Here is a 125359-nt window from a genome sequence, read left to right as displayed (position 1 = left end):
CTTCCCCACTCCAACCCCCTTAGATATCCATTGCTAACTCACAGCTTTTTCTGTACGCTTATATCAAATGCAGGTTCACGCACATATTCTCACTAGCTTTTACAAGCGTGGTGTCAATCATATGTTTTCCTGCAATTTGCTTTTCTCGTTTTGTAATATTCTTGGAAACAGGCTATCTTGTCCTGGGTGGTCTGGGTAGATCTGGGGAAGGATTAAGGGGAAGGCATAGGTCCCCAGATGGGGGTGGGAAAAGCTGAGTCCAGGACCCTCATTGGGGTCTCAGCCTCTCTTTTTACTGCCCTTCCCTCCCTCAGTATCTGCCGGGCCCCCTCAAAATCTCTGGTGTGTCTCTCAGAACCCCGCAATGCAGGAGGGGGAACCCAAGAGACAAACACAGGGCTTATTTTCAAGGGCAGAGGTTGGGTGACAGGCAGAAAGAGCAAACCTCGGTTCTGTTGGGAGTAGAGGAGGTGGACTGGCTCCAACACCTTGCCCTGCAAAACCTCAGTCCCACCCCCAGATTCCAACCCCAGGGGACCTCCATCTCCTACACAACCCACTGCTTGCCTATCCCTCCCTCACAGGTCTGAGAGATCCCACTGGCCCCACATCCCTGCCCTGCCCTGAGGTCCGCAGCCATGCTTTTCCCTGCCCTAGGGTGTCCAGAAGCCCTGAGGAACTTTGAGGGGTCCTGGGTAGGAAACAGGAAGCCCCTGCTGGCAAAAAGGATACAGAAGAGGGGACAAGGGGAGAGTAAGTGAAGGGGAAAAGATGAAAAAGGACAGAGGTGGAGGGTTAAAGGTGAAGGGGGACATGTATGAGGAGTGACTGAGAGGCGACAGGTGGGCAAGGAAGGTGAGAGGAGCCTGGACTAGGTAAGAATGTGATGAGAGAATTGGTGAAGGGGGCAGGGTGCTGGGATAGTGAGTGGAAGAGCTGAGGGGAAGTTAGGGGAGGGAGAGAGGTGAGGGGAGACAGGTTAGAGAGGCTGGGGAGGCGGTGAGCTGGGTGAAAGGACCAGGTGAGGCTGCCAGGTGAGGCAGGAGAGCTGGCATGCCCATTGCACTCTCCTCCCTCTCTCTGAATTGCTCATTGCCTGTGCCCACCCCCTGAGCCACCCAAGTGTGTCTCCTCACACATCTCTCTTCAACCTGACCCTGTGGGTCTCCTCACTAATCACCTGTCCCCCTGTCCTGCTCAGTCTTGCCCCCACATATACCCATCCTGTAAACTCCCCCAACTCCTCACTTGCTAAACAGGTCCCAGCTTTCAGGTGCGGCAGGAGCCATGGCCCACTGAGTCCCTAAGAATTCTCTCTTCTCTTCTCTCATCAGATATTAATGAGCCCCTACTGTGTGCCCAGGATGATCAAGTTTACTGCCTTAGTCCCTGGGGGAGAGGGTCTGAGGATAGCAGTGGGGTGAGAGGGGTTCTCAGCCCACAGCATGAGGGATGGAGGGGAGAGGGTGGGCCTCAGTAGTAAGAGCTACCACTGCTTCCTCCCAACGAGGGAGAGTGTGAGTCCACAGAGGACCTGGGAGGGGCGTGTTGGCAGTGGGAGCACCGGAGTTGAGGCTTTAGCAGGCAAGTGGGAACTCATAAACTACAGTGCCTACAGTTGAATGCTTACCCTATACTAGGCACTACTCTAAATATGTCACTTGTGTTATTCCCCCTAAATCCTCAGAACAGTCTTAGGAAGTCAGACATATTTATTTATATTTCCCATTTTCCAGGTAAGGAAACTGAGCCACAGAAAAGTAAAGTAAACTGCCCTAGGCCACACAGCTCACAGGTGGTGGAGTCACATTCAAACTCAGGTCTGCCTGGCCCCAGAGCTTGCCTTCTTAAGCTTCATGGGGGAGACTTGCAAAGGTGGTGGCCTCTGCTCTCTTGGATGCTTGGCGACTAGAACCTCATGACACAGCAGTCTTTCCCAGGTGTGCAGGCCCCTGAGGGTGCCACCTGGACCAGGACTGGACCTGTGGTTCTGCCTGTTGGATGGACAGACCGAAGGGATAAAGATATGGCAGGGAGAGGGGAGTCACGGCTGGGCCATGGATTGGGGCAGATGGATGGATGGATGGATGGACATTGATCAGGGGAGGGAGGTCTGCCTCATCTAGCTTTGCCTCTAACTCCCGGCTGTGGAAAGGGTTGGCACTTCTCTATGGTTGTATTTCTCCTCAAGTCTGTGTCCCGCTTTGGGTAAGTCTGGGTTCAGCTTTTGATTTCTTGGGTCTCAGTCTCTGGTGCTTTGCCGCTGTCTGTTTCCTATCTGACCTCTGTCTGGGTGTCTGCTTCTCCATTTCAGTCTGTTTCCATGCTTTCATTGATATCTCCATGGCTCCTAGGGTCCCAGGGGGGCAGGTTTTAGCCTTGCTCAGTGTTTTTCAGCCTCAGCTGCATGTTAGAAACACCTTGGGAGTTGATAATAATCATAACAAAATAGCAAATATTTATTTGGTGTATCTTCTATACTAGACACTGTTAGACTTCTGTTAACTCATTTAATCCTGACTGTGACCTTATGAGGTAGATATTAGTATTACCCTCATTTACAAATGAGGAAGCTGAGACCTCAAGAAGACACTTCCCAAGCTCATAGTTAATAATAAGCAGAACTGGGATTGAACTCAGTGCTCCTTAAACTTTAACATATGTCTGAATCACCTGGGGCTATTGTTAAAATGCAGATTTCTGATTCAGTAGGTTGCGTCTGAGATCCTGCATTACTAACACCTCCCAAGGTGATGCCAATGGTCCATGGACCACACTTTGAGAAGCAATATTTTAACCATTACATGTTACCACTCTCAGTACAGAGCAGTGGTTCTCAAAGTGTGGTCCTTGGAGCAACAGCAGCAGCTCCATCTGGGAACCTGTTAGAAATGCAAATTCTCTGAGCTACACTGAATCAGAAATTCTGGCCGTGGGGTCCAGCAATCTATAGTTTAGCAAGACTTCCTGCTGATTCTGCTGCACATTAAAGTTTGAGAACCACTGACAGACTGCAAGAATCAAAACCAATCAAATCTCTAGGATTGCAGCCCCAATGTTGGTGCCTCTAGACTTCCCTAGGTGATTGTAAAGCAAGCCAAGGCCGTGACCCACCAGGTTGGCTGGAGGGAGAATCCTAGTTTGTGTGAATAAAGCAAATACACCAGCTGAATTTGGAATTTGCTGGCAGGGTTTGGGCAGGCCTGGGGAAGCCCAGGTGGGTGGTGGCCAGGAGATGATAAATGGGAGATGGAATTTGGGAGTTCCAGAAAGGAGGCTAGAACAGGGAGCCTGGGATCCTTCTAAGACATCCTTGGGCTGGCAAATCCTTAGAACACATGGAATGGTGGCAAGGGAGGAAGTTGCTGTGAGTCACCTCTATTTTCTCTGTGAGGAACATAAAATTAGGGGGTAGATGTTTTGGGAGAAATTGAGGCATGGTGGAGGGCTTTCTTGGCATCTCAGGGGACACATGTAGGGATTTTGGGGTGCCAGAACAAAGAGGATGGGTTTAGATGAGTTGTCTCAACACATCCCATAATAAATAATGATAACAGCAGTGTATGAAATGTGCTAAGTGCTCTATTCCCATGATTGTATAGACTCCCCATAACCCTATGCAGTAAGTATTGCCCTCCTTTTCCTGTTGATGAAATTGAGGCTTCATTGTAACCCTCAAGTCATCCTTGATCTGTCTTTCTCTCTCTCACTTTCTCTGTCTGTTTCTTTTTCTTTCACACATAGTCCATGCTATTTTCAATTCATCAACAAATCCTGCTGGCTGTACTTTCTTTTTTTAAAAAAATTAATTAATTAGTTAATTAAGTTGAAGTGTAGTCGATTTACAATGTTGTGTTAATTTCTGGTGTACAGCAGGGTGATTCGCTTATACATGCACATACACTCCTTTTCATATTCTTTCTCATTAGAGATTACTGCAAGATATTGAATATAGTTCCCTGTGCTATACAGTAGGGCCTTGTTGTTTATCTGTTTTATATATAGTAGTTAGTATCTACTAATCTAAAACTCCCAATTTATCCCTCCCCATTCCCTTTCCATAAGTTTGTTTTCTATGTCTGTGAGTCTGTTCTGTTTTGTAAATAAATTCATTTGTGTCATATTTTAGATTCCACATATAAGTGATACCATATGATATTTGTCTTTCTCTTTCTGACTGACTTCACTTAGTATGATATCTCCATCCATGTTGCTGCAAATGGCATTATTTCATTCTTTTTTATGGCTGAGTAGCATTCCATTGTGTGTGTATATATATGTGTGTGTATATATATCTATCTCACATCTTTTTTATCCATTCATCTGCTGATGGGCATTTAGGTTGCTTCCATGTTTTGGCTATTACATCTCTTTTTTAAACAACAAAATCCAACATTTATTGAGCACTTATTATCTTCCAGCTACTATAATCTGCTTCATTTAATTCTCATAATCACTACAAGAAGTAGGTGTTATTATTATTCCAACTTTATAGAAGAGGAAACTGAAGATCAGCAAAGTGAAGCAACCTACTCAAGGAAGGTCAAGTGATTTGTAAGTGGCACCGAGCTTTATATTCAAGACTGTGTTATGTATTTCATACTCTATTTCCCTCTGACCTTATTTTACATATTTTTTTGGTAACAGCTTTCTTGAGATATATAATTCACATACCGTATAATTCACCCATTTAAAGTGTACAATTCCATGGATTTTTAATATATTCACCACAGTCTATTTTAGAACATTTTCATTGCCCCCCAAAGAAATCCTGTAGTGCTCCAGCAGTCACTCCCCATTTCCTCTCAATCCCCGCTCCCCACACAGCCCTAGGCAACCACTAATCTACTTTCTGTCTCTATGGATTTGCCTAGTCTAGACATTTCATACAAATAGAATCTTATAATATTTTGTCTTTTGTGTCTGGCTTCTTTCACTTAGTATAATGTTTTCAAGGTTTATCTATATATCGTAGATTGTATCAGTACTTCATTTCTTTTTATGGCTGATGACATTCCATTGTATGGGTAGATTTTGTTTATCCATTCATTGATTGGTGGACTTTGGGGTTGTTTTCACTCATTGGCTGTTACGAATAATGCTGCTCTGAACATCGATGTACAACTTTTTGTGTGGATACATGTTTTCATTTCTATTGGCTATTGTGGCTGACTTTTTTTTTTTTTTTTTGGTGGTAATCAGGTTTATTTATTTATTTATATTTAAGGGAGGTACTGGGGATTAAACACAGGACTTCGTGCATGCTAAGTATGCACTCTACCACTTGAGCTATACCCTCCCTGCTATGCTGGCTTTTGAACCAAAGCTTTTGTGGCTTCTGTGGCTTCCGAAGCATCTGATTGGTGGTGTCCAGGTCACATGTATACAGAAATACATTCCAGGAGAAAGGGAATCTGGGAGTGTGTTTTTTGCCTTTTACCTGAGGAAGCCTGAGTCTCATAATGTGGAGTTACCAAAATGTGAGAGGGTATTTTTATAAATTTTAAAAGTCTTGCTTCTTGGTTCTGCATTTACTGGTTTTGCCTGCTCTTTGATAACAGAGCTAGGCTTCCTACGCATTTCTCTTTGGCCTGTCAGGAAGGTGTCAGCCAGGCCAGTAGAGGGCGCCAGAGGTTGCTTGTAAGAGAAAGGGGCTTTCTCTCCTGGTTCTGGGGTGGGTTTTTTTTTTTTTTTTCTCTTTCTTTTTGCCCCTGCTTGGTCTTGTGTGGTTTCTGCTGGCCGTATTACTGCAGGGTACAGCTTTCTCCACCTTCTCTGTGCTTTCTCTCTTGACTTCAGTGGCAGTAGGGTATCTGGGAGCCTCAGGCAGCCTGGGCTGTACCCTGACTGGTCACTGCTTTTACATCCTCTCCTCAGCCCTGTGAAAATTAATAAAGGGAAACCTCACTAAAATGGAATCAGGAGGTACATACTTTGAATCTTCCGCAGGAAGTGCTACTACTTTACTGACGCCAGCAGGGGGAAGGAATTTTTCCTCCTTGTCTGGCAATGGCTCAGCCAATGAGAGGCTATCACAACTCAGCCAATGAGATGTTACTGTACTTGGAACTCCCAGTTTCCTCCAATGGACTTTTGTTTATAACGGCCCCTCCCCACTTCCCTTCTCCTCTATAAAAGAGTAACCTCTCCTTTGCTTTATGAGACTTGCATGTGATTCACCAGAGTTGCACATCCTGAATTGCAATTCTTTGCTGCTTCTGAATAAATCTACTTTACTAGTAAAATAACTGGCTGTTTTATTGTTTTAGGTTAACAGCCCCAAGCACATGCATGCTGGGAAATGGTGTGGCATACTGTTGGGGACATGAGTCTGGCTGTCTAGTGAGCTGATGATCCAATTCTCAGCCCATATCTGTCCTGCAGCTGCCTTGGCCAAGCCACACACAGAAGTACACTAGACCCCTGTAGTGGATGTCTTCCTAGCTCCCAGTTCCATCAGCATCTGGCAGCCCCCTGACTCCCTCTGTGTGCCCACCCACCAGCCTTTGCTTGTCTGTATCCAGAGCATTGTTTCTACTGACCTGATGACTGTTGATGAACTCTGGCCCTGATGACCCAGAAGACTAGCATTTTTATAACAGGTATTTGTGGATGAATGGATAATACACAATGAAGTGAAATAGCTTACTAAGGTTACACAACTAGGAAATGCTGATGCCAAGATCCTAGCTATCCTAGCTGCAAGGGAGGCTGGTAAATATCTTTTAGTCTGGTACATTGCCATCTGCAATTAAATCGGGGTTCTGTTACTAAAGAAGTGGAGAATGGATGTAGCCTAGTCCAGTAGCAGTCTTTGCCACACACCTATAGCCAGATGGTGAGCGTGCTGCTGTGGAGAATAACAGAAATGTCAGGTTGAGAAGCATTTTCCACAAGACTGTCAAAGTTTTATGAGAGCAAGGATTTTTATGTGTTTTCTTCACCACTGTTTACCCAGTGCCTAGAACAATGCCTGGCACACAGTAGGCACTCAATAAGAATTGAAAATGTGCCTCTAGCTAACACTCCAAGGAGCAGGAAAAAAAAGTTATGATTGTTTGGAATGTGGTAGAAGTTTAAAAAAAACAACTTGTTGATTTGTCCCCAGTTTTTTATTTGGAAAACTTTCACTCCTACAGAAAAGTTATAAAAGTAGTACAATGAACACTCATATACCCTTCACCTCAATTCAAGAGTGTTAATATTCTACCTTCCTTTCTTCCACTTGAAAGTAAGTTGCAGACATCACAATACTTCCCAGCTAAATACTTTCTATGAAGCTCCTAGAAACAAGGACATTTCCTATATAAATCACAACATTCCACAATTTTAACATTATAGTAACAGGATCAAAGCTATATTATCTAATATACACTCCACATTCAAATTTATCCAGTTATCTTAATAAAAGCTTTGTTCTTTTTATTTTTCTTCAAATTCATGGTCAATGTCATGTCTCTATCTGTCCTTTGATCTGGAGCAGCTCCATAGCCTTTTTGTTTTGTTTTATTTTTTCATGACATTGACATTTTTGAAGACTTGAAGCTAGTTGTTCTGTAGACTGTTTTGGCTTGGGTTTGTCTGATTCTTTATTCATGATTTAAATTCAGGTTAAACCTCTTGGCCAAGAATAATTCAGAGATGATGTTGTGTCCTCAGTGACTCACATCCTGAAGAACATGATGTCAGTTTATCTCTCCTTCGGTGATTGGGGTAAGGTGGAGTCTGCCAGATTTCTCCTTTGTAAAGGTTTCTTTCCTTCCTTCTAATTAATAAGTCATCTGTGGGATGATACTGGAGATTATGTGACTATCCTGTGCTCTAACAACTTTCATTCAAGGCTTTTAACATACATGGATGATCCTCATCTGTATCAATTATTCTATTGGTGGTTGAAAACTGCCTTGAAGATTTTGAAATACCATTTTTTGTTCTAACATAAACAGTGCAGATTTTTCATCAAGATAGAAAAACTTTTCAGGACTCAAGTATTCTTTGACAACAATGTAGAAACAAGTTTTTCTTCCTTTCTTCTTGATGTATTTTTGTAGCTAGATTCCCCCACAGCCTGAATCTCTTTGTCTGTCTGTCTCTGTTCCCCTCCTTACTGGTTTTTCCCTTTCCTTGTTCAAAATTCCTTGGAAAAACTGGCCAGGAGTCCCTATGTTCTAGTGTTTGTAGAGAAATTGTTAAGCTCCAGTGGGTGATGAAGCTTCAGGACCACAAACAGATGATGATGACGATGATGATGGTGGTGGTAAAACTAACATTTATTGAGCACAGATGATGTACTGAGAATTATTCTGTGGCTTATATGTATTAAATAACTTTAGATTTTCAACAACCTTATGAATTAGGTGTCATTTTTATCCTTATTTCAGAGGAAAGTGAGGTACAGAGAGGTTAGATGATTTGATCAAAGGCACGTATCTAGTAAGTGGCAGATCTGGGACTTGAACCCAGTAATCTCACCTGAGACTATCTATCTGACTCACTTCAACTTTCACAAAGAGACTTTGTAAAGAGAAAGACTTTGAAGCAGCTAGCAGATATCTTGCAAAGAGACTGATATTTATATCAGTCAGGGTTCCTTTCTAGAAGAAATAAACCACTCTAGCTATTCTAAACAGGAAGGAGTTTAATAGTATGGATTAGACACTTACTGTGATGGCTAATTTTATGTGTCAGCTTGGCTGGGGCATGGTATCCAGATATTTGGTCAAACATTATTCTGGATGTTTCTGTGAGGGTGTTTTTGGGTGAAGTTAGCATTTAAATCAGTGGACTTTGAGTAAAACAGATTGCCCTTAGGTGTCATTTTCATGTGGATGGGCATGTGGATGGGCCTCATCCAATCAGTTGAAGGCCTGAATAGAACAAAAGGAGTGACCTTCTCTGAGCAACAGGAAGTTCTGCCAGCAGACAGCCTTTGGACTTGAACTGCAACATCCTCTCTTTCCAGGATAAACAGCTTTTCAGTGCACCCTGCAGATTTGGGACTTCCATAATCATGTGAGTCAACTCCTTCAAATAAATCTGTCTCTCTCTTTCTGACTCTATCTATATATCTGTATCTATATCTATATCTATCTCCTATTGGTTCTGTTTCTCAGGAGAACCCTGACCAATATACTTACAAAATCACCTAAAGGATCAGAGGAGAAAGCTGTAGGCTTGCCCTCCAGAAATGACTCTCAAACAATGCTGCAGAAGTTGCCCACAAGAACTTGCTATTTCTGCCACAAACAGCAGATGTGAATTCAACAGGTTATTGTGGGACTGTTGAATTCAGGAGCAAATTGGGAGGACTGATTACTCATCTAGTCTCAGCCCTAAGCTCCTTTGTCTCTGCCCTGTGATTATAGGGTGGAAAGCCTACAAACTACATTTTCCTAGGCTACTTTGCCACCTTCTGATAAGTTCTGCCAATGAGAGAAGAGAGGAGCAGGAACTTTCTTTCTGCCTCTAGCATCCTCTCAGTAGCTGTGTGTCATAGCTGGGATTCCCAGAGAGAAGGGTAGGGAGGGCTTTTGAGATCAACATCTGTGGGAGAGAGGGGACTGAAGCAGAATTGGGCAGAGAGGAAGTTGAACTGTGATACATTCCCGATCAAGTCCTCTCTCAACCTTGTGGGAGCTCTGGATCACCCTTCAGAATTGTCTTGAGTTGGGATGAAGGATCTGGGTTTTTATACTCCCATGTTCATCAGTCATTGATGCAGGCTGCCATGGAGTGAGGTGTGAATTTAGGCAAAGCAGTTTTCTTCAGCTTTGACTGCAAATAACTGAAAACCCTATCTCACCTGGGCTTAAGCCTTAAAGAAAAATGTATGTTGCCACAAGTAAGGAGTCTAAACGTAGGTGGCTCTGGAGGGAAGATAGTGCATTTTAGATCAAGGAAGTATGGAGGGCTTAGATTCCTTCCACCTGTCTGATCTTCTAGTCTTAGAGAATTGGCTTATCCCCAGATCCTCATGATCCCACGATGGCTGCTGAAGTTCCAGGCTTCACATGCAGACATGGCAACATCCAGGGTAAGAAAGGGATGGAATGACCTCCTAGTGTTGAGGCGGGAAGCCCCATAAAAAGACCGGCTGGACCCCTAGGCAAGGCCGCTGCTCTCCTCCCAGCACCGTCCAGTTCCTTGGCCCAGAGCCTCTAGCTCACTTTTTGCCTCTAAAGCAGCTAACTTACACCTAAAATTTTATTGGTTCCCTGATCTTATTTCTGATTGGTTATTTCCTTCACTCCTGATTGGTTATTACTCTCACTTCTGATTGGTCCACTTCCCTAACTTCTGATTGGTCCATTTGTAGTACTTTATTTGCATGGAGCTCACTCCTGATTGGTTATTTCTCTCACTCCTGATTGGTCCATTCCCCTCACTCCTGATTGGGCTATTTCTACAAAGCTTGTTCCTGATTGGTCAACTTCTGTTATACTTTATTTGCATATGATGTTGCAAAGTGTAAGAATGGCAGCCTATAAAAGGCCTGTGTAAACCTACAGATGGGGTCCAGAGCTTGAAGTGTTAAGTTTTCTGGGCCCGCTAGTGTAATAAACCTGAGTTCTCCAACTCTCCCAGTGCTGCTTGCTGTCACAACTGAGCTGTAACACCCAGCTGTAACACATTTTTCTGCAACAGTATCTCCTATTAACAATCAGGAAACCTATCTTGAATATTGTACATTGGTGTTCTGCATTCACTTCAGCTCTCCTCTTGTGTGCTGTCCTACTTGCAGGGGCTGAAAGGCTTGAAACTACATTTCTGACTCCTGTGCAGCTGGGAACTGCGTTACATCTGGGTTCCTCTAATCAGATGCACTCAGGCAAGATTTGAATGACGGTCGTGGGGTGGAGTCCTGCTTCTGCTGGCCCCATCACTGTGGAGGGGTCCACTTTCTGTGGTAGTTTTCTGATCATAGCAGTTTCCTGATGGCAGTTGTCCCATAATTGTGACTGACCTCTGTTTGTGCTGCCTTCCTGATCATGGTGGTGGAAGCCAATTCTAATTAAGCAGTCAGGATCCTGATCCTAGAAATGTAGTGGGCCCTTGAAAAGCCCTGGTACATGGTTTGGCTCTTGAAGTTATACCTGATGGTCAACACAGAAACTGTTTGTTCAACCTTCCTGACCCTTCTATAAGCCACTTAACACACTCTTACTGCCAGCATTGACTAGAGTAGGTCCATATATCTGTAATGAACTGTGTAAGTTTGCCGTGGCTACTGTAACAAATTACCACCAATTTTGATGCATAAAGCCACAGAAATTTATTCTCTCATGTTTATGAGGCCAGAAGGCCAAAATCAATATCCCTGGGCCAAAATCAATGTATCAGCAAGGCCATGCTACCTTCAGAGGCTCTAGGGGAGAAACTATTCCTGGCCTTTTCCAGCTTCTGGTGGCTGCTGGCACTCCTTGGCTTGTGGCTGTACAGCTCTAACCTCTGCTTCCTTGGTCACATCATTACCAAGTCCAAGCTCACTGCACAACAAGCCAGTACATTTAGAGACAAGTTGTTGGGGCAAGAAACAGTGACCTTATTTGAAAAGCCAGCAGACTGAGAATATGGTGGCCTAGAACCACGTTACCCAAGTCAGAATTCAGGCTCCTCTTATAGTAAAAAAGAACGTGGGTGTGGTTCGTTGTTGCAAACTTTTTGGTGTCTGAATCCTTTGTTCTTACAGCTGTCCACTAGGTCAGGTCACCATGTTCCCGTAAACCTCCAACAAGACAAATGTTATTCTCTGTTCTGCAACTTTTCATCTTTCTATGAGTGGGAAAGTGTTATATCCTTAAAGGTCAGAGCCTTAAGAATAGGCTATCCTGTATATTTCAGGCTCTAGGCAACATTTTTCTACAAAAGGTGCAGAACCAGCATGACTAAGCCCAGGAAACAGAGCACAGGGTTAGAGCTAAAGGAACAGATCTAATATGGAGTCAGATTTGTTCTTCCCTGTTACAACATTACCACCTCCCCTTCTGCATGTGTAATCTCCCTCTGTGCCTCTCATAATGACTGCTTGTCACAGCATTCAGGTCTCACCCTGATAATCCAGGGTGAACTCACTCATCTCAAAATACTTAATTTAATCACATTGACAAAGAGGGTTTTTTTTTCCCTCCCCCAAATAAGGTTGCATTTACAGTTTCCAAGGATTGGCACAGGAGTGTCCTTGGGAAAGCCATTGTTCAGCCTATCACACGTAACACGATAAAACCTTTCTGAGAGCATCTACCTCCCTCCAGGCCAAATTCCCCTCCTCATGGGCCCAAATTGGATCACTGTGACACATGTCCTCTCTTTTCCCTCTAGGTTCACTCTCCACTCTGCTCTGGGTCCAGGATTACATCAGTGGGGACTCCCCGACCTTCTGTCTTCCAGCTGGGGTCGGCAAGGGGAGGTGTCGGCAGAAGATTGGAGGTGGGAGAAGAGAGCAGGTGGGTGTTTACTCTGTTGTCTACTTCCCTGCTGGGCTGTGGGCTGGCAGCAGTGTTATTCCAGAATCTCTGTCGGGGGACTAGTAACCACTCCCTCCCATGTCACTTCTGGTGGCTTAGGAATGGTGACGGCTTCTGGCTATTGGCTGGGCCTGGGGGCTTCCCTCTGTCGGTTTCCTTTAACCATGCCCCTCATCTGTACTTTGTTGCTTAAATAAATCCCTTACCCCATTGGATCATTTGGTATCCTGCTGGGATCCTGGCGGATGCAGTCACATAGTCATGTCTGCACAAACCAATCCCATGATTGGTTTAGGTCAATAAAGATTCACCCCGAAAGGATGTGGGGGAGGGGCTGTGCCAAAAAGAACCTCATGAGAAATTTTTGTTGAGCTGACAACTGTGTCTCTTTTATCCATTTTAGAGATAGGGCCTTTGGATAAAGCTTCCTCTCTTATTTGACAGCTCACATGTTAGAAAAAATTTTTAATGATGATAAATTGATTTAATAATGAGTCCTTATGTTGTGCCAGGGTCTGTGCTTGAGTACTTGACAAGATTTAACACATTTAATTCCCACAACCACCCGACGAGGAAGGATATTAGAACTATTGTACTGACTGGAAATGAAAAGTTTAGCTGACTCGCCAGGTCATACAGTAACGAAGTGAGCAGAAGTTGGGATTCTAAGATCTCTCTGACCTCAGGGTTTGCATTTTTAGCCACTAAATTCATACCATCTCCTTTATTGTATTGAGATACTTCTGTCCGTCAGGTGAGATACTAATTGCTTAATGTATATGGTTTCTAATCTACAGAAGACCCTCTTTACATGAATACGTACCACCATCACCTCACACACAAACTCCCTCACCCATTCTTAGGCACTCCAGTTAGCTCTCCTCTTCCGAGGCCTGAACTTTTAGAAACATACATGGAGCAGTTGCTTCTTTGCTTAAAACTTTGCAGTGATTCCCTATGTATCGTCCAGGAATATCCCAGTACTTAAAGAGCTCACAGACCCAAAGGCCCTGGTCTCTGTCTACCTGTCTAACCTCACTCCCAGCCCTTCTGCGGAGCTCTGGACTCCAGCACATCGACCTCCTTTCTATTCCTCAAACTTTGATGACCAGCTTCCCAGTCTGAAACTCCCTGAGGACCAGAGCCTGTGGCTCTGTGTCCCCAATAATGGCAACTAACAGGCAACCAGGAAATACTGTCCATGTAGAATGAACAGACCACTGAATGGTTGCATGGATGAATAAATGAACGTTTCAAAGAGAGGCATCCCTAAGTTATTTTCAGATGAAGAACTCTAGAGGCCAGGAAAGGCAAGTGTATTACTAAAAGTGACTTGGCAGGTCAATGTTCCATCTGAGTATCAAATTCAGGTCCGAGTCCACAGTTGGGTTACCCTTCACTCACACTAGTAAGTGTAACACCACTTAATAAATAAAAATGAGTTGACACCAGGAGAAGAGAATTATACCGCAGGTACCAGGGCTTGCAAACACAAGGCCATATCGATAGCAGAATCCAAAGTATCATAACTGGGACTTGACACCTGTGATCCCCAAATCCCTCAGGGACTGAGATCTAAGAGTGACAGAGTCACAGAATCCCAAAAAGGTACTGAGGGTTCAAATCAGAGGGCCAGCCATGGAATGCTCAGAGGAACACAAGCAATGACATGAGTAAGACTGACCCAGGGTGTGTGTGGGTCAGAGGCCAAAGCAACCCAAGAATCAAGTCTACTGACCACGCAGGAAGATATTCCAGCCACTGCTGCTCAAGGCACCTTATCCTGTACTATACTAAATATTCTCATTATTAAGGCATTTTTAGTTACTATTACTTTACTTGTAACAGAATGCAACCTAGTGACACCATCACACCATCACACATATACTGTGCTTGGCTGAATAATAATCCCACAAAAATACCCAGACCATCCCTAGAAGCTATAAATATTTCATGTTACATGCCAAAGGGACTGTACTGATGTAATTAAGGTTTATTAACTTTAAAATATGGAGATTATCCCGGGGAACCCGAGAGGGCCCAATCTAAACACATGAGTTCTTAAAAGCAGAAAATATTCTCAGGCTGGAGGCAGAGGAGAATGTGGCAGAAGGAGAAGTGGGAGGGATTGCCAAGCATGAGGAGGACCTGATCCACCATCGCGGGCTCTGAGGTAGAGTGTCCATGTGCCAGGACCAGAAAGAGACCACCAAGAGTTAAGGATGGGCCTTCACAGCCAGCAAGGAAATGGGACATCAGTCTGACACCACAAGGAACAGAATTCTGCCAACAACTTAGATGGGTTTTCAAGCAGATGGTTCCCAGAGCCTCCCAAACAACCAGCCAACTGCACTATGACTCAGCCTTGTGAGACCCACAGCAGGGGAACCAGGCGAGCTCACCCGATCACTGCCCTGTGGAAATGTGAGAGAAGGAATTCAACTTGTGTTGAGATGCTCAGTTTGGGACAATTTGTTAGGGCAGCAAAAGTAGACCAATCCTCACACACGCAGTCGCAGACCACAAAGAGCATCTTTTCCTCATTGTTTATTTGCAAAATTTTTACAAAAGGTAGAAAAATAAACATTTTATTGGGTCTGAGTTTGAGAATTCATACACATAAATACAAAAATAGTGACTTGCAGGCAATAAATTAAGAAAATGGTTCTGATGCATCAATACACAAATAACATGTAAGATGCTGGAACAGGTTGCAGGTAGATCTCAGGCTCAGACACACAGGTGTCCGCTGGCGACACATTTCAGGTCCCGGGTGAGGAGGCGGAAGAGGTTGAACATGACAGAGGCCTCGAGGCAGTCCTGGGACTCCTGTGGGAGGGGAAATGGCTCAGTGGTCCCCGTGCCTGGGCGCCCAGCTGCTCCCAGACATCAGTTTCCCCACCGCGGTCACTCACCTTCTTCGGGGCCTCCTGGAGCCGGTGCAGCCAGTGGTGGAGGCGGTCCCGGGGCCTGGGGCCTGCTGTGGGCTGAGCTGGGACCTGTGGGCAGAGGAGGGGGGTGTGAGGGGGTGAGGAAGGGCCTGGGACAGAGAGGGACATTCAGGAGGTCAGAGCCCAGACACGCTGCGGGTGGCCCGAGCACTCACACAAGCCTGGAGCTGGGAGTGGATGTGGCCCAGGGTGTGCAGGGGCTGGTCCAGGGTGCTGCCCAGGGATGAGTTAGCCATGGTCCCCAGGACGGCCAGGGTCAGGGCCACCTCAGCCTTCAAGGCCACGGGACGCTCCCACACCTGAGGCGGGGAGACAGGGGCAGGGGAGAGCTGCATGTGAGAGAGGACAAGGGAGGAGGGGCAGGTGGGGAGGACACAGGCAGGGACAGTTGAAGGGGAAGGTCAGGGTCAGGGGAGAGGCACAGCCGATGTGGTCAGCGGAGGGGAAGGGGTCGGGGACAGGTGGGCAGGGCGGAGAGAGGAGGAGGCGGGAGGAGGAGGAGGGGAGGGGCCGCCTGCAGAGCCAGGTGATCTGGGCCAGGTGAGGGCAGGTGGGCCTGACTCTCCGGACTCACCTGCAGCTGCCTCAGGTCCCGGGTCCTGGGGAAGATGCGCGAGCTGCAGTTCCAGTCCTTCTGCAAGAGTGACTCTTCCTAGGGAGCAAGAGCAAGGTCAGCCCACAGCACGACCGAGGGGAGACCCCGGTGAGACTGGAGGGAGGCCGACCTCAGGAGGAGGGGAGGTGAAGGTCCAAAGGACGGCAGAGGCACGACCACCACAGGAGGACAGGGCTCAGCCCTCTGCGGGGAGGGCGAGGGGCCGGTGAAGGGAGAGCAGGTCCCCCTTGAGCAGAGGAAGCCCGGGCACCCACAGCGCGGGGGTGGAGGGGAGCCCACAGCAGGCGGGGCTGGGGGACACTCACAAAGGCGTCCTTGGCTCTCTTGAAGGCCTGCAGCTCTTGTGGGGACAGAGACTTGAACTGGGCCAGGTGGCAGCCCCTTGTGCCCGGGAGGGCCCTGAGGGGTGAGGGGACAGGAACTGCTCCTGTCCTGGTCAGCGCTGCGGTCATCAGCAACAGCCCCAGCAGGCAGCCCGAGGTCATGCCTGTGTTGTGGAAGGAGAGGAACGTGAGGGGACGTAGGTCACTGGGGACTGAGGGGAGGGCGTTTTGTGGGGCTCAGGTCCCGGGCAATGATGTCGGAGCTCACCCAGCTTCATTCCTGGTCTCTGGTCTCTGGTCTCTGTCAGCAGGTGGGGGATCAAGTGTCCACTCCGAGGCTGTCGCCTGAGATCTCTCAGTCTTGTTTGACGTCTCTGACCCCAGTCTTCTCTTCTGGACCTCAGCCCGCTGCTCTGTCCGAGTGTCTGAACTTCCAGCTCCGTCTGAGGTCTAATTCCTGCCTGAGCTCCATGGTGCCGCTTTTAGCCTGTGCAGCTGGGCAATCCCAGCTGATGTAGGAAAAGTGAAAACACAGCTAGAGGGTGACACCGGCCACCAGGGAGGCCCAGGCAGGAAAGCCCAGAGCAGGGCGGGGCCTGGGAGCCAGGTGAGCAGCTGAGTGAAAGAGAAACTGACATCCATTAGGGCTCACCTCCAAGAAAGTGCGTTCTGAAGACAAAATCCAGGCTGGGGCAGCTGCAGCCCCACATGGGGGTGCCTTGTGCAGTGGCCAGGCTAGATCTAGGACTGGAGTGGGGAGGGGACAGAGGGATTCCTTTCTGCAGGATGCCCCAGTGCAGGGAGTGGAGGGAAAGAGCACGCCTAGAAGGAGTTGCCGGGAAGAACCTGGACCTTCCAAGTGGGAGGCTGTTTAGGTGATGGGAGAAGATCTGGGGGTGCTGCTGGGGGTGGGGAGAGAGAGTCAGAAGGCAAAACACACCCATTAAGAGAGAAGACCAGCTCCTCCCCACCTTTTGCAACCTGGTACAGACAAAGATGGAATGGGGGAGGAGGGGAGCCCGCACTAACATCTCTAATTGTCCAGGCATAGAAGGACCCAGGAACAGGAGGCTCTGCTCTGGAATTGCGGGCCGACCAAGCCTTCAAGGGAACCAGCTTGGTTTGTGACAAACACCTTCATTCGTTCACCAAATATTTATTCAGCCACCACTTTGGGTCAGACCCTGTTCAAGGTGCCAGGGCAAGAGCACTGAAAAAAGAAAAAGACATACCACAATCCTTCATGGAGCTTTTTACTAGAGAGGAGGAACACACAGTGGAGGTCGGGGAGTTAGGCTTGTGGTGTGTATTGTGTCAGAGAACGTCAGATAACAGAAAATGAAAAAATGAAACAGGGATGAGAGCAGAGTGCGGGAGGAAGTTTGCATTAAATGAGGTGTCTGAGAAATGACATTTAGGGAAAGACCTAAAGGAAGTGAGGGAGGGAGCTCTGTGAAGATCCGAGGGGGAGCATTCTGCGAAAAGGGAACAGTCAGTGCAAAAGGAAAACAGACACCACCGCCACCCCCACTTTTGGTGTATGTCTCACCCTGTCACAGAGGCTTGGCCACAACGTGGTTAAATACCCACAATAGCACCAAGGACTTACTGTGCTTTGCCTACATGTCAAATACAGATGGAAGTTTAGAGACTCAGAGAGGTTAAGAGACTTGTTCAAGGTCACACAGCAAATAACTAGTGAGGGCAGGATTTTAACTGAGTTTTGCCTGGCATCAGGCAATAACCACTGCACCCTCCAGCCTGACTGTAGCGAGACCTCCTGGACCTGGAAGTGATGGATTTCTTGGACAGAAGTTGCTGAGTCCTTTTTGACTGTTACTCCCACCCTCTCTTTCCCTCATTTTAATTCCAGGGAGAGGGTAGACTGAAATCCATGTTGGGGAATATCTTTGAGGTCTGATACGCAAAAATGTTTTAAAATCAATAGCAGGGATGTGCAAGTCACTCCTGGTGTTCTGGTCAGTTTCTGTCACTTGGAGGAGGCCTTACCTCAGGGGAGGAGACAATGAAACAAGAATGAATTTTGAAAATTAACTTATTATCTCAAAATCCCTAGACATCATAATGTCTTTCTTAGAAAGAAAGCTCAGGGAGTGGTTAGGAACATGTGATCGAGAGCTGAAGACTTGGGGGCTCCTCACTAGCTGTGTGATCTTGGGAAACAGGCTTTGCAGTTGGCCACAAAGATTACCCATCCTGCCCAGATCTCGATGAATGTAAAAAGTACAATTGTTTGCACTTTTATGTGTGTGATTATTTCATGGAGACCATTTATTAAGATCATTCTGTGACTTCAGCTGGAAGCTTCACGAGCACTATTTCAATGTGTATTACTCATGGCAAGGGACGTGTAATAATATCATGGCATAGAAGACTAAACGGAGGCTGGGTACACAATTAAGTGTCAGGGGCAGAACTGAAACTCAGGTCACCTGATTTCCCTCTCAGCATTTTGTGCTGTACAGTCACCCTCAAAATGATCACAGAGAAACAACCAATGCAAATGCAATAATATTTAATAACTGGCGATAAATTAACCCAAGAAGACAAAAGAGCAAATATACATAGGAACTTCATAAATACAAAACACACAAAAGTAACGGAATTCAAAAAACTACTTAACAGAAGGACTCTTGCCCAGTCCCTCATGGAATGAGGTCTCCCCAGCAGAGAGATCCAACAGTCCCATATTCATGGAATGTCAAAGCGGGCACTGAAGGTTCAAAGCAGGCGTTGGAACCTGTCAAGGGACAGGGAGGTTTCTGTAACCACAGAAGTAGAAACTGGTCCATGGTACGTGGTGGTCAACGACCAAGGTCGACACGGAATCCAGTCTTTTCCTGCCAGCCCGGGGCCCTGGAAGATCTTAGGGCGACACTTCCCACGGAAATAGAGCGGCTTCCAGGGGGAACTGGTTCTGGCCCTGGGAAAAGGGCGCCTCTGGCACCAGCGCAGGCGGGTGGAGGCTGAGAGACCCGCCGGGTCCAATGGGGCAGCGGAGGAGGGCGGCGCCCGCAGCCAGGCGACCTCGCAGCTTCGGGTCCCAGGCGGGGCCGCGGCGGGATCACAGACAAGGTCCCGAGTTTGCCACCAGCCGCAGGTCCCACGCGAGCAGGCGCAGGAAGTTGAAGATGACTCTGGCTTCATGACACCGAGGCGACTCCTGGAACCCGGGAAGGAGGCAGAGCCGGGCTGAGTCAGGGCCCCCCCCTGCACTCCGTCACCGCTCCAAGGCGCGCGCCCGGCCCGTCTCAGCCTCACACCGTCCTCCCTGCGGTCTAACCGCTTGACCGCCCGCTCCACTCACAGCTCTGCGAGTTTTGTGACGCCTCCTGGGCGGCCGCGGGGACTTCCTCCAGGAGCCTGGCCGGACCAGCTGGAGCTGGAGGGGAACCGCACGTAACTTGAAGACGGCGAAGAACGGAGCCTCCCTCCCAGGTGGCTCCGCCCCTCACCCTCCCAGCCGCAGACCCAAGCCCGGATTAGGGGACACCGAGCGAGCTGGGAGGGGTGCGGGGCCAGGGCGGGACCGGCACTCACGCAGGCCGCCACGTCCCGCCCCGCGGCCGTCAGCAGCTCCAGGGTCGGGCCGACGCCGGGGAACAGCTCCGGGCTCGGCAGGCTGCTCAGCACGGCCTGGGCGTCGGCGAGGCCGCGGGCCACCAGGCGGAGTCGGGCGCAGGACTGCGGGGACCGAGCGGCAGTTAGATGGGGCCGCGCTCGGGGCCCAAGTCCCCAAGCCCCTGCCGGCCGCGGGCCTCACCGACGGCGGCGGAGGGTTCCTCCTCGGGTGGAACGAGCAGTTGCGCGGCCTCCAGCTCAGCGTCTCTTCCTCCTGCGGGACAAGGGCCGGGATGATGCTGGGGATCCTCGCGGATTCCTGCACGTGGATCGGAACTGGCCCTCAAGGTTGTGCTCATCGTGTCCTGACCAGAGAGCTCTCTGAAGGCGCGAGGCAGGCCTGAAATGCACCTGCGCTCCAGGTGCGGATCCTGCGCCGGGACGTGGAGCCGAGTCCACCTGAAGGGGGCGCCCCTCTGTGACAGCCACTAAGGCCCGGTATGAGCTGACCACCAGGGCGGCTGGAAAGATGTGATCTGAATTCTGGACCCCGAGATCCAGGATGCGCCTGCTGGACGCTAGGACAAGAGGGCCCCTCGGGACAAAGGTTGTCGTCTCGGGACCCGGGGGCCCAGGGTCCGGGGGACAGAGGCGTGTGGGCATCACTCACATAGCGGTTCCTCAGGGCCTTGGCTGCCTCCAGTGCCCGGGGATCCAGGGAGCGGTATTGGGAGAGGAGGCAGCGCCCGGGAGCCTCCACACCGGGGTCCACCGCCACGCCCGCTGTCACCAAGACCCACAGCCCCATGGCCACCGCGGCTGCGCCACTCGGCCCCATCTCTGCTCCTGCAAGAGGCGACAGACGTCAGGGAGCCCAAGGAGAAAGCCCCCAAGTCCAAGCCCCTGCCTCTGGTCAGACTCGCAGAGGGATTGACGCTCAGAGGGCGGGCACTGAGCCCTCTCAGGGGGAGAGACAGGATGGGCCCGGACACCTACTCCTACCTTCAGCCTCTCTCCCCTCACTCCTCACCTACCATGTGTCTTCGGTGCCACTTGCTGCAGCAGGGCCTGCCTTCCAGTGTCCCCTGGGTGGTGTCCCGGGTGGTGTCCAGATTGTTGTCCACCTGGGACAGTGGTACCTGCACCCTCCATGGTGGCTCTTAAGTGAGGGGCTGAGAATGATGAGCAGCCGGGCTTCCCCATGCAGGTTGTTTCCCAACGTCATCCATTGCTGGCTGCTGGCCGGGTGGGATCCTGGCCAGTGTGTGATGACTTTACCTGCTTGTGCGACAGTGTCAACAATGACTTTGCTCGGACCCTCTCTCCTGGGTCAATTACTACTGTTCATTTTGAGGATTCTGTTTATCTTTTCTGTGTGTTTTTCTTTCTTTCACACTCTAAGAGTGAACTGAAAACAGACTATTTCCTCCTGTTGGAAGCTGCAAACATGGCAGAGGTCCCCATACAAGTGCCTGCCCTGCAGGAGTTCATACTAGGGTTTCTTGTGCTCTCTCTTCAATCACTCTTTTCTTGTCATTATATCCTGTCTTTCTCTCCCTGTCTTTTTATATCTTGTTCTTTGCATGAATATTGCTCTCCTCTGTTTTCTCAGGTTTTTTCCTCATCAAGACCTTAGACAAGCTCTCTCTGGCCTCCTTAGTCTGTTATTAAGTGATATTTATGCCTTTACCAATTATAAAACTATTGTTAGTTTGCTGTTGAAAGTTGGAATTGCAGACATGTTTTTCTCAACCATTGTCAATAATAATTATAGCTAATACATACTGAGCACTTCTTGTGTGCTTGGCACTGCTTTAAGCTCTTCTCACATATTTACTGCTTTATTCTTCCCAGCAACACTGTGAGGTAGGTCCTCTCACTGGCTGACATTTTATAGATGAGGAAACTGAGGCACAGAGAGGCTGTGAGTCTGCCCAAGATCACACAGCTTGTAGATATGATCCCAGGCTGTCTGGGTTAGTGTTGCCATTTCTCATCTATATAGACAGATCTATCCATGTGCAGAATAGCTTAGGTATGTTCAGGGCACGTTCAGCCAAGCTTCCTATATGAGACCACCTTTAATTAATTATAATTAAGTTCATTAATAAATATTGATAATTGCAGGAAAGTAATGGCTGTTTTTCAGGTATATGTCTTCCTCAGCATTAATATGAGAAACTTATTTTGTTTTTCAGTGTATATTTTCCTATTCCAAGGCATAGAAGTTTTAAGAAACATCAAAGTTGTTGAAACATAAGCACTCTGAAAAAGCACGTGAGAAATTCTGCTGAAACATTAGAAGAGTTTCCTCCAAAGTGTCCATGCAGCAAACTTTCCAAGCTTCTGTTACCTCTCCCCTCACCCATCCCAGCATCCCCCACTTTGACTGCAGATCCAAATGGTTTTAGGAAGGTGACTTGACCACCCCCCCGCATTCCTGGGATTGGGGTATGTGACCTGGCTGCAGCCATTTACTTTAGTTCATCTCTCTGGCCACGGTGATTGGGTTTGGGGTTGGGGATTTGACTTAAGCCAATCTAATCAGAATGAATCTCAATCCTGGACTTCCTGGGAGAAAGACGCTATCTTCTTCCTACTGGAGAAGGATGAAGTGTGAAGCCAGGGGAATCACTAGCACTCATCTTGGAATTATAAGGGTAAGCAGTCTTCCCACCAGTGGAAGGGAGACCTGAAAGATAAAAAACAAGATAAAACAAAATTGGGAGTTTCACTATGTCTTACAGGATCAAACTTTACCTGCAGCCTCACCTTAATTTTGGACTTCTAAGTTTTATAAGTCCATAAGTTCTCCATTGTTCAAGCCAGCTTGAGTTGGACTTTTGGTTTGTTTGTTTTTTATTTTTGCTACCAAAAGTGTCCTGATACACATGATGGGGCTGAAGTGAAACCACGTGTCTTCAAAGACTGAAGAACTGGAAGTAAAATTGATAACGGCAGGAAGAGTGGAATGCAGTGGGATTGGACACAGGAAAGTACCAGATGCAAGTTCTCAATAATCAGTGATTCAACTCTGGGCACTGCAATGCAGGTTATTTGCTTGAGTTAGGTGCAATCACAAATTACATTTAATACAGGCTGCTGTGGTTTGAATGTCCCCTCAAAAATTGTTATGTTGAAATCCTAACCAACAAAGGTGATGGTATTAGGAGGTGGAGGTCTTTAGGAGGTGATTAAGGCATGAGATGGAGCCCTCAAAAATGGGATTAGTCCTCCTAAAAAGAGACCTCACAGAGCTCCCTCGCCCCCTTCCACCATGTGAGGACCAAATGAGAATTTTGTCACCTGGAAGAGAGCTCTTACCTGACCATGCTGGTGCCTTGATCGTGGCTCCAGAACTGTAAGAAATAAATTTCTGTTGTTTTTAAGCTCCCCAGTCTGTGGTATTTTGTTATAAGCAGCCCAACTGGACAAAGACAAATATCATCCTCGCAGAAAAGTTTCTTGAGATCCACTGTTTGAGATGTTTACTCTATTAAAAGAAAACTGCTTCAAGAATTTAGGAGACAATAGCAACAACAAAAAAAGCTCTGGGGAACTTATTTGTGAGCAAAACTTAAAAAACAATCTAGAAACTGGATCCCTCATAAGTGACCTGCAGGAATGTAAAAATTGTACAGCCCCTCCAAAAAACAGTTTGGCAGCTTCTTGTAAAACTAAACATGCAACTGCACATCAACCCAGCAATTGAACTCCTGGGTATTTATTCCAGAGAAATGAAAACTGATGTCCACACAGTCATCTGAACACAAATGTTCATTGCAGCATTATTAGTAATAGCCGAAAAGTAGAAACAGCCCAGAGGTCCTTCAAAGGGTGAACGATTAAGCAAAGTCTGGTATGAAACAGGAATGAACAATTGATACATGCAACAATTTAGATGAACATCTAGGGGCTATCTGAATAAGACGGGTGGATTGTATCCTTCAATTTCCTGGTTGTAATATTGTAATTTTGTAAGATGCGACCACTGGGGGAAGCTGGGTAGAGTGTACAGGATCTCTTTGTATTATTTCTTATAACAGCATGCATGATCATCTCCTCGGTTCCCATGTGCTTCCCAGAGATACCTTACAATGATCTCAGTAAAAATTTCAATTAAACAAACTCCGGAAAAAACGATATGTACAGGAAGCAGGGGACCTATTCAAATGTTTAACCTGGGAAAAAGTGGGTAGGATTAATGAAATCAACAAAGGGCGGTGATGCACCTGGAGGCTGGCAACACGGAGAGCTGTTACCATCCTAGGTGAGATGTGTGGCTGGAGACAGAGGAACCCAGCCACTGTCAGATCTTATCCCTGCCAGGAGGGAACCAGAAGGGAGAATAAATACTCCAACTTTGCTTTCCTTCCTCCCTCAATCTGCTTCCAGCACCTCCTATTGCCTGAAGAGGTTTTTCATAATTCTTTCTCAAAGTTTTATAGCTTTATAATTTATGTTTAAGTCCATGTCACATATTGAGTTAATTTTTATTTTAATGTGAGGTTTAGGTCAAGGTTCATTTTTTTAGCCTATGGGTGTCCAATTACTCCAGCACTATTTGTTGAATAGGCGATTTTTCTCCACTGAATTGCTTTTGCATGTGTGAGTACTTATAAACACAAGGAGTGTCACACCATGTGTATTGTTCAGCAATTTACTTTTTTCACTCTGTAATATGCCTTGAAAGTTTTTCCATGTCAGTGCATATAGATCTACTTCATTCTGTTTAACTGCTGCAAATCTAGCTTAACCTGGGGTTCGTGGACCACCCCATGATAGGATTCAGGAGAGGGTGAACTTACATGAGAAAAAGCTGCATTTCCATCTTCACTAACCTTAACTGAAATTTAGCATTTCTTTCCATGATGAATGTAAGTAACAAACCACAATAGTATTAGCAGAATCTGTGACTTTGTCACTAAAAGGAGTCATAAATATTTCATAACATGTTAGCGATGTGGCACACATCTTGAAATATCATTTACTCTCATTACTACCACAAAAGTATAGTAGTTATTAAACTCATTGCAATATCTTGTTACTTAATACATTAATAAAAAGGCATATGTATTACTTATCACAAAATTGCTTTTATGTTTTGGTAACTGTGTTTCAATATAGTCAGTTTCCTTCATAGTCCTGTGTATTTAATATTATGCATTTAAAAACATATTTCTGAATCATAAGTGATTATAGCAATGTTGCCAGATAAAGGTTAATATACAAAGGTCCATTTCTTTCTTGTATAATAGCAATAAACAATTTGAGTTTGAAATTAAAAAAAAGGACCATTTACATCAGCACCACCCAAAAATGAAATGCTTAAGTACAAATCTAACAAATACTGAACACGATCTATATGAGGAAGACTGATGAAAGAAATAAAAGAACATCTAAAAATGAAAATACTCTATGAACTTGGATAGGAAGACTCAATATTGTCAAGATGTCAGTTCTTCCCAACTTAATCTATAGATTCCTTGCAATCCAATTAAAATCCCAGCAAGTTAATTTGTAAATATTGACAAAGTAAAAGTTTATACAGCGATCCAAAAAGCCCAGAATAGCTTTCACAATATTAAAGGAGAAGAGCAAAGTTGGAGGACTGACACTCTCTGACTTTCAAGACTTACTATAAAGCTACACTAATCAAAACAGTGTGATATTAATGAAAGGATAGACAAATCAATGGAACAGAATAGAAAGCTCAGGAATAGACCCATGCAAATAAAGTCAACTGGTCTTTAAGAAAGGAACAAAGGCAATTCAATGATGAGAAGATAGTCTTTCCAACAAATGGTATTGAAAGAACTTTCACGTAGGGGAAAAAAAAAAAAACCTAGATACAGACCTTACACATTTCACAAAAATTAACTTAAAACGTATCATAGACCTAAACGTGAAGTGCAGAACTATAAAACTCCTAGAATGTAAAATAGGAGAAAATGTAAGGGACCAAGGTGATGACTTATTAAAATCATGAAAGCATCATCCATAAAAGAAGAAAATCAATGAGATGGAAAAATATAAAACTTCAGCCCTATGAAAGATACTGTTAAAAGAATGAAAAATTACTTCCTTTCTCACCCCTAGCCTTGAGAACCATGACTTTAACAAAACACTGAAAAGAACATTCATGTTCACCAATAGGGGATGGTTATTCAATAATCCTGTTAGAATGGAAGCCTTACTAGTGGTATAGGTGGGATGTCTCCCTTTTGCCCCTCCCACTTCTCCACCCACCTCTGGGCCCCAGGAAGCTGGCCTTTGGCTTCTGTTGGGTGCAGCCAATGGGGAGCCTAGGAGTAGGGCCAGAGAGAAGAGAAGGAGAGTGTTAGAGTATTTACTCCCCAGGCTTCCTTCATTCAGGGCAACCACTACCTCTCTGTGTCCTCCACCTGTGTACCTGACCCCTCCCTTCCAGGTCAAGTAACCACTCCCTTCCCTCCCTTTTGTTCAGGCCTACAGATGATAGACCCTCATGCATGTGGGTCCCAAGGCCTTGCACTACTCCTCATCTGTTTCCTTCACTATCCAATCCGTTTGTAAATACTCCTGGTATTAAACCCACCTCAAGTTACCCTAAACTGACTGGGCCATCTGTTTCCTGCAGGGACCTTCACTGATACAATATAACTAAAGATGTGGGGGAATGCAAACAAGAGATAATGGTAAAGAGAAAGAAAAATACCATATGAGATCGCTCATATGTGGAATCTAAAAAACAAAAACAAAAACAAAAACAAAAAAAACAAAGCATAAATACAAAACAGAAATAGACTCACAGACATAGAATACAAACTTGTGGTTGCCAAGGGGGCGGAGGGTGGGAAAGGATAGATGGGATTTCAAAATTGTAGAATAGATAAACAAGATTATACTGTATAGCACAGGGAAATATACACAAGATCTTATGGTAGCTCACAGAGAAAAAAATGTGACAATGAATATATATATGTTCATGTATAACTGAAAAATTGTGCTCTACACTGGACTTTGACACAACATTGTAAAATGATTATAAATCAATAAAAAATGTTAAAAAAGAAAAAGAAAAAAAAAGAGATAATGGTAAGACACGAAAAGCAAGCTGCTAAACTTTATACAGCCTGGTTTCAATTTGAGAGAAATTGTTCATCGAAAGAGAGAGAGAGAGAGAGAAAAAAAAAAAAAAGAGGAATAGTAACTGATGACTAAAAAGATTACGTCCAGGAAGTGGGATTCAAGACTTTAACTCTCCAAGTTGTATGTTTTTGTATTGACTGTATCTTTATAATGAATGTGTTACTTTGATAATCAGAAAACATATGCACAAATAAATATGTTTAACATTTCTACACATGGGAAAAATTGTTCCAGAGCTGGGGTGAGGGGAGAGAGGTGGGTGGTGAAGTTATGGGTGGGTTTTTTCCTCCCTTATATTATGTCTATATTTTTCAAGCTTTAACCAATGATCCTGCATTGCTAATTTTATCAAGATAAGTGGTAGATTTCATTTTTCATTCAAAACAAAGAGACTGCTTGAGACAGAGACAGACAGAAAGACCCTGGCCTGAATGCTTGCTAGAAAAAGAAAGATGGAATTAGACATGGACAGAGACAAAACCAGGAACTGAGCAACAGAGAGAAAAGGGAGGCATAAAGAGAGGGATGAAAGAGAAATGGAATGAAACACAGACAGACAGTGAAGAGAGAGAAGGAGGCATTGAATTAGATATATAGGGGGAGTTAATGGGTTAGACCAAGCTTTGAGGCTGGACTGAGTATATATTCAAATCCTGCCTCTGCCAGTTACTTTGTATCTTGGAAAAGTTCCTTCCCTTTACTGTGGCTCAGTTTTCCCACCCATGAATTGGAGGTAGAAAAATTCTGGCAGTGTTATTTTTTGAGCATTAAATGAGACATGTGCATATCAATTACTTAGAACAAGGCCTAGTAACAGTAACACTGTATAAGGGCTGGTTATTATTATACAACAGAGATAAGGAAACCGAGGGTGACGAAAAGAAAGCAAGAGGATACAGAAAGGGACAGAAACAATAACTGGTGGCAGAAGAGTTTGGGTAGAGTCATTGCTGGCACTGTCCCACGAGCGGGTAAAGTCCTCACACCATGCCTGCAACTCTCCAGGCCGATCAATGGCCAGCAATGACGTTGGGAAACAACCTGCATGGGGAAGCCCGGCTGCTCATCATTCTCAGCCCCTCACTTAAGAGCCACCATGGAGGGTGCAGGTACCACTGTCCCAGGTGGACAACAATCTGGACACCACCCGGGACACCACCCAGGGGACACTGGAAGGCAGGCCCTGCTGCAGCAAGTGGCACCGAAGACACATGGTAGGTGAGGAGTGAGGGGAGAGAGGCTGAAGGTAGGAGTAGGTGTCCGGGCCCATCCTGTCTCTCCCCCTGAGAGGGCTCAGTGCCCGCCCTCTGAGCGTCAATCCCTCTGCGAGTCTGACCAGAGGCAGGGGCTTGGACTTGGGGGCTTTCTCCTTGGGCTCCCTGACGTCTGTCGCCTCTTGCAGGAGCAGAGATGGGGCCGAGTGGCGCAGCCGCGGTGGCCATGGGGCTGTGGGTCTTGGTGACAGCGGGCGTGGCGGTGGACCCCGGTGTGGAGGCTCCCGGGCGCTGCCTCCTCTCCCAATACCGCTCCCTGGATCCCCGGGCACTGGAGGCAGCCAAGGCCCTGAGGAACCGCTATGTGAGTGATGCCCACACGCCTCTGTCCCCCGGACCCTGGGCCCCCGGGTCCCGAGACGACAACCTTTGTCCCGAGGGGCCCTCTTGTCCTAGCGTCCAGCAGGCGCATCCTGGATCTCGGGGTCCAGAATTCAGATCACATCTTTCCAGCCGCCCTGGTGGTCAGCTCATACCGGGCCTTAGTGGCTGTCACAGAGGGGCGCCCCCTTCAGGTGGACTCGGCTCCACGTCCCGGCGCAGGATCCGCACCTGGAGCGCAGGTGCATTTCAGGCCTGCCTCGCGCCTTCAGAGAGCTCTCTGGTCAGGACACGATGAGCACAACCTTGAGGGCCAGTTCCGATCCACGTGCAGGAATCCGCGAGGATCCCCAGCATCATCCCGGCCCTTGTCCCGCAGGAGGAAGAGACGCTGAGCTGGAGGCCGCGCAACTGCTCGTTCCACCCGAGGAGGAACCCTCCGCCGCCGTCGGTGAGGCCCGCGGCCGGCAGGGGCTTGGGGACTTGGGCCCCGAGCGCGGCCCCATCTAACTGCCGCTCGGTCCCCGCAGTCCTGCGCCCGACTCCGCCTGGTGGCCCGCGGCCTCGCCGACGCCCAGGCCGTGCTGAGCAGCCTGCCGAGCCCGGAGCTGTTCCCCGGCGTCGGCCCGACCCTGGAGCTGCTGACGGCCGCGGGGCGGGACGTGGCGGCCTGCGTGAGTGCCGGTCCCGCCCTGGCCCCGCACCCCTCCCAGCTCGCTCGGTGTCCCCTAATCCGGGCTTGGGTCTGCGGCTGGGAGGGTGAGGGGCGGAGCCACCTGGGAGGGAGGCTCCGTTCTTCGCCGTCTTCAAGTTACGTGCGGTTCCCCTCCAGCTCCAGCTGGTCCGGCCAGGCTCCTGGAGGAAGTCCCCGCGGCCGCCCAGGAGGCGTCACAAAACTCGCAGAGCTGTGAGTGGAGCGGGCGGTCAAGCGGTTAGACCGCAGGGAGGACGGTGTGAGGCTGAGACGGGCCGGGCGCGCGCCTTGGAGCGGTGACGGAGTGCAGGGGGGGGGCCCTGACTCAGCCCGGCTCTGCCTCCTTCCCGGGTTCCAGGAGTCGCCTCGGTGTCATGAAGCCAGAGTCATCTTCAACTTCCTGCGCCTGCTCGCGTGGGACCTGCGGCTGGTGGCAAACTCGGGACCTTGTCTGTGATCCCGCCGCGGCCCCGCCTGGGACCCGAAGCTGCGAGGTCGCCTGGCTGCGGGCGCCGCCCTCCTCCGCTGCCCCATTGGACCCGGCGGGTCTCTCAGCCTCCACCCGCCTGCGCTGGTGCCAGAGGCGCCCTTTTCCCAGGGCCAGAACCAGTTCCCCCTGGAAGCCGCTCTATTTCCGTGGGAAGTGTCGCCCTAAGATCTTCCAGGGCCCCGGGCTGGCAGGAAAAGACTGGATTCCGTGTCGACCTTGGTCGTTGACCACCACGTACCATGGACCAGTTTCTACTTCTGTGGTTACAGAAACCTCCCTGTCCCTTGACAGGTTCCAACGCCTGCTTTGAACCTTCAGTGCCCGCTTTGACATTCCATGAATATGGGACTGTTGGATCTCTCTGCTGGGGAGACCTCATTCCATGAGGGACTGGGCAAGAGTCCTTCTGTTAAGTAGTTTTTTGAATTCCGTTACTTTTGTGTGTTTTGTATTTATGAAGTTCCTATGTATATTTGCTCTTTTGTCTTCTTGGGTTAATTTATCGCCAGTTATTAAATATTATTGCATTTGCATTGGTTGTTTCTCTGTGATCATTTTGAGGGTGACTGTACAGCACAAAATGCTGAGAGGGAAATCAGGTGACCTGAGTTTCAGTTCTGCCCCTGACACTTAATTGTGTACCCAGCCTCCGTTTAGTCTTCTATGCCATGATATTATTACACGTCCCTTGCCATGAGTAATACACATTGAAATAGTGCTCGTGAAGCTTCCAGCTGAAGTCACAGAATGATCTTAATAAATGGTCTCCATGAAATAATCACACACATAAAAGTGCAAACAATTGTACTTTTTACATTCATCGAGATCTGGGCAGGATGGGTAATCTTTGTGGCCAACTGCAAAGCCTGTTTCCCAAGATCACACAGCTAGTGAGGAGCCCCCAAGTCTTCAGCTCTCGATCACATGTTCCTAACCACTCCCTGAGCTTTCTTTCTAAGAAAGACATTATGATGTCTAGGGATTTTGAGATAATAAGTTAATTTTCAAAATTCATTCTTGTTTCATTGTCTCCTCCCCTGAGGTAAGGCCTCCTCCAAGTGACAGAAACTGACCAGAACACCAGGAGTGACTTGCACATCCCTGCTATTGATTTTAAAACATTTTTGCGTATCAGACCTCAAAGATATTCCCCAACATGGATTTCAGTCTACCCTCTCCCTGGAATTAAAATGAGGGAAAGAGAGGGTGGGAGTAACAGTCAAAAAGGACTCAGCAACTTCTGTCCAAGAAATCCATCACTTCCAGGTCCAGGAGGTCTCGCTACAGTCAGGCTGGAGGGTGCAGTGGTTATTGCCTGATGCCAGGCAAAACTCAGTTAAAATCCTGCCCTCACTAGTTATTTGCTGTGTGACCTTGAACAAGTCTCTTAACCTCTCTGAGTCTCTAAACTTCCATCTGTATTTGACATGTAGGCAAAGCACAGTAAGTCCTTGGTGCTATTGTGGGTATTTAACCACGTTGTGGCCAAGCCTCTGTGACAGGGTGAGACATACACCAAAAGTGGGGGTGGCGGTGGTGTCTGTTTTCCTTTTGCACTGACTGTTCCCTTTTCGCAGAATGCTCCCCCTCGGATCTTCACAGAGCTCCCTCCCTCACTTCCTTTAGGTCTTTCCCTAAATGTCATTTCTCAGACACCTCATTTAATGCAAACTTCCTCCCGCACTCTGCTCTCATCCCTGTTTCATTTTTTCATTTTCTGTTATCTGACGTTCTCTGACACAATACACACCACAAGCCTAACTCCCCGACCTCCACTGTGTGTTCCTCCTCTCTAGTAAAAAGCTCCATGAAGGATTGTGGTATGTCTTTTTCTTTTTTCAGTGCTCTTGCCCTGGCACCTTGAACAGGGTCTGACCCAAAGTGGTGGCTGAATAAATATTTGGTGAACGAATGAAGGTGTTTGTCACAAACCAAGCTGGTTCCCTTGAAGGCTTGGTCGGCCCGCAATTCCAGAGCAGAGCCTCCTGTTCCTGGGTCCTTCTATGCCTGGACAATTAGAGATGTTAGTGCGGGCTCCCCTCCTCCCCCATTCCATCTTTGTCTGTACCAGGTTGCAAAAGGTGGGGAGGAGCTGGTCTTCTCTCTTAATGGGTGTGTTTTGCCTTCTGACTCTCTCTCCCCACCCCCAGCAGCACCCCCAGATCTTCTCCCATCACCTAAACAGCCTCCCACTTGGAAGGTCCAGGTTCTTCCCGGCAACTCCTTCTAGGCGTGCTCTTTCCCTCCACTCCCTGCACTGGGGCATCCTGCAGAAAGGAATCCCTCTGTCCCCTCCCCACTCCAGTCCTAGATCTAGCCTGGCCACTGCACAAGGCACCCCCATGTGGGGCTGCAGCTGCCCCAGCCTGGATTTTGTCTTCAGAACGCACTTTCTTGGAGGTGAGCCCTAATGGATGTCAGTTTCTCTTTCACTCAGCTGCTCACCTGGCTCCCAGGCCCCGCCCTGCTCTGGGCTTTCCTGCCTGGGCCTCCCTGGTGGCCGGTGTCACCCTCTAGCTGTGTTTTCACTTTTCCTACATCAGCTGGGATTGCCCAGCTGCACAGGCTAAAAGCGGCACCATGGAGCTCAGGCAGGAATTAGACCTCAGACGGAGCTGGAAGTTCAGACACTCGGACAGAGCAGCGGGCTGAGGTCCAGAAGAGAAGACTGGGGTCAGAGACGTCAAACAAGACTGAGAGATCTCAGGCGACAGCCTCGGAGTGGACACTTGATCCCCCACCTGCTGACAGAGACCAGAGACCAGAGACCAGGAATGAAGCTGGGTGAGCTCCGACATCATTGCCCGGGACCTGAGCCCCACAAAACGCCCTCCCCTCAGTCCCCAGTGACCTACGTCCCCTCACGTTCCTCTCCTTCCACAACACAGGCATGACCTCGGGCTGCCTGCTGGGGCTGTTGCTGATGACCGCAGCGCTGACCAGGACAGGAGCAGTTCCTGTCCCCTCACCCCTCAGGGCCCTCCCGGGCACAAGGGGCTGCCACCTGGCCCAGTTCAAGTCTCTGTCCCCACAAGAGCTGCAGGCCTTCAAGAGAGCCAAGGACGCCTTTGTGAGTGTCCCCCAGCCCCGCCTGCTGTGGGCTCCCCTCCACCCCCGCGCTGTGGGTGCCCGGGCTTCCTCTGCTCAAGGGGGACCTGCTCTCCCTTCACCGGCCCCTCGCCCTCCCCGCAGAGGGCTGAGCCCTGTCCTCCTGTGGTGGTCGTGCCTCTGCCGTCCTTTGGACCTTCACCTCCCCTCCTCCTGAGGTCGGCCTCCCTCCAGTCTCACCGGGGTCTCCCCTCGGTCGTGCTGTGGGCTGACCTTGCTCTTGCTCCCTAGGAAGAGTCACTCTTGCAGAAGGACTGGAACTGCAGCTCGCGCATCTTCCCCAGGACCCGGGACCTGAGGCAGCTGCAGGTGAGTCCGGAGAGTCAGGCCCACCTGCCCTCACCTGGCCCAGATCACCTGGCTCTGCAGGCGGCCCCTCCCCTCCTCCTCCTCCCGCCTCCTCCTCTCTCCGCCCTGCCCACCTGTCCCCGACCCCTTCCCCTCCGCTGACCACATCGGCTGTGCCTCTCCCCTGACCCTGACCTTCCCCTTCAACTGTCCCTGCCTGTGTCCTCCCCACCTGCCCCTCCTCCCTTGTCCTCTCTCACATGCAGCTCTCCCCTGCCCCTGTCTCCCCGCCTCAGGTGTGGGAGCGTCCCGTGGCCTTGAAGGCTGAGGTGGCCCTGACCCTGGCCGTCCTGGGGACCATGGCTAACTCATCCCTGGGCAGCACCCTGGACCAGCCCCTGCACACCCTGGGCCACATCCACTCCCAGCTCCAGGCTTGTGTGAGTGCTCGGGCCACCCGCAGCGTGTCTGGGCTCTGACCTCCTGAATGTCCCTCTCTGTCCCAGGCCCTTCCTCACCCCCTCACACCCCCCTCCTCTGCCCACAGGTCCCAGCTCAGCCCACAGCAGGCCCCAGGCCCCGGGACCGCCTCCACCACTGGCTGCACCGGCTCCAGGAGGCCCCGAAGAAGGTGAGTGACCGCGGTGGGGAAACTGATGTCTGGGAGCAGCTGGGCGCCCAGGCACGGGGACCACTGAGCCATTTCCCCTCCCACAGGAGTCCCAGGACTGCCTCGAGGCCTCTGTCATGTTCAACCTCTTCCGCCTCCTCACCCGGGACCTGAAATGTGTCGCCAGCGGACACCTGTGTGTCTGAGCCTGAGATCTACCTGCAACCTGTTCCAGCATCTTACATGTTATTTGTGTATTGATGCATCAGAACCATTTTCTTAATTTATTGCCTGCAAGTCACTATTTTTGTATTTATGTGTATGAATTCTCAAACTCAGACCCAATAAAATGTTTATTTTTCTACCTTTTGTAAAAATTTTGCAAATAAACAATGAGGAAAAGATGCTCTTTGTGGTCTGCGACTGCGTGTGTGAGGATTGGTCTACTTTTGCTGCCCTAACAAATTGTCCCAAACTGAGCATCTCAACACAAGTTGAATTCCTTCTCTCACGTTTCCACAGGGCAGTGATCGGGTGAGCTCGCCTGGTTCCCCTGCTGTGGGTCTCACAATGCTGAGTCATACTGTGGCCAACTGGGTTGTTTTGGAGGCTTTGTAAACCCATCTAAGTTTTTGGCCGAATTCTGCTCCTTGCGGTTGTCAGGCGCCTTGTCCCATTTCCTTGCTGGCTGTGAAGACCTGTCCTTAGCTCTTGGCTACCTCTTTCTGGTCCCAGTAAGTGGACCTTCTACCTCAGAGCCCGCGATGGTGGGTCAAGTCCTCTTCATGCCTGGAATCCCTCCCACGTCTTCTTCTGTCACATTTCTGCCCTCAGCTTGAGAAAGTTCTGTACTTTTAAGAACTCATGTGTTCAGATTGGGCCTTCTCAAGCAACCCAGGTTAATGCCTCTATTTTAAAGTCAATAAACCTTAATTACAACAGCACTGTCCCTTTGGTGTGTACAAGATATTTATAACTTCTAGGGATGGTGTGGGTATCTTTGTTGGGTTATTATTCAGCCAAGCACAGTACGTGTGTGATGGTGTCACTAGAGTGCATTCTGTTACAAGTAAAGTAATAGTAAGTAAAAATGCCTTAATAATGAGAACATTTATTATTGTACAGAAGTCTTGAGGAGGGAGAGTATAGCTCAGTGGTAGAGTGGGTGCCTAGCATGCATGAGGTCCTGGGTTCAATCTCCCATCACTCTATTAAAATAAACAAGCAAACAAACAAATCTGATTACCTCCCCCCACAAGAAAGTAAAAAATAAGAATTCTGAAACAGCGGGGTCTATTTTAGCTGAACTGTCCAGTAGGGTCCCCAGATCACACGTAGCTATTTTGCAGGTGAAATGTAACTAGTGGGAGCCAAGCTGTGCTCTAAGTATAAAATATCCTCCAGAATTTAATGCCTTTTAATTTTTCTTATTTTATTTTTTCAGATGGTGCCTGCCAAGTTTCTCCACTGTGCAGTTTCTAGTTTTCTCTTTGTAATAAACAAGGATGTGGAGAGTCTTTGCAACCATGTTAATTCCTGTGACTTCTCAAACTCTGACCCAGTCTTTTTAGCATCTATTGATGGCTTTGCCTTCCTGGAACATTATGACAGCCACCCCGTAGTGAGCCTCTACCTTCATCCATCTTTCTACATTCCTTAGCAGACATTCTACTCTTAAGAGGAGGTTTCCTCCCCTCCCTCATGTGTACTTACCAATGGATTTATATCAATATGGACTCATGAATTCTTTTTTTTTCAATGGATTGTAATTCTTTACTATCATTTACTGTGATGCTCAGTTTGTCCCAGATGAGGCCAGTGAGAACCCTTTCCAGAGAGCTCATGTCCTTTTGATGTATTTCCCTCATTTTTGGGTACTTCTTCACCTTCTGGAATCAGATTTCCAGGCTCATTTTGTAATTTTCCTGTCCCTTCTCTGTAACCAGCTATTTCTCCATAGAGCTGTGATTCTTTTTAGTGGAGAACAGTATTTAGAAACCAAGATTTGGGTGCTAGGTGGGCTGATTGCTGCAAGGATCTCATTGCCTCTACCCTCTCAGTAGACAGAGCTTGAGAATAGATGTTTGTATGTATAGAATTTTTATTTTCTGTAAAAAAGTAAAATTGCATTAATAATTTGTATATTGATTGTAAGTCAAAATGATATTTGGATCTATTATGTAAAATAAAGCTTAGAGATACTGGGAGTTTGTTTCCAGACCACCATAATAACTGGAGTATCAACAAATTGAGTCACACAATTTTTTGGTTTCTCAGTGCATGTCTAAGTTACGTTAACACTCTACCACAGTCTATTAAGTGTGAAATAGCATTATATTTTAAAAAGTACATAACTTAATTAAAAAATAGGTTATTATTAAAAATAAAAATAAATCAATTATTGTTTTTTTTTCCCCTTAAGGGAGGCACTGGGGATGGAACCCAGGACGTCGTGCATGCCAAGCATGCACTCTCCCACTGAGCTATACACCCAGCCCCCCAAAATAGGTTATTGTTAAAAAATACTAACCATCATCAGAGCCTTCAGCAAGTCATTATCTTTTTGCTGGTAGACAGTTTGAAATATTGCAAGAATCACCAGATTATGACCCAGAGACATAAAGTGAGTGATTGCCGTTGAAAAAATGACACTGGTGAGACCTACTCAAGACAGGGTTGACACAACCCTTCAATTTGCATAATAAGTGATATCTGTGATGTGCACTAAGGCACAATAAAATGAAGTGTGCTTGTATTTAAAATTAATTTCGTATATTTTTAAAACTTTTAAAAGGTGGCTACCAGAAATGTAAAAACTATATATGTGGTTCACATAATATTTATATTGAATAGTGCTGGTTTAGACAGCGTGATGTCATAGAGAATCTAGGCTCTTTCCCTCTGGCTGCTCCTCCATTCTCAATGTATCAGTATTCTCTCCTTGTAAGAGCGTAAGATGGCTGCTTCAGCTCCAGCCATCACACAATCACACAATTTTCAACAAAGCAGGAGTGGCAGAGACTCCAGCTAGTTGTCTCTGTACCTATTCTAAACATGCATCTTGGCCATCCTAAGTAACTGTGGGCTGCTTCTGAACCTCCTTTCTGGTGGGAATGGAAATACTGCATTCGCCTGATCGAGGGCTGCATCTCACATATCAAGGCTGTGTTAATCCTCTCTGGAAGACATACCCTGTCCAGCAGAGCAGCTGCAATTTAGGCTATTACTTGGTTAAGTTCACACATCTACCATCATCTACCAGGATCCAGATGGTTTTTGAAAGGGTCAGATGGGTGAATTAAATGAGAATATGATACAAACAACCACTCTGGCATCCTTCATGTCTTTGTGAATGGCACTAATCTCTGCCATCACCCCTGGGATGTGATGATTTAAAAAAAAATTATGATGGCCAGGATGGGAAGGGGCCAGTTCATGGGCCAGAGCTGAGTCAGGACTCCATTCATTATCTGCCTCCATAATGTTGTCCCCCTCCCCCCACTCCCCCACTGCCTCTAACCGAAGGGCGAGAATGGCTCTCTGTGTCCTCAGCATCAACATTAATTCAGATCCTGTGTCCAACAGTTACCAAAGGTCCGAGTTTTCTCCTTTTGCCAGTGTGCTGTTACCAAGGAAATTGCCACTGGCACCAGTCTGCCCATTAAATGTTCTACAACAGGCTCTCTGAGGAGAAAAGCTCTAATTTGTAGCATTTGAAAATTTCTGTGGTGCTAACACAACCACCATGGCTGATATCAAGCTGCCAACATGATGTCACTGAGCACGGAGTTTGGAAGAGATGCGTAGCAGAACATTACATAGTATTTCTATATAGATGTAATACACAATGTTTTACTTTCATGGGGCTGTCATAACAAAGTACTTCACCTGAGTGATGTGGAACAACAGAAATTGATTGTCTCACAGTTCTGAAGGCTAGAAGTCCAAAGTCAAGGTGTCAGCAGGGCCCTGCAGGTTTTCCTCTGAAACCTGTAGGGGAGAATCTTTCCTTGCCTCTCCCAGTTTCCCGTGTTTGCCAGGGGTCCTTGGTATTTCATGAATGCATCACTCCAGCCTCTCCCTCACTTGTCACTCCACTGGCTTCTCCTTCTGTGTCTCTCCCGCTGTGGGTCTTCTCTCTATAAGGACCCCAGTGATACTGGATTAGGGCCGCCTTAATGACCTCATCTTAAGTAATTCCATCTGCAATGATCCTGTTTCCAAATAAGGTCACATCTTCAGTCCTGGGGGTTAGGACTTCACGAAATCTTTTTGGGTGGATACAACTCAACTCAGAAATAATCTCCAGAGCATAGATAATAGTAAAAAGGGGTAAAACGATCAGGAAGTGATTGATGAGTATTTGACTTTTGCTTTAATATAATTTTTAATTGTAAGTTTATATAATTTTAAATTGTAATGGCTTTATTTAACAGTCAACTTACAAAATTCCTGCAAATTGAACACTCAGTTAAGGCAAGTCGGTGCAAGCCAGCTCCAGCTCGCCCTGGGTCACTGGGAAAGGATGTGGGAAATCGCTAATAACACACTGGCAGCGGCATTACAGCTCCGTCCTCATAGGGACCTGGCCTCCCCTGAAGTCTGGGATTTGAAAATTGACTCTGATCTGGAAACCGGGTAAGGGACCATGATTTTCTATGAGAGTGTCTGCCCTTAGCCTCCAGAGCATTCACCCTCAATTTCTTTTGATTACGTAAATGAAGACATGTTCTTCTTGACTGCTATATATCTTGCCTCTTGGAGACTTGTGTTTTACTAACCATTTCCATCGCTCTGTGGGCGTCGGGTCCACTGGCTGCTGATCCAGCCTTGCCCCTCATTGCAATGACTGTGTCCAGCTTGCTTCTGAAGTTTGTGTCACCACCTTGCTTCTATGATTTAGGGATCTTACCACCACCATCGTTATCAGGGAGACCAGTTTGTAAAAACTTACCCCGCCCCAACCAGCCCAGGCCCATGGAGGGAGCCACCTCTGACTTCCCTGAAGATGCTGGTTCACTCTTGCTGGGACACTAGGGATGCACCTCTTTCATCCCGGAAAACAATGTCATTCATGCAGCACCTGCCATGGACCATGCAGCCTGTACGTGACTGTGGCCCTCTGAGTGTGTGTGGATGGCCATGGGGAGAGGGAAGAGAAGGAGAGGGAAAGAATATGAAAGAAAGAATGAATGAGGAGTGAAAGGCTCATTAAGGATGTTTTCAGCTATAAGCAATGGAATATTTCATTGTAAGTGACTTAAACACCACAAGCAATCATTACACCAAGTAATAAGATATCCAAAGGAGGCTTTGGCTGGATCAAATCAGTGGGACAATGGCTCTATCATGGACCTAGGGTCTGTATCTGTGAAGATTCTTAGGGATGTGGGTCAAACTTGTGTTTGTGGTTAATTCACTCAACCCTCCCGTGGTTCTAAACCTGGGATGACTATTGTCAGGGTAGAGATTGGCTGGGAGAGATTTGTCACCAAAAAGTCATTAAGTTCTACTGTGGGCATTGTTCTATGTAGACAATTATATCATCTGCATATAATTTTATTTCTTCTCTTCTGATCTCTGTAACCTCTAAAAATCATAATACAATAAAATAAAAAGAAAGGAAATGTTCCTTACAAGCCTCAACACTAGAAGAGGTAACTAGCTTTTGTGTGTATTGTCTCCACTTCACACAAGAGGACACGGAAGGTCACGGAGGTTGAGCGAGTTCCCGGGTTCGCGAAGCACGTAAGTGGCAGAGTGGGGATTTGAACCCGGGCCCCAGCACGCCCCAGCCCGCGACAGGAATCTCTGTGCTTTGGCGCCACCTTGCGAGTGCGCCCAGCCTCCCCCGATCCGGCGGGCGCACGCGAAACCTTCCGCGCCCCGGGGTGAGTAGGCTTTCCACTGCCCACCTGCCGGGGCTCTCGAGCCCAAGCTGCTGCAGCCCTCGGGAATTTCGGACTTTGCTTCTGCCACAAGCTTCCTTCCGAAATGTCATTTGGATTTTTCTTCCAGCTTCAACCATCCCGTGTTCCCCGACCTCTTCCCGGCCCCCAGGGCCTGGCTCACTTCTGAATTCCCGCCACGCCCTCCTGGTGGCAGGTTGCCAGTTTGGAGCTGTCTTCTTGCTGCATCTGTCTCAGCTGGGTGTGTCACCCTTACTCAATGGCCCCCAGCAGCCTGACATCACCTGGGAGCTGGCTGGAAATGGCGGACCCGAAATCCTACTCCAGACCTGCTGAACTGGGATCTGCATCTTAACAGGACCCTCCCCGCCCCACCTCACCCTCAAGTAATTTGCAGCCCAGTGAAGGTTGGGTAGCTCTGGCCTAGACCACAAAGGGGTCGTGGGACCCAGGGAGCCTTACAGATAGGCACCTCACCTGGGGCAGGTGTAGCTAAGAAAATGGTCTTCAGCCACGTCTTGAAGTTAGATGATGACTGACTTTTTGTCTGTTTTGGGGAAGATTCAAGTTCATTTCCAGCATTTGGGTACCAGGCACTGTCTTACGCCGCTGCATCTGGGATCCCCAGAGATACTCCGTTTTCTATTGCTAATGGAATTTTGTTTAATAATTTGTTTGGAAATCTATGTAAAATAAACTTTATAGGAGCTGAGCAAATTGAGGTATCAATATAGAAATTCTAGATGTAATAAACAACCAGTGACATATGAAGTGTTAGGAGACCAAAGCCCTAACCCAGTGGTTCTCAAACTCCAGCATCAAGTTACCAAGAGAACGTTTAAAACTCAAGACTGTTGAGGAGGGGCAGGCAGAGGTTGGAAGGGTAGAGCTCAGTGGTAGAGCGCATGAACGTGGTCCTGGGTTCAATCCCCAGTACCTCCATTAAAAAAAAAAACAAAACCTAATTACTCCCCTCAAAAAAACATTAAAAAAAAAGGATTATATAGAAATGATCCCAGTCAGTGACCTATTCTTACAGAAGTGTAATGCATTCCCATGATCTAGTGTGAACTTAAGTGCTGATGTGATTTTCCTGTATTTATGCAGCAGATTTAGTATTTTCTTTTTTAAAAAATTTTTGAAAATGGAGGTACTGGAGATTGAACCCAGGACCTTGTGCATGCTAAGCTTGTGCTCTACCCCTGAGCTATACCCTTCCACCAGACTTAGCATTTTCATTTAACTTATGTGTCACCTATCATGTTATTTATGTTTTGGTTCCACCCTTATTGAGACAAAAACTTCCAGTGACAATTTCACATGTATACCAATCTCCTTTTTTATGGTCTAATGAAAAATGTCAAATCAAGGTGTGACATCTAAAAAGAGGGTTTTTTTCCTATTATATGAATCAAAATATATTGGTGGATTTTTTTTTATAAGCCTGCTATTCTTCCCACTGTAGTCCTAGAGTCCTTTATAACTCTTTTCACATTGTGTTCGAATTGTTGGTTTACCTTCTGACTTTCTCAAAGGTTCATGGGTTCCTCAAGGACATTCTTCCATTTGAAGAAAAAAAAAGTGTAATAAGGAGATGTTTATTTTTCTACTATTTGTCCAGTTTGTCTTATTAACAGTGAGGAAATTGTTTCTGGATGAAGATGCCTGGTGAGTGCTCATGTGGGCATGTTAGATGTGGGCATGGGGGTTTGTGATTTGAAATTTCATGGAGTGTAGGGGGGTAGTGGTTGAGGGGTGGGAGCTTGTTGGTGGCTGTGGGTGTGTGATTCTACAGGGAGTGGGGCATTGTCTGGGACTGTGTTTCTCTGGGACATAAGCATGTGTCTACATTCAATATGTGTAGCCCTCTAGGATCCACCAGTGAGAATCAGTGATCATCAGTGGCTGACTGCGTGAAGGAGTGTCCCTACCCCCCTGCCCATGTGTCTGTCCCAGGGTTGGGGATGCAGTGCCCATGTCCTGGGTCTCCATGGGTTCTCTCTGACGCTGGCTGTGTGCTCTGGCCCCATGGGTCCTGTGTTCCTGTCCATGGTCTGCCTCTCTGTCGAGGTCTCCTCACTATCCCATGTCGCTCTCCATGTCAGAAACTCATGGCCTTCCTGGGTGGCTGGGGTTCTAGGTGACTGTGTCCATCCCTGAGTCCAGATGCCCTTGCACAGCTGGGACAGTGGGAACTCTGTGCCCCTGAGGTTAAGGAGGCCAGCTGGGAAGTTAGCGGCTGGAGATTAGATTTCAAAAGGTCACGAGAGGAAAGGAGGGAGAAGGATCCAGGTCTGGTCTGAGGCAGGCCCAGGTCAGGGTCTAGGGTCTCGGAGCCATTATAAGAATAGTCTTAATAGGGTGGGGGGTATAGGTCAGTGGTAGAGCGTGTGCTTGGCACGCACGAGGTTCTGGGTTCAATCCCCAGTCCCTCTGTAAAGGGGGAAAAGAAAGTATTAAGAACAGTCCTAGTAATTCCTGCTTATTGAGCACATACTGGACTTCATGCTTTATATTCATATTGTTTTTATATTATATTTATACTGTTATTTATAAATATATTTATACGGTTGCATTTATTCAATATCACACATGCAGTATTTATATTATATTTATAAGTCACAATTATGTGAATGGTTCCTAATATTCTATTAGTTATAAATGCCTTGATACAGTAATTTTCTATTATCCTTTTCTATTTTGATGATCATTTTCTAGTATCCCCTTGAAGGTAGGAGGAAAAGCTCAGAGAGGTGAGTTCACTTGCCCAAGGGCATTCAGCAAGGTGACAGAGTCAAAATGTGAACCTAGTTTCAAGTGTTCCCAGCCTTTGGCTCTTAACCTCTTAACCTTACCCTGGCCAAGGCGGAAGATGGCATCTGGGGGCCCAGGAGGGATCAGGGTCAGCTGAGTGGCCGTGGTCAAGAGCAGATGTGTTGTTCTGGTTTACGTTTATTGAGCCCTTATTGTGTGCCAGGCACTGCACTAAGGGCTCTCGTAATAATAATATGGCAGATGCTTGTACGGCGCTAAGCAAGGGCCCTATTCTCAGCACGGTTATGTGGATTAATTCATACTCCTTACACCAGCGTTCTGAGGTGGATACCCTCGTTGTCTCCATGAGGCCCTAAGATGGAATCCTGTGCAAAAGCTTGTGGAGGAGCTGGGATCTGGCTCCAGACAGCCTGGCTCCACAGGCTATTCCTTTAGCCCCCATACTTTCTACTATCCCTTGTAATCTTCACAACAATCCTACAGTGTAGGAAGAAAATTCGCCCATTTTACAGATAAGGAAACTGAGGCCCAGACTTGGACTCACCCAGGGAGCCACAGACTTGAACCACTGTCTGTCTGATCAGCTCACCCACACTTTTGACCCTATGCTCATCTGGCAGGAGGCCAGGAACTCCAAAAAGTCTCTAAAGGGCCTTGGTCACACAACCAGATGCCGGGGGCCCTGTATCTCCCTGGGGTCCCAGCCTCCCTAACATTCCTGTACAGCTGCTTAATTTTGCCTTAGACTTGTGTCACTGCTGCCTGCTGATTAGTAAGCACTCATTGTACAAGAATTGTCTGTTTTCACCCAATGAGGATTTTGTTTGTTCTTTGTTGCTATTACAAAAAGTTTAAGTTTTATACAGCTCAATAGGATCTTTATTTATTTTATAGATTCAAGTTATCCAAACTTAGTTAAGAAAATCTCCTGGCTCCTTGGGATTGGGAATAAGGGGGTGGCAGTTTCCTCTTTCCTCAGTCTCTCCCTCTTTGGCTTGTCCTTGGAAGAGGGGATCTTGATATCTTGTCAATTTGTAAGCCCTCTTTATATATTATAGCTACTAATTCTACATGGCCCCAAGTGCTGCAAATTTTTCCCCAAGCTTTTTGTACCTTGCAATGGTTTTTGTTATGCAAATATGTCTATCAACATCTCGACCTTGGTCTGGATCTCCTGCTTCGGGGGAGGAGGGAACGGGGTCTCCCTCCCCATCTCCTCCCCTCCTCTCCCTTCCCCGCCAGGGTCTCTCTCTCCTTATCTCCAGCTTTTCCTTTCCCAAGGTCCTGCGTCCGGGTAGGAGACCTGCCCAGCCTGGGAGCCCAGCCCCCCTCCCCCTCTCCCCTCGCTGGGTCTCTCCTCGTTTGGAAGGGGGTTGTTTCATTCCTTGTCAATTTTCAAGGGCTCTTCCTACCTAGAGCTATTAACCCTATGCTACCCTTTGTATTGCAAGTCACTGGTCCTGCTATTTGCCACATAAAATTTAAGCTGCTAATTTTCTACAAATAAGTCTGTCTTGTATTCTTCGGTCTGGGTTTTTGACCTACTTCAGGACGGTCTCCCTGTTCCTGGGAGAGGGGCGCCCTCCCCTTCCCTCCCCAAGTCCTTATCTCGCAGCTTCTCCTTTCCCACGGATCAGATGCATAAAAGGACATGGGGGCGTCGCTTCGCAGTGTCACCATGTCCCCGCTGTGCCCACTGCTGCTGGCCCTGGCCCTGGCCCTGGCGGCCGTCCCCGGTGTCCGAGGCGCCTGCCCGGTGCCCGCCGACCTCAAGAGCGCCAACGGGACGCGCACGTGCGCCAAGCTCTACGACAAGAGCGACCCCTACTACGAGAACTGCTGCGGCGGCGCCGAGCTGGCGTTGCAGCCGGGCGCCGACCTGCCCTACCTGCCCTCTGACTGGACGAACGTCATCTCGTCGCTCGTGGTGGGCCAGCGCTGCGAGCTCACCGTGTGGTCCATTCGCGGCAAGGCCGGCAAGAAGCGCAAGTTCTCGGCCGGCACCTACCCGCGCCTGGAAGAGTACCGCCGCGGCATCTTCGGGGACTGGTCCAACGCCATCTCCGCGCTCTACTGCAGGTGCGCGCCCGCGCCCGTCCAGACCCCGCCCCGCCAGTGTCTCCTAGTCCGCACATCTGCTTCCCCAGCTCCCAACCCAGCACCGGGGCTCCAGACCGCCCCCCTCGCCCCGCCCCCTGAAACTTTGACCCAAATTGGGCATCCTTAGAACCAGTCCTGGAGATCCCCCTTCTCCTCACCCCAACCCCCACCTCCCCCCAAGCCCATGCCCCTTGGATCTCCCAGACCCAACTCTGAGATTCCCAGACTCAGAAGCTGACCCAACCTTCCTGCCTCCATTGCCCCCTCCAACCTTCCTGAATCCCCCACCTGCCTACCGCCTACTGGCAGCTGCACTTTCCAGGGAGTGCAGACTAACTCCGGAGTCCCCAAGTCTAGCTCACCCTGAAGCCCCCAGAACCAAAACCAGTTCTTCCCCACCCTCTAAGTCATCAGATCCCAGAGCTCTCAGACCTGACTCTGAAACTCCCAGATTCTACATTTGACCCAGAACTCAAGACCCCAGACCTAAGTCTAGGAATATCCTATCTATCCTTCATGCTCCACCCACCTAGGCCTTCTAGTGCAACCATGGCTGTGGCCGGGAAACCAGTTCCAGAGCCCCTGTGAAGGTTCTGAAGCCCCCAGACCCAACTTTGGAGGCCCCTGAACCCACCCTGGACTCACATATCCACGCTCACAGACTTCGAGGCCCTAGATCTAGCCAGAATGCCCTCTAAAACCACCCCCAGCTGCCCCTCTATCCCCAAGAGCTCCAGGAGCCCCCAGCCCCAAACTCCCAGGCCAGGATGCCTAGGTCCTGAACTTCGAGCCCAGCTCCAGCTCCCCACCTCTTCTCAGGCTTAGAACTCTCCACACTTTAAGGCTCTGAGCCCTTGGCATCCCGTAGTAATCATTTTTGATTCTGTTGCAGATGCAACTGATACCTTAGAGGTCTGTCACCTCCATCCTCCACAAATTGCTGAGGCCCTCACTTGGCCTTGTCTGTGGGATCTGCTGAAGTCCCCAAGATCCAAGAGAAGAGAGCTTTCTGCTTGCCCCCACCCTGCCTTCCTTGTAATACAGCCCTTGTAAGTCATCCCGGTCTGCTGTCTACTGTGCTCGGGACCCGAGTCCACATGAACACGGGGTGGGATGGTGAGGAGAACATGGTGGTGAGGCCTGGGTCAGCCCATGCCAGGGACATGGGTCCTGACATGGATTTAGGTGCGTGCACACCCCCCCACCACAGGACACGTGTGACGTGCAGATGGTTAAACGTCAAAATGCTTCCCACACTTTTGGTGGACGGCCCTTCTCTGAAAGCTTCCCGGTTTTTCAGGCCTGCCCGGGACCTCTGGACTCCCTCCGAATTCATGCATGGGACAGAAGGAGGCCTTCAAGGACCCTACCCTAGGCTAGGGCCAGGGTCTGTTTTGTGATTTTGCCACTGCCCAGGACTTATGGGTTGTTAAATACTTTCAATGCCCCCCTCCCCAACACCTGGAGACCACTTTAGTTCAAATTTGCATCTTTCTGCAAATTTGACTTTTCAACCTATTTTCCCCTACTTCTCCCAAGGGTAATAAGGGCCCTTGATGGATATCTGGGTTTGGGAGGAGGTAGAGAAGGAACTAGAGAAAAGAAATGAGGGGTCTTGGAGATAAGAGAGGTAGGGGCACAACTCTAGGGGGCTGACAGCTGGGGTTGGAAGGAGGAAGGGAATTGGGGGAGATTCTGAGAGTTAAGAGATATGGCAGAAGAGGTAAGCAGAGATGCTTGGAGGCTGTATATTGGGGATAAGTGAAGAAATCAGAGGTCAAGGGAGGTGTAAAAGGTTCAGGGGTTGTGAGAGGCTGGAGGATCAAGGATTAGAGGATATACAAGTGGGAAATGAACTCAGTCAAGTTCTAAGGAGCAAACAGCAAGGAAATAGTCAGCATCCTTGGGCACGTGTATTTATTCATTTCAGCCAACAAAGATTTATTGAACCCCTACCATCCATCAAGCACTGGAAGAAGTGCCACTGCCCTTGTGGCACTCAGGGAGGGCAGAGAAAATGCCAGAGAGTCAGACATTCAAAGATGTGTGGAGATGTCAAATGAGAAACCAAGGGCCAGGCAGGATTAAGGGGTGTAGGAGGTAGTAAGTGATCCTGGAGCAGCTGACGGGTCATGAGGGTATCAAGGGAGCAGGGAGGTGCTAAGGGAACATGGTGGTGCTTCAGGGACAAGGAGGTGCTAAGGGTTAGGGACTTCTAAGGGCCATGGAGCTGCTGTGGGGTCAGGGAGATGCTAAGAGGCCAGAAGTGATAAGGGGACAGAGAGATGCTAACGGCTCAGGGAGGTGTCAAGGGGTGTATGGGTGAGACAAGGGGTCAGCACGGGCCCGGAGTTAGCCCGTCACTCCCTGAACTGTACAGACACGGAGGAGTCGGTCACCCTTGTCCGCCGCAGCCCACCATGCTCCAGCCGGTTCTTGGACTTGTGCAGGAAATGGACAAAGCGCACGCCGGGGCCATACTGGCGGAACACGTGGGACACCTGTGGCAGCCCCGGGGTCAGGAAGAAGTCCTTATTAGGGACCCAGAAATCCTGCTCTCCTCCCTCCTCCCTCTGCGAGGTCTTGGGACACGACCACGTGGGTACGGGTGGTGGCCGCAGTAGGGAGCCTCACCTGGACCCAGCGGCCGGGGGGGCCTCTTCCAGATGTCCGGGGGGCCACATGGTGCTGTGCAATGACTGTGCGGCGGTCAGCTGCCAGCAGCCAGACGTGCAGCTCATACACACACACATCCAGCCGGCTGTCCTCATACCTGGGGGTGGGGGCCAGGCCTTCAGCTGCCACCACTGCCCCAAGCTCCCAGCTTCAACCCCTGGCTCTGTCACCATTCAACACACACTCACTGGCATCCACTCTGTGCACTGGGGATGGGTGGTGCTGGCCACACAGCAGTGACCACGACAGCCCCCTGCCCTGCCTTCATGGGATTCATGGTCCAGTGGGGGAGGCAGACATGTCACCAGGCAGTGACAACCAGGAATGGTCAGGGCTGGGATGGGGGACATCCGGGGCACTGGAACATAATGCATCTGACCCAGTTTGGCAGTGGTCAGGGAAGGCTTCCTGGTGGAGCCATGTGCACCGACTCCTAAAGGAGAGGGAGGAATTTGTTTCTAGAAAAGAGGGTGGCCAGGATCCAGGGAAGAAGGAACAGCCTCTGGGCTGGCATGTTTGAACAACTGAGAATCAGAGAGAAGGGGCCAGAGAGGTGGGCAGGGCTGGATCCTGCAGCTGCAGGACAGGGAGAGGCTTGCCCTTTGAGGAGACCCCGTGTGCCACCTGGCTGGTCAGGCTGGCTGGGAGAGGCACGTACCAGTCCATGACCGTGATGTGTGGCTGTTCATCATCTAACAGCTCCTCCCACAAGCCCTCGGCCAGAAGGTCCACACACTGCTGCTTCACAGTCCAGCTGTGAGAGAGGGCATGAAGGAGGTGAGGTCTGTCACTTGCTGGGATTCTCAGGCATCCCCCAGGTTGGCCTGGCCCCCAGAATCAGGACACCCTGATCATGGCAGGCATCCTGACATCGAAGTGATGTCAAGGGCACCCACATAGAGGCCCTGAGCCCTCACTCAGCACCTCGCAGACTCAGTTCCCACAAGCTCCTCTGAGGGTGATGCATTCTGAACCCCGGGCTGCAGATGGGGAAACTGGAAACCGAGGCTCACTAAGGGAAGTAATTTGCCAAGATTAAGAAGAAAAGAAATGACAGAGCTGGGAACCCAACCCTGGGATGCATAACTCTGAGCCCCTGAGTCACTCCATCTCACCCCCTGTGCAGAAGCAGGGCCTGGTTTAATCGAGAACAGCTGGTGGCCTGGCTGAGCCTCCACCTCCCACAGAAAGGCTGAGCGCAGAAACAGTATTAGCTGCTATTTATTGACCACCTACTATGTGCAAGCTAGTCCTGGTCAGATCCTTTGCCATATGTTCTCTCTTATGACGAACTCTGTTTACAGAGCAGGAGACTGGGGCCCAGAGAGTCAAAGAGGGTTACTCCAGGTCCCACAGCAAGGAAGGAGAGAGCAGGGAGTCACACTCAGACCACATGGGTCCTGGCCACTCACCTGAGGTTCTGCTGGAGATTCTCAGTCCTAATGTGCCACCCACGGAAATTGCCTGGCGGGTGGAGAAGTGAAGGATTAGAATGCACCTGTTCTCCAGGACCACCCCCTCCCCACCTGGCCAGCCACCAATAGCTTACCCAGGGCCTCCAGGGGCTTCTGGGTGGGACCAGTAGGGGGCGCTGGCTCGTAGATGTTGATGCCTGAAATGTACAGGGAAGTGGAGCCTCAGGCGAGCTGAGGCTGCCCACCTTCCTCATGCTCCCCACTCCCTGCCCCCAGGGCTCCGCTGGAAGGACGGGAATCAGTGCCACGCCTGCCAGGCCAGACCAGCCTGGCAGGGATGAGTGAGTCAGGGCCCTGAGAGAGCCCTGGGAAGGTCCTGGGGACAGAGGGACAATGCTGGGAACGGGAGGGCTTTGCCATGAGACAGAGAAAGGCACCAAGAGAAAGAGGCAGAATATGAGCGGAGGGAGGGGGAGAGAGATACAGGGTGGGACAAAGAGACACCGGGAGAGACAGACAGACATGACACACAAAGAGATAGAGATGGAGATGCAGGTGGGACAGAGAGACGCAAGGAGACAACTGCACAATGAGAGAAAAGAGACAGAGAATGATGTAGAGGAATAAAGAGTTGCAGACAGACGCAGAGACAGACGGAGAGACAGAAGAGAGCGGCGGAAAGCAGAGACACAGGGTCAGAGTGAGCGAGTCTAGGGGAAGAAGACGGGGACGCGGCGGCCTTCGGGCGGCTCCAGCCCGGCCGGGCCGCCATCCCGCACCTTCGGGGTTGGGCGAGCGCAGCAGGTTGCGGTAGAGCGGCCGCCGCAGGAAGAGCAGCTTCCAGGTGAGGCGAGGGGGCAGTTCCAGGCTCCCGCCCGGCGGCGCCCACTCCTGCAGCAGCAGCTGCCGCGCGGAGGCCTCGGTCGGCGGCTCGGGCGCGAGGAGCTCGGGGGCCTCGGGGGCCGCGGGCGACCGCGGCGACGGAGGCGAGGGCGGCGAGGGCGGCGACGGCGGCTCCTGGGGGCTTGCGGGCTGGTCGGCCTCCATCCCGCCACCGAGCGCCTGTCCGTCCTGCACCTTCTCCATCTGTCGGGTCTGGGCGACTGTCCCGGCTCCTCTGCAGGGGCAGAGCGCGGGGTTACCCGGGGCGGGAGAGGGCGGGGTACCTCGGCTGACATTTAAGTGAGGGGTGTGTTGAGGGGAGGATCTGAGCCCCTGGCCCTCCTCCATCAGACCCAGGAGTCCGGGTCCCAGCCCCTCCTCCCAAAATGCAGAAGTCCAGGTCCCAGCCCGGTTCCGTATCCCAGGCCTCCTGCCCCCATTTCCCCAGGGCCAGCTGAGGACCCAGCCCTGGGAGAGGGGTGTGACAAAGGCGCTAATGCCAGGGCTCCGGCTCACTAATGAGGCCCATCCACCTCGTTAAGATCCCGCATGGCAGGATTAGAGGCTAATTAATGAAACCCCCTCTTCCTCCCCATCCTGCCGGCACTCAGCTAGGCGGTGAGGGGTGGGGGTGGGGAGGGAGGGGAGGTCCTGCTTCTGCTACTTCCTCCTCTGCCCTGCCCTAGGACACAACCTTGGGTCCCTGATATTTCCTTTTCTGGAAACGTAATGGGGGTGGGGGGCGGAGGACTGAAAGAGACCCAGAGCCAGCGATGAGGAGTCACAGAGATGGGAGACCCCAGGGAGACACTGAGGGAGAAGCAGCAACCCCACCTGGGTATCAGGGTGCGTTGCTCCCCTCCCTGGGGCTGGAGCAGGCGGCACAGGCTGCCAAAGCCTCCGCCCTCAGAGGTCACAGGGAATTGGGAGTGAGGGCTGGAGCGATGTTGGGGGCAGGAGGTCAGGGTGCGGAGGAAGTGGGATGGCGGAGGAACCTGCAGGGCCAGATGCCCACGGCCACATCCTGCCCAATCCTCATCCCACACCTGGGCCAGGTAAGCACAGGCGCAGAGTTCCATACGGACGACCAGTAACATGCACCACAGTGAGCGCTTTCTGCTTGCTAGGTGCTGTTCTAAGTATTAGAAGTTCATTTCATCCTCTCATAAGGGTAAGGTCGTACGTGCTACTATTATGGACATTTTATGGGTAAAGGAAAGGTAATAGAGAAGTATGTGTGGAGCTACACGCCGGCCCGATATGCTCCAGCACCCTTCTTGCCTGCACACCAACCCTGAGTGGGGAGCTATTGCTATGCCCATTTCACAGATGAGGAAATAGAGTTCCCTCTCACAGGCCCATACCACCCCAGATAACCCCATTTACTTCCAAGGGCCCTTCATGCCCCAGATTCCCACAAGATGCTGAGAAACACGTGTTACAGACACTCAGAGTTGAGCTCACACCCGAATGACAATTCTCATGTAATTAAGGGCTGCCTGTGTGCCAGGCATTGTTCTAAGTTCTTTACGTGGAGTCATTAATTCAATTTCCACATCCTCCCTAGGAAACAGATACTCTTGTTAAACCCATTTGGCAGGTAGGAAACTGAGGCCCAGAGAGGTCTAGTAACTCACTCAACAAATCGGTGTACCCTTGGTAGCTTAAACAACAGAAATGTATTCTCTCACGTTTCTGGAGATCAAGAGTCTGAAATCAAGTTGGCAGGCACCCTCCAGAGTTAAGAGAGAATCCTTCCCTGCCTCTCTCAGCTCCTGGTGGTGGCCAGTGTTCTTTGGCTTGTGGTCACATCCCTCCAATCTCAGCCTTCCTGTTCAAATGCCTCCTTCTCTCTCAGATTTCCCTCTGTCTCACTCTTTTAAGGACACTTGTCCTTGAATTTAGGGCCCATCAGGGTTACCTAGGATAATCATTTCATCTCAAGGTCCCCAACCTAAATATAACTACAAAGACCCTTTTTCCTAATACAATAGCATGCACAGGTTCTGGGGATTAGGATGTGGCCGTATCTTTTGAGGGGGACCACCTACCAACCCATAGTGGGCAAGGGTGCCTCAAACGGTAGGACCAAAACTTGTAGAGGCAGGAGCGTCTGGCTCAGTGGTTCTCATATTTGTGTGTTGGAATCCTCTGGAGGGCTTATTGAATGCAGGCTGCTGGGCACACACCCCAGTGCCCACCCCAAGCTTCTGATTTGGTAGTTCTGCGGGGGGGGGGGGGACCAAGAGGTGATGCTGATGCTGCTGGAATGGGACCCCACACTAAGAATCACTGTCCTAGTGATGGGGAGCACAAGGCTGCCTGAGCTCAACAGTCCTCACCCTCTCCCTTTGTGTCCTCAGGCAAAGGACTTTCCTTCTCTCCAAGCCTTAGTGTCCCATCTATAAGATGGGATATCTCTTCCCCACCATACTACTTGAGATGGCCCATGCCTTCCTCCTCACTTACTGTGAGTCCCATATTTTTGCTGGTCCTTGACCCTCCAACTGCCTACCTCAGGACCTTTGCACATGCTGTCTCTTCTGCCTAAAAGGCCTTCCACTCCATGCCTCCATAGATACCTTCATCTCCATTCAAATGTCACCTCTTCAGAAGGCACACCCCTTCTTGCTTTATTCTACCTGATTCTTCCCTACTGGTTCATAGAAGGCAGCTGGGCCCTCCCTTGCCAAGGTCAATTCCTGCCCCCCCACCCCCATCCCCCGTCTTCTTTATCACCACACCCAGTTCTTTCTTTCTTGAACTTAGTGTGATTTGTAAATACCTCTAAGTATGTGAGTATGTTCACTTGGTCATGACCTGTGTCACCCGGTGAGAATGTCAGCTTCACCAGGGCAGGGCCTTGGGTGGGTTTGTTTATTGTTTGTCCCCAGCTCAGGGCTGACACAGACTGGTCGCTCTGTTTGTTGAGCAAGGAGGGCAAGAAGGCTGGGCCCTGAACAGGAGGATGAGGCTCTGTCCAGCCCAGGAACCACATCCAACCTGCCCAAGTCTAGCTCCCACAGCTCCTGTTGCAAAACTAGATCACCCCCAGGAGCATCTGTGCATCCCAGGGCCCAATCCTGCTGGTACAGAGAGAGAAAGGCAGGGGTCCAGGAGGGCAGGCACTGGGGCCTGGAGGGGAAGATGGTGGTTTCTCCGCCAGGGCTGCAGGGGATGGAAATCCTAGCCAGGTCAGGAGAGGGTTGAGGGTGGGAAAAATTTGTGCTAGGTTGGGTACCACATCCCCCAGATAGAAACCACTGGGCTGAGGCAGGGATGTGTGTTGAGCCAGATTCATCCTGTAGGGGGCAACAGAGAGGCAGGGATGAACTAGGGTAGAACCAGGGAAATGAAGACAGGACAAAGGGAGAAGAGGAGGAGGTGGGAAGGTGTAGAGATGAAGACAGCTATCTAGGTAGAGAATTGAAGATAAAGACAGACAGAAGGAAAGAGAGGCAGAGAGATCTGGAGAGGCTGAAGCATAGAGACAGACAAAAAGAGAGACGCTTATGGAGACTGGGGTGGAGTTGACTAGTTCCAGGGAGGGAGGGTCAGGGGCCAGAAGGCATTACCTGCGGCAGAGGCCAGGTGACAGTCCAGGGGCAGGTGGGGGAGGACGCAAGGCATATGCACACCAAATAAATTTGCCCAGCACCAAATGGAAAGTGCATGAAGATCTCTCTTGGGGCATTGTTTAGAACAGCAAGTAACCACGGGCTTCCTGAACATCCATCATTTCAGGCTGTTTCAATAAATCATGGCTCATGTGCACCGTAGAATACCACCCAGTCATTAGCAGAAGTGAGGTTGCTTTTATGTACCAGCTGGGACCCACCTCCTCTACCAGAATGCACTATTAGATAGCACAAGGCGAGGTGTAGAAGGATGTGTCCATTATGTTAACATTTGCACAAAGTAGAACATATATGAATATATGCACGTAGGTAGTTCCCGGTCTGTGCATACATTTCTGGAAGGAGACACAAGAAACTTGTATCAGTGGCTGCCCCTGGGGAGGGGACTGGGAGTCTGGGAGTGGGGAGGGAGGGAGGTTGACTTTGCAATTTATTCCTTTTGGGGGCCTTTACAGTTGGTACCATGGGCTTTGGTTACCTGTTCAAATATTAAATAAGATTAAATGATTGAAAGAGAGAGAGAAAGTTGGGAATAAAGGTGGAGGGAAGAGATGGGGCAGGAAGAAAGTGAGAGAGAGTTTAACTCTGTTTAACCCAGTGGTCCCCAAACTTCTGCTGATGCCTTTGATCATCTGGGGAAAGGCTCTGAGCTGTCCCCACCTCCGCAAACCACAGGCCAGGACACTATTTGCTGCCCCATCTTGTCCCCCAACCTCAATACAGCTCAGTCTTCTCTAGGAGTGACTGTCTTTCTTCTGGAGTCCCTTTTTGGGGGTCTGGCCTAGTTGCTGTGACTGGTAGCCCCAAAAGACAGGGTTGACACTTTCCTGCTCAGACCAGGGGTCCCTCAGGTGTGGTATTGAGGGGAGCCCTGCCCAGTCTTCAGGAGGCTGTGGCGTGATGACGAAGAGGAAAGACTTCCAGGCCAAGTGCCTGGCTTCAAACCCTGCCTCTTTCTTCCTGTGTGACCTCAGGCTGGTGACTTCATGTCTCTGGTCCTTAATCTCCCAGCTGTAAATTGGGACAAGGAAGGTACAGCCCTCAGAGGGCTGCTAGGAGGGTAGCGTTGGTTTCCTGGGCTGCCATATTGAATTGCCACAAATGTGGTGGCTTAAAACAGCAAGAATGTCTTCTCTTGTCGTTCTGGAAGCTGGAGCCTGAAATCAAGGTGTCAACAGGGACTTGCTCCCTCGGGAGCTTTAGGGGGAGAAGACTTCCTGGCCTCTTCCAGCTTTTGGTGGCTGCCCATGTGGCTTAGCTCATGGCCACGGCGCTGTAATCTCTGCATGTCTTCACCTGGCCTTCTCTGGGTGTCTCAAATCTCCCTCTGCTTTTCTCTTCTAAGGACACTTGTCACTGGATTTAGGTCCCACCCAGATAAGCCAGGATGGTCTCATCTCAAGATCCTTGATCACATCTGCAAATACTCCTTTTCCAAATAAGGTCACATCCATAGGTTCCACAGGGACATATCTGATTTTTTGGTGGGGGGAAAGGGGACACTCTTCAATCCACTACAGGGTTAAATGAGGTAATACCAGGAGCTCAGCAAAGCACCAGAGGTGGTAAGGCTTTGATAAATGTTAACTACTACCTTGATTTTGCTTGGCCCACGTGATACTATGTTTGAATTAGTTGCCTGCCTTTAAGATTCAAGAGCTCTCACATGAAAATGGGGATTTCTTGAGGAAAGTCAGAACATTTGGCATCATTGGACCAAACTCCCACAAGGCCACAGAGCCCTGAGAAGTGACTGACCCTGAGAGGGGCGTGTGTGCGACCACCTCCCACCCCCCTACCCCCACCGATGTCACCTGCCTGGCCCTCCTGGACCGGGTCTGTCCTGCTCGCTGTTGCAGTCCCACCATCCAGCCCAAAGCCTGGCTCTAAAAGCCAGTGAGGGACCTGAGATTTCAAGCCTGGCCCTCGTAAGCCGTGAGACCCTGAGCGAGGCCCTTTCCCTCCGTGGACTTCAGTCTCCACATCTGTGAAATGAGGGAAGATGTGAGATGATTCCCTGGGCCCTTCTCATGGGACATTGGCTGGAGGCAGGCATGAGGTTTGATGCTAACAATGACTTACTGAGGCAAACTGCCATTCTCCCATTCCCCATCCTGGCTGCGGGTTAGAATCACCTGGATAATTCTCATTTTAGATACCTGTGGCCAGGCCCCAGTCCACACCAAAGGGGGTTGCGATTTGCTTATATAACAGACCTTCAGCATGGCCTTCAGGCCTTTATTTCTCCCAAGACCACTCTTTCATTCATCCTTCCCTATGAGCACACTCGGTCCCTGGCTCCCAACGGCTGCACAGGAGCCCCTTGCTGGTGCTCTCAGCTCTGGCAGAAACACTGCTGTGGTGAATATCCTTGTGCTCGCCCTGTCCTGGTCCAGAGGGAGAGTTTCTTTGGGAAGTCACCCAAGAGCGGAATTACTGGGAGATACGCATGCGCAGTACTTCGGTTGACGAAGGCCGACTTTCTAATTTTTACTAGGTTCGCCGTGTTAAAAATGACAGCTCATTGTTGAATTTGCTTTTCTCTGATCACTGATGAGCTTAAGCACCTGAGCATATTCCTATCGGCCTTTTGGATTTTTTTCTTTCTGTAAATTGCCTGTTTATATCCTCTGCCCATTTTTCTGTTAGGGTTGCTCTTTTACCCGTTAAATTTTTTTTTTTTTTTTTTTTTTGCTGTTGCAAAAAGCTTTATTGTTACTATGTGGTCCAAGGGTTGGGAGAGGGCTCCAGGATGGTTAAAAAGCTGCCTGGTGACCGCAGAGAGAGGCTTCAGGCAGAAGCGCTGACACCAGAGGGGCTCCACAAAGGCCGCGGGGTTGCAGAGGCTCCTAGTCGTGCTTGAGGTGAGCCTTTGGGAGAGATACTCGCCCAGCTCAGCCTGGGGACCAGCCAGCCTGTGGAGGTGAGTCAGGTGGTCGCCCATCTTCTTGATGAGTTTCACCTCTTCATCCAGGAAGTGGCTCTCCCAGAAGTCACAGAGGTGTGGGTCTGGGTGGGTGGAACCCAGGGCATGCAGATCCAAAAGGGCCTGGTTCAGGTTCTTCTCCAGGACAATAGCAGCTTCCATAGCGTCCTGGTTTTTACCCCACTCATCTTGAGATGGCTTCTGCACGTTCTGAAAGAGGCTGCGGCCACCACACTGGTTTTGCATTTTCAAGAGATGCTCAGCACCCTCGCGCTTCTCCTAGCCAATTCGCGGAAAAAGTGGCCCACGCCGTCCAGAGCCACATCATCGCAGCAGAAATAGAAACCCAGAGAGAGGCAGGTGTAGGAGGCCCACAGATGCATGTTGACCAGGTGGTTGACGGCAGCCTCCAACTCGGTGGAATAATTCTGACGAATCTGGGAGCTCATGGTTGATTGGTAATGAGTTAAGCTCACAAAATGGTGTTGGCTGGTCCCCGAGGCTGAGGATAGCAGAGTGGCTGCTTCTGAAGGTTTCAACTAGAAAAAACGTTGAAGGGTGGTCGGAGGCTGGAGCAAGGGGCGTCCCTGAGTCTGTTCTGTCCAAACACTGTTGAAGCAAGAGACGATCCGCAGGATCACCGAGCACACTGCCTAAAGAAATATCTTGAAGGTGTTAGGCTTTGTAAACATCTTCTCCCATTCTGAAACCTATTCCATTTCCCGCAATGTCCTTCCTTGAACAAAAACTTAAATTTTTGATAAAATCAAATTGATTATTTTTCTTTAATGTGTTCCTTTGGGGCTTTAAGAAGACCTTCTCTGCCCCTAGGTCATCGAGTATTTTCCTCTATCAACTTTATAATTTACCTTTCATGGTGATGTTTAATCTGGCTAGAGAAGCACTGTCCAACAGAACTGAGATAATAGAAATTTTTCATATCTCTACTGCCCTGAACTGGGTTCCCTTTTGTTGTATTCGGTAGGGAGTCAGTTTTTACTTCAAAGAATGAACCAATTTCCTCAACACTATTATCAAACAATCTATTTCCCCCCATCAGTTTGCTCCTGCATACACTTGGGTCTGCCTCTGGGTTCTCTGGGGTGAAGCTTGACAAATCTAGTGAAGAGTAGGGATGGAAGGTCACAATTCTGCAGTAACAGTTTTAGTTAGACACACAGCCACCCAGAATAAAGACTACATTTCCTAACCTGCCTTGCTGCCAGGCGTGGCTGCGTGACTAAGCTCAGGCCAAAGGGGCAATGGTGAAACCTCTGGGTCATGTCCTTAAAGGGAAGTGGAGTGCCCCGCTCTTCACGTAGGAGAGGCAACAACCCTAGGATGGAGGAGCCCAAGAGGGAAGGGGTCTAGGACCTTGCTGACCCAACAGGGCTGGATCCCATACTCCTTGGCCTTTTTACACAATTGTAGCTCTCAGTGGTTCTCAAACTTGAGTGGCATCAGAACCCCTGGGAGGGATTGTTCAAATACAAGACTGCTGGCCCCACCCAGAGTCACTGATTCAGCCTGGGGTGGGGCCTAGGAATTCACATTTCCAGTAAGTTCCCAGGGAGGCTGCTGGTCTGGGAACCGCACTTTGAGAACCACCGGTCTGACTTGTTTCAATCACTCATTTTGGGTCTCTGTAAACACGTCTCATCTATGGGTGAATACATCTCTGACTCCCCCTCTTGGGCATCTGCAGTTCAGACCACCACCTACAGCACCTGCTGCAGCGCAGGTTAACACTCACTCCGCCCAGAGGGGGCGCCACATCTGGTCAATAACCAACCCCTGGACAAAGGGAGTCCTCCAGGCTGCTTGGCTGTGGGCAGATGTCTGCTGCTGCTCTGCCACACTTGCCCTTCTAGGAGCCCCCTGTTCTGTAGAGGCTGGAAGCCTGAAAACCCTCTTGGTCTGACTCCCTTGCCAGTGGGAATCAGTAAGGTACCCGCGGTAGGAGGCACGGGAGTGGGAGCAGAGGGCGGGAAGCAGGGAGAGCCACCCTGCTCCAGCCATGGCGGAGACTTGAACAGACCTCAGGGTTCAGGTGGTGCCACTGACCCTTTTGTTCCTCCAGCCCCCGGGAGGTGGCGGCCTCCTGCCAGGGCTGGGTCACTAGCCCTCTGGCTCCCCTAGACTTCCCAGGGCCTTGGTAACCAACCCCTTGTATTAACCTCCCCCATCCCCCAGGGAAAACGACTAGAGGGGCGACTGCTACCCTGGAACCCCGTCTGTGTGGGTGGCAGCAGCTGGAGGGAGGCAAGGGGTCTGGAGATGCCCTCATGCCACCCAAAACTATTCTTGAAGCTGCAGGCTCCGTGGAGCCAGACAGACCTGCCCCCACCACGTAATGAGGCGGGCAGGTGCTTCCTGTCCCTGAGCCTAGAGCTGCTCTCAGTGCCCCGGGGCTGTGAGCGGAGACTCTGCGATGTTCTCTCCTCCACCAGCCTTACCTGGCTCTGGACTCGTGGGCATACCAGCCTCCTAAATGAGCCAGGCAGCCATCCTCTTTGTCTATTTTCTGGAACAACTTGTACAAGGTGGGAATTACCTGATCCATCCGTCTGGTAGAACTCATTTGTAAACGCATTCAAGCTCGAAGCTTTCTGTGTTGGGGTGGGGGGATGAATTTCGGTCTTTTCTTCTGTTCTATTTCTCCTTACGCCAGTTTTGGCTTGTTTTTTTCCCAGAGACGTACCCCCTTCACCCAGGCCTCAAACACACTCATCATCTATAGCAACAGCTGCCCGCACTGGTGTTTAAGTCTCTGTAATCAGCTATCCAGCTCATGCATGGACTTGGCCAGGCTGTCATGGAAACAGCGCCCAATCCTGGGGGACTCAGGGCCTGTGGAGGTGTGCCGTCGGGGCGGGTGCTGACAGTGGAGACGGGACTAAGCCCTTTCAACACACTTCCCGCCCACAAACCAGGCTGAGGTCCCTGACACTGGGGAGGGCTCTGGGGAGAGGGATTTGCTCCTCGCTCTCCCAGTGTCCCCAGGAGGCCGCTGCTGCCCTTGACACCTCTCAGGGTCCTGGGGAGGATGCACTCAAAGTTCACACTGGCCTGGGGCAGTCACTGCCCAGAGCGCAGCAGCAGCGCTGTCACCTGTCAGCCGGACTCCTTTCTCCATTATCCTAGTCACTGAGAGCCAGGCTCAGCTCAGCCCCCGGGGCCCAGCCAGGAGGGAAGTTCTCGGCCAGTGGACTATCTCTGAAGCCCCAGCGCTATGTCCATCTGCCTTAGCCAATCCCCCAAAGCTCACCGGCCTGCTGACCAATTTCTTAACGTCAACTCACCAAGAATCAGTTCCTGTGCACTGAACACACTCCAGGTGACCTTTAAAATAAGCCTCCAACAAATCATAGATTCAGCAAACTGGTCACCGTGGGATGTGGATTAGTAAACTGGCTGCTTCCAGGCCCAAGGGGTGTCAACCCTGCCGCCACGATGGGGAGCGTTACGGGCTGCTTGGACCTGAACTCCCACCCGCTCACAGCCACAGCCCTGGCCCCGGCTGGCCTGGAATCCCAGGGCTAGCCAGGCCTTCCTTTCCCAACCCCAGAGCCTGTCCCCATCCACACCCGCCCCCCAGATGGTCTGGACAGGGAGGGGCCTCTACACACACCGCACACACACAAAACAAGAAAATGTTTTAATTGTAAAACTAACTTGAGGGAGGGGAGGGCAGGGCTGCGCCGAGGGGCCAGGAACCTGATTCTTCAAGCAGTGGCTCTGTCCCTGGTGCCACCCTGTGGGACAGAGACCATCTGTCCCCAGATGGGGGCTAGAGTGTTATAAAATGACAATATAAATAGACTTCTAGAAAAGAGGAGGCTGTCCAGGTGCAGTAGTCATGTTCTGCAGAGGCTGGGGGTGGGTAGGACGCCCTGACCCCTGCTCCCCACCAGCCACATAAAGGGGTGCGGGGCGACGGGAAAAGGCCACTCTTCAGACATTCATGATCGACCCCCCGTAGTGGCTCGGGGGGGAGGGGCTGTGTGTCAGGCGAGGTCTCAGAGACACCCACTTGCAGGCTGGAGGACAGAGGCGCTGGCCCTTCCACACGTGTGCACGCACACGTGCGCGCACACACACGCGTGCACACACACACACACACACACACACCTTTTGTAGTGTTGTCTCTACCCCCGGTGGCCCCCAATGCAGAGTTCCAGTGATGGGAGGGCTGCCTGTCCTTCCTAGAGACAGGAAAACACAGGGGCTGGCCTGTCCCGGAGGGTGGGGGCAGGGGTCCTGGGAGCCTTACTTGCTCCCACAAGTCCCTGTGTTTTTTTAAAAGTCACAAAATCAAAACCGGAGTTCAGTAGTAGGGTCCCACACACTCCCCAGCAAGGAGGGCAGGGCCACACGGAGTGTCTCCCAGGCTGGGAGGAGCAGGGCCAGCTCCCCACTGGCCTCTGGCAGGGCAGGGGTGACCCAAAGGGCTCTTTGGTTCAGGGATGGGGCACTGGGCCTCATCTGGTGCGGTTCTGGCGCATGAGGGGCACGATGCTGGCGGGTGGGCCTGCTTTGGCCAGGAACGGGTGCTTGAGCAGCTCAGCCGCCGTGGCCCGCTGTGCCGGGTCACGCACCAGCAGGCGGTCCAGGAAGCCCTTCAGGGACGGCGACACCTGTCGAGAGGTAAGGGAGAGGGTCAGGGGTCTGAGTGCCAGTTCCACTGCTCACTCGCTGTGGGGCCTCAGTTTCCTCTTCTGTCAAATGGGCTGACAACATCTAATACTCAGGGATGGACGCAGGCAAAGAGGGCCCAGGTGTCTGGAACTTGGCCCCAGGGGCTCATTTCCAACACATTTTTGAGGTTTGGCAAGGAGCCGGACCCTGGAGGCACCCCTTTCTCACCAGGCAATCTCTCCACCAGGAAGGCCCCTCTCCTGGACCTGGCTGTGCTGTGTGCGGTCAGCCAGGCCAGCCCAAGCACAGCCTCTGTGGGATGGCAAGGGCACAGAGTTCATGTGGACACTTGAGGCCTCGGGGACCACCTCAGGAGCCATAAACACCCTAGTCTTGCCCATCCCCAGCACTCTGCTTGGGTTTGGGGCTGGGTGGCACCTCACCCCCCTGCCTGCCTGGGGGTCATCTCCTTACACCTGCTGCCTGCCAGAGTGGCCCACCTTGTGCAGGTTCTTCAGTCGGGGTGGCAGGTTGTCCCGAATCATCTTCATGGCTTTGAGGGGTGGCTCATTGAAGTAGGGGGGCTCCCCGTCTACCATCTCGATCACCATCACCCCCAGAGACCAGATGTCCACCTGCAGTGGGGGAGGGGCAGCCTGAGCTCAGGGGACAATTGCAGAGGCTGGCCATGGCTCTGCCTCTGCCTCTTCGCTCCTGGACTCCCTGGGCCCGAACACCCTCTGACACCCAGCCTGCCAGACCCTATGCACAGGGTGCCCTCTGAAGGGTTCTGCCCACCCAGCATCCATCCTCTTTTTGCTAACCTCCCTGGGTTCCTTTGGTGGACCCCATCCCACCCCAGCCCCTGTCCACGGAGCATGACCAAGTTGCCTAATCAGCAGAGTAGGAGACACAGTAATTGGTTCAGGAATGGACACGTGATGCAAGCCGAGCCAATCACAGTCAACCCTGAGATTTTAACCAAAATGTCCAGGAAAACGGTGGTGCTCATAGACAGGGAGATGTGTCTGGAGTTGCTGGGGTCATTTCTGCTCCGACCAGGGGAGCACCTGCCTGAATGAAGACTACATGGAGAACATCAGAGCTTGGAGGGAACAAGCACACCGACTGCTAGGCCAGAAGCCGGTCGCCCCTCCAACTTCACAGTTCTAGGGACCCAGAGCTTTTCGTTTTGCTAAATCTGTTTGAGCTGGTTTTGTCACTCACTGGCAATCCTGACTGAGATGGCCCCTCACAACCTCAAACCAGCTTCCCCTCCCAGTGTGATCCCGCTCCTGCCTGAGGTCCCCCCAGATGTGCTTCCAAGGGGTCCTTCCTCATGCCAGGCACTGGGGTCAAGTCTTGCTGACTGACCAGGGGAATCTTCAAGGCCACGGGCCACAGCTCAAAGACCTCAGAGCCAGGCAGGTAGCGGCAGTGAGTAAAGCAGGTCAGCGGAGGGAAGAGAGATAGGTGAGGACTATGGCCAAGACAAAGGTATCCTGCCCTTTCTAAATCGGAGCAGCCCCTCAGCACCTGCCAACTGTTGCTATGTGGGGATGTGGCCTCCAGGTGGCCAGATCTCTTGGTTTTCCAAAAGAGGATAAAAATTCAGACTTTTATGAGAGCTCTCTTTTTAAAGTGCCTGCAAAAGCATCTTCAGACCACAGCAGCCAGCGCCTGCCCATTCATGGCCTCTGCACCAGGCTGTCAGGCAGGGCCAGGGCCATTTGTGCTCAGCATTCTGTTCCCACTGCCAAGCACTGGGCCTTGCTCCGAACTAGTACCCAGTCAGTGATGAGTGGCGTGTGTGCGCCTACCTCTCCTCGCACAAAACCGTCCACAGCACCGGGCCCCACCTCCCCCCAGCACTCCAGCAGTTCTAGCCTGTCACAGCGTAAACCAGTGCTGACAGTGGGACAAGCAGGCCGCCTCTGGCTCACCTCCGGTCCATAGGGAAGGCGGGAGATGAGCTCCGGGGCCATCCAGTAGGGTGTGCCGACCAGTGACTTCCTCCGTGGCACCTCCTTGCTCACCTGGGCACAGAACCCGAAGTCCGACAGCTTCACCTGGAGCAGGGTGCAGTCAGCGGGGTCAGAGGTGCTGGCCAGGGGAAGGTGAGCAGAGGCGTCCACCTATATAACTCCTTGGTCTCAGACATGCTGGGTCTCTACCGTGCAGCCCAGAGGTTAGAGCCAGACCGCTGGGGAGCTCTGCCATCTCCCGGCTGGAGTCCTCAGGTAGGTCACCTGCCTAAGATCACACTATTTGCCTCCCTGACAGGGTCTGCACTGGGGCTCTTGGAGAAGTGGCCCGTGTCCCATGGGTACCAAAGGCTGGGTGGGGGCTTAGACCAGGGCTGGCTCCCAAAGCCCATGCCCCGGGCCCCTGCTTGCCTGCACGAAGCACGTCTTCAGTTGACATGTGTGGCAGGGACAGCCTTGCCACAGCCACGTCCCCCACGGATTTACACCTGTTTTGGAACCGTGGGCCCTGTTCAGGCTCTTGAGGATCTCTATGGACCCTCCACCCCCAGAAGACATACCCACACAGTGTGCGTACGATTCCATGCTCCTGATGTCCCCAAAGCACATCTGTAGACATCTTTAGGTGTTCATGGACCCCAGCTGAAATTCCCAGTGAAACAGAGCCCCCCACACACCCTGCCCTGGTGACTGGCTAAACTTTCCTGGAGGAGGGTGGGCCAATTACCAAGAATTTGGTGAAGGTCAAGGGCCCCCTCCCACTGAAAATCATGTCCACTCTTGGAATATAAATGCAGGTTCTGGGCCCTGGGACGGTCATCCTCAGATTTAGAACTTCAGTCCAGAAGACAGGAGACGGGACTGGAGTCCCCAGCCCATGCCTGGCTGCCCGGCCGGAAACAGGTTCTCACGTGGCCCAGAGCTGTGGCAGCCTCCCCTGTCTGAGCCTGTGCTGACGGCAGAGCCCCCTCCAATCTGAGCCCCCTGACTGTGAACAGAACCCCCAACTCACTGGACTGCTCCATGAGGAACAAATAAACTTAATGTTCCTCAAGCAACTGAACTAGGGGTCAAAGCCCATCCTACCAGCAGAGGGGGAGCTGGGGACAGGCAGGGGGAGGCCAAGCACCCTACTCCTCACCCTGCCATCGTGGGTCAGCAGGATGGAGTCACTCTTGATGTCCCGGTGGATGACGCCCTGGGCGTGGAGCACAGACAAGGCCTGGAGCACCGCCAGGCACACGGCGGCGATCTGCTCCTCATTCATCCTGCGAGGTGGGGGGTGCTGAGAAGGTAGGGCAGACAGGCCCTGCCCTGGGGTCTGAGGGGGACACACCCTGCTGGCTCTGAGACATGGCCCCACCCCAGGGGTCTGGAGGGGATTAGTCCTGTTGTGGGAGAGTTCTGAGGGGACCCAGGTCTACCCTGGGGAGCCTGGAGAGCCAGCAGGCTGGGTGTCACCCGCTGCCCAGCAATACCTGGTGTGGGTGACGATGTCGGTGAGGGCGCCTCCTTCCAGGAACTCCATCACCACCCAGAGCTCGTCCCCGACCAGGTAGCTGTTGTACATCTCCACCACGTTCTCATGCTGGTAGTCCCTCATGATCACCACCTGGGTGCGGGAGGGAGGCTGGGTCAGCACGGTGGAGGACCACCAGCTCCTGCCCTCAGACCTAGCCACCAGCCCTCCTGCCTCCCTCTCTGGCCCAGGCGTGGGCCCTGCCACACTGCAGGTCTGGTTCCACCCATCACTTTTGTTCTTTGGGATCACCCTAGACTGCCCTTCTACGGCCAGAGCCAAGAGCTGTCAATGGCAGCTTGGGGCCTGACATCTGCACTCCATTCCGGGGGTGCTCCCCACCCCACGCACACACCACGCTGCTGATGTCCATCTCTGACCAGCCCTGAGCTGGTCTCTGAGTGGCCCTGATGACCACGCTGATGTTGGGAGAGGGAGGTGGAAAGAGAGCGCCTAAGCCCAGGGCTGAGACCAGAAGGACAAGCAGGGATCAGCCAAGGTTAGATACAAGGTAGGGGGTGGGGGGGTGGATTTCGGGGGCAGGAAGGCCTGGAAGGCAAAGACTGGCAGAGGTGAGGGAACACGGTGCTCACGGGGCCACGTTAAACAGAAGCTCCTGGCGCAGCTGGACACTGTACTCCTGAGGAATGGGTCATGGGGCTTGGTTGGGGAGTGTGGAGAGACTGGGAGGTGAGAGCCAGAGCTGGACAACTCCAGACCTCATATCCTCCTGGGACTCTGGCATCAGAGTCTGAGGGCTGCTCCCAACACAGATTCCTTTTGGGAAGGATCCAGGAGTCTGTCTGCCTTTGGAACAAGCTCTCTGGCAGTGAGCCCCTCAAGAGCCAAAGCCTGAGGTCAGACAGAACCAAAGGCCTAAATGGGGGCTGATCTCAGTATCTGAAGGGCACTGGGGCACTGTAAAGGGCCGCAGCGGGGTGTGCGGCAGCCCTCTGGCGGTGGTGTGGGCATGCCTGGGGGGCACCCCAGAGGGGAGGCGAGGGCAGGGCCCAGCACCAGAGGATGGGCTGCACAGGCGTGGGGGAAGGAGTGACAGGCTTGGGGCTGACAGGCTGGGTTAGGGGCCAGGGAGGTCCAGGGCTCTGGCCTGGGGACAAGGGTATGGAGCTTCTCTGAGACAAGGAACTTGGAGGGGCAGGTTTGGGGGAAATGCTTGGGAGCCAGTTTTGGTGTCAGGGGCCTGGAAGGCCCGCAGAGGGTGGTGTTCAGTGGGCTGAGGGGGCCTGGAGTGGGGGCTTGGGGAGAGGCCAGGAACGGGACAGAGATGTGGCTGTGGGTGTCGTGGGGACAGAGAAGACAGCCTGGGAAGGTGTGAGCAGAGAAGACAGCACCTGGCCCTGAGGCACCGCAGCCTGGAAGGGCCTCTCCCACCCTCACCCCTCCAGGGCCCTCAAACCATGCTCGGAGGAGCCTGGGGAGGAGGTGGAGGCAGAGGGGAGGCGGTGTGCTGGCTGGCCCACCTCATTGAACAGCAGCTCGCGCCTCTGCTGTTTGCGCAGGTCCATCTTCTTGACGGCCACCAGCCTGCCCGAGCTGCGCACGGTGGCGATGCAAACGATGCCCGTGGAGCCCTCGCCGATCTTGATGAAGTTGTCCAGGTAGGAGCGAGGGTCGCCAGGATCCACCACCAGCTGCAGGGCAGCCCGGAACTGCTCATGGGACACTCGCTGTGGTTCCCGCTGTGGTGATCGGGGGCCGGGGGGCCCAGGGGCAGGAGGCACAGCAGGGGCAGCGAGGGCACGGGCTGGAGGGGCCAACTGGGGCTCAGAGGCATGGGGGCCCAGCACACCAGGGCTGGGGGTGCCGCGGGCTCGGGCAGGGGGCCGGGAGGAGGAGGAGGACTGGGGGACAGCCAGGCCCCCCACCGATGGCCCATTGGGGGCCATGTTGTGAGGCTCCCCCTGCAACAGAAAAGAGAGGCAGCTGTCAGTGGAGGGGCTGGGGGATCGGCTCTGCTCCCTGAGCAGGACTGGGACACTGGCTCTGTGGGACAGACACATGGTGGTCAGGATGGAGATGGACAGTGGGTTGGGCACAGGCTGGAGCTGGTGGGTGGGGAATGGGGAAGCTCTGGGCAAGGGGACGCTGGAGGGGTCCTGGGGCTAGGGAATCGGTTACCTGGACGCCCCGGGATGGGTGGTCCGTGTCGGCCCGTGGGTACGTGTTAAAGGGCCGGCCAGCTGCCACTTTCGCCCCGCTTGCCAGACTGGCAGGCTGGTGGGGGGTGCCGACGTCAGGCCCAGAGAGGGGGCGCTTGTCCCGGGAGGACTCCTGAGGGCCCCCCGAGCCCTCCCTGGAAGACTTGGGCCTTTTGTCCGGCCCTGCCCGCCGCCTGTCACCACTGGTGCCACCTGCCTCGTGGCGACCAGCAACCCGGCTTTGGCCGCCCGCCTTCTCTGGGCCCCCTCTGGCCATGGCGGCCTGCTCCGCGGGCATCCCGTTTTCCTGGCGGGCACGTGCGGGTGGCGGCGGGCTGTCTCTCCGCAGGGAGTTGGAGCGTGTCACCGACATGTTCTCAAACTCGTCCAGCAGCAGCGTGAGGGCCCCATCCTTGGCGCCTTTGCTGCCCCGCACGATGGTCTGGGATGCAGGGCAGTGGCGGGGTGGGGGCCAGGTAAGGAGGGGGACACAGGACGTGTATCCGACACACAGGGACAAGACAACACAACACACACAGAGACAAGACAGAGACGGAATGAAGAAATGCCATGGGGTGATGATGGGGCTGGGAGGGCAGGGGCAGCACCAGGGAGGCCCCTGCAGCCCCGCCCCCAGCACCTAGTCATGGGTCACAAGAGGGGACCTGAAGGACGACCTTCCCATCAGTCAGGCTGTTGCCCCCAGGCTGGATGTTCCCTTGAAAAGCACCCAGTCTTTCTCTTGAGCTCCAGGCTTGGGGGAAGTCCCTGCCCTGAGTGGTGGAGGGGAAGGAGGGCAGAGGCCACGCCACCCCATAATCAGCCCCGAAGAGCTGCAAATTACAGGATGCTGCAGCCAGGGCCCAGCCTGGCACTGCCTCCCCTGTAGCCTGCCCAGGGCTGTTAACCCCAAACCATGCTCTCTGTTTCCCTGGAGGCTGAGGGTGGGGTAAAGGGAGAGTCAGAAAGGATTGACCCCAAAGTAGAGGGTAGGAGTGCCCCAGAAGTGGGGGTAAATACAAATGCCCACGTAAAGCATGTCCCAAATCTACCCAGGCCTCACCCGCCATGGCCGCCACCCTGATTCAGGTCAGAGCCTCCAGGGTTCCCCCTGCCCCTCACTCAGCTCCAGGTACATGGGTCTCCTCACTACTCCTCAAACACACCACACATGCACCAACCTCAGGGCCTTTGCACTGGCTGTTCTCCCTGCCTGGAACATCTTCCCCCATGTTTGCCCAGGGATCCCTCCCCACCCTATCTTCAAGTCTTTGCTCAAAACTCAGTTTCTCAGAGGGAGGCTTTTGCTAACAACCCGTAGTCTAAACTAACACCTCCTGTCTCCCTACCCCGCTTTCTTCTTTTCTAGGGCACTTGAAACCAGCTAACATAAAGCACGCATATAGCTGTCCACACTGCCTGTTCCCCCAGAACAATGTTCCTGAGGGCAGCCATTGTTTTTTCCTGTCTGTTTCTGCTTTGGCTACGCCTAGCACCTAGAACAGCAGCTGGTACGCAGAAGGTGCTCAATAAATGTTTGCTGAATCCCTGAGTGAGTGAGTGAGGCCGGATGGGAGGAGGCTGTGGGGAGGGGAGAACATGTCCCCAGCCCTGTGCTGTCAATCACCAGCAGGCAGGGACAGGGGCTGCCAGACATCCTAAAGCCAGAACTGCCCATCCTTGTCCAGGGCCTCAATGAAGCAAGGGAGACACCTGGTCAGACTCTGGTGCTGGAATAAGAGGTTGAGAAGTCCCTGGGGGTCAGGGTCGGGTCTGGGATGACTAGGGAGATTCTCAACCAAAGGTAGCAAACACAAGTGCCCATGGGGCCCCAGGACAGTGTGAGCCCATGTGGCATTGTTGTGTGACTTAAGACAAGGTGCCCCTTCCTCCTGGCGGACACTGTCCCAGATAGAGCTCGTGGCGGGCAGGCTAAGCAGCGGCTAGATTTTAGGAGGCGCCCTGGGCCAGGTCAGGGATGGAACTGGGTGGGCTGGGTGGGGCCTGTGGGCCCAGAAGAGCCAGTGTCCAGCCTACGGAGGCAGCTGCCCCTCTAGTGGCCCCAGCCCATTGGTTGGGAGAAGCCAGAAATATAGATTTGGACGTGAAGTCTCTTGCTTTTTTAGGCAGTGGCAAAGAATTCAAAGTATCCAAAAGCCCCCTGCATAGGGCACAGGCACACATTGGTGGGCTGCCAGATGGAGGCCGTAGGGGGAGAGCGCCTGCACCTCTCTGCCCATTTTGGCCAGGCACCGGGAGAGGATGAGTCAGCCACAGGCCTGCCCCGGGGCGCTGGGCCTGCTGACCGGCACACCCAGCCCCGCCCCTCGGAACAACTCTGGCTGCTATCCTCTGGCTTGCAGCCCTTCCTGGTTTCTCACTGCCCTTTGGATAAAGTCCAGGCTGTAGCCCTTGCCCTCAGACCAGCCTCACCACAGGCCACACCCGGGAGCCAGGACCTCGGAGACAGGAAAGGGATTAAAAGCATGAGCCTTGGAAACAGACCTTGCTTCAAATCCCAATTCTGTCCTTTTGCTTAAGATGGCAGGGGAAAAAAAAACCAAACCAACCCCCACCCACAATGCTTTCGTGGGCGGGTTCCTCCACTAGATGCCCTGCCTCCTCACAATTTGCCTCAATGACTCCTCCTCCCCCTTATCCCACAGGCCTCATCCCATGAAGCAGGCCTGGATCCCGGGGCTGGGTCAGGTGCCCTCTCTGGGTTCCCCCAGCCCAGCCCTGACCTGCTGGGGCAGTCACCATGTGGGAATAGGCCTGTCCCTCCCCCCGCGGTGGCCCGAGGACAAGTCTGCAGTACTGGGGACAGGAGCACAGAGCTCAGTGCGTGAGGCTCCTCTGAGCACGACTTGGGGCTGGTGTGGGGGGACAGTCGAGGGGTCAAGGTCACTGTGGGGTTCTTGGGAAGGTAAGGCGGTCCGTGTTGAGAGGCCAAGTGAGGGATTAGGGGGTGGAGGGGTGACTGAAAGGCCAGTGTCGGGCGTGAAGATGAGGTGGGCAGCTGGTGTGTCTAGAGGTCTGTTTGGAGGAGGTGTTGGCCCCAGAGTATGGGATCGAGGGATGGGGTCCCCCTATGAGGGTTGGCATGGGTCCAAAGAGATGGTGGTGGCTGCCAACATACCTTGGGGGCCCCAGGCTGGATGGAGGTAATGCAGGCGGGGTCGACGAGGGGCTTGGGCCGGCGAGCAGACTCCTCGATCAGGCTCTGCCACTGGCGGGGCAGCCCCGTGAACTTCTGCTCATGTTGGTCGAAGCCCGTGTGCACACGGTGCTCGAAGTTGGATGGTGCCGAGATCTCGACCCGTTTCTTCTTCTTCCCAAACATGGTGCCAGGCTTTAAGCGCGCGAGGGTGTAGACTTGGGCTCCGGCTGGCAGGCCTGCAGGAGGGGGCTGCTCACCAGAACCTGCCCATCTCTGCCCCTTCCTCTGGCCCTGCCTGCGCTCCGTCCTCCCTCCTCCCTTCCCTGGTCTCCCTGCTCCCCCTGCCCTGTCCAGTCTGCCCCCCACATGCAGCCTAGGGACCCCGTGAACACCCGAGTCAGGTCCCTTGTTCAGAGCCCTCCTGGGGCTCCACCTCACTCAGGAAAGTCGAGTCCTACTTGTGGCCCACTCCACAAGACCTGCCCCACCACCTCTCAGCTCTCATCTCTCCCTCTCGCTCACACTGGCTTCCAAACCTCAGGGCCTTTGCACTGGCGGTTCCCTCTGCAGGGAGCACTCTTCCCTGGTATTCACACATGGCTCCCTCCCTCCCCTCCTTCAGGCGTCAGTCATTGGTGACTCCTTTCCTGATAAAGAAAAAAAGCCCCCGTGCCCCACTGTCTTCCCAGTACATCATTTCATAGCATGCTTAATTTCTGGAAATTCTGCTGTTCCATCTTGTATTTACTAATTCAACATTTATACCCCCATCACTAGACTCTCAGCACCCCTGGCCAGGTTTCACCTGCCCAGTTTCCACATGTCCCACCCTAAGCCTGGCACACAGCGTGTGCTCAATGACTGGTTCCTAAAGACCTGCCACCAGCATCCTTGATTTCCCAGCCAGGACTCTGGGCTAGGAACACCACACACCTTTGGTTACCTGTTCTACAAATGGTCACTGAGCCCATCCTATGCGTGAACACTAGGCAGCCTCACTGCAACATTCCCATTTTACAGATGAAGATTAAGGCTCAGAGGAGGGAAGTTCCTCACCAAGATCACATAGCAGGGAAAGATCCGCTTCATTAAAGAAACTAACAGACCAAACAGTCCCTGTCCTTAGAGTCTGTGGTCTCCACTCCAGTACTCCGAGCAGTACCAGGGGCTGCATAAATGCACACTGAAATCTGATTTAAAAACCAAAAGGGCCAAAGGGGACATGCATGATGGTGGTGTCCCCACAGCGGGACCAGAGAAATGACAGGCAGGGGAGCCAGATGGCTAGAGTGCAAATCTCTCTGCCGTCTACTACAAGTGACCCTGGGCAAGTGACTTAAACTGGCTGTGCCCCGGATCAACTCCCATGGGGCTGCCGGGAGGATTAATGAGTTAATATGAGTAGGGCTGGGCGCAGGGCTGGGCAGGAGCGAGGGCCCTCTCGGTGTTTGCTCTTCTGATGATTAGGGTTACTCGGAGCAGCGCCCGAGGAGGAGGGGCCCCAGGCGCTGCTCCCCTGTCCTACATAGGGGCCCTGGATGCCACAGACCTGGTTTGATGCTGGCTGTGCTAGAAGTGCCCTCTGGCAGGTGACGTCTCCTCTTGGGGCTTCGGGTTACTCATCTGTAAAAGGGGAAGAAAACACCATTCATTCATTCAGTAATAACTCACTCCTTTGTGCCCGGCCTTGTGCTGGCTGGCCAGGGATACAGCGGTGATGGACCAGCCTCGGACAGACAGCCCAGAGTGATTGGGGCTGGGGTCCCAGGGTCCCAGACCCAGCCCAGAGGGATGGCAGGATGCGGATGAGGTGAGGGGAGGCTTCCCAGAAGAGGGGCCATGTGAGCTGAGATCCAGAGAACATGGGGAAACGCACTGGGTAGGGATCTTGTCTGGTTCATGGCTGGCTCCTCAGTGCCTGGCACAGTGCCCAGCACAGGGTCAGCCCCGAGCTCAGTAAGTCTTGTGACCCAGTGAGGATGCTCAGGAGCGTGTCTGGGATGTGGCCCCCGCAGCCCCTGGTTCCCCTCCTGGCTTCTTTCCTGTAGGAGCCGCTCTGTGAGGTGAGGACGAAGAGGCTGCCACCCCTGGCCCAGAGGCAGGACTATCAGTGGGCAGCCAGCCAGGAGAACCGGTTTGGCAATGGGAGCCCAGCGGGAGGCGGGTGGGGACCCAGCAGCCAACCTGTCTCAACTGGCCTGGACCTCCTGGCCAGCAGGTGGCCAGAGCCAGGGCTCTGCCAGCGGGTCCAGTTTCCCTGGCTGCCCTGGCTGGGGTGGGGGCCCTCTGCCTCTTCTCTGATCCCTACCAAGCCAGGAGCCCTTCAGTGTCTCTCCCCAATTCTGGCCCCCAGAACACTGTCCGTCCTCTGCTCCCAGGCTTCTGGCCTGGCCTACCTACTAGTGGCCCTGACCTACTCTGTTTCTCTCCAGGCTTCTCTGCCCTCGGCCCTTTCAGTTCTAGCCCCTAGCCTCATCCCTACACCCCGACCCTCCCCCATCACCCCTGCTATCACTCCAGGTCTACGCCCCATGTTCTATCACCTCCTCTGTCTTCCCACATGTGCCCCTGTTTGGCCCCAGCCTCACTCCTCACTCACTGTGGCCTCTCTCACTGGACCTGCCCATCCTCCACCCCCCAGCTCAGGGCCTGCGGGCACCAAGTCAGCTCCAAGCCCTCCTCAGGAATAGGATTAGCCACACAACCCCTCACTAAACCCAGGGAAGGGAGGAGCTCAGGATCCAGTCAGAGTGCGCAGGAGGCAGCCTGGAAGATGGGGCAGCCAACCCAGGACCCCCACCCATAAAGCCCTGAGCACTGCCTGCGCATGGCAGCTGGCCCGCCCGCCCCCAGCTGCATGCGACTGCAGGCGAAGGGGACTCAGGGGCACACCTCCGGATATTTGCCTGGGGCCACCCCTTCCCTCTGGGCGCTGCATGGAGGGCAGGACAAACAGAGGAACTGACTGTGTTTATAATGATCAGGCGGGAGCCCCACCCTGGGGCAGCTCCAACACAGCCGGTTCCCCTGACCAGACCCCCGCCCCCGCCCCCTTCCCACCAAGTCCCCAAGATATGGACTGTATGGGGCCCGCAGAGGAGAAGGGAGAGGAGCTGCCACACAAAGGTAGGGGCCTGTGCCAGGAGCAAGGTGGGTGAAGAGTGGGCGCTGGGGTTCCTGGGCAAGTTCAGAGCCGGCCACCGCCGCTGCCACACACTCTGCTGCCTCACTTTCTGTGCCTGTGAAGTGGGGTGACCCACCTGCCTTGGGCGCTCACCGCGTGGCCCTGGACCAGTGGCTCAGCTGCGTTGTGCCTCAGTTTCCTCCTCTGTTAAAGGAAGACCATGACAGTACCTGCTTCTTGGAGCTCTTAGACGGAGTCACAGAGAACACAGGCACTGGGGGCCTGGCCCCAGGGACAGGGACAGCGCACACAGTAAGGAAGTGCTCGGTAACGCCGGTCACCATCACAGCGGCAGCAACACTTACTGAACCCCTACCGTGCCGGCCCCTCTCCTAAGCACCTGACTGGGAGTCCCTCATTCAACCTGCATGCCTGACCCTGGAGGAAGGTGCCATTATGGGCCTGGTGTTACAGATGAGGAAGACGAGGCACAGAGAGGGTGCCCCACTCGCCCGGGGCCCGTAGCCTGGGATGCAGAGTGGACATGATGCTCCAGGCCCGTCTCACCCAGAGCCTGGGCCCCACTGGTTCTTGGAATTACAGCAGCTGTGTCCTTGGAGATTCGTGTGTGCCCAGCCCTGCTTGGGGCTCTGTCTAATCGCATTCCACCCTCACTGCCACCTGTGAGACAGGCACTCTCATCGTCCCCAATTCACAGGTGGGAGATTGAGGCCCAGAGGGGAGAAACCTTGTCCAGGGCACCCAGGATCTGAACACGGGCAGCTGGGGGACTAACGTCTAGGCTCTTACCCGCCTGTCCTGCGCCCGTGGGCTTGTGGAGGTGCTTTTGTTTTTATCATCCTCCTCCTCCTCATCTCCTCCAAGTCTCGTCCTTGTCTCTTCCCTTCCTCCCTCTCTCCCCATCCTCTCTCCACAACCAGACTTGGCCTTTTCTCTCCTGCCCTGAGCCCTCCTGGAGCTGAGGGTCCTCACCTCCACTCTGACCTGTCCCAGGCCCCCAGGGGGTAGTAGGAGGCAGCACAAAGTGGGGTTCTGACCACCGCCTCCCCCGCCCCCCGCCCAAGGCTCCTTATTCACCTTTTCCACAGGCCTTTGGCGTGTCAGTCTGCACTGGAAAAGATGTCCAAGAACCAGTCCCCGCCACCGAATGTGGCTTACTGAGGCTGAGCCCCAGAACTCACACCCCCGCCACCACTGTGGGGGAGGGAGGGGACCATGACCCTGTGCAAATGCCAATGCTCAGCACTGGCTCCCCGCACTCTGGTGGAGTGGCTATTCTCACCCTCGTGTTGCAGATGTGGAAACTGAGGCTCACAAAGGTGAAATCTCTTGCTAAGGTCACGAAGCAGAGGTGGGCCTGGAAGATGGTCAGATCCATTACAGAGTCAGCATCCTTGAACACTTTGCTCGCCCTCAAGGCTCTTCCCTGTAGCCCACGAGGTCCTGCACCACCTGCCCATCAGTCCTGCTCTCCTCCCACACGCCCCCTCGCTCACTTTGCCCCAGCCACTTGGGCCTCCATGCTGTTCTTCAAACCCAAGACATGCCCCTACGTTTGCACTGGCAGTTTGCCCCCGCTGCTGGAACTCTCTTCTCACTGATCTGCACATGGCTCCTCCCCTCCTTCCTTCCACCCACATCTGTGTTCAAGTGTCCCTGTTCCTGTCCTGTCACCCTCTCTATGCCTCTTTCCTTGCCTTACTCACCACCTGTGTGTGTGTGTGTGTATGTGTGTGTGTGTGTAATTCTTCAGTGTCTGCTTCTCCCATTAGAATGTCAGCTCCTTGTGTCCTGCTCCCCGCTGTACCCCAACTCCTACAACACCGCATGGCCCACAGCAGGCATGGAACGCATGGTGAATGAACACGCTCCCCTGTACCTGCTACGTTACCCACCCGCTTAGACACCTCAGACTCTGCCCAGGAAGGACTTGTAAAACTCTGGCAGAGAAACCCCTGCAATCCAGAGGCAGAGGGTGAAGCGGTGACCCCAGTGACAGAGAACAAAGGAGGACAGCGTGCAGCCCGTGGCCACCAGCCAGAGCATGATGCCTCTGAAGTCCGGTGTCTGATTCCCCAAACGCAGGCATGTCTCCATCCTACTCTAGAATGTTTATTTCAATTAAAAAAAAAAGGCTTTTGGATTATTTAACATATAGGAAGGGCAGTTTCCGATCTGTCCTAGCAAAAGCTTCACATTTTCTGTCACTCCCTGTGCTCACATCACGTGTCCTACCTTCTGACCTTTCATGAGAAAAACGGCCATCGTTTCACCATTCCCCCCACCAAGGAAATCAATGCAGAGGGGAGAGCGAGATCCACTGGAGTGACAAAGTGTCTGGGAAGTGTGTGTGCGTGTGCGTGTGCGTGTGCGCAGAACTCCTTCCCCCCGCCCCAGCCTGCCCCTGCAGGCTCTGCATAAAGCTCCCTGATCACGGGCAGTGGAGGGGCTGACCCAGCCAGAACCTGTGGTGCAGGGGCAGGTCAGAGGATGCCGCAGGGGTCATAGCTGTCCTTTGGTATTCACCAAAATGAAACTAGTGCAGGAAGGGGACGATGCAGAAGCGCTCACTGTCCCCAGCCTGCTCTCCAGCCTGGGCTCCCATTCACCTTTCCACCATGATCTTCACCTACCAGCTCCAGAAGCCCCCTCGCTACCTTAGTTTCCCCCTTCCTTGATGATGGAGGGGGAGTCTGACTTACCTTGGTGGCCCGCAGCAGGCTCTCCCTGCCCCCCAAAGCCTCCACGCCCTTCCCCCCTACACTTTTGCTCAGCGCCTACTGCTCACCTATGTGGCCCCCTCTCCCATCCAAACCTCTCTTCAGGCCTCCTGCCCTGAGCTTAGTTCCTGCAAGGAGTCCTCAGGTACCATGTCCCCCCTAGACCCTTCCTTAAGCTTTGGGACTGACATATGCCCAAGCCCCTCCTTGGCACCTACTCTATCCACATGTGACCCATCACACTCACACACCCACCCATTTGTCCAATCATCACTGTCCACTGAGGGCTGACCTTGGACCGGCCCGGGGCAGGGATGACAGCGGAGGCCTGAACAGCCAGGAATATCCTGCCCTTGCGGAGCTCACATTCTAGGGGAAAGGAGACTGTCAATAAGTGAGATAAATCAGAAAAATAGCTAGCAAGTTGGATGGTAAGTGCTGAGAATACAGTAGGGGTGGGGGGGAGGAAAGGTGGGAATATTCAATGAAATGGTCAGGGGGACCTTTCTGAGCAGGGACCAGAGTGGGGAGAAGAGGGAGCCCTGTGGGTACTCGAAGCAAGAGCACACAGGCATTGGGAACAGCCCATGAAAATGTCCTGAGGCAGGAACACGCTTGATGTGGTCAAAGAGCAGCGAGGAGGCCGAGTGGCTAGGCGTGGTGAGCGAAGGGTGAGAGAGGAGGGCAGATCATGTGGGAACTTGTGGGCCACAGGGAGGACTCAGGCTCTTACCTGAGTGCGATGGAGCTACGGGTAGGTTCTGAGCTGGGGAGGGGCGTGGCCTGACTCAGGTGTTTACAGGCTCCCTCTGGCTGCATGTGGGGACAGACTGGCAGGGCAGGGCAGGACAGAGTAGGGAGACCAAGAAGGAGGAAGATGTGATAGTCCATCAGGAGAAGAGGGTGGACGGGTCCAAGTGAGGCCGTGGAGGGCAAGGAACAGGCAGGTTCTGGGTAGGCTGTGAAGGCAAGATGGCAGGATTGCCAAGGACTGACACCACCTCCTCTAACAGCGGGAACGTGAGCTCCCCGGGGGTGGGCGCCTGGTCTGATCTTGCCCATCACCACATCCCCCATAGCCTGGCACATTCTGGCACCCGGTCCATTCTCCCTCTGTCCTTAGCATCACCTAACATGTTATATGGTTATGACTGTGTCTACTATTGTCTCCAGGATAAGCCGGTGGCTTGGTGCAGGCAGGAGCCACGTTCTGGTTGGTTACAGGTTGCCCCTCTGCGGCTGCTGAGTGGATGGAGAGGACGCACATGTATTTCAGCGCTGACTCTGGCCCAGCCTGCGCAATGCAGGCAGACCAGGCTGCATAGAACCCTCTCAACTGTTCTTGGGTCTGAGTTTTCTTCCTTTCTGTTTCCTGACCTAGGAAACTGAGGCCCAGAGAAGGGAAGTCACTGCCCAGGATGGCCCAGCACCAGGGCACAAAGGCGTCCACTCTGACCCACGGAGAAGGCCTTGCTGCCCCAGAGGCTTGTGGGACAAGAACATGGGCAGAGACAACTCTACTTCCGATGACCAGGACCAAGATCAGGACTTGCCTTAGTTAGGAGGGACTCTGAAAAAATGTGAAACAAATCAAACTCTCCAAGGGCTTCTGGCTCCTCCGTGACTTAACAAGGCCCTGACCACCTTGGGACCTCATCACCTCCCGCACCGCACCCTAATCATGCTGGCCTCCTCCTTTTCAGTCTTGGACACATCAAGCTTGTTCCAGCCTCAGGCCTTTGCACCCTCGGTCCCCACTGTCCAGAGCTGCATGTCTCATCCTTTCCTGATATTCAGGTCTCAGTGCAAATAAAGCCTCCTCTGAGAGGCCTTCCCTGACTCCCTGACAAAATTTGCACCCCTGCTTTCTACTTCTCCATGGCATTCAGGACCATCTGGTATTAAATACCTGTTGACTGTTGGTCGGTCCCCTCCCCTCCCATCCCCTCCTCCCAGTGGAATATTGGTTCCTTGAGAGCAAGGGCCTTTGTCTTGTTCTCGCCATACCCCTGGCATCTGGAGCAGGGCCCGGCACACAGTAGGTGCCCAGGAAACGTCTGTGCAACAAATGAGTGATGCCTTTGCCAAAGTGATGAGGCTGGACCTAGAAGAGGGGCAGGAAAAGCTGGTGAGGGCAGAGTGCAGATGGGGTCTCCAAGGCCTGTCCACAATGCCTGGAAGCCTGACCTGGATGCCTGCAAAGGAACTGGGCCTCTTTACAGACCGAATCTGGCTATTCAGTGAATAAGCTGGTGTGTGTTTTCAACACCACAAGTGGTGCCCAGCTGGGAGCCCACTTCCCCAGGCCCTCCACACCACGCTGCCTAGGCTGGAAACCTGAGCAAGTGGCAGCATCTTCTGACTACAGGCAAGAGGCAAGTCATCCTGGGGGTGCGCCACCAGCAATCTGAGTCCCCACAATGAATGGAATCCCATAAAAAGACACAGATCAGGGGGTCACCCTGGCCTTGGGGAGCAGGGCCTGGAGTTGGCCGTGTGGGAAGCGAGGAGCAGCCCTGCTCTCTGTGTTCTGGCCACTCGCAGTGCTGTCCTCTCCGCTCCAGGCCTTCGCACAGACTGTGCCCGGACAAGGACTCAGCAGGCAGTTGGTGACGAAGAGCAGACTGACTGCTCAGGCTCGGGGACCCGCTGCAACACTGCCAAGCTGTGTGCCCGTGACCAAGTGACCCTGGGCCTCTGAGTCCTCATCTGCAAACTGCGGGTAATGACAGTCCCTATCTCCCGTGAGTGTTTGGATGATCGAATGAGACGACCCATGTGAAACATGTAGAGCAGCGCCTGGCACCAAGTGGGCCCTCCTGACAGGCTAGCTGCTGTTACTATTACTGCCACTGTTGTTGTTGCTGCTGAAGGAATAAAGAAAGGAACGAACAAATGAAAGAGGGTGCTGGGCACAGTCCTCTCCCAGCCTGAGCAAAGGTGCCAGTCTTACTGTCTCCATTAAGTCTTTCTCCAGGGCTGGGATGGGGGAGCATAACGAGCTGCCACTTTGTAAGGACAGGTCTGCCTCTCCCCCACTGGACTGCGAGCTCCCCTACTAAGAGGACAGGGCCTGGGGCCATCTCAGCCACCCAGTGTCCCCACCCTGCCCAGCACAGGGCAGAGTACAGCTCAGAGAGTGGGGCTGAATGAAGAGATGGTGCTCTGAGCCCCCAGGGAGGCCAGATGGCTCCTGTGGCAGCCCCAGGCAACAGGGCCCCCTCCTAACCCGGCCAGGCTCAACAGGGCACAGACACAAAGGGCCCTGTTGGTGTCCCTCACCGCCTGGAGGCAGCCAGGGTGGGGATGGATGCCACAACAAACCTGAGAGTGTGGACGAACCCACAGGGACCAGGGAAATCAGATCAGACTTCATTCATTCCTCCCCTGAGGCCGGGCAGGAAGGAGGGAGGAGGTGACAGGCCGAAAAGAGGCCCCAGAGCCCTCCTGGGCCCTGCAACCTAAGCCCTGTCCTGCCATGGAACTCCCCAATACACACACACACACACACACACACGCACGCACACACATGCCCTTGACACAGAAACACATGAAGATGCTCCTCAGTGCACAGCTGTCTGCAGAGACTTACACACATGGCACGGATGTCCAGACACACAACCACAGACGCACAGGACTTACACACACTGGTGGCACGGAGAAGTCCCCAAGCAGCCTGAGATGGGGGGCCACCTTGACCCCACAGTGCCTGTGGACCCCAGTGGCCTGAGTGTGGGAAGGGACACCCGCTCTGAGCCTAAGCTCCGGCCCTGGGAACAAGGGCCCAGCTAAGCATGCGGCAGAGACTGTGAGGCATCAGTGGGAGAACGTGGGGGAATAGTCTTAAAGAGGGGCCTGGCTCAGAGGTAGCTCTCAGGACAGAAGGGCCAGGATGCTGAGGCAATCCACAGCCAGGACCCCAAGAAGTCATGGACCCAGGAGCCCCTCTACAAACACTGTACACCCCCGAGACACAGGGGCTCTGGAAAGAGACCAAGAGACACACAGCAATGATCCTGGGGGAACAAAATGACACCACAAGACAGACCTCAGCCACCACCTAGAAACAGCCACACACATGCACACACACAAGTCAAAAGCTGCTCCGTTACGGCTGGACTCACCGAGGAAGGCAGACCCCAAACTCACACCTAGGAACCCTCCCAAGCCAGAGTCAGACCGCAAGACCACACAGCAGTAGACCCGCACACAGTAGGTAACAAAACCCATGGCAGACCCAGGCACACTCACAGCCAACTCCAGGGTCACTCAGTGACCAGGGAACCACCCCATGCGAATCACACCCCAGAACACACTCCCAACCTGGACGCTGTGGGACCCGTGCTGAGGCGTGGGCTAAGCCCCAGTGGACAGACACCTGCCGTCACCAACATGGAAACACACACACCCAAGAAAGGTGTGGCCCCTCTAACACGTGCTTACGCTGGCTCAGGTGGCCAGGCAGCAGGACTGCCCTCCCCCACACCCAGGCAGCCCTCCCTCCCTCTCCTCCCTTCTTGCCCTAGGACCAGGCCAGCTCACCTCCACCATCCTCTTCCCTCTGTCCTGGCCCAGGTTAGGCTTCCAGGTGGGAGAGCAGAGAGCTGGGATCAAGGGGTTCCCCTGGTCCTGGATACACGCACCCACTGAGGAGAATGGGCAGGGTTCTGCGCCCCCACCTCCCTGGCAGCAGCTGGTGACGCGGCCCTGCCCTGGCAGGAGTCGAGCTTGCCTGTGGTTCCAGCCCACGGGAGGGCGGAGGGTGGGAGGGAGGGATGGAGGGAGGTGGGGCTGAGCCTGGAAAGCTTGGGCCACAGGGCCCACAACTGTCCCGTGGAGGGAGGGGCTGGGCAGGGACACAGAAGCTGGGGACCATGACTGCAGCCCGTGTGTTAGCAGGGTCAGTCTCCCATTACACAGGCACCCGCACACCCCCATCTTCCTCTCCATGCCAGGCTGGGTGCCAGGGGCCAGGAAAGCAGCAGCTACACAGGATGGGGTTGAGAGCCAGAGAGCGGCTGGTGGGGCAGCCAAGTCTGAAATATTGGTGGGACTGGGCTGCAGGGCAGAGCGACGGCAATGAGTGGCCTCTCTTACGGGGAGGGTGCCTGGAGGTCTGGGGCTTGCTGTGTTCCCCTCTCCCCCCACTCCCAGGCTGTGATTCCAGCAAGAGCTCCAGAGGGCACAATGAAGGGGCCCTCTCTGCTCCACCCAATTCACCCAGGAGGATGAACCTGAGACTTGCAGCCTCACTAGGGGGAGATCACCGTGAACCAACCCCCCCCCGCCCCCCTGTACTGGCATCTCTAGGCGCGAGGGAATGGGGAGAGAGAAAGGTGGGGAGGGCTGGAACTTCCGCGCGCCATGCTGGCTGTTGCCAGGATGTAACTAACCCTTCTGAAAATAAGTGGCCCAACTTTCCAGAGAACTTCCTCTGGGGCAGACCCTGCTCTGAGCAGTGACACGCATTAAGTCATTTTAGCTCACCACTGCCCTAAATGGGCAGGTACTTTATCAGGCTCATTTTACAACGGAGGAAACTGAGGCCAAGAGAGGTTGAGTGATCTGCCCAAGGCGCCCAGCAGGGAGGTCAGGCGCCGGGCTTTCCAGGTAGCCATCTGTCCCAGTGCCTGGGTCCTAAAGCAGCTGCTCTGACCAGGAGGCTAGTTGGCTCCAGAGAGGGCAAATCTAGAAGAGGCAGTGCCGGCTCTGCCCCGTCTCTGCGTCACACCTCCCTCCCGCTCACACTTTCACTGCAAAGCTTTCGCTGGCCCAGGGCAGAGCGCCCTTGAGAAACTTGTTTCTGTCTGTCTCCCCTGCGACAGGGGTGGGGGTGGGGGTGGGACGTGGCGGGCAAGGGTTGGGGCTGCCTGGTTCATCCCTCTTCACCCTGGGGGCCCATCTCAGGCCCCTCCTGCAGGAAGTCTTCCCTGACACCCCAGGCTCTATCCCAGTGCTGACCTTCGGGCAGTCAGTCTCTGACTCGTCCGTCTCCCGGATTGGTTCACACATTTGCTGAGTGCCTGGCCCGTACCAGACAAGCCTGTCAGAGGCCCTGGGAATTCATCAGTGAACATACCAGACAAAACCCTTTGCCCCAGGGGCTGAGGGCCAAGTAGGACTGCTCCCCGACCAGGGGGTCATGTGAGCAGCAGGGACCAGGTTCAGGTGCCCCAGGCAGGTGCCCAGTGAAGAGTGAGTGAGCAAGTGGCCCAGGCGGGCAGGTGGACAGAGGCCTGCATCCTTCCCACTGCCCTGCTCTGGCACCCCCCACGTCCCCCACACCCAAGCCAGCTCCTCCAGGACTCCACCATGTGGACCAGGGGACCAACTGGCTTGAAGAGCTGGGAAATCCCAACCACCCCCCTGCTGTCCACCACCTGCCCAAGAGCCAGGGGCTCCCAGCAGGGCCTGGGGCCATGGCAGGGCAGGTGGGAGGCTCTGAGGTGGGGGTCGGCCAGAGGTCCCCGATCCCATGCCACTCCATCCCCCCCATTAGGGTGGAGCACCTGTCAGGCAGCCACCCAGAGAGGAGCCAAATGGGGCGGGCTTCCCAAACCTCCCCAGACCGGACCGGCTGGTTTGGGCTCTGGTGGAGGAGGCGGTCAGGACTGGGCAGTTCGGACCAACCAGGGAAACTAGGTCCCAAGGGGAGGGACAGGTAAAGGGGGGAGAGGATAGGGGGAGCACGCCTCCTCCAGAAGTCTCACTGGAAACAAGAGGTTCTCCTGGGGACAGGCCTCCAGGGGCAGGGAGAGGTCAGTTCAAGATCCTCTCACACGGGAACAGATCTTTATTACAAAACTTTTAAAACACACCCCAAAATAGAGACTAAACCAATGAAACCCCCATAAAACCCACCCTTCAGATTCTCAACTATTCACATTCTGCTGTACCGGGGTTTCATCCACCTCCTCCCTTTCCTTTCCTTCTCTCCGTCTCAGTCTCTATCTCTTTTCCATACGATACATGGTTCAAAAGCCAACAGCACCAAAGGGTAAACATTGACAGGACGGCGCCCTCCTAGCCGGCCCCAGCTTGGCCCTGGAAGCAATCTCTACTGGAGTTTCTTTGTTTTCTTTCTGAGACAGCCTACACATGCCTGTGTGCATGCGCACAGAGATGCTTGCAAGCTTTTTAAACAGAAACGTAACACCAGAAATTGACACAATACTGTAAACGGACTATACTTCAAAAAAAAAAAAACATATATACATACTTAAAAAAAGAAAAGGAACATAAATGGCAGCACACTGCACATACTAAAGCACTGTGCTTTACTCAACATTCCTTGGCTCCCCTGCACACCATGGGAAGGTTCACGCAGCACAGTCTGAATTGGCAAGAGCCTGGAAACAACACAGATGCTCATCCACGGGACACAGATAATGAACTGTGATCTACTAGCTCCGCCAAACAGGACACAACAGTTGAGAGTGCATGAGCACAGCTACATGTGGGTGAATATCAAAAACGATGTTAAACAGAAAAAGCAAAACAAAAGACAATACAGCCTAGGACTTTGTAAAGAAGAAGTTCAAACCCAGACGAAATGAAGTATGCTGTTGAGGGATGCACACAGGGGTGGTAAAACCAAGGAAAAAAGCAAGACAGTGTCTGCCTCAAAAATCAGGGGAGGGGCTGCCTTGGGGCAGGAGGTTTGGGAGAGGCTTCTGGGGGGCTGGCACCATCTATATCTTTACCTGGAGGGGGATTACGTGGGTCTGCCATTTAGAGTAATTGGTTATACTATACATTTATGCTTTATGCACTTTCCAGCATGTAAGCTAATCATTCAAAATTACGATGTTAAAGAAAAAAAAAAATGTCTTAGTGATCATGCCTCCTCCATCTCTGCAAAGCATGGCCTGGCCACTTTAGCAGCGGCATGGAAGGGCCACAATGCCTGGAGCCAGTCCCCATAGGGCCAGGTCGGTTGTTTCCAGGCATCTGCTCTTACAAACGGTGTAGCAATGATAATCGTGTGCAGATATCATTTCACAGGTGCGCCATGTGTCTGAGGGCCAAGTGCCTAGAAGTGCAAATGCCAGGCAAAGCTTAAAACCGCCAAGCTGCCCCATGTGTGGCCGCCCCACTCTCACCCCTCCCTCGGCCTCACAGCCCAGGGTGCTGTCAAACTCTGATCTTCACCAGTCAGAGAGGTGAAATCCAGCCCCTCTCAGCCTAGTTTTCATTTGTGTTTTTCTACTTAGTAATTTAGCATCCTTTCATATTTATAAAAGCCATCAAATTCCTTTTCTGCTAAGTGTCTCTTCAGAGCCTTGGCCTGATTTTCTGCAGGGTCAGGAAGACCTGTGTAAACCCACCCCTGCTCTTCCCACCTCTCCAGCCCCAGCTCCCCAACTCCTCCAATCACGGACTCCAGGGGCTTTCAGCCGCCTTCCTACATGCATGGATTTTGTCAACAGAAATCCAAAGCAAGTCTACCACATGTCCCCCTAAGCTGGGGCCGGGGCGCAGCATGGTCCCTGTCCCACTGGGGCTCACAGTCCACAATCACATGATGAAATGTGAAATTCCAGCTGAGTCGGGCTGGCTGAAGGACGAGAGGTGATGGAGCCAGGCTGGAGCTGGGGTAGGGGTGGGGGGGTGTCTGAGGCAGGCTCTGAGGACGAGCCTGCATCTGGGAGGTGTGACTCTGGCTGCCTTGCCTGTGGAGGATGGGATCAGGGGCCCTGAGTGGGCATGGGGACAAGTGACAAGACTGAAGCAGTGCTCCAGGCAACTGATGAAAGCAGCCAGCACAGTGGGACATGGAGAGAGGGGCACAGACCAGAGCTGAGTGTGCCCCAAGAAAAGAAAGATGAGTCAGATATGGGGGCTGAGGACTGGGCAGGGGCCAAGGGTAACTTTGAAAGCGGGTAAGCCGCACTGCTGTCTTCCACACAAGGAACCCGCTGGGAGCTAAACAATGCCAGGCCCCAGGTCCTAGAATATCTCAATGGTGAAAAAGAGGAATGGATGGGGTGGACTCACTTGCTCTGACAGTAAGACATGCCGTCCAGTTACCGAAATCAAGACAGTGGGGAGAAACACATAGCTCAGGGAACGGAAGAGAGAACCCAGACCCACCTGGTTTTGAAAACACTGATTTTTTTCATTGTGGTAAAATACCCATAATACTTATCATTTTAACCATCCGTAAAGCATAGACTTCAGTGGCGTCAATTATACTCAATAATGTTGTGTGACCGCCATCAGAGCCTACACCCCAAACTTGGCCTTCACCATTCCTAACAAAACCCTGTGTCGCTTATGGGCCAGTGCCCCGCTCCTTCCTTCCCCCAGCCCCTGGTCACCTCTATTCTACTACCTTTCTCTACAAATTTGCCTATTCTAGGTACCTCATATAAGTGGAATCTTAGAGTATTTTCCCTATGTCTGGCTTATTTCACTAAGCATAATGTTTTCAAAGTCCATCCACATTGTAGCATACATCAAAACTCCATTCCTTTGTATGGCTGAATAACATTCCATTGCATGTATGCACCAAATTTTGTTTATCCACTCATCTGTTGATAGACTTTGGGGTTGTTTTCACTTTTTAGCCATTGTGAATAATGCAGCTATAAACACTGGTGGACAAATAATTCTTCAAGTCTACTTTCAGTTCTTCTGGATAGGTACCCAGGAGTCAAACTGCTAAGTTATACAGTAGTTCTATACTTAACCTCCTGAGAAACTACCAGATTGTTTTCCACAGCCACTGCACCATTTTACATTCCCACCAGCAAAGCATGAGGGCTCCATCTTCTCTCCATCCTCACCAATACTTGTTCTTTTCCATGTTTTAAAAAATAATAGCCATCCTGGTTGGTGCGAAGTGGTATCTCATTGTGGTAACTTATTTTTGACAAAGAAGCATAAGCAACTCAATGGAGGACAGACAGCATTTTCAACAAATGGCACTGGAACAATTGGACATCCATCTGCTAAAAAAATGAGTCTTCAAGGGGAGGGTATAGCTCAATTGGCGGAGTGCATGCTTAGCATGCACGAGGTCCTGGATTCAATCCCCAGTACCTCCATCAAGTAAGTAAATAAACAGACCTAATTACCTCCCTCAAAAAAAAAAAAAAAAAAAAAAAAAGAGCCTTCACCTAAACCTCACGCTTTGCACAAATCTTAACTCATAATGGATCACAGACTTAAATATAAAATGTAAAACTATAAAACTTTTAGAAAACAAACAAATCTTTGGGATCTAGGGCTAAGCACAGAGTTCTCAGACTGGATACCAAAAGCACGACCCATAAAAGGAAAAATTAATAAAGCAGACCTCATCAAAATTAAAAACTTCTGCTCTGTAAAATTCTATGTGAAGAGGATAAAAAGCTACAGATTGGGAGGAAATATTTGCAAACCACCTATCTGACAAAGGACTGGTATCCAGAAGAGATAAAGAATTCTCAACACTCAACGGTAAAAACAAAACAAAACAAAAAAACAACCAAATAATCCAATTAGAAAATGGGCAGAAGACATGAAGACATTTCGCCAAAGAGGATACACAGATGGCAGATAAGCTCATGAAAGGATGTTCAACATCATTAGCCATTAAAGAAATGCAAATTAAAGACACAATGAGTTATCATTACATGCCTACTAGAACAGCTAAAATAAAAAATAGTCGTAACACCAAATGCTGGTGAGGACGCAGAGAAACTGATCACTCATACATGGCTGGGGGGATGTAAACCGGTGCAGCCATTCTGGAAAACAGTTTGGCAGTTTCTTTAAACATGCATCTATCACACTGCCCAGCAACCACACTTCTGGGTATTTGTCCCAGAAAAATGAAAATTTATGTTCACATGAAAACCTATATAAGACTTTTAATGGCAGCTTTATTTTTAAGAGCCCCAAACTGGAAACACCCCAGATGTTTGGGGTGAATTGTTCAATAAACTACGGCACAACCACACCATGGACACTACTCTGCAAGGAAAAGAGTGAACTACCGACCCTAGCAACAACTTGGATGAATCTCCAGAGAATGATGCTGAGTGGAAAAAAGTCAGCCTCAAAAGGTTACATACAGTAGAACTTCATTTACCTAACACTGTTGACAGAATTATAAAAATGGGGGACAGATAGATGAGCAGTTGCCGGGAGTTAGGGACAGGCCAGCTAGGGGATGTGGCTATAAAAAGGCTCCAGGAAGGATCTCTGTGTTGGAATGTTCTGTATCTTGACTGTCTCTATGTCAGTACCCTGGTTGTGGTCTTGTACTAATTTTGCAAGATGTGACTATGGGGGAACTGGGTAAAGGGTACAGTGGCTCTCTGTGCTAGTTCTTAAAACTGAATTTAACCTATAATGACCTCAAATAAAAAGCTTAATTAAAAATATTAATAGTTTATTAAAAAGGTCAGACCCTTTCCCACCTTTTAGCCTTAGAACACGCTATTCATCCTGCTTGGAACACACAGCCTTCCACACACTAACTCCTACTCCTCTTATAGTCCTCAGCTCAGCTGTCTCCTCCTCCAGGAAGCCTATCCTGATTTCCTAGGCTGGAGCCATGTCCTCCCACAGTCCTCAGGGCTTCCCCCACCAGGTCACTCTGGGCTGTCACTCCCTGGTGCTGTGTCTCTCCATCACTGGACCACAAGTTTCATGAGGGCAGGGCCTTGGGCAGACAGGTCACCAGCCTGTCCCAGGCATTAGCCAGCACAGGGCTGGACTCAGAGGACGTGAGGTACACAGTGATTATCTACAGAACAGACGCATGAATGGTGACAATGACAGTAACAGCACTCACTGAGCGGTTTCTACGTGCTAGCTCTCTTTTGAGAGCTTAACATGGATGGAATAACCTTAATACGACTCCATTTTACAAAATGGGAAATTGAGGCTGTGGCGGGGAGGGGGAGGTCGCCATGTGCACAAGGTCACCTAGCTAGTAGGTGGCAGGGCTGGGTGGCAAACCCGGGCCTCTGATAGTAATCTCCACCCCGCGGGACCTCTCCATGAAAGGCTGGATGAGACTGGCTAACAGGAGACCCTCTTGCCCCCAGCCCCCAATCCACTCCCACATGGAGAGGGGTTCCTCACCCCTCTCCAGGGACAGCTTCTCTGCAGAACTGACAAACCCAGGATGATACCAGAACCCCCTTACATATCAAGGGCCTGTAACTGAATCCCATGTGGCGACCTGGGAAGCCAGCAGTACCTTCCATGGACAGGAAGTGCCCCCTTTCACCCAAGACAGTGGTTTGGGGGGTGGGGGGTAGCAGCCCCAGAGTGCCCTTCTGCAGCGCTGGCTCTGCCAGGGCAGGGCTGCTTTCATCTGGCTATGGGGACAAGGAGCTGGGGACTCTGACATATGCTAGGGAGCCTTCCTATTGGCAGGGACTTCATTTATCCACCCCAAGAAATCTCAGAAGCGAAATACTGAGAGCAAGCTGCAGCCAAGTGCTAGCAGCCTGGTACCATTTACATGCAGTTTTAAAACGTGCAGAACAATACGGGATGCTGTTTAGGGAAGCAGCAAGGAACCACAGTGAGGCCTGGGTACCTATGGGAGGGGACCCAGGGGCCTTTATCCGCAGCGAGTGTGTTTTCTCTCTCAGCTGGGCAGCAGGCCCACGGGAGTCCATCAGGTGACTCTCTGATCTCTTGGGGGCAACCGAAATCTTTCATAATTCACAGACGAAGAGGTGACAATTAAAAGGAAGAAAAGAGGGTTGAATTCATTTGATAATGATGAAAGAGGACATGGAGGAGGGGGCTTCTAGGCTGCTGGCAACCTTTGTCTTCTTCATCTGGGTGGCCGTTAGTTGGGCATATGCTTTACAGTTCTTCATTAAACTGAACAGGGAGGTTCTACGCACTTGTATGTGCACATGTCATATTTTACACTCCTGTGCAGGAAACGCCAGGGACAGCAGTCCTGACAGCTGGGAGCTTCCTCCGTATCTGCATGTGCCTGCACAGTTCCTTGTGCTGTCTCTCTGTCCACTTCTCTCTCTCTAACGCGCACGCGATCAGAGCAGCAGCCCTCCTTGGCCCCTTGCAGCTCTTGGCCTGTTTCCTGCAAGGAAGACAAAGGCCTGGAAGCAGCCAGCCCTAGAGCCCTCAGACTCTCGGCATCCCCTGGACTGCTGCCTCCTGCATGAATCCCACTCCCCGGGGAGCCTTTCTGGCCACGGGGGACATATCCATCCATGGCGCCCCTGTCCTGAGGCACCACAGCCAGTCACCCGGAGTGGAAGGAGTTCGTTAGGACTGGTAGAGTTAGTTAGGACTGAGAAAGTCCTGGCTGGCGCATCTAGGCCCCTTGCTGGAGAGGAGAGTGGGAGGGGACTGGGCGCAGACGAGGTCAAATGCAGTCTTCTACACTAAATGCAGAAGAGCAGCAGCTCCTGGAGCCCAGGCCTCCTGACCACAGCCCTCCAAGTAGTCCCGACCCCCATCACGTTCCGGAGGAGGAAGCAGGTGGGGTTGGGAAAGCTTCCGAGGGTGGCCTGTGGACCGACTGGCCAAGGGCAGGGTGGGGCAGGAGTCCCTAAAGCTTAACCACCAGGCCAGGCTGAAGGGTGCAGAACTGAGGATGGGGGTGGGGGTCAGGGACAGCTCTCAGCTGGGGGCCTCTGATCCTAGCAAAGCAGGAACCCAAAGCTGTGCACTGATGACATGGGTTCATGGGAAGCCAGGGGCTCACCCACAGCCCTCTGCTCCCAGCCCCAGTCGTTCTGACTTTAGGCCTCAGTTCCTCCTGCCCTTCTCTGCTGTATCTGGGGACCAGCCTTACTAGGACCGACTGAAGAATCTTTTTTCAATCCATCTACTCTAAAAAAAACTTAATTAAATGCATTGTAAAAGTCACCCAGACACAAATGTTGGCCTGAAGTTCACACAGAGCACCACCTATGAAAGAACAGAACCTGAATCCAATCGAGCCTCTGGACCTAAGTTCCAATTTACAGGAAGCACAGGGAACATAGGAACACGTGAAGTGACACCACAAGGATGCGTCAGCCAGATCCAGGCTGTGGGAAACTCTAGAGGACAGAGGACCGGGGCTTTTGATAGATAAACGACCCAATCAGCAACCACAGGAAAGAACACATGGGGGACGCTCTACAGACTACAGAAGACTTAAAGGGCCCATTAACCAAATGCAAAGCAGACCTTGTCTGGATTCCAAGTCAAACAAACAAACTGAAGAAAGGATGATAAGATAACTGGGGAAATGTGAGGAGAATAATGAAGTATTGGTTCTTTTCCTCCAGTGACAATGGTGTTACATATATTTTTAAACACTCCTCATCTCTTATAGGAAAAAAATCTGAAATATTTATGGCTGAAGTATATGATGTTTGAGAATTGTTTTGAAAGAATCAGGGAGGGGGGGTACCGATGAAAAAGCCTGGTCATGACTGGTAATGGCTGACGCTAGTGACAGGGATGGCGACGTGGGGAGAGCAGCAGACCATTCTGAGCGTGTGAGGACACTTCCATTATACAAAGGTTTTAAACATTTTGCAAAAGGAAATGTGCCATAGTCACAACAGCAAAGAAGTATGGCTCGCTCACCCCGTGAACCTTAATTACTAAATCCCTAAGTGTATCCTGCCTCTAATAACTGTAGCAGTGACTGCGGTGACAGTAACCATGATGACACAAGGATGGCAGCCAGTGCTGAGCGTCACACACACGCTGACTTGCTTCATCCTCCCAGATACCCTGGGAGGCAGCAAGAATTCTTCTCCTCCTGCTCCAGATGGGAACCAATGCAGAGATGTCTGGGGCTTGGGGCCTGGCCCGAGGTCACAGAGGAAGCTGGGTGCCCAGCCCCTGCCAGGACTGGGTGGGGAGAGGAGGCCAGGGAGCCCTCGGAGAGGGAGGACGCACAGGGGCACTGGACTCTCAGTCCCCCTCACTCCTGTCAAATAACCACAGCTCCTGCAATGCAACATTCACGTCTTATCACAAACCTTTGCTGAATTAAACCATTGGCCACCCCAAGGGAGCCTGAAATGGTAACCAGCAACAGATGACAACGGCAGATTTCGGGGCTCACAGGATTTGTTAGGGGCCACCTGCCTGGACGTCCTCCCCGCAAGGTCGCAGAGCCGGCCAGTAGCCCCCGCCCCCACCATCGGTGGGATGCCCTCCCCCTCCCCAACTCCAGGTGCCAGAAGCAGCAGGGGAGTCTGGCCTGCAGTGACATCAGCATCCTTCCCGTCCTCGGCCTGGACCTGTAGAAACCATCTTCCCTCTGTGGCTTCAGTGGGATCCTGGCTCTAAACAGGGAAGCTGGGGAAGCTTCTGCAGGGGAGGAGGGAAGCAGACCGTGAGGCAGGGAAAGAGGGAGAGAGACAAGAGGCAGAGACACAGGGAGAGAAAGACAGGAGAAGAGGGGGCTGGGGAACAGAGACAGTCACCCAGACAGGGGCCTGGAGGGCCCACGGGTGGGAAGATAGGACAGTGACAGAGGCTGCACTGCCAGGCACAGAAGCCTTCCTTGGGCCTCAGCTGCCTCGCCGGTATGAATAATAGTTGCAGCTTCCTACAGGGAGGCTGTGGAGGTGACGTGACTTAATCATGCCATGTCAGAAGACTAGAAAAGTCAAACATTACAAAAGCTAATACGTGTTTTCCACCATTTCTGTAGGCCAGTGGTTCTCATCCTGACTCAGAATCACACTAGAGTCACCCACGGAGCTTTGAAAAAAAAAACAAAACCCAAAGCTCAGGCCCCACAGCCAGAGATACAGATTCAAATGGTCTGGCCCTGGGCCCCGGCACTGATGCCTGCAGCAGGTAACCCTAACGTGCGGCCAGTGGTGAGCGTGGGTTGCGGGGGTAGGTACCTGGACATAGGCCCAGGCCTGAGCCCCTGAGAGGGAGCTGTAAAGTGAGACACATGGATGGTGGGATGGGACTGAAAGGGAAAAGGAAGGGGGAGGGGCAGGGTTATCGTCCAGGAGGCCCCCTCTCTGACTGCCCACCCTCCCCCACCTTGGGCCAATGGGAGTCTGGGGCCTGCTGAGGAATGCAAGGAATGAACCCAGGCCTGGCACGGCCATCTCCGGGTTCCCTCCCCCTTTGCAAACTCCCAAAAGCCCATCCTTGGTCAGGTCACCGGCCAGGTGTCCAAACGCCTCCCTCAGGAAGCCCTCAGAGATCACTCAGTCCTCCTGGCCTGAACACCCACTCCCAGCCCTCTCCTCGGAGCACCTGTCCTGAATCCCTTCTCCTCTTGGGGCCCCAGCAACTTAAATGCTGGGCAATTTAAATGCTGGACCACAGGGTGCAGTCCAGACATCCCCCTCACCACCCCCAGAACTTATTGCTGGTGGAGTGAGTGACAGTGACAGCCAGCATGTGGCTGGCAGTTTATCACCTGCTCTGGCAGGCAAGAGTGGCCTGAGAAGGCTTCCCAGAGGTGGTGACCTTTAGGCCAAGACCCAAAGAATAAATGAACTGAGAACACCAAAGGCCTGCATGGCTGAGGCTCAGCAAGCAAGCGGAGGGTCAAGGCCTTGCCGAACAGATGCGGGACTGGGTCCAGGCCCCTCCCAAGGCAGTGGGAGCCATGGAAGGATTTTAAGCAGGAAAGGTGCCCACTCTGACCTCAACAGCGCCCGCTGCCCTCCACCTCCATTCCCTCCCAGGGATGGAGAACCACAGCTGGCCTCCTGGGGGTGCCAGGGTATTCCCAGATCCTGCCCCCACCGTGGGGTTAGGGCTGGGCCCTGGCTCCTTCCTGCCACGCTGTGAGGGGACTCCAGCAGAGCGGCTTCCCGCATCCCTGAGCCTGCTCCCTGATAATTAAACCGTAAGCTGATTAGTCAAGGAAAACCTTTAATTAGCCCTTGAAATCATTCAGGAAAATTACAACCTCCTCTCTGGGCAGCCTGCCCGCCCTCTGCCAGGGCCCAGGGGTGGTGCCAGGGAGGAAGCAGGGGATGGGGGGAGAGGTGGGCTCCTGTCTCGGTGGTGAGAGCCTCACCCAGCCAGGCCAAGCCCAGGGAGCAAGGTGCCTCGTGGGAGGAGGCCACAGGCTCCCGCTGCCACGTCAGGACTAAAGCCAATGAGGTGGGCAAGGTCTGGCTGGGAAAGTATGACTTTGCTGAGAGATATCAGAGAAGACATAAATAAATGGAGAGACAAACTACGTTCACGGACTGGGAGACTCAGTCACGACTGTGTGTGTGGCAAGATGCTTATCTCATATCTAAATGGAATTACAAAAAGCCAAATGGTCAAGATACTCTGGAAGGACTTGTGGGAGGGTTTGCTCTCCCTGTCATCAAGACTTATTGTCAACTACAGAAGTCAGGAAGTGGGGTACTGATGCAGGAACAGGCAAACAGCATGAGAAAGGAAGAGAGTACCTAGAACAGACCCAGTTATGCAGTGGAGAAAAGTAGGTCTGTTTGTAATAAACAGTACCTGAATGACTGGGGATCCAGGCGGAAAATATGAAACTGGGTGCCTACCTCACACCACACACATACACACGCACGCAAAACAATTCCAGAACAAAAAAAGACTAAATGTGAAAAGTGGAACAATAAGACTATAAAGGGAATGAGTGATAAATTTGACTCTGGTAAAACTAGGTGCTTCTGTTTATCAAAAGACATAAAAAAGAAGTGCAAAGACAAGCCACAGACTGAAAGGAGGTAGGAGTACCATCTTAGAAACACAAGGTTCTCATCCAGAAACTAGGATTTAACTCACAGAAATTCAAAATAAAACTGCACGCAGCTCAGAGGAGAAACAGGCAAATGACTGAATCCGCCCTTCACAGGAGGGGCACTCCAGATGTTCGAGGAAGACGTGGAAAACCGCTCCAGCACCACATATGCTCAGCACCACGGGCAGGATGGGCCGAGCACTCACCACTGGTGCCACCCTCACCCTCCTCATCTGTGAAATGGGTGGAATTCCTCCAGGAAGGACTGGGCAGAAGCAGCAAGGGAGCCCTGCACAGGAAAACCCTCAATTAGGTCTCCCTATTAATCAGCCTCAAGAATAAAGGAATCCCCAGGCCTAAGGTCATTTCGGGCCTTCTCCTTCCTGTCTTCCGGAGGGGAGCTGGGGGTGTGGTCAGAAGGCTCAGAGTCCAAGAGACAGGCTCCAACTGGGTAGCCACTGGATCTGTTTATTCACCACTGTGTCTCTGGAGGCCACAAAGGGCCAGGCACTCCAGAGTATTTGTTGGAAAAAAAAATACAGGGACCACATTCATATTTATATTCCAGGCGCTGGGGTAAGTATGACAGAAGCAGAACTTCAGAGATGCCCTAGGACACCCAGAGTAGCCTCGATCCTAGAGAGGAAGAAACTGGGACACGGAGAGGCCCAAGTGGCTGGCTAGTCAAATCCAGACCAGGAGGCTGCCCTGACGACAGTCCAGGCAGGAGTTGAGGGTGGCTGGAACTAGAGGGTGAAAACAAAGGGGGGTGGGAGGCACCAGGTTCTAATCTGAAGGCAGAGCAGCAGGCTTTCTCTGGGTCCTGGGGCCCCAGCACTGGGCTTATCAAGGAACAAGCACTTGATTCCTATAGGCAGGATGGGTAAGAGCCAGCATGGCCAGGAACCTGGGAAGGGAGGAGAAAATGTCAAGAGGCTCATCTCAGCGATAAGAGGCACACACTACTCGCAGGAGAAGAGAATAAAATGTTCCAAGATCAATTACAAAGTCCCACAGACCCGGTGTCGGTGAGGATGCGGAGGGGCTGCTGTGCGCATGTGCAGGTACCACTCTGGATGGCTGCGCGGTGGCACCTACTAAAGGTGATGAGACCCCACTCTCTAACCTGAGCACCCCGCCCTGGAGAAGTGTGTGCACCACACCCCGGCAGACCCGTTCAAAGAGCACGTTCACACCCGCACAGCAGGAGCGGAGAAGTAAGTTACGGTGTGTTTATACCATAGAACTCTGCACAGCAATGAGGGTGAATGAACCCCCCACACTGCAACCCCAGGGATGGGCCTCACGGGCTAGGATGACGAGGGCAGACGCAAATGTGGACGTGCCCGAGGGGTCTGTTTATGTGAAGTCCCAAAGCAGGAATGGCGGTAGGCTCTGACTCAGGGTGCACATCCGATAAAAGCTCCAGAAAAGCAGGGACCTGGTGACTCCCAAGGTCAGGGAAGTGGCTGCTCCTAGGGTGGTGGTCAAGAGGGTGATGGGGGGGTCATGGGGTGCTGTATTCTCAGTCTTCTCCTTGGTGTGCTGAAGTGCTGTTCACCTGTTCACCTGACATGTTCACTGAGGTACTTTTCTGTAGGCAAGTCATGCTTCACAATTATTAAAGGTTTAAAAAAAGTGGAGTTATAAATGTACATAAATACACACACACACAGAGCCTTTCAGAATCAAATAATCTGGGGCCAGGCTGCTGCAGAAGATTTGGAGGAAGGGCAGACTTGGAGGAAGGGCTGTGGAGGAGGGTGTAGGCAGCAGAGGAAGGGTCCCTAGGGAGAAGGAGCAAGAAAGAGGGAGAGAGAGAGAGAGGGCAGGACTGCGGTGGGGGGTGTCCTCACCTGGGGGATGACAGCAGCCCGGCCCTCCCTCCCTCCCTCCCTCAATGTCCTAATTCCTCTCCATTCCCAGCCCTGAGCGTGGAGCAGGGAGGAGGACGGAGGAGGCCAGGGCCGCTTCCAGTCGTGTGGGAGTGGCTGAAACCCAAGGGGGAAGCAAGCCCGAAACTGCCACACAATGCTGCTTTCTCAGGAGTTTTCAGGGCTGGGCTGGGGCGCCAGGGGTGGGAGCAGGGAGGCCGAGGAGGGAGACTCTCTATGTGGGGCCCCTGCCCAGTGCCCTCACCTGCCAAGGTGTACCCTCTACAGCTCTGGGGCAGCCTGGAATGAAGACACAGATGGACGGGGGGCTGGCAGGGAGAGCCTGCTAATCCCCGGCTCAGGTGAGGGGCGGCAGAGGGACACGCCTCGGTGGTTAGCAGCAAAATCCCAGCCATGCTGGCTCTGTGACCCCAGGCGAGCCTCCCAGGTTCTCAATTTTCTCCTCTCAAAAGGGAGATAATAAGAACATCTATGTCTTGGGGTTGCTGGGAGGATGCAATAAGTTGGTTCACTCAAGACACACAAAACAGTGCCTGCAAATGCTAAGGATACAGTGTCATGCTATGAGCACTAACACTAGCCACTAACCATCTTTGAACACTTACTGTGCATTCTGCCTGATGAGCGTGCATTTATATCCTCAAAACAATCCTATGAGGAGGTATCACCATCACCCCATTTTACAGATGAGAACGAGGCACAGAGAGATGAAGTGATTTGTCTGGGGTCACACAGCTAAGAGTGGCAAAGCGGGCTCCAGAGCCTGTGCCCTCCACATTTACTACGTCAGACAGGTTACGTTACGAGCTCCAGATTGGAGTTCGAGTCCCAGATCTGCCACTCACTTGCTGTGGGGTTTCCAGCCTGTGCCTCAGTTTCCTCTTCTGAGGGCAAAGTAAAAATACCATGAAGAGATAGCTCCCCAAAAAGGAAGCCAGAGTGGCTTTCAAGAAACACAAAGATGCTCCCCTTTACTCATACTAAACTCAGAAGCACAATGAGGTCCACTGGGCACCTGTGATTGGCAGAGGTCCAAGCATCAGGTAACACCCGTCCACACGGCGAGCATATGAGGAGACCCTGGTGCCACCAGACACTGGGGTGAGGGTGCAAACAGGCCTGTGCTCTTGGGCAGGCTGAGACACTACCGCAGGGCTCCCGGGGTGCACATCTCAGACTTCTGAGCCACCCCTAGAGGTGTCTGTCCCCTGTGTGTGCAGGGACACGGCATGACACAGCCACAGAAAGCCCTCCACATCCTGATAGAGAGCTTAAGAGTGGAAAATGCAAGGGGCAGGACAGAAAACAAACATGGGAAATCGGCTCCACTTGAGCAAAAACAGAAGAGGGGAGAACATGTGTAGCAACAAATATCGCAAGAAGGGAAAGAAACCAGGAACAATGCTGTCGTTGGGCAGGGGCCGCCGGCTGGGCTGGGAGAGACCTTATCGCTGTGCAGCCTTCTGTGCTGTGTAGTTTCTCACTGCAAAGAGTAAATACATGCAGACGGTGCAAAAATGGGCCTTCTCCAAATTAAAATGCAGGAAAAGAGAAATGAGGTTAATAACACCTCTCCCTCAGGGTCCCTGGGCCGAGCCCCTGCGGGGTGCTCACCAAGTACACATCTGGCTGTGCACTGGGGTGCTGGGGACTGGTGTGGGGAGCACGGGGTGGAGGTGGGGGGCTCGCAGCAGGCGAACAGGAGGCTGCAGCCCAGACGGGACATGTACTGTGGGCTGACTGTGCCAGGCAGCGTGCTGAGCACCTGACAGCATGATCTCCTGTGTCCTTCGAGCCTCACAAAAGCCCATCTGATAGGCGAGGAAGGCAAGGCCTGGGGAAACTCTAGATCTTCCTGAGGGGCACCCAGCTAGGGGTTCCGGCTGAGGGGCGTGTGTGGACTGGCATCCCTGGCAGGGAAGCTGTCGTTACCCCGAGGATGGCTGTACATCACCTGGCACCCTGGGGGAGGTCACGGCAGGGCCAGAGGGCCCCACCAGACAGGCTGCAGTGAGTGGTGGCTTCTGTTGCATCCGCCAGAGCTGGCTCCCCTGGGACCTGGGAAAGCTCCCCTTCTGACCCTCCTTGGCCACCCCCCAACCTTCTTGTTGGCCAAGGCAGCTGTCAGACAATAAGCCCCAGCCCAGGAGGGAGGCTGGGGCGGGAAGGGTCCCATTTCCTTGGCGGTGACTTGGAAGGAGACTGCTTCCTGCTGGCGGCATTCGTGGCCGCTCAGCTTGGGTGATGGGAGAAACAGCTGCTGGGGACACCCTGACCGGCGTCTGGCCAGGAAGTCTCGCTCACTGTGAGCCAGCAGGACAAGGAGGGGTGAGCAATGGACAAGAAAGGGAAGGGGCTGTGGGAGGCCCTGAGAGAGGTAGGGACCCAGTGCCCAGAAACTAGCCAGGCTGAACCAAAGAGAAGCCTGGGTAAGAACAGGAAGTGGCCCTGTCTTATCAAAACCACTTCCAAATCACTGAGGGTAACTGCGACAATCAGTGACTCTGCAGCCCAAAGGCCTGGAGTTCAAGTCCACCTCTGCCACTTGCCTGCTGCATCATGTACCTCTCTGGGTCTCAGTTTTCTCATCTCTAAAATGGAGGTGATAATGGTATCTACCTCATAGGTTGTCGTGAAGATCAAATGAGGTAAAGTACTCACAACCCTGGCCAGCACATACGGCTCTCCTCCAACACGGCCACCCTCAAGCTGTCCACCCTCTTCTACTCAGACTGTTACAGCAGCCTCCCCACCGGTCTCCCTGCCACCACGTCCCCCTTCCCCCCGCCTTGAGCTGTTCCCCACCTGGCAGCCTGAGCAATCTTTATAAAAGGGAAGGCAGATGTGCTCAAAGCCCTCCAATCACTCCCACTACACACATGACGAAATCCATGCTTCTTACCTCAGCCTGTCAACCCCTGCGGTATCCCCCCCTCCTGGATCTCACTGCCAACTCTGCCACCCTGGCCTCCTTGATGGGACCTGAAAACCCCAAGCTTATTTGGACCTTGGGGCCTTTGCACTTTCCATACCCACTGCCTGTTCTATTCTTCCCACCTCCTTCCCAGGCCTGGCCCACTTTCATCAGTCAGATATTGCCTTCACCAGAAAGCCTCTGCTGACTCCCCAGGCTGGGTCAGGTGCCTCCTCCGGATTCCTACAGTCCCTGTGCCTCCCCATTCCTGGCCTTGACCACTCTGGGCTGTCACTGTCTGAGGACAAGACCGTCTCCTTCATGGTACTGTAGCCCAAGAGGCAGGGCTAAGACTGTGCTGGTCACCACTGGGAACAATGGTCAGACACACATGAATGCAGGAAAGCTTTGCCCATCCCTTTCCGAGCTGCACCTTCTTCCTCTTTGCCTTCTTCCTGAGGAGGGTCAAGTCAGTACCATTTCCCTTCCCAAATGCCAGCCGTGGGAAATGACCCCCAAGGAGAGTTGGGTCAAAGATGCGACCACTGTCCAGAATGCCCTAGAGGGCAAAGGTCAAAGCCTGCCTCCTCCTCTGGGCATGGGGCTCAGCAGGTGTCAGGCCCCAGCGAAGCCCATCACGTGAACCATCTCCCTGACGGTTCCCAACCAGCTGGTGTGGTGGGGGGCAGTCAAACCTACCATCTCATGGCCAAGGACGTGGTTTCAGCAAAGGCTACAAACCTGCCCGAAGCAGGACGTGAGGCTGAGGGAACCCTCAAGCACTGTTGGGAAGCATGTTGACACAAATGCCCAGGGGAACAATCTGGAAGGTCCAGCATTGCCACTGTGAGGCAATATGCCCAAGAGAGACCCTGGCCAAGGAAACACGTTCTAGAACGCTCACTGCAGCACTGTTTGTTACAGTCCCGATGGGAACCAGCTAAATGGCCACCAAAAGGTGAACAGGTAACTCCTGTGTGGCACAATCACAAGAAATGCAAGAAAGGAAAACGAATGACTGGCCCTAGACCTGCACGTGTCCACACAGAGACATGGCCAAACTAACACTGAGCAGAAAAAGCCAGTAGTTTACTGTGGTACCATTCAGACGATCCGTAAGACTGTAAAACGGGGGGCAACCATGGGGGCCACTGGAACCCTGTACGGTGCTGGCCCCACCCCGGACCGAGGGAGTCTGAGCCGGAATCTCCAGGGTGGGCCTGGGCAGCAGTGGTTTTGAAATCTCCCGGTGGCCGCTATATGTGGCCGGGTTGAGAACTATTGCTCTCTTGTTTGTGAATCCACCCGAGGGTGGTAACAGAAGGGAAACCTGCAGAGGGAGGCTAGCCACCAAATCCAGCCGGGTGGCCAGTACCGGCAGGGCAGGCGGGCGGGCAGAGAAGTGGGGCCTCTGACTGTACCCACTACATGCTCTGGCCCAGGCTGGAAGCTGGAGGCATGGGTGTTTTGCTATATTGAAAACTCTACTTTTCTCACTAGTCTACAATGTATTGCAAGGAACAAAATGGGCAAATAAGAAATCGCTTGCCCAAGGTCCCACGGCTGGTAAGTGATGGGGCAGTAACCTGAATGTGGGTGTCTGGTGCCAAAGCCCTATCAGTCCCCCTTATCTGTGCGAGCCCCGAGATGCTCAGTGAACTGGCAGTGCCAGGGCCCGAGGCTGGCTGGCCTCACAGGGCTCCCTGGCCGCCTGCCTACCCAATGACCCTGCCAGAGCTGGTGGGGGAAGGTTGGTTGTCGCTGCCAGCCAGGAGGCAGGTGCAGAGTGACCCCGCCACCATCTCTGAGGCCCTCCCCAGGGAGCAGCAGCAGTAGCACCCGCAGCGAGACTAGTGCTTACCCAGCGCCTACTGTGTGCCAGGCCTTGGGCCAAGCACTTTACTCTCTGCATCCTCACAGCAGTTCTATGAGGCAGCCACTATCATTATTCCCATTTTGCAGAGGAGGAAACTGAGGCCCAGAAAAGTAAAACAACTTGCCCACGGTCATACAGCCTATAAGCGACAGAGCTGGCTGTGACCCAAGCATCCATGCTCTGGCATTTGCTCTCTAAGCCACTCCCCAGGACTGTCTTGGAGCTCCACACACCTGGGGTAGCTCCTCATCTGCCCCTGCTCCACTACCCCCTCCACTCCCACCCAGGTCAGGGACCCTTGGGGTCTCACACAGGCTACATGTTGCTGACAAGCCCCCAACTCTGCATCCGTCCCGACCTCCACTTACGCCTCACTTTCTGCCTGGTGTACCCCTTCCCATCCCTCCTACTCAGCCTTCAGAGCCTGCCCAGGGGACTTTCCCAGGGACACAGTCCCTGGCCCAGGTTGGTACCCAGACTCCGGGCACCCTCCTGGTTCCCTCAGCTTATCTTCTCAAGCTCCATCACCGCTGGCAGAGATGTAGCTGTGTATCACTGGCCAGAGATCTGGCTCCAGTCCACTCCCACCAAGGGAAACTGAGAGCCCTCAGGGGCCAGGGCCCCTGTGGACCTTGTCCACTGCTGAACACCCAGCACCCAGCACTGTGCCCAGTATTCAATCACCACCAACCAAGCATCCTCCGCAGACCAGCCAGTGCTTCAGGTAGGGATTCATGGAAAGAACAACATGGACAAATTCCTGCCGGCAAGGGTCCCACATTCTAGTGAGGGAGGCAGACAACAAAATGTTCTTGAGAAATAAGGTAAGGATGAGTTAAGGGCTGGGAGAAAACAGTAGTGTGATAAAAGAGTGTCTGGGGGCAGGGAGTACTCCAGTGGTCCTGGTCAGGCTGTGAATGAGTGACGCATGAGTGAGGACTCAGAGTGGGGAAAGGATCCCAGGCAGAGGGAACAAAAAGGTCAAAGACCTGGAGGGAGGCATAAGCCTACAGACCTGAAGAACAGCAAACAGGTCAGTGTGGTGGGACAGTGGGGAGGGATGGGGAGAGCGGTAGGAAGTGAATGAGATGGGAGTGACTGAGGACCATGCTGAGAGCTTGGGGTTTTAAGCACAGAGAACACCCAGCTTTGTACAGGGTACCACCCCAAGGACACCCACCCTAGCCAGAAGCCCATCAGACTCACTTGGACTCTGGGCCACCCACAAACAGACCATCTCGTAGGCCCAGGGGAACTTCTCCTCCCAGATCACACCCTTCGATGGAGGCCAAACATACAATCTGTTCCTGCCCAGGGAGTGGCCCAGCCTTGCCCAGCCCCCTGCTTCCAGGAACAGACCTTTGGCAATCTACAACAGGGCAACAAGAGGCAGGAGCTCTGGAATCATTCAGATCCAGCTTGGAATCTGTCTCCGTCATTTAGCAGAAGCTCTTTGAGCCTCACGTTTTCGGTCTGTAAAGTGGGTCTATTCAGTACCCACTTCACAAGACTGCGATATAGTAAGACCAGGTGCACAGGGCGCTGAGCATAGTGTTGGCTGTCATTAAGGATTGACCAACATTACGAGTATATGAGAGGCCACAGGGCCTGGAACTCTGGGCCCAGGACGCCAGAGTTCAAATCCTGCACAACATACTCATTAGGTGGCCCCAGGCAAATCACTTAGCCTCTTAATAATGGCACCAAGCCAAAAAGGTTGTGGTCAGGATTAAATGTAGGTAAAGCCCTGTTCTAAACAGGGCCTGACACAGAGTAAGTGCTTTATGAGCGTTTGCTGTTATCTTCATTATCTGTGGGAGGGGAGCTTCCCTCCTACCCCCAGGAAGCACCTTTGACTTTTTTCTTGAATGTTCTACTCCTCCTCTCAAGCAATATGTCCCACTTGGGTTTTAACCTTTGACCCTTGGGAACATCATTTGTCAGGCCATGAGATTCTGATCTTTGCCCTTTGGTCACGCCCCACCTTTGATCCTATAAAGGTGCCCCCCAACCTAAACCTCATTCATTTGCTCCACTGCCTTAAAGCTCCAACCCGCCGCCCCCATGGTTGTGACCTCTGACCCTCATAGGCGCACCCTCTCCTCAAATTAACTTTGACCTCCCTTTTTGGACACTCGCCTCGACCCCCTCCAACTCGCCCCCACTTCAAATTTCGCATTTTGCGCTCTCCTTCGCCACGCCCCCTCCGTTAGTTTGACCTCTGACCTCCTCTACACCTTCCTCCCGCTCAGCGTTGACCCGCGATCCCTCGGACACGGCTCTTCCACGAGTGAACTTCGACCCCAGCGGCCCCGCCCCCTACTCGTGTAAACGCTCTCCCACAGCCATCGCCCGGCCCACCCCAACCCCCTAGCCAGACCAATTATCCTACCGGCTCGGCAGAGCACTTGCTCGCGGCCTAGCTGCTCGGCCCGGAACTCGGCGCCCTCACGCCGCCCTCAGTTCTCTTGCGCCGCCGCCACCGCGGCCACTGCCGCCGCCATGTTGAGTCCCCAACGAACATCCGGGGCTTTCCCCCACTCACCGCCCACCAGTCCCCATAGCAACGGGGCTGACCGGGCAGGAGTCAGGGCCGACTCAGGGGCGGAGCTGGGCGCCTGGCAGCGCCGGCTCCAGCCTCTGATTGGTGCAGATTATCCAATCGGAGACCTTTGGGCTGAAAATGCCAAGCCGGGATTGGAAAATTTGGAAAGGGTGCGGGAAGGGTGCCTCCCAGCCCACCCGGGTTCTTAAAGGGGGAATGTTTGCGCTCCTCTAACAGTCGTTCCTGCTTTCCCACTGAAGGAGTTAGGGGATGGAAAGCATTACAGTAATGGGTAACAATGGCCAGAAACAGTTCTTAAGCACTTACTGTGTGCCAGATACCTGGCCAAGTGCTTTGCTTGCATAGTCTCGCTGAATACTCACTACAACATACTGTATTAATACCCATTTTACAGATAAAACGACAAGTTAGAGGGGCAAACTAACTGGTTCGGGATGACAGGAAGTAAATAATGAGTTTTGTACGACATCTGTCGGTCTGAGTCCGGGAACTTGACCCGGAAACAAGACATTATTTGATCTTAGTCTTTTCTGTAAGTTTTTTTTTCTTTTTCAGTAATTTATTTCTTAAAGTTGTTTTTTTGTTTTTTGTTTTTTTGTTTTTTTTTAAATACAACAAGAAGAACAAAAGCCCATGAACTGAATTAACTGAACTCGGACATCGTTTTCTATGACTTCACTAACTGGGCTCCAGCCACTTTGCTCTTCCAAAAAAGTAACAGGTGCTCTCCCAGTTCAAGGTCACTGCATTGACCTTTCCTTTTGTCTGGAATAGACTTCACCCAAGTATCCTCCTGTCTCCCTCCCTCCTCTCCTTCAGAGTTTACTCAAATGTCACCTTATCAGTGGGACTGTTCCTGCCCACTCTGACTAAAGCAGCAAACATTCCTTTCACCTGCTACTCAACCCCTTACCTTGTCTGCTTTTTCTTAGTTTCTGGTGCTCGAATCACCTTCTAGATACTAGATAATTAGCTAATCATAGGTATTGTTTTTTGGTTGTCTCCCCTGCTGGAATGTCAGCCCTAGGAGAGGACGGATTATTGTCTGTTTTGTTCACTGTTCATGCCCATTTGTTGAATGAATGAGTCATAAATCCACCTCATCAGAAGTGCTCTTAAATATTTAGTGCATCTCCCGTCCCAGCACAATATCTAGCACATAATAGGCATTTAATTAATGTCTGCAGAAGTAATGAATGATTCCATAGTCTTTTTTTCTCTGTACATTTACCTACTTCAAAAAAAAAAAACAATTAGAAACACACATTTATAAAGAATTTTGTATCTTTTAAAAACAAGAATATAAATATCACTAGTATCTTTCTATGTCTTTAAGTATTCTTCAAAAACATTCATTTTAATGGCTGCATAAGATACCATTCATTCAATGAACTCTAATTTGTTCGAACTACTCTTTCTTGTTGAATATCTCCACTGTGGTAAATATTTTGCTATGATAAATAATCCCCCCTCCCACATTCCAAACAGCTAAATATTCGTGCACATCTCTCATTATTGCCTTTGAATAGATCACTACAAATGGAACTGCTGGGTCAAAGGAAATGTACATCTTTAAGATTTAATAATAGTAACAGTTCCCATGCTTCAAACATTTCTGTGCACCATGCATGGTGCTTAGCTGTGTAATTTAAACAGCAGGGGCTATGATTATCCCTACTTTGCAGAGGAGGAAACTGAGGCTTGGAGAAGTAACTTCATTTGCTCAAAGTCACACTCTGGGCTCATCCAGAGTTTTGACTCCCAGGCAGGGCTCTCACTAACTGCCCTCTGCTGCCTCCTTACGGCCTGAGACGTACATTGCCGTTTTGTGTTACAGGGATCCAATTCACACTCCCGCCAGGGTTCAAAGGGGAAGATGCCCTTTAAAGTATCCTTGCCAGCATTAAACCTTGTTTCTGTGCTCTTTTGAAATTTTTATACCTTTCTGAGCATCCAGTTTTTAAAAAGTAGGTCTAGTAGTTGAGATGACATAGCACATTATTCAGGTCACAGGGACAGGAGGTTGGCCAGGTGCTGCCTTTGCTTCTTTAATGCAATTTACGCAGGGCCTCAGGCTCTAGCACCCATGTTGGGGGCACCCCCTTGTAACTTACTTGGGGATCACAGAGATCAGAGCCCTGGAAGAAGCCCACTGCCAGACCTGCTCCAGGGGCTTCCTTAGAATAGGCAATTAGGCCCTCCTACTTCAGGGCACAGGGAGAGGAAATCAGGCCTCAAAGAGCCCTCTTCAAAGAGTGCTTCCTGGAGGAGGTGGTGAGGAGGTGACCCCCAATGGATGGAAACAGGTGAGGAGAGTGAGGAGGATTTGGCCTCATAGAAATGACAAATTTCAGTACATCAAGGAAAAAGATCAGTGGCAATATAATAGGTGGCAAGCAAAGCTTTCTGTCCTTCTTATGTAAAGAGCATTTACAAATCAATAAGAAAGGTGAACACACAACAGAAAAATAGGCAAAGAACATGAACAAAAATTTAAAATACAATGAATAAGAAAAAATGGAATCAGTGAACAAGAAATTAATGAAATTGACATCAAAGTATTAAAAATATTTTTTATTCTCTCAAAAATATTTATTTAATACTATCATCAGTGCTGATGAGAATGGAAGGTAACAGTCACTCTCATACCCCATTTGTAGGACTGTGATCTGGGGCAGACTTTTGGCAATATTCATCAAGAGATTTAACAATGTGTTTTACCTTTTGATACAGTTTTGCTTCTAAGGATTTTCAAAGGAAAAGAAAGACATAGACAGAGGTATCTAGGTGAATATATTCATTATTAGTGTTATTTTAGAAAGAATTTTTTATCACAATTGTTTTAAAATTGTTGATGAATGATACTGTGCTGAACAATTCCCCTCTTTTGTGCATTTAGGTTGCTTTCCGTTTTTGTCACTGCTCCCTATGCCAGATGCTCTGTAAACATTTCAGCTCCCTGACCTTCTCTAATCCTCACCACTTATATCTAAGATGGGATCCTGAGCCCCATTTAACAGATGAGGAAACTGAGGCATGGGAATCAGGTGGGAAATGGAATGAAGTCCCACAACTTGTAAGCAGCTTTGCTGGAATTTTAACCAGGAAGTCTGACTTCAAAGCTGATGCTCTTAAAAATTGCTCAAACTTATTCAGTAAGTATATTCATTGACTGTTACCTGTATGTCAAACATGTCGAATAATATATGTGCAAACATTTATTATATAGCAGGTCCTAGGCTAAGCACTTTACAAATATTACCTCATTTATCACTTCTTGGGCTTTTGGCTAAGGTTAAGTGTACAAACATTACCTCATTTAATCCCCACAACAGCCCTGTGCACTATTGTTATACCCATTCTACAAATGTGCACACTGAAGCACAGAGACATTAAGTAACTTCTCCAAAGTCACAAAGGCAGCGTGGCCTCAGGTCTAGGTTCCTAACCGTTTCTTCTCTTTTTCAGAGAACAAACGCTTGAATGATAGATAATAATAAACATGTGAACAAATAAATAATATAACATAAAAATGAGATGATGAGCAGAGCTCAAAACATGTCATGGAATACATTCGCATAGTCATAAAAAGATTCTAGAAGACACAGGACCCAGTGATTGCACTCCTAGGTATTTACTCAAGAGAAATGAAAACATATATTCACACAATGACTTGGATGGGAATGTTCATAGCAGTTGTCATGATTGCCAAACACTAGAAACAACCCAAAATGTCTATCAACTTGTGAAAAGATAAAGATATTGCAATGCATTGATCCCATCCATGGAATACAACTCAGCAATGAAAAGGAAGAAATTTTTGGGAAGCAGGACAACATGGGTGAATTGCAAATATATTAGGCTAGGTGAAAGACAGTGCTACAGTTCTTCCTCAGTATCCGAGGGGGATTGGTTCCAGGACGTCTGGGGATACCCAAATCTGTGGATGCTCAAGTCCTTTATATAAAATGGCTTCGTGTTTGCATATAACCTACACACATCCTCCTGTATACTTTAAATCACCTCTAGATTACTTATAAGACCTCACACAATGTCAGCACTATGTAAATACCTTCTAAAATGCAGGTTAAGGTTTGCTTTTTGGAGCTTTCTGGAAAATTTCCAGGGTTGGTTGAATCGGAGAAGGCAGAACTGTAGCCGACTGTATACGTTTCCATTCAGAGCATTCTGGGAAAAGTCAATCTAATCTATAGTGATGGAGAGCAGATTCGTTGTTGCCTGAAGCTGGGAGACAGAAGGAAAGATTAACCGCAGAGGGATGGGAGGGGACGCTCCGGGGTGATGCAAATGTTCTGCATCTTGATTATGGTGGTGGTTTCATGGGAATACACATGTGTCAAAACTCAACAAATTGTACACCTTAAAAGGGTGCAGTTAATTGTATTAAATTATATCTCAGTGAAGTTATATTTTAAAGTTCCTTTAAATGCTGTAGAATAAAGTATGGACTTTAGTTAATAATAGTGTATCAGTATGGGTCCATTAGTTGTAATGAAGTTACTGTATTAAGGTAAGATTTTAATAACAGGGGAAACTGGATGTGGGGCTTATGAGAACTCTACTCTCTTTGCAATTCTTCTGTAAATTTAAAACTGTTCCAAAAAATTGTTTGTTAAAAAAAAAAAAGCAAACAGAGCTGATATTATGCCCATGTTAATTTATGTGGGAAGGAAAAACAGGTTACAAACCCACCTATATCATATGACAGTATTTTCATTTTTCAAAAATGAGGTTATGAGGAAAAATATTAAAATGTTAAAAGCTAGAAGCTCTTTGGAATGGGACAACCAGGGAATTTTCAGTTCCACTTTAGTCTTTTTGGTATGGTTTGAATTTGTTTTATATTTTTCTGACAATGAGTATGTTACTTTCTCCCCTGAAGCAAAAGAAAGATTATCTTTTAATTTGCTGTAAAGAAGCAGCAAAGATTTGGAGGGAGGTCTTGGAGGTGAGGAAGAAACCATTGCCTAGGAGTAGGGACCCCATATAACAGAGGTCCCTGCAGAACTCAGACAGCAACCTGTCCCTTCATGCATGTGTACAGGATCTGGAGAGGAATGTTTACCCTCTCCATGTCTTCTGTCCTCATCTTCCTCCACATTCTCCTTTGCTCATTCCTAGATAACCCTAGGTAATGAAAATTTGGCCAATAAAATACAGGATGCCCAGTTAAAATGGAATTTCAGACAAATTTCAAACCATTTTCAGTATAAGTATGTCCCATGCAATTTGGGGACATGCTTATACTAAAAACTTACTTGTTACTTGTCTGAAATTCCAATTAACTGGGCATCCTGTGTTTTATCTGTCAATCCTACTCACTCCACACTGGCCACCCCAGCCTCATGGCTGTTTCTCAAATCCACAGTTTCCTTCCTGCCTCAGGGCATTTGCACCCACTGGTCCCTCTGCCTGGATCATTCTTCCAGGTCATTTATTTTGACCCACTCCCTGTCCTTTGGCTCCAGTGTCACTTCCTCAAAGAGGCCTCTCCTGGACACCACATCTAAAGCACCCTCTCCTTTCCCACATTTTGATTCCAGTGTATTTTCTTCACGGTGCTGGGCACCATCTAGAATTAGCCTGTGATGGTATTTTTGTCTTCATGTTTCCTTCTCTACCTTCCCCAGTAGAATTCAGGCTTCAGGGGCAGAAACGCCATCTTGGCCACCACAGTGTCTCCAGCACGTGGATCACAGTAAGTGTATAGTTCTTGCACAGTGCCTAGTTGCAATCAACAGAGACCATTTGGAGCGATGAAGGACTTTAATAATGAAGCATTTGTTAATGAATGAATCCAGAGATCCCGCAGCTTTCCTTTCCTTGTCTCTCTCTGGCGCCCCCTGCTGGGCTTTCTGGGAGCACTTGACTCCTCTACCTCCTCCCCTCCCCCCAACCCCAGCTACCAGGCAGGCATCCGCGTAGCCTCCAAAAGCCTTGCTCAGCTTTGCCTCCTAGAAGCCTCAGGGTCTCCGGCTTGCAACCTGTCACTTCCTGTGCATGTCACAAATCACTGGTGTTGCAATTAGCTGTACGTGCCTGTCTCCTGCACACCCAGCCTTGGCAGCCCCAGGGGACCGGCCTTTATCTGATTCACCAAAATCACTGGCATTCCTGCTATTCACCTGCTCCCTCAGCATCAGGTGCTCTAGTAAGCATTTTACCTGTATTTCCCCTGCTTTCCGTCCTTCATCCAATTAAAATAAAAAAACTATTAACTTATTAAATCACCATTCTCTCTTTTTTTTCTTTCACTGAAAGTACTGGGGACTGAACCCAGGACCTTGCTCATGCTAAGCACGCACTCTACCACTGAGCTATCCCCTCCCCCTCAATAGATTTTTAAAGTCAAAGCCGACACTAATACAACACTGTAAATCAACTCTACTTCAATAAAAAATAAATTTAAAAAATAAATTATTAAAAAGCCGGCAGCATTTACTACTCAATTAAATGCGGGACGTGAGAAAAAGAAGAATTAAAGACGACACCAAGGCTTTCAGCCTCATTTAATCCCAAGGACACCCCACAGGATATTATCATTTTTTTGTTACAGATGAAGAAACAGAGGTTCAGAGAGGGCTGGTGATTCCACAACCCATCGGAAGTGGCAGAGCTGAGATTTGAACCCAGTTTCTGTGCGGCTCCAGTGCCGGGCCTTTGCCCTCTGTGGCCCCCACCGCCCAGGCAGGTTCACAGCCTCAGCCAGCCCAGCAGAACCCCCCAGGCCCATACAGGCGCCAGCTTGGTCTTTGGCCGCAGCATGCAGTGACTCCCCAGCTGGTGACTCGATGGGTCTGCAGCATCCCTCCATGGCATGGCCTCTTTGATTGTCACCCGTGTTGGGTAACTGCGTGTCCCTGCCTGTCCATGAGCTCCCACAGGACCTGACCGGGCTGATTCATCGCTGTCCCTGGCTTGCCTGGTAGAAGCCCGACATGTGGCAGCCTTCTTTAAGGCAACAAATAGTTAATAAGCATCCGTCGCATGCCAGGCTGTGCTGGATTGAGTCCTGGCATCACTGCATCACCGGCCTAGGGTTGACAGTCCAGTGGGGGAGGCAGGGCTGGAACCCACAGACAGTTAACAGCCCAGAGTGGGCAGGGCTGGGATTGGGGGTGGGGCAGGGCCCCAACCCAGCCAGAGAAGGGGTCTAGGGGAATTGGTGGAGGTGAAAGACCCCTAAATGAACAAGATGGCCCAGGCCTCCACCCTTACAAACCCTCAACCCAGGGGCAGCAGATTGACAATAAACAAGGTAACAAATCAATCAATGAGAGAATCGCAGAAGGCTAAGAGCCAGTGACAAAGAGCTTCTTGTGCTTAAGAGGTTGCAAAGAGCTGGTGTGCCAGTGTGCCTTGGGCCGAGGTGAAGCTGGGTGGGAATAAGATGCCAGCAGGCTGGAATTGCACAGCGCCATGGAGGAAGAGGTGTGTGGTTAGCCAGCAGCTGAGAACTCGGGCTTCCGAGGAGGGAGCCCTCAGCCCTACGGCCAAGACTTCTGGAGTCAGATCCTGTCCATCCTCAGCTCAGAACCCTGAGGTTCTGTGTGGCTCCACTTCACTCAGGATAGAGGACAGAGTCCTCCCTGTGACCCACAAGGACCCACATATCAGCCCCTGTCACCTCCCTGCCCTCATCCCCACTCTTCCTCTCACTCTCTGCCCCAGCTGCACTGGCCTCCTCACTGATGCTCTGACAGAGCAGGTGCATTTCTGTCTCAGGGCCTTTGCACGGGCTGTTCCTCTGCCTGGACTATTCTGCCCACATGGCTCCTTCCTTCACCTGTCACCCTCTTAGTACAGTCTCCCTGACCATCCTCATGAAAATTGCAACTGCCCACCCCCTACTACTCTCCATCCCCTCCCCTGCTTTTTCTGAGCACTTATCACTATTGACCCTGTTATATATTTTACTTATTTATTGTGTTTTCTGTCTGACGCCCTGGATAGAATGTCGGCTTCATGAGGGCAGACAACATGGCATGGAGAACAGGTCCTGGCACGTGATAGGTGCTCAATAAATAATGGTTGAATACATGAAAGAAAGAGGGAAACAAAGGGAGGGGGAAATGTAAAACGGGAGGAAAACAGCGGGTCCATGAGCTCCTAATGCTTGTCAGCTAGCCCAGTTAGGAGTTAACATCTGCCCCTCTTCCAGAATAAGTCAGTGCCAGGCTGGGAAACTGAGGCACGAAGGGACACTGGTTAGCATTCCTTGGGCCATTGAAGCCCCGCCTCTGGTTGGCACTGAGGGCGGGCCTGGAGGAGAAAGTCACAGGTGCTATCTGCTGGAGAGTGGCGTCATGACAGCCGTGCCCACTCTGCTGACTTGGGGCTGGTGATGGTCCTCGCAGGCCTGCAGGAGAGGAGGTGGCCCAGCAGGGCATCCCCAGCAGAAGTGCAGACTCCACGGAGCCACAGTCATAAGCCTCTTTATTCCAGAGGCTCTGTGGACACTCCGCCCAATCAGTGCTCTGCAGGAAGGCAGGGCTGTGCCACCCAAAACCTGTCTTGCTTCACTCTGCACATTTGCCCTCCAGACAGTCAGGAAGGGTAGAGCTGCTCCAGCTCCCTAGGGGCTGCATCCACCCCTCACAGGGCTCAGGAGGCTAGAGAAGTCGAGGCCCGCCCTGACTCCCCTCCTGGGCCTGGGCACCCCAGCCAAGGCAGTAAGGCCCGGGGTCCCAGATGAGAGCTGTCCCCATCCTTAGAGGTACATCATCCGGCCGAGCAGAGGTCTCACCACCCAGATGTCGTCTACAATCTTCCCATCCTGCAAGGGACAAAAAAAAAAAAAAAAAAAAAAAAAAAAGAGGTAATAAGGGCTGAAAGTCCAAACTCTGGGGCCAGGTGGCCTGGGTTCAAATCCCAGCTCTGTCTCTGATAGGCTGTGTGGCCTTGGACAAGTTGCTAAACCTCTCTGAGCCTCAATTTTCCTCATGAGATATTTGGAAAGGCTAAAAGGGAGCCTGGCACATGGCAAGGGCTGAGTAAGTGTGGGCTATTATTATTAGAGCACGAACCCTGGAGTCACACAAATCTCACTTTATGTCCCAGCATAGCCATGACTCCTTCAGGATGTGAACCAACTTTGAGTCCAATTTCCATATTCTATAAAGTGGGGAGAACTGAATAGATAATTCACCCAAGAGCTTGCCTCTGGTGCCTGTGCTGCTCAATAATGATAGATGGTAGTTATTTACAATGAAAATAACATGGTCTTTGGGGTCAGATCCCAGCTCTGTGTCCTCTGGCTGTGTGACTCTGGGAGAAATACTTCCCTACTCTGAGCCTCAGTTTGCTCATCTGTAAAATGGAAGGAAAATCTGCCCCATGAGATTGTTGTGGTGATTAAAGTGCTACTAAATATAGGATATCTAGCCCAGTGTCTGGTACACAGTAGGTGCTCAATCAACCACTGTTACTCCCATTATTTTAAAATGATAGTGGCAAAGGGGAGGTATAGCTCAAGTGGTAGAGTGCATGCCTAGTATGCATGAGGTCCTGGGTTCAATCTCCAGTACCTCCATTAACAATAAATAAATGAACAAACCAATAAGTAAATTAATAATTGTATTACATTAATAATAAATAAATAAATAAATAAATAAATAAATAAACCTAATTACCTCCCTCCCCCAAAAAAATCTACAATGGAAAAATAAAGAAAGTTAAGAGGGGAGGATTTAGTTCAGTGGTAAAATGTTCAATCCCCAGTACCTACATTAAAATAAAGAAGAAAATTTTTAAAAAAGAGGTAAATAAACAAACCTAATTACCTCCCCCCAAAACAAAAATAAGTAAATAAATAAAATAGTTTTTAAAACATAAAGAAAGATGAGTCACGATTATTTGGGTCCCTCTAACCCGGGAAATATTTTTCCCAGGGTCACACAGCCAGAGGGTAAGCCACTGGGACCATACACACGTCATTTGGGTCTCCCTCTTCCTGCGGGGGAGTGATCTGTTTTTGCCCCCTATTGATAGATATTTATGGAAGTTACCATGCTTTAGAAACTGTTCTAAGCAATTTCTGTATAATGTCATTCAACCCCCATACAGTCCTGTGAGGTAGAAACTATTAACATCCCCACTTTGCAGATGGGAAAACTGTGGCTCAAAGTTGCTTGAGGTCATCCAGCTGGTAAGTAGCAGAGGCAGGATTTGAACACAGTATTTCAGGCTCTTGAGTCCTCTTTTTTAACCACCGGCTCCAGAACGCACTGGGCCTGGTTACTCAGGCAGGTGATGGGGCCAGCACTCACCTGGTCATCGGACACCTGCTGGATGTGAACGTGGGTCCCATTGAGGATATGTAGCCGCGTGTACCCGTACTCTTTCACACGCACAGCGCTCCAGGGCCGCGGGAAGAGGGTGAAGCTGGTCAGCCTCTCCTCACAACCCTGCCGGAGAGAATCATTTAGACCCAGGGCTGGGGCAGGTGGAGGACCCACTGGGAAGCAGAAATGACCAGCCAGGCCGGGACCCTGCCACCCTCAAGGAAGACAAGGTCAGTTAAGACTTGACCTCAATAATACTCACAATCGACTGTTTTGACCCAGCCAGGCTTCCTGTGCCCTTTGATTTCTAGAATAGTGCAGGGCTGTGCAAGACACTCCACTGCAGTATTTTCTGTAAAAGCCCTAAGCTGGAAGCCAGCCAAATGCCCATCAGTGTATGTGGGTGGGTGGGGGGAGGGGGTCAGTTAAATAAACGATAGCATAGCCGTCACAAATTGAGGTGATACAGAAAAATGGCCAAGATGTATTGTTGAGGGGAAAGTGGAATTCACAGAATGGAAGATATCAGTGGCTCTCAGCCCTCTCTGCACAGCAGATCCTCCTTAGAAAGCTTTTAAAATCATCATTGCCTGGGAGTGAGAAAGTGCTCATCCTTGCAGGAGAAAGCCAGGGATATGACAGAAAGGAGGAGGGAGCTCAAAAAAATCACCATCTTGCAGCCATCATCGTAATAACTGATTGAAGCAAGAATCATCAATGGATAGTAAAAGCAGTGGCAAAAGTTTGGGGACTAGAAGGCTATTTGCATAGTCTCAAAGTATCTCCAGGAGATACTTGTTAGTTACAAAGGAGAAAACCGTAACTGTGGTGGAGAGGATGTGTAAACTGAGGCTTAACGGGTTTAAAGAGATATCACGCGTCTCCTCGAAGGATGCACTGAGAAGAATACGGTATCACTTTTGTGCACTCTTACCAAAAATGCTTAACTTCAGTCTAACCACCAGAAAACATTAGACAAACCCAAACTGAAGGAAAGTCTACACAACTCTGTACTCTCAACTCTTTGTCATGCAGAATAAAGAGTGGGGAAATGTTTCCAATTAAAGGACATGAGAAAGACAAGACCCTGAGATAGAACGTAAGATCTTAGACTAGATCCTGGACCAGAAAAAAAATGATTTGCTTAGATTCAAAGGGCATGAATAGGACAAATGGCTAAATTTGAAAGAGGTCTGTAGATTAGATAATGGTATATTATCAGTGTTAATGACTTGAATTTGTTACACTGTACTGATGTAAGAGAATGTCCTAGTTTTTCAGGAAATAAAGACAGAGGGATAAAGGGGCATCGTTTGTGCAACTTACTCTTCATAGGATCTGAAAATAATAGTAAAATGTATATCTATGCATAGACAGACAGACAGTCAGAAACAGATTGAAACAAGCATGGTTCAATGTTCACATTTGGGAAATCTGGGTAAAGAGGATATGGAAAGTCTTTGTACTATTTTTGCAACATTTCTGTAAGTCTAAAATAATTTCGAAAATTAAAATTAAAGAAAAATAACTAATCTGTGCTGATTAAGGTCAGAATAGTGATCACCTACGGATGTGAGGCACCATCCGTGCTGATAACATTCCATTTCCTGCTGTGGGTGGTGGCTGCGCAGGGGTGGTAGTGTCAGGGCGGAGCCCTCAAGAGATTCTGGTGTTTGTTCTGGGGTTGGGTCCAGGCATTGGAGTTTTAAGAACCACCCCCCGGTAATTCTAATGTGCACCAAGGTCAGGAGCCACTAGGGCATGAAGCATGATTCAAGCTGTTTTTTAAAAGTGAGGGATGCTGTAACACATCTCTACTGAGACAATTACTCATTTGCATACACAGAAAATATTCTAAAATGCCACCGGAGAGATGAGATTCATCACCAGTGAGTGTGGGACTAGGAAGGGTGTGGAAGCTGGTGTTCACCTCCTGCCCTCTAGACTGTTTGACTTTTTATCACAAGAGGTTCTTACTTTAATTGGTAAAAATCAGCTTAAAATAAGCCCCAGTTTCTTGCAGGAGTGACTGATTGCAAGGCCAGGACGGGGAAACCCAAGATGACCCCAGAGTGCCTCACGGTGCCAAAAAGTAAGAAAGAGCCCACAAAATGACAGGGGCGCGTAGAAGGGACACAGGGACTGGTCTGAAGAGTTCCCAGTGGCCAAAGTTAGAGCAATCTGAGCCGCAGCATAGATAACAGTAGTATTGGATGACAGCTCACAGGATAATATAATTACCTACGAGCCCAGACTGGTATAAACCCATAACTAACTAACCAGATAAATGGGGCAGAAGGGCCAACTCTTCCTCACAGAAGGATGCTAATGAATAAAGCTAGGAGGAATGAAGGAAATAGAAGATCCCCTGGAGAACACCGCAGTCATCACTGCTGCAAGCAAGCCCTACTGATGGATTCAAAAATTAGTGGGTAAAAGGATGGAGGGTATAGCTCAGGGGTGGAGTGTGTGCCTAATATGCACGAGGTCCCAGGTTCAATCCCCAATAACTCCATTAAAGATAAATAAATAAATGAAACTAATTACCTCCCCTCTCAAAAAAAAAAATTAGTGGGTGAAAGTTGGAAAAGAAACAACATTTGCAGCGTCTAAAAGTATCTCCCCCAAGATATTTATTAATTCAAAAGGGAAACACAATAGCTTTATGGTGGAGGGACCCAGCAGACACTGCCTTAGCTGGGTGATTCAGAGAAACACCTCCAGGAATGAGACACACCGAGGACACATACCTCCGTGTGACAATTGAGAAGGACACAATGTCACATGTGATTGTCTGGCCCCAAAAGGCAAACCCCGAATCGTGATAGGAGAAAATAGCAGACAAACCCAAATTCAGGGCGTTTTGAGTAAACAACTGGCCAGGATGAAAGACAGGGAAGACTGAGGGACTGTCGCAGATTGCAGGAGACTAAGGAGACACAATAACTAAACACAGTGTGCAATCCTGCAGCAGAAAAAGGTGGTTAGTGAGAAAGCTGGTGGAATATGACAAAATCTGGAGTCTGGTTACAGTCATAATCATAACCCTTCTGCGCCTGGATCCTGGTAGACCTGGGCAAGCAGCCCCTGCCACTTCAGAACCTGCGACTTTGAATGAGGACTGTTGGAGCCTCTGTTTCCGCATCTGTGCAATGGGCATGCTGCTAAGTGCACCTAACCACTAGGGTTGAGAGTTAAGTGATAGTAGCAGTATAAAGGATGCAGGACCCAGGGCTGTACACGTGTGGCCCTCAATAGGCAGCAAGAGAGCGGGTGGGGTGGTAATAGCTCAGTGGTAGAGCGCATGCTTAGCATGCATGAGGTCCTGGGTTCTAGCCTCAATATCTCCATAAAAAAAATAAAAAAACAGCAAGAGAGAGACCCAAGGCACCTCTCGCCCTGCTCACCGCAGACCCTGTGATGATGTGAACGGGGCCTCGAGGGTTGGTGTAGGGTGTCTCCCGGCTGCCGTTATATACCTGGAGAAGGGACAAGGGGGAGGGGGCGTCACAGGAGGCCAGGCCTGGGGATCTGACCCGGGGCCCACTGACACCAGCCACGTGGGCCTCAGCCCTCCGCGGGCCTCAGCCCTCTGCGGGCCTCACCTGGTAATTGTAAATTGGCCACAGCCGTTCGTAGGAGTGCTCGTGAGCCCACAGCTGCAGGTCGACCCCTGAGACAGAGCAAGTCGGGGTCAGGCCCTGCATGGAATCAGGAGAGATGGGAGGTGGGGCCTGGGGCTGGGGAGTCAAGGTCACTCACCATATTTGTAGAAGAGGTCCTCCAACCCATAGAACTTGCCGAGGAGGCCTTTGCGAACCTGGGCAAGATGAGCAAGGAGGTGAGGGACGACTCAGGCCAACCCCACCACCTGGCTTTCAGCACCTTGTCCCCAAGGAAGGGGGTCCTCACCTTGCTTTCATGCCACGTACAGTCATCCAAATCAGCATTGGAACAGTACATGGGCCGGTGACCCATGGTAATGATCCAGGGCCGGGCTACCCGGTTCTGATTGGCTTTCTGGAGAGAAGGGCACAGAGTGAGGGGCAGGGGTGAGGGAGGGGGAGGAGGGGACAGGTCCAAGGGGGATTCCACCCAGGTTACCTGGAGGTCACTCTCCAGCCAGTGAAACTGTTTCTCTACCAAGTGGCGGCCGTAATGGAGGAAGAAATACACCTCGGTGGAGAAGGAGATGATGTGTGCTGGGCCCAGATCCCAGCTGGAGGGGTCAAAGGGCATGGGTCATCATTAGGGTCTCCCCTGCATCTCCCATCCTTCAGGAGAGGGAGGCCGGTCTTCATGCCCCTCCCCCGATATTACCTGTACCACAGGCCTTCGCTGTTCCCAGGCATGCTGAAACGAGCCTTGTAGTTGGAGAAGTTGCTGGAAAAAGGAAGTAAAAGGGTGAGGGGAGGGTCTGGGTGCCGCTGCCCCACACCTACCTCCTACTATCAGGCCAAGCCTGGCTCTCTGCCCAGCCCTCATCTCCTCTCCTCTCACTACCACAGTTGAGCTGCCACAACACGAGAGACTAAGGTGAGACACTAAGAAGGACTGTCTTCGTTGGCCAGGCCCTCGCCCACCCTGAAGCCCTCGGGCCTCACTAGCGTTCTTCATGATTCCCAGGGCACGTCATGTAGGGCAGGCTGGCGGCCACAGGTTCAATAAGATTCATGAACTTGTCTCCGACGCGGGCGTTGTCCTCATCCATATTGTAGGCAAAGTCTCCTGGAGGCAGGGGGCGGGGGAGAGGATGAGGACTCAGACCCTGCTCTGCTTTTGCCAGAATTGAGAGACCTGATTGCTCTGGTGTGGGCTGTGTAAGCCCTGGCCCCCAAGCCATCCCAGTTCTCTGGTCCCTACCTCACACCCACCCGCCTGTGTGCTTGGAACCGTTTCCCAAACCTCTGGTCCCTGAGACCCCGCAGGACCAGGCGGGTCTCCTGTACTCTGATCACACCAGCCCCTGTCTCATTCGTTCCCAGAGCAATAACAATGATAAGACTGGCATAGTCTGGTCTGGTACTGGTTTTGTAACAGGCACAGTTCCAAACTCTATACACACTTGGTCACCTGCATCTTCAAAACACCCTCTGAAGTGGATGTTATTACTATCCCCGTTTCAGATGGGCAAACTGAGGCCCAGAGGGGTTAAGTATTTGCTCAAGGTCACAGAGCTGGCTAGTGAGGATCCAGGAACCAAACCCTGGGAGTCCGACTCCAGAGTCTGTGGCGTTGAACCATATCAGTCCCAATCTCCATCTCCCTTCTGGTTCCTGTCCTCTCAAATCACAACAGCAATGATAATGACAATGAAGGCTTATGTCACACTTACAACATGCCAGACAATGTCAACTTATTTAGCCACCACAAGAGCCCAAGAATTCTGAACAAGCGCTCATAACTATAACACAGAGGAGAAAACCAATGCACGTATCTCTAAGTGTCAGAATTGACTTTTAACCTGGGCAGCCTGATTAACACCATCTCCATGGCCAGTCTTATCCCTTGCCCTGGCCCTGGTCCCCTCCACAGTTCTGGAGTTGCCTCCCACCCAGGCTCCCCCTGCTCCCACTCCATACGTCCAGGTGCACCCTTGCTGATGCCTCACCCACATGGAGAACAGCATCGTACATGCCCTGCAGGGTGTCCCTGCGCAGCCGGGGTAGGGCTCTCGGGTTGTCAGCCCCCAGGTCCCCAAACACAGCCAGACGGGGGCTCCAGTGAGGCCCATTCTTCAGGGCCCTGAATCGGAACCGACGGCTCCAGCCCTGAGTACTGCCGCAGCGGTAAACTGGGGGGAAAGGAAAAGGTCATAGTTGGTGGTGTGGGAGCCCCAGACATCTCCTCCACTCCTATCCACCTTCAACGGGTTGGGGGATTGAATCGGTCTGTGCCATGCCGCTTCTGTTCAACTCCCCCAGGTCCCCAACACCTTCCATTTTCATCCCAAGGTCTCATACAATAGACTTGCAGATAAGCAGAGCAGTTACCAGCCCAGCCTGAGCCACCTGCCAGTGGTAGCTTTTAGTCCATGTCCCACTGCTCTTCCCATTCCCCCCTCAACACCTGGCCCGGGGCCCCTCTAACCATACTGGACCCCGGGCAGCAGCCTTCGCAGTGTGACTCGGTGTATGTAGAATTTCCGCCGGAGAATGCCCCCATCCACAAAGGGGCTGACGGTGCCCTGAGCCCGGAGGGGCAGCGGCCCTGAGATCTGCAGCCCAAACTGCACTTCAGAGGGGGCTGGGACCCACGTGGTCCAGGTGACAGTCATGGAGCCTGGCTCACCTGGAGAGAAAGGAAGAGGGGGCTGGGCAGCGAGGCCTGGGCAGGGGCGGGGAGGGATGGGCAGAGAGCATGGGGGGCAATACTAGAGATTGAGGGGCTCTTGAACATTTACTGGTTAAGGACACTGGTTCTGCAGTTTCCCAAGTTCAGTCCCAGCTATGCGGTTTCCAAGTTGTGCTTTCCTTGGGCAAATCAGTTTGCCTCCCTGAGCCTTGGTTTCCTTATCTATAATAGCTATAAAATAAGAGTGTCTACTCTAGAGAGTTCTTATGAGGCTTAAATGAATAAATGTGAGTAAAGCAATGTGCCCAGTACAGTCAGGGTTACATGAGTGAATGAATATCATTATTAATATCATTATGAACTGTGTGTGAGCCTGTACCAGACACTTTACATGCATGATATCATTTAGGGGTTGTAACCTCAGATGTCCAAAGGCCACCTAGGTAATATAAATGGGAACAGGGGCCAGCAGTAAGGTGTGGAGTGCGTGGCAAACCATAGAGCCTGCTGTGTCTAAAAGCAGAAGCCATCGTTCTGCTCTGGTGATGGTGTCCGCACAGGAAGCAGGCCCAGGGCCACCAAATCTGTCAACTTCTAGAGCAAATATCTATACGGTGGCTTTTCTAGCCCAAGAGAATCTGTAGGTAGATATACAAACTTTTAAGTGATCACTCCAAATTCTTAAAAGTCAGCAAGGAAATCAAGGTTTTAAAAACACCATGTGGGATGGTATGATGTTAACAGCATGAGTTCTTCCTCCTGCAAGATGTGCACAAAATGCATGTGCACAAGGTTATTCATGGCAGCAGGGCTTGTAATTGCAAAATATCAGAAACCATCAAAATGCCCATACATAGGAGAGTGACTGAATAAACTATGTAATGTCCAAACCATGGAGCACTACGCAGTTGTCAAAAAGAAAGAGGGTAAGTTCTAGGAACTGATATGGAATGATGTCCAGGACACAATGTTCAAAGAAGCAAAGTACACAAGAGTACCCAAAGTTAGCCACTCTTCCTGTAAGAGAATATAAGAAAATACACAGGCATCTGTTTATTTATTTTACAGAAGAAATGCAGGAAGAACACACCAGGAACTAAAGAGATGAATTACTTATGGGGGTGGGTTGGGAAGGGGTAGAAAAAAGGGGAAATAGGAATGGAGTAGCAGGGATGTGGAAGGAGGACATATCTCTGAGTCTGTCTTTTTATTTTTTTTTTAATAATCTAGACTCCTAGAGCTAGCCAGGTTTCATATTTTCTTCACATACCCCAAAATTTAACTAACAATTAAAAGCACCAGGTTGTGGGTGGGAAGCCAATATGGAATATAAACACTAACAAATGAGTGTAACTATATTAAAAAATAAATAACAAAGCCACACTGAAGTGGTGGAGAAGAAAAGAAAGCATTGATATAGTTTCTTGACTGGGCACTGTAAGCTCTTCTATAAGACTACAGAGGAAAAAGACCTCACTAAATGCCATCATCTCATAAGTGTTCTTCACAGGGATACAGGCAAACAATTCTGAAACTGCTTTATACTTGCTCTAGCATGGAACAAATAGGCAAGTATAATGTAGACAACAGGAGCTTGGTTTCTCAATGTTGGAGAAAGAAGTTACAAATAAGGAAAGAATGCTAAAATAGACCCTTGACGCTCGACCAAAATCAGAGTATGATTTCATGGTATACACACACACACACACACACACACACATATACACATACATACATACATATATACACACATACAGATAAATATATATGTGTGCATACACATATGAACATACACACATGTAACGTCTGTTTGTAAGAGGGCCTAGAAGCAGTGACACCTCAGTAGCAATGAGCACACTTAGTGCTCAGATCTGAGTTTCTAAATACCCATTCTTCGATAAAAGGCAACAGGGCTCCTTGGAGAAGTGATTGATTCCAGAGATAGGACAGGAAATAGACAAGATGAGCCGGAAATAATTCTTGGTGCCAGAAAGTGAGGCAGAGCTCAGGATATGAAGTGGGGTTGTTGAAAGAACCCAGAAGCCAATCTGAGGGAATACCAAAAGACCAAATCAGGGATGACAATGTGAACCATAAAGTAAATAGCAATAGTATTGGATTTTAACCCGGGGATAAAATAAATATCCATGAGTCCATACTAATGTAAGTAAATTATTGAATAAATAAATGTAGTGGGGAGGGACAGCCCCCTGTTACAGTAAAATTTCAACTAGATGGAAAGAGAAGTTTAGAAAATTATACAATCACAATTAGGCAAACCCCACACTAATAATTGTTGCAGACTCGATCCACTAGTGGATGCTAAAATTAGTGGGTAAACATTTCAGGAAGACCCTGATTTCCACAGTCTTAAGGAATCTCCCCCAAGATAGTTATTAACTACAAAGGAAAGAATAAAAGCTTTATGGTGGAGAACCCTCACTTAGGCACCACTTCAACCAAGCAATGAAGGTTAACAACACAGTAACAGCCGTAAGCCACGTCAGTGTCATGAATCCTCTGATACCACGTACTGAGAGGCCACTGCATCGCAGCTGGGACAGTCTTGCCAGAAAAACACAAAATCCAGTACTTGGTTCCAATCATGAGGAAATATCAGACAAACCCCCAGTGAGGGCTAGCCTACCAAAAACACAAAAACACAAAACAAAAACACAACTGCTCAGTACTCCAAAATGTCAAGATGTTAACATTAGAAGAAACTGGGTGAGGGAGATATAGGAACACTGTAGTATTTTTGCAAAATTTCTATTAAATCTAAATTAGTAAGAAATTTAAAGCTCTAAAAACCAATATCGTGGGCTCTTGAGCCAGCCTGCCTGGATTCAAATTCCAGCCTGTGTGACCTGGGGTCAGGTTTTTCATCTCTGTGAGCCTCAGTTCACTTTTCTGTAAATGGGAGCAACAGTAGTATCTACAGTGTAAGGTCCAGTAGGAGGTTTATTGAGTTTTCCAGCTGAAGCCCTTGTAAGAGCATCTTTGTTGTTGTTATTATTATTATAGTGTAGGTCAAAGGACAGCTGCGATCTCACTGCGTTTTCACAGCAGCCCCAGGACATGGGTCTTATTTTCATGCCATGTTACAGAGGCCTCTAGGCAAAATGCCTTGTCCAAGGTCACTTGGCCAGCAAATTCCAAAGCCGGTTCATTCATGGGGTTTCAGATTCCACATGGCAACTAACCTTTAAGACCCTACCTTAGAAGTGTCAAGGACACAAAAAATTAGGAAAGACTGAGGAACTGTCACAGATAGGAGGAGATATTAAAAAGACCTTAAAAGATGTAAATCAATGCCACTCTTCTCACTCCACTTCTTTCCTTTTGTAAACTAGTTATTTTTCATGAAAAATGTCATTTACCTTACTTCTGAATGAGTTCATTATTGTTTATTTTAAATGATTTAATCAATAGTTTTAAATGCCTCTGTTTTAGTTTCTAATATGGCTACTATTACAGCTATTACTCGAATAAATTAAAGCTCTCTGAAGTTATTATAATCTTTAGCTGTGTAGTAGTGTCCTGAACAAAAACCTGTGAGACCCACGCCACGTGCCCAGATCCATTTTGCTGCTTCACAGTTAATATTTCATTGACTCCTCACCATGCGGTCTCACTAATATAACCCCTTTGTCCAGATGGGAAGGCTGAGACCAGAGAGGTTTAGTCCCTTGCCCAAGGTCACACAGCAGGTAAGTAGCAAAGCTGGGATTAAAACCCAGGAAGTCTGGGTGTAGAGGGTCCAAGTTCAGGGTCTTGCTTCCCCCGTGCACCAGCACCCCAAGATCAAGGACCAGGAGGCAGCTTTGTGGGAACACAAGGAGCAATCACACAAATGAGTAAGGAAAACAGCAGCCCCCCTAGGAGAGTGTTAACTATAGTCTGGGTACCAGAATCATTTCCCTCACAGCCACATGCACCACTGCTTATAATCCTCATTTAACAGAGGCAGACACCTGAGGCTCAGGAAGAACAAGCCACCATTAGGGTCCCACAGCAATTAGTGTGGGGTTCCTGAGCCCCCAACTAACTGGATCTTGCTGGGAAATGCCCATGGAGAGGTCGTAGACACTTACCTGGGTAGGACAGGTGGACTTGCTCCGGAGCAGCACTGGGAGCCTTTGGGGACCCCTGAACTCCCAGGGAGGAAAAGAGGAGCAAGCAGCAGCAGGACCAGCAGGGATGAAAGGAGTGCATGGTAGGGGAGAGGGTGGGAAGCGGAGAGGGGAAGGGAAGGGGTCTGGAGTGGATCAGATTCCCTCAGGGACAGCAGGAGGGACTGGGATGATGGGGGATGCAGGGGGATCTGGCAGCCTCACAGGGAAGGAGGCAGGATGGCAGGGAGGTCTTCACACGAATGGTTTTCCAGATGCTGCAGAGAAAACAAAAAACATCATCAGTACCAAGAGGCAGGTGCCCTCTGAGCCTCATTGGGTGCTAAGCACTTTGCATAGATTAACTCATGGGAGTCTGACGACATTCCTACGTGTGGTGGCCACTGCGATCTCCGGTCCCACATCACAGATGAGGAAGCTGAGCGATGGAGTGATTCAGTTGCAGGGCTCGGGCGTGATGGAGTGGGGGATTGGGACCGGAGGCTGGAGAGGTCCTGGCTCCCCTTGCTCTTAACCGCAGCCCCCTCAGTACAGGACGTTTGGGAATGTGGTCGGGGGAGCTCAGTGTGGGAAGTTGCCTTTGACGATGGCATCCCCAGTATTCCACCCTGCCCTCAGAGACCTCAGCATCTCCATCCTCCATCATTCCATTTCCGTCTTAGTGACCCCAATCCCTCACTCCATCCCCAGACCCCTCAAGAATTCCATCCTACCTAGAGAGCCCCATCCCCTCGGGCCCCTCCCCAGTATCCTATCCTGCCTTTAGTGACTCCAACCCCCCTTATCTCCACCTGTCTCCCCCGCCCTGCACCTGCATGGATATCCACCCTCCTCCTCCCCAGCTCTTCCCCCACTGCCCGCCCCATGCCCGCCCCCAGCCCCTCCACCGCCCCGCTCCTGTTTGGTCTCCAGCTTCCCGAGGACCTGCCTGCCTGGGCAGAGCCAAGCCAGGACCGTCCATCCGGGGGCCAGGAGCTGGGGCTGGGGGTTGCGTCCCTGTCCCCGGCTCACCCTCGCGGGCGCCAACTGCCCGCACGCGCGTCTCCTGCCACCACTGCTACGGCGGTATTTATGTTTGCAAGCGCCGAGGTATCCCGCCGCCCACAGTTGTCCCAGCCCCGGAAGAGCCTTCCTTCTCCATTTGACGGCCTCCCCAGACACCCGGGGCCCCGGGTCCCACAGGTCCGGCCTGTCCTGAGAGCCTCACGCGCACCCGCCCACCCCCCGGGGCGGGGCGAGGGAAGGGGACCCAGGAAGGTTTGCTACGCCTCCGCCGCCACCTCCAAGTCGGCCACCAGGTGAGCGCCGGGACAGGTAAGGCTGCGCCTGTCCCCCAGGAGCCCCACCCGCGGCTGCGAAGCCCCCAGGGCACGGACACTGGCCCCCCACTTCTGGAGCTGTCGGATCCCGAGGTACCCAGGTGTGGAGGCACCAGCGCCTGCGACCGGGGGGCTTCCCCCATCCCTTCCCGCATCCCTTCCCGCAGCCGCAGCTTCGTGGTCCTTGCAATTCTTTCCGCCTTCCTCTCTTTGCAATCTTAGCCCACACTGGTTCCTCGCCAGGCCCCCGGGCTTGCTGAGGAGAGAAAATCAAAGTCCACCCAACCGCAGCGCTGCTTCTCAGCGGTTGCCCCAGGCCGGTTACTCGACCTCGCTGGGCCTCGGTTTCTTCCCTTGCGAAATGAGGGTGATAATAGTACGTTACACTACGGGTTATTGTGAGGGTAAAACCAGTTGGCACATGAAATTTCATGCTGAGAACATGGCCTGGCCCAGAGTAAGGACTGAATAAGAATCAGCTGCTCTTTTTATTATTATTAATGCATGAGCTCCAGAAATTGCCCTCGGGTCTAGGTGGGAGCAAACGAGAATTTTGCCTGTAAACCTTTGTGAGCTGTTTGAAGGTTGCGAGTGATTTGTCACAAAATACCCTTGGATATTTCCCCAGAGCAGCAGGAAAAGTCAGAGAGTCCAGGTTTTCAGTTGTTTCTCCTTCCTGCCTGCACATAAAATGACTTGAGATTTGGCTTTGTAAATTCAAAGTATAGCAGCCGCTGCTGATTGGGGACAGCAATTTCATAGACTGGCACTCAGGGAGGGGGTTCAAGATGGGCTTTCGTACTGTGTGGATTTCCCCCCACCTCCTGGCGTCTTCATTACAACTTAACGTGTAATAAAAAGTCACTCTCTTAGCCGTACTCAAAT

The 125359-nt window shown here is 51.3% G+C and overlaps 8 protein-coding genes, 1 non-coding gene and 1 pseudogene across 12 annotated transcripts; 4 read left to right on the top strand and 6 right to left on the bottom strand.

Annotated features, from left to right (window-relative positions):
• Positions 1-15067: 15067 nt before the first annotated feature.
• On the bottom strand, positions 15068-16516 carry LOC105093312 (interferon lambda-3). Its single transcript, XM_010985161.2, has 5 exons — positions 16337-16516; positions 15990-16067; positions 15571-15714; positions 15380-15463; positions 15068-15293 (listed from the first exon to the last, which is right to left on the bottom strand). The coding sequence occupies exons 1-5, from the start codon at positions 16514-16516 to the stop codon at positions 15195-15197; spliced, it is 585 nt and encodes a 194-aa protein (XP_010983463.1). The 3' UTR covers positions 15068-15194.
• A 2387-nt stretch (positions 16517-18903) lies between these two features.
• LOC116154970 (interferon lambda-4) lies at positions 18904-20787 on the bottom strand. The gene is made up of 5 exons (XM_064489980.1): positions 20607-20787; positions 20139-20210; positions 19916-20059; positions 19683-19757; positions 18904-19538 (listed from the first exon to the last, which is right to left on the bottom strand). Exons 1-5 carry the CDS (start codon positions 20772-20774, stop codon positions 19440-19442), a joined length of 558 nt encoding a protein of 185 aa, XP_064346050.1. The 5' UTR covers positions 20775-20787; the 3' UTR covers positions 18904-19439.
• A 7677-nt stretch (positions 20788-28464) lies between these two features.
• LOC116154724 (interferon lambda-4) lies at positions 28465-30349 on the top strand. The gene is made up of 5 exons (XM_031457494.2): positions 28465-28645; positions 29042-29113; positions 29193-29336; positions 29495-29569; positions 29715-30349. Exons 1-5 carry the CDS (start codon positions 28478-28480, stop codon positions 29811-29813), a joined length of 558 nt encoding a protein of 185 aa, XP_031313354.1. The 5' UTR covers positions 28465-28477; the 3' UTR covers positions 29814-30349.
• Positions 30350-32736: 2387 nt separating this feature from the next.
• Positions 32737-34185, top strand: LOC105106776 (interferon lambda-3). The gene is made up of 5 exons (XM_011000550.2): positions 32737-32916; positions 33186-33263; positions 33539-33682; positions 33790-33873; positions 33960-34185. Exons 1-5 carry the CDS (start codon positions 32737-32739, stop codon positions 34056-34058), a joined length of 585 nt encoding a protein of 194 aa, XP_010998852.1. The 3' UTR covers positions 34059-34185.
• A 10029-nt stretch (positions 34186-44214) lies between these two features.
• On the top strand, positions 44215-44763 carry SYCN (syncollin). Its single transcript, XM_010985251.3, has one exon. It carries the CDS (start codon positions 44215-44217, stop codon positions 44761-44763), a length of 549 nt encoding a protein of 182 aa, XP_010983553.3.
• A 1806-nt stretch (positions 44764-46569) lies between these two features.
• On the bottom strand, positions 46570-49813 carry NCCRP1 (NCCRP1, F-box associated domain containing). Its single transcript, XM_031458673.2, has 6 exons — positions 49507-49813; positions 48862-48924; positions 48725-48776; positions 47971-48066; positions 47271-47409; positions 46570-47137 (listed from the first exon to the last, which is right to left on the bottom strand). The coding sequence occupies exons 1-6, from the start codon at positions 49811-49813 to the stop codon at positions 46997-46999; spliced, it is 798 nt and encodes a 265-aa protein (XP_031314533.1). The 3' UTR covers positions 46570-46996.
• Positions 49814-55160: 5347 nt separating this feature from the next.
• Positions 55161-56622, bottom strand: LOC105093381 (ferritin light chain-like; annotated as a pseudogene).
• Positions 56623-59816: 3194 nt separating this feature from the next.
• Positions 59817-102408, bottom strand: PAK4 (p21 (RAC1) activated kinase 4). 4 transcript variants are annotated; one of them, XM_010985157.3, is made up of 10 exons: positions 102251-102408; positions 71184-71257; positions 69614-69870; positions 66455-66916; positions 65797-66237; positions 64275-64408; positions 63938-64064; positions 62755-62880; positions 61312-61446; positions 59817-60810 (listed from the first exon to the last, which is right to left on the bottom strand). In XM_010985157.3, the coding sequence occupies exons 3-10, from the start codon at positions 69815-69817 to the stop codon at positions 60655-60657; spliced, it is 1785 nt and encodes a 594-aa protein (XP_010983459.2). In that variant the 5' UTR covers positions 69818-69870; positions 71184-71257; positions 102251-102408; the 3' UTR covers positions 59817-60654. The 4 variants fall into 4 exon arrangements, with proteins under 4 accessions (XP_010983459.2, XP_010983460.2, XP_064345385.1 ...); XM_010985158.3 differs by lacking the exon at positions 102251-102408 and adding an exon at positions 80042-80221; XM_064489315.1 differs by lacking the exon at positions 102251-102408 and adding an exon at positions 72895-72993.
• An 8345-nt stretch (positions 102409-110753) lies between these two features.
• ACP7 (acid phosphatase 7, tartrate resistant (putative)) lies at positions 110754-123382 on the bottom strand. Its single transcript, XM_010985155.3, has 12 exons — positions 123117-123382; positions 118819-119019; positions 118340-118522; positions 117333-117456; positions 117049-117111; positions 116833-116947; positions 116641-116748; positions 116491-116548; positions 116334-116401; positions 116136-116207; positions 112714-112851; positions 110754-111221 (listed from the first exon to the last, which is right to left on the bottom strand). Exons 1-12 carry the CDS (start codon positions 123235-123237, stop codon positions 111156-111158), a joined length of 1317 nt encoding a protein of 438 aa, XP_010983457.2. The 5' UTR covers positions 123238-123382; the 3' UTR covers positions 110754-111155.
• TRNAT-AGU (transfer RNA threonine (anticodon AGU)) lies at positions 111905-111977 on the top strand. The gene has a single exon. It is a non-coding gene; the product is annotated as a tRNA-Thr (tRNA).
• Positions 123383-125359: the final 1977 nt, after the last annotated feature.

This window comes from Camelus dromedarius, chromosome 9, assembly GCF_036321535.1.
Source record: "Camelus dromedarius isolate mCamDro1 chromosome 9, mCamDro1.pat, whole genome shotgun sequence".
In the NCBI taxonomy this organism is placed as follows: Eukaryota; Metazoa; Chordata; class Mammalia; order Artiodactyla; family Camelidae; genus Camelus; species Camelus dromedarius.
Note: the sequence above shows the minus strand (reverse complement) of the source record. Positions and strands in the feature narration are given on the sequence as shown.

What these genes read in the sequence shown, in the direction of transcription:
- LOC116154970 (XM_064489980.1), bottom strand. Translation starts at nt 20,774, where the DNA reads ATGGGGCCGAGTGGCGCAGCCGCGGTGGCCATGGGGCTGTGGGTCTTG. An exon ending in AGGCCCTGAGGAACCGCTAT is followed by an intron (nt 20,211 to 20,606) that starts GTGAGTGATGCC and finishes CTTGTCCCGCAG; the next exon opens with GAGGAAGAGACGCTGAGCTG. An exon ending in GGAACCCTCCGCCGCCGTCG is followed by an intron (nt 20,060 to 20,138) that starts GTGAGGCCCGCG and finishes CGGTCCCCGCAG; the next exon opens with TCCTGCGCCCGACTCCGCCT.
- PAK4 (XM_010985157.3), bottom strand. Translation starts at nt 69,817, where the DNA reads ATGTTTGGGAAGAAGAAGAAACGGGTCGAGATCTCGGCACCATCCAAC. An exon ending in ACCCATCCCGGGGCGTCCAG is followed by an intron (nt 66,238 to 66,454) that starts GTAACCGATTCC and finishes TTTCTGTTGCAG; the next exon opens with GGGGAGCCTCACAACATGGC. An exon ending in GACTGAAGAACCTGCACAAG is followed by an intron (nt 60,811 to 61,311) that starts GTGGGCCACTCT and finishes ACCTCTCGACAG; the next exon opens with GTGTCGCCGTCCCTGAAGGG.
- NCCRP1 (XM_031458673.2), bottom strand. Translation starts at nt 49,813, where the DNA reads ATGGAGAAGGTGCAGGACGGACAGGCGCTCGGTGGCGGGATGGAGGCC. An exon ending in AATCTCCAGCAGAACCTCAG is followed by an intron (nt 48,067 to 48,724) that starts GTGAGTGGCCAG and finishes CCTCTCTCACAG; the next exon opens with CTGGACTGTGAAGCAGCAGT. An exon ending in CACATCACGGTCATGGACTG is followed by an intron (nt 47,410 to 47,970) that starts GTACGTGCCTCT and finishes CCCCACCCCCAG; the next exon opens with GTATGAGGACAGCCGGCTGG.
- LOC116154724 (XM_031457494.2), top strand. Translation starts at nt 28,478, where the DNA reads ATGGGGCCGAGTGGCGCAGCCGCGGTGGCCATGGGGCTGTGGGTCTTG. An exon ending in GGAACCCTCCGCCGCCGTCG is followed by an intron (nt 29,114 to 29,192) that starts GTGAGGCCCGCG and finishes CGGTCCCCGCAG; the next exon opens with TCCTGCGCCCGACTCCGCCT. An exon ending in GGCGGGACGTGGCGGCCTGC is followed by an intron (nt 29,337 to 29,494) that starts GTGAGTGCCGGT and finishes GTTCCCCTCCAG; the next exon opens with CTCCAGCTGGTCCGGCCAGG.
- LOC105093312 (XM_010985161.2), bottom strand. Translation starts at nt 16,516, where the DNA reads ATGACCTCGGGCTGCCTGCTGGGGCTGTTGCTGATGACCGCAGCGCTG. An exon ending in AGAGAGCCAAGGACGCCTTT is followed by an intron (nt 16,068 to 16,336) that starts GTGAGTGTCCCC and finishes CTTGCTCCCTAG; the next exon opens with GAAGAGTCACTCTTGCAGAA. An exon ending in ACTCCCAGCTCCAGGCTTGT is followed by an intron (nt 15,464 to 15,570) that starts GTGAGTGCTCGG and finishes CTCTGCCCACAG; the next exon opens with GTCCCAGCTCAGCCCACAGC.
- LOC105106776 (XM_011000550.2), top strand. Translation starts at nt 32,737, where the DNA reads ATGACCTCGGGCTGCCTGCTGGGGCTGTTGCTGATGACCGCAGCGCTG. An exon ending in AGAGAGCCAAGGACGCCTTT is followed by an intron (nt 32,917 to 33,185) that starts GTGAGTGTCCCC and finishes CTTGCTCCCTAG; the next exon opens with GAAGAGTCACTCTTGCAGAA. An exon ending in GGGACCTGAGGCAGCTGCAG is followed by an intron (nt 33,264 to 33,538) that starts GTGAGTCCGGAG and finishes TCCCCGCCTCAG; the next exon opens with GTGTGGGAGCGTCCCGTGGC.
- SYCN (XM_010985251.3), top strand. Translation starts at nt 44,215, where the DNA reads ATGTCCCCGCTGTGCCCACTGCTGCTGGCCCTGGCCCTGGCCCTGGCG.
- ACP7 (XM_010985155.3), bottom strand. Translation starts at nt 123,237, where the DNA reads ATGCACTCCTTTCATCCCTGCTGGTCCTGCTGCTGCTTGCTCCTCTTT. An exon ending in GGACCTCTTCTACAAATATG is followed by an intron (nt 116,402 to 116,490) that starts GTGAGTGACCTT and finishes GCTCTGTCTCAG; the next exon opens with GGGTCGACCTGCAGCTGTGG. An exon ending in ACATCATCACAGGGTCTGCG is followed by an intron (nt 112,852 to 116,135) that starts GTGAGCAGGGCG and finishes TCTCTCCGGCAG; the next exon opens with GGTTGTGAGGAGAGGCTGAC.